Below are 132,390 nucleotides of genomic sequence, written 5' to 3'. Positions count from 1 at the left end.
TTTTTCTCTGTATAGCTTGTTTGCTTTTCTCTTTTCCAACGATCTCCTTTCATGTGACTAAACTTTTTACAATAATGACATTGAATTCCACTATTATAGTTTTTTTTATCATAATTTAATTGCTTTTGTTCATAATGTTCATCAAGGTGTCATTTTCCTCTTCCATTTTCTCTACTACGAAATCCTCCTCTAGCACATCATCTTCTTGTTAATATTTTTCTTCTTTTGAAGTAGAATACACTCTTTAAACATGAAATATTTTTTCTTCATTTTTTTCAAGTGTCATGTTCGACCTTTTTTCATGTGCTTGCAAGGAACTCATTAATTCATCAAATGAAAAGATAGATAAATCTTTTGACTCATCAATTACAGTAACAACATGATTAAATTTCAGAGTTAAACTTCTCAAAACTTTTGCAACAATTATAAGATTATGAAGATGTTCACCACAAGATTTTAAGATTTTATTTGATTAATAATTTTAGTCACTCGAAAAAGAAAATATTGCACCGATTCATTGCTTTTCATGAACAAAATTTTAAACTCACGACTAAAGATTTGAAGTATTACCATAATCATCTTTGATGAGTCTTAAAATTCATTTTGAAATATCAACCAAACTTGCCTTGAGGTTAAGGCTGGTACAATTCTTGAGAAAATTATCTCATATACATCTTGTTGAATGAAGAACAATGCTTTTGAGTCCTTGTTTCTAATTTCTCTCAACTTGATATCTTCATTTGGATCTATATATTCATTCTTTATTAAGTCCTAAAGATCCTAAGACTTGAATAAAGTCTTTATTTTGATACTCCAAAATTCATATCATTTGCCTGAAAAGATAAAAATAAGGTGTTGAGATATGGAATTACCATTGAAAGTCATAATGCCTAGTTCAAATTGAACTTGGCTCTGATACTACAAATGTTGGGGATGGAGGTGCAAGGAAATGATAAAAATAGAATATTATAATGCAATTAAAAGAGAATGCTTTTAATCAAGTAAACCAAAGTAGTATTAAACAAGAGGTAAGACTAAGAACACTTACAAAACATTCTCAAGTGCACACACCTTTGCTTCATGAACCATGGTCATATTTATAGGACATAATGGTAACTATCTCACCCTATCATGTCATCCATGATTAAGTTAGGTGTAATAACTACCCCTATGACAATAACTTCTTAGATCATAGGCCACTTAGGTGGAACTACCTAGAACATGGCTAGAACTACCTAAAACATGGTAACTATCCAATATAACTACCTATGAATCAATTCTCAACATATTCTTATTGCATGAATCTGATATGTCTTTGTTGAGTGAATTGACTCGTTTTTCTTCTTCCTATTGGGTTAATCTACAAATTTCTTGGCATGCTCATCTCCAACTTCGATTCTCTAGTCTCAGCTAAATTATGAATTTTCAGAGAGGAAGCTCAAGGACTGTTATTGTCGTGCAATTAAAGATGAAAATTTTTTTTGTTTGAGGATGAAAATGGAAATTTTTGGATCATTTGATGTCTGACAAATAGTGTCATGCTAGGTTCTATTACATTCTGATCGAATTATTGGGCAAGCCTAGTATTATGTTTCATTATGGTTATTGGGGTTAGTCTTGATAATTCAACACAAATCACAATTGGAGCTGTATTTACTGATTATATGTTGCTCACTAAGGGCCTTTGATGATTTTTTTCTGTTAATAGTTATTTTTATTTCTGCTATTGCTTTCTTGTTCTTGTGTTTCAAAACATTAGCATCAAGGAATGGGTGCTATATCATCTAATTTAAATTATAGATTGCCTTAATAATCTACATCTGCCAGTAATATTTCAAAATCTAGCTAAAAATTTCTTTAATGAATCTGGAGTGCTTAAGCTTGACAATTTTTCTGGCTGAATAATTTGATCATTTTAGTATTATTTGTTCTTTATATCAAACCACAGCAGTACATTCTTCAAATGATCAGATATTAGAATCTCTGTGTGAAAACAGAACTGTGACTAAAATATAATTGCCTTGCTAACTGCCTGTTACATCCACTGCATGATGCTTCTATTAATGCTCATATTTTTTGTTCATTTGCAGGTAGCACAAATTTTGTTATACTTGCAATACTAACTCTGGTAGTAAAAGGATCATGGCATTTTCGTCAGGTATTATTTTTCTCATCATATCAGTTTTTCCCATCACATAAAGTGTCAAATGAAGAGTATTTGTCAAGGCCAATTAGCTGTGCAGTTATAGTTCGATTTCATTTTACTTATCTTTTAACTCTGTATAAGAAATTTCATTTATTCTTAAAATACAAATTTGTCAAAGAATTATACTAGAAAAATAGAACCAAAACCTCCAAGAATCATTATTTCATTTTGGAGCATCTCTTTTATGATAGTTGGAACATAAAAGAGTTGCTAATAATGACTTTCAGGTTCTCTGAGTTTATTTTGATAGGTTGTGTAGTTTTACACATTCAATTCGATACAGAATATTTAAAGTTGCTTCTGATACAGGAGCTGAAACTTGCTTCCTTTTGCAGATTCAATCAGTCATACAAGATTTAGATATATAGGTGCAAGCATACAAATAAAAATTTTGTAAGCTTACTCATGTTTTGGGACAACAAATTGTGCCACAAATTAGCTTGCTAATTATGGTCAATTAAATTGCATATCTTGTTTCTGGAAGAATGTTACCCAACGAATTTAACACTATCTGAGTTTCATAGTGTGCAGTCTTTTTTTTTGTACACATAAGCAAACAACCTTTCAATTTTTTTGTTATGTGGCTGTGATTGTATTTTCTCTGATTTTGGCCCGTAGACCATTTTTCACAATTATTTAATCATCTGAACCTCTTCTTTGGAGACATAACATATTATAAGACTTTGTATATGATATTCTCTCTAGAATTTATTGTTTAAGATTTTCTTTACTTTGTCTGAATATGTAGTTCTATCTTTCAGATTGTGCTGACTATTCTTGTAGCACTTTGGGGTCTTCGCCTAGGAGTGTTCCTATTGATGAGGTATGCTTATCTAAACATGACAAAGTGTACTTCATCATTTTTCACAAGTTTTCATAAATTAAGCCTCATGAATTCTAGGGCCTGCTTCTAGTTGGCTATGATATTAATGTCAAGATTCTCAAACTGTAGTGTGATTATTTTGTTTAAAAACTTGATTTTGTAATCCATTCTCCTCATCTCCTTGGAAGGCATGTCACAATTATGATTTTTAACTCATTTCGTTTGTTAAAATTCAAACAATATCTTGAGGGTCTTAAATCTTGATGAAGTTTTTTCGTACTGGAATTAGTTTATGGTTGCATAGATCTCTTGAATATGTTCAGCATGAATCACTATCTGTGATTATATTGTTTATAAGTAAGCTCTATTTTGTAAAGCCATTTTCCTCATCTCCATGGAGAGCATGTGAGAGTCTTGATTTTATCACTTTTCATTTGCTAATATTGAAGCAATATTTTGAGGGTTCAAACCTCAGTCAAGTTTTCAAACCTCAGCGATAATCATGATTTTAACACTTCATCTTGAGTTACCATCTCAAACATCACTGTTTATTGTGAAATAGTTATTGCTGATTCTAAGTTGCTTTTAACATATCAAATTGAATAATTGGTAATATATTAGAAATATGCCAAAATTAATGCTTGTTTTCTGAAAGCATATGATTTCATCCTAAGAACAGTTGGTACTATCTCTTGTCTGGTCTTGATCAGGATCCTGCAGTGGGGAGAGGATCGGCGGTTTGATGAAATGCGTAATAACTTGGGGAAGTTGGCTGTTTTTTGGATATTCCAGGTTATACACTTGCAAGTCAAATCTTGTAACTTTTAGGAAGTTGTCACTAGAAATTTTGTTTACTGCAGGCTGTCTGGGTCTGGACCGTAAGCTTGCCACTCACAATCGTAAATGCTAGCGATAGAAACCCATCCATCAAACCTCAAGATATTATTGGATGGATAATGTGGTCCATAGGCATATCTATCGAAGCCACTGCCGATCAGCAGAAGTTGCTATTCAAGAACTCTCCTGCGAACAAGGGAAAGTGGTGTAATGCAGGACTCTGGAAATATTCGCGTCATCCAAATTACTTTGGTGAGGTCAGTCAAATTTTATCTTCTGGCTGCTTTTTTTTTCATCCAATTTTGTTTATGTGCTTTGGCAACTTGTGCTGCCCAAGGGAACCGAAGAAAATACATTCTTTTGGTACCTCGTTCAGTTGCAGTTCCCTTTAATCATCTTGCTTGTCTGTATTGGGCAAGAAGATCATTCTACAGAACTAATTTAGAGTTAATATGCAGTAAGAAGCATGGTAATAGGGTCCAAGATCGTTCAAAACTTTTAAGAAGTTAGATCTTGAGTTTGAATGTTGCTTCTTCGACAAGCATCCGATGTTGTCATACAATTTTGGTTTTACAAACGTCTCACTTTGGTTTTATTCCCAAATCTCACTTTTATTGATGAACAACATGTTGCATTTGTCGATTCAACTTATTGTATGTTTGCACAGATTTTCCTTTGGTGGGGAATATTTGTGGCCTCTACTTCAGTCTTGGAGGGTGCAGAATGGCTTGTGGTGTTTGGACCCATCTTCCTGACTCTCCTGCTTCTTTTTGTCAGCGGCATTCCACTTCTTGAGGTAGGCAGTTCTAGACATAAATCAAGATGTTAGTTCTCTTGACATTGGATTTCACTGTGCTAATGGTGATATTCTGATTCATCACATGTGGAATCAGGAATCGGCCGACAAACGATTTGGTAGCATGGCAGAATACCGAATCTACAAGAACATAACAAGGTCAGTTCTCTTTGCTGTAGATTCTGACCTTCTAGTGTGTCCCCCACTCACATCTACTCGATGATCGGCCTCGCAGCCCACTGGTGCCATTACCACCTGCCGTGTACGGAAGATTGCCTGCATGGTTCAAGGTAGCTTTCCTCTTCGAGTTCCCTCTCTACAGTCGAAGTTTTCCACACGAGGGGAGATTAAACTGATACAACTGAAGCTGTTCTCATTTCCTCTTTTTGGCATTACGTTCTTCCGAAATCGTGCTGATACGGCATGTGTGCAATTCATGTAAACTTCTTCAATTCTTGTATCGACATTCTAAACTAGGTCGTGTTGTCGATCGTTCATGTATAAATTCGACTTCTCCATACCTCCAACTAAAGCTTCCTGTCTGTATGTATAGCGTGTAATTAAGATGAACAGAGTCAAGGTTTATCTTGGATCATGCTGGAAGTTAGAGTACTGAATTAGTTGCATGACCTCGATTGCGAAACATGAAGGTTTCGGTTTTGGAATCGATGATTATGATTTCTCAAAATCAGGAATTAGAACCGGACCAAATTTGGTCGGTTCTTCTGGCTTGAACCATTGGTTTTTTAATTAAAAATAATTTAAATTAAAAATATATATAATTTAAAATTAAAATTTATATAAATATATATTTTTTAATAGTAAATCATCGGATCGAATGGAAATTAGAATTATCGATTTTAATTTTTTTTAAATTAGAAGTAGTAATTAAATCATTAAATTTGAAATTGATAAATCATTGGATCTATTTTGATTCTGATTCCATTTGAAATAGATGAATCGTTGAAACGAAACCGCTGTGTTTCACGTGCTGGTAGAAGATGAGATTTTGACCCACCGGCAGACTGGATTTGATGCATCAACAAATGCCGGTGCATCCACGTCTCCCCTATAGCAGACAAAACAAAAGGATAGGATAGGGTGGCAGTAGGTGAGCCACTAAATGAGGGAGAGTCACGAGACAAATCGGACAAAACTACAGCACACTGCCTTCGCATCTCTGCTTTCCCCCATATCAGAACCCATCTCCCAGCAAAATCCAAAGCCAGCACTCACTTCTGAGAGCGTCTCTGAGAGAGCCTCTTCCCTCTCCATCCCCTCCCTCCTGTTCATCTCGGAATGGCCGGAAGGAGAACGCACTCGCCACCGCAGCTGAATCTGGCAGTACCGTTCCTCGCACTGCTCCTCTCCGTCACCACGCCGGTCCACGGCCTTAACATCGGCGTCCGGTCCGTCGACCCCGGCATCGCCACGGTCTGAAATCTGAATCACTTCTTGTTCTCTCGTTTCTTTGGATTGCTTGGACTCCACTCGGTTCTTCTTCTTCTTGTCTCTGCAGAGCAAGCAGCAGTGCAGCAGAAAGTGCGAGTCCGATCATTGCACTGGTAAGAGCCAGAGACCCTGCGCTTTGCTTGACATCGAACTCGTGCTTCGCTTTCTCGTCGACTAACACATGTGTCCATCGAAGTGCCACCCTTCCTGAGGTACGGCAAATACTGCGGCATCTTATACAGCGGGTGCCCGGGGGAGAAGCCATGCGATGCTCTTGACGCCTGCTGCATGGTCCATGACGCCTGTGTGCAGGCCAAACGTACTCTATCTTCTCACCCCCCCCCCATGTCCTTATCTTGTACTCGTATCTAACTTCATTCCGACGATGCTAACCAGTGTCGGTTTCGATGGGATGCAGATGACTACCTGAGCCAGGAGTGCAACGAGAACTTCCTCAACTGCATCGAAGCGGTGAGGGCATCCGGGAAGGGGACCTTCAGGGGGAACAAATGCATGGTGGAGGAGGTGATGGATGTGATCACATTGGTGATAGAGGCTGCCTTGTTAGCTGGAAGGGTCCTTCACAAGCCATAGAAAGGGCGGGTCCAAATTATTATTTTAGGTCTCTTCTTTTGGGGATCACACGTGACCCTACAGAGTTGGAAATGTTTTGGCATCATAATTGTACTTCTACTCTTCAAGGCACGTGACCATAAGAAATTTTTTTTTTGGCTATCGTTTATAGTCTCAGAGCAGTTCCTATGATACATATTATTATCCTTTAATTTTTTTTAATATATTTTAATCTTTAGATTTAAAAAAATTATATTAAAATTTTTATAATTATAAAAAATATTTAATATTATTTTATCATAATGGTATGGACTTTAACGACGAGAGATATAGTCAAGAATAATATGATGGTTAGTCTTATTGATATCTCAAATGGTTCCATCTATATCTTGGTAAAATTGATAATGTTAAAATAAATAAAATTAAATAATTTATTTTTATAATTATAAAAATTTTAATATAATTTTTTAAAGTCGAGATCGAATTGAAAAAACTTATCATAATGATATGAATTTTAAGGACAAGAGATATAGTCAAAAATAATATGGTGGTTAATCTTATTGATGTATCAAATGACACAAAAATTTTGATTTCATCTATATATTGGTAAAATCGATAATGTTAAAATAAATAAAGTTAAATATTTTTATTTTTATAATTATAAAAAAATTAATATAATTTTTTTAAAAAATTAACTGTAAGGATAATATAATTAGCCTTCTTCCATTGTGTATGCATAAACGTGCATTATCAAAATTAGATAGAATTGAGTGAAAAAACTTTGAGAATCGAAATCAAAATTATTAGATTGGATGTATTAAAAAATTAAAATGAACCGATTGACCCAATTATATTTTAGATAATCCGCATGAACTGATCGAAGTACATAAAATTGATTAGGTTCTACAACACAACGAAAGATTAGTTAAACACTTTAAATTTTTTTTATTAGTTGTATAAGAGAGCATTTACATTAATCACGAAATTAAGGTTGATGTGAGAAAAAAAATTAAAATCGATCCGACTTTATATAATTATCACTAATGTTTAATGTTTATATTTTTAATATTCGTCATTTTTATTATTTCCTATATAACTTTTTTTTTAATTAGTTTTAATATTTCAAAATTTTACCATATATAATTTTAAATTATTTAATATATTTTTAATCAAACATGCAGTCTGACCAATTGACTACTGGTTCGATCGAGTCGCTTCCCATTATAGTAATATTGATCATAGCCTGTCGTCACGGCTCACTGGGCTGAGTCCAGTCGTTGGTTCAAACCTTTAATTTGGGCCGGGCTGGACTCACATTAAACCCAAACTAAATTAAACCTGTGATATATATATATATATATATATATATATATATATATATATATATCATAATGTTTGATTTGATATTGTAGCAATCATATCCAAATGAACTTTGGATGTGATTGATCGATCAGAAATGTACAAAGAAAAATAAATTATTATATCAGAGAATACCGTCCAATCAAAGGCAAATGGTCTCTGCCTGACATGGCAATCCTTTGCCACGTAAACGTTTGCCTAACGTAAGAAGACGACATGCGTTGGTATATGGGCCGTCATCTTTGCACAGAACAACTCCGGCTTTCATCCACAAGCCAACAGGATCACCGCTACCAGAAGATGTCGATCATTGAAGCCACGCATATCCAAGACCGTGAGTTTAGCATCACTGCGCAACCCCATCGTGAGGGGCATCGCTGTCTCCATTTAGACTGGTTTTCTGCAGCTGCTGCACCAACAAGAACACAGGCAATCAATCCTTCAGTGTTGATGACGAGATCAGACTCGATCCGGTGGCCGTTTAGGCTCACCTTGGGATGATGGCCTTGCGACCCAGTTGGGACGATGCACAACTGCAAGATCCTAAGTCATCACGCCACCCTTTTGGCACAAGCATACAAGAGAGCTAAAGTTGGGAGAGCCACAGAGAATGGATCAGATTCCCCTTGTCCAATGGCGCTGAGCTTTCCAAATGCGTGTCATGAAACATTCACCACTGGGGAAGAAGGAACAAAAGCATTACTCGCTCACCAGCAAGCTCCGTTAGTGGGTAGTGATTAGTCGTTGCAGAGTTTGGCTTTACAGAATGCATTTGGTTCTTCGCCTTTCTTCTCCTGTCAACATGCCTTTGCTCTGTTGATCATTGCACAGCGATGCATGTTATATCCATGCCACAATTTGCAGGTGATCGATCACCCTGCTGGCTATTACCGGTAGGCCAACCTCCAGTTTCCCTGTGGTTGCCAAGCAAAGCAATAGCTTCTGTGTCACGCAGCCTTCCTATTTGCTTGTCCCCCTCGTGTGCTCGCATGGGTGTGCAATACTGCATGGCTATGGCCATCGTGTAGCTTGTCTTCTCAAATCTTTGTTTCCTCAGGACATACGGATGAGTCGAATGGCACACGGACTGTTAATTGTCCAAGCACACACAGATGCTTCCGGACGAGCTACTGTCCCTTTTTTCCTCTTTTGATCATTAGACTAAGCAAAGGTATCATCCGGCAGCTGATATCGGTGTTCACAATGCAAGTGTGGGTAGTGGATTCCACCATGTCGTACCATGGAACCTCTGTTGTGTCATGATCTCCATTGTGACTCCAATGGCCAATTCTTTTTGCTGCCCATGCTGCCTACTTTTCTCTTCTTGGAGGTTCTTAGATGCTTCAGTACATTGTGTTCATATTCTCTTCGTGTAATTCGTTAAAATAATATACGTATACCTCTTCCAAAAACTCACATCATTCGAGGAGCCATTGTTCTCGTTGTGCAGCCCAAGTAGAAAAGGAATTTAGGCAGAAAACAATTTCCGGCCATGGGTGCATGCGGATAAGATCAAGTTGGCGATCGGTGGCATGGCATGACGAAGAATACTAGTTTCCTACTTGTGGCTGTCGATTGTTGCAGTAAGATGAAGAAGATGATGATGAAGAATGGAGTACTACAGGCTTCGACAGGTCATGTGTCGGAACCTCGGAATAGGAGTGGGCGAATGGAGACATTGAAGACGATGTAGCAGTTGACCTCGAAGAGGCGGGGATGAGACCAGGAGAGACGTTCGGGGTTGAGTCCTCTGGGCTGGGGATTAGATCGGATTAATCTACCTTAGATCTGTTCTCATGTCCAGCAAAACTGTGACGGAAGCTTACTGTCGATCATAATCACTTCAAATCACTCGGGAAAAAAGACATCAACAACATGAACAACAAATGAGTAATCACAATCATCATATCAAGTCGTCCATTAAATCATGGTGTCAACATATAACCACGGAGTGGAAAAACAAAGAGAGACTTCGGTAGTTAAAGAGTGGCAGCAGACTGTCTGAATGAAACCAAACAGTGAAATGCCCTCGACACACTCCAACTTATTAATCGGATGATCATTACTATGTCAATGGTAATCATATCAATTTCAATAAGTGGGTGGATGGATGGATAGATAGATAGATAGACGCATAGATCGGTAGATTAGTAGATAGATAGATAAGAGGGTAGAATGGATTCTGTGGCTCAGGAGGAAGTGGCAATGCAACAGGGCTCCCAGATGAACAATGGCTTGCGCAGCTGACTGCACCGCTTCATGCTGTGGAGCAGCTCCTCGCGGTTGCGCCGCTTGGAGGTGAAGAGCAGCTTGTTGTCGAGTGGCAGGTGGTGTTCGTCGTCGCCGAGCGAAGGCCGCGCTCCCATGTCGTTGTAAGCTTCAGTGGAGTCGCTGAGGGTAGAGGCTACCACTACTGCAGCTGCTGCGGTGGCGGGTGTCGGTGGTGGTCGTCGTGCCACTGTCGCTGGTGTGATAGCTTGCCACCGGCTGATGCTGTTGAGATTGCTCTGCTCGCACTTGGCGTTGCTGCTCCGCGGCGTGCCGCCGACGAACTTGTTGATGACGAGAGAAGACCGGAGGATCTTCATGGCGCTGCCGTTCTGTTGCTGGGGTTGTGTGCTCACTTTCACCTCGATGACGGTTCCCCTGTCGACTACTTCCACTTCCTCTTCTTCCTCCTCCTCGTCGTCGTCTGCCTCGTAGCAGTTCTTCAGTTTCACTTCCTCTGCTTTGTTCTCTTCGATTTCATCGATAACTTGGTGGTGCTCGTGTGGCTGTTCGATTTCGACGGTTTCGGAGGAGTCATCGTCGAAGGTGGCGTCGACGAAGGAGAGGAGGAGGCGACCGCCCTCGCGCTGAGCGTGGAGGTAGTTCCGGGAAGGTACGAGTACAGCCTGGACGACGAGGCGGCCATCGCGGCGATGGGGCCTCATGTGGAGGCAGGGCCCGTCGCGGCGGGAGAGAGATGGCAGCGGCGGAGGGAACGAACGCGACGGCGACCTCCTGCTGATGGAGCAATTGTAGTTCACCGATACGAGCTCATCCGCTTTGCGTTGCGGCACTTGGCGCTCCTCTGTTTCAGTTCTAGACCACAGTCCTCCTCGTTCTTCAACTACTGCCACTTTCTCATGCACGTCGTGGTCTTCTTCTTCCGTCTTTGTCTCGTTCTTGGGCGAGTAATCGAAGTCAAGGCCGTCGGGAACCGAGGAGAAGTCGTCGGAGCCACTCTCCGAGCCGAGGCTCTCCGTGCACATCTGGAGGCTCATCTGGCTCAGCGAGCTCGAGGACCGCCTCATCAGAGGATGAACATAAGGAGCCGGCGGATCGGCGGCCACCGGACTAGCGCCCTTCTGCGCTTGGATGGCACTCCAGATGTCGAATTGCACCGGCCGGTTGTGGTCGTCTTCCACGGCCATCACAGGGTCATCTTTCGTCTCTTCTGGCGCAGGCCAGCCGTACTTCTCCAGGTGGAAGGGTGATTGCAGCACAGCCACCGACATCTTCGGGCACAAAGTTTGGAACTCGATCGACAGGATATAGAATATGAATCACTGCAAGGAAAAGAAAGCATGGCAAAGCAATAAGAACTCGGAGGATGAGAGAGTGCAGCCCCACGGATCATATTATAGCAGCAGGAGAGGCGGAGAGCGGGAAGCAGCAAGTGAAGACAAGTCTGTAAAACTGTAGTTTACCTCTACCAAGGCTGTATAATACTGAGATGCAGTCGAGTTGCTGAAAGAGAGCAGGAAATGGAAGGTAGTGACAAAGAGAGAGGGAGAGAAAGAGAGAGAGAGAGGTCTGATGTGATCCCTCTCCTCCTCTTGTCCACCACCCTCCTCTCAGAGAGAGAGAGAGAGAGAGAGAGAGAGAGAGAGAGAGAGATCGGCTTGGCTTGAGATGTCTCAGAGGAGGCCAAGCTGATGAGAAACGAGGGAGGGGAGGGGAGGGGGTATTTGTAGGGGCGAAAGGTCAGGCCTTCTCCCTCCCTCTCTCTCTCTCTCTCTCTCTCTCTCTCTCTTTGGAACCTTTTGAGCCGTGCAGGGCCCCCCCCACCACCACCGCCACCACCACCACCACTCCCTCCTTTTCCAGCTCTTATATATTGTCGATTTTTCCACCTCCTCCTTTCTCGCTCACTCCGTCTGTCTGATCTATTTCTCACCCCCCATGAAACGAAAAGTAAAAGAAGAATTATGCTGCAATTCTGCTGCTGCATGAAAGGAGTGAGATATTTGAGAACATGTGGTATGTGTTGGAGTGCCAATCAACCATACCTCGCTCATCTTTTTCCTTACAGGTAATGCTTTTCCTGTTTAGAGAACACTGATTATAATATTTCTTAGCGGAATAATCCCACAGCAACATGCCTCACCATTTAGGATAGGATATATAGCATCAACAAACAATATTCCAGTGTACTGCCCGCAAGCATTTCAGGCTAGTGTTTTCCAACCCATTCATCTAGTTAGAACAAGGCTGGAAAGCCTATCTATCGATCTATCTATCTATCTATCTATCTATCTATCTATCTATCTATCTATTAGAATCATATGGTTGATTATAGGCATCTGGTTTGAGCACTTAGCAACAAATATACTGAGATCCATCCCTTCAATTTCTTCAGTTTGTGCCAATAAACGCATCCATTCAATGTTTCCGGTACAGCCATCAAGCTTAGCGTTCCACCCTATCTCACCTTAGCTTGCCCAGATGCATGTTCTCAAGAACATGTTGACCTTCTTCCTCTTCTCAGAAACAGGTTGTATTGGTGCTCTCTCATTTCATCTTTCCCTATTCCTTAGCTGCATCCAAATCCCAAGCAGATCATTCACACACGCACCAAATGGATGCCATTCTTTGCACCAAAAGCGACGCTTTTGGACACGAAGCGATGCGTGCATGGAGTTCGTTCCAGCAGAGGGGCGTAAAAGAGGCTCAACGAGCCACGTGGAGCTCAACGAGACGAACCCGTTGCGGTCGTACCTTTATTGGCCAGTCAGCGGAATCTCAGCCAGCGTGGACCAATGGCGACCCTCGGATCGGCGGTGGAGGCATCCCATCCTCCGGTGCTTCCTCGGCCTCCTTTCTCTTTTGGCGTGCCACTAACTCCGGCGGATTCGTGTGGAGTGGATAGGGAAGGATCATTCGGTGATGAGAAGCCACGAAGATGATTGAGCACGAGACATTCCATCGATGTGGCTAAGGCTTGTGGTCATGTGGCCAGAATGCAGTGAGCACCGCGTGTTCTGACGAAGAAAGATGAGGCTGAGGTCGATGCGGTCCGGCAGGAGCAGGACAAGCGGAAGATGAGACTGAGATCGATGCGGTCCGGCAGGAGCAGGGCAAGCGGGTCCGGATGCCCGGGCTCGGACCCAATAACATGCAAATGGTACGACCCGAATCCCTGCGGTCCGGGGACAATCTCCGTGAGATCTCATGGGTCACGTCGGCTCGCTCGCACTGCCACTGCTGGTAGAACCCAAGGAGAGGACTGCGTCAATCAATCGGGTACATCACAGAACAGGGGAAAGGGAAGAAGGCCACATACCAAACGTGGAGATGCTGCGAATGAAGGCCACTGGTCCAGAGGAGAGGTGGGAAAAGATGGTGATGATTCGGGTTGTGTACCTGCGGCACTTGTGGTGGTAGTGCAGCAGCAGTGTCCTGGGACTAATCGATGGCAACTGCAACATCTGATGCTGCCCCTTCCTCCTCCACCACCTCAATAATTCTCCCGTCTCCGTACGTGGACGGGAACGTAAGACCATACGGTCTGGCCGCAGCGTGACCCTCGCATCGACACGTCGTATACGGCAGAGACACGACGTGACGTGCAATTTTGGATAGGGCCGATTTGCCCAATCCAATCCCAGAACAGCTTCTTCTTCTTCTTCTTCTTCCTCCCCGTGGCTACAGTGTTAAGAGCTACAGCTACAGATTTCTGTGTGGGGGGTGTTTTCTGTGACTACCATTGACAGGACTAGCACACCCGGCTGTGGTTCGATCATCCATTTCTTTTTGCTCATGCGAAAGGCAAACTGTTTCTCTCTAGAAAAGAAGCGAGCATCAATTCCAGATCTACCGGAGAATTGCGAACATCAACCTTTTCCAGAGACAGTTCGAGTTCACACAGCTGAAGAACACAGCAAAGCTGGAAAGCTTTTCTTCTCGCTTTTATTCCCTATGTTTCTTGCCTCGTTACGTAGCCAGTTGTTATCCACAGGTTCATCGCCATTAGCTCCGGGGATTGGACAAGAAGAAGACGATGATACTGAAGATGCTACTAACGATGCTTAAGCCCAAAGCACGAATCTCAGAGTAGCAAAACAGTCACGTCCATATATGCAATCCCCGTACCGCTCAATGTTTGTACGAGAAGCTGGTGATATCATGCTACATTACTCGTTAATTGAACAGACCATCGATGGGATCCATGACGGCGTGCAAAGTTTTGCTCAAAGGCTTCGTCTCTGATCACTGAGATACTCGGCAGACAACATTATTGCGAATCTATGAGTTCAGCTTGGCCACACGGAAAAGCACCAACACAAGGCACTTTGCCTAAAGAAAGCCGCTTAAGACGCAATCATACATGCAATTATATTAGGTCCAGCCAGGAGGTGGTTGACCACTCCATTTCGGAGCTTCGATGAGGTCATCTCCACCGCCCAACCCACTCACTGGGAACACAAACCACCACACCGGTGTTTAGCTTCACGGGCACTGAAAACAAGCACTGCCACCTAAACCTTCATCACCAAGCCACCTTCCTGCGGCCCCTGCATTCTCTGAGCCGTCGCACCTTCATCTCCGGCATGAAATCCAGCAAAGTATCCACCTCAAAACACGGGCAAGGACTTGAGATCCGGGGAGAGATCTCCTGTCCTGCCTCCTTTTCCCCAGGGACCATCTCCACCCTGGTGTGAGTGAGGTCTTTTGAGCTCATGGGAGAAGAAGAAAGGCCAAAGAACACTAAAGCTGTTCTCGGGTGTCATAATGGCGGGAGTGCCCCACCACCTGGGACGAATGCTACTTTGGCTGACGTCGTCGAAGATGGCAGGGTTGGTTGGATCTTGTCGGGCACTTGGACTGGAGATGACGGTGGTGCGGTTCATGCATGAAGACAGGAGATCTTGACAGCAGCGTTCTCGAGAGCCTTTTACAAGCTCACCCCTTCTGCTGTGAATAACTCGTCGCAGTGTAAGAACTTCGATGGAGGGTCGGTCCAAAAGTTCTCTTTTCGCATCGCTTATTTAAATCCATTGGAGATCGTCTGTGAGGAAGTGGTCCGTCAATGATTTGAAGCTTGATAAGCCTGCATTATTATCATTTATTATTATTATTATTATTATTATTAACAGGAGCATCCATCCTTGAATACAATTTTGTCGGTTTATGTTCCTGAAATGGATCTCAGAAATTATCCATCACAATCAAAAAGTTAATAATCATTTAGTAAATTCGATCACAATTCCCCAAGTGAGTATACAACCTGCTCACGATACCATCGTGCCTATCGATGTCAGTCGTTCTCATTCATCCAGATAAATATCTGGTTGCATAAGATTTGCATGCCAAGCCAATCTCTAAAAGAGAATTAGAAAGCTGAATCTTTGTTTTACCGAACAAGTGTTACATTTTGATTCTACAATCTAGCTACCTTTTACCTTTCAAGAAACAAATCTATGACATACAAAGTCATGGCCGGATGTTCCAAGGCCATGGTGGAACAAAAAAGTGGCTTTACCCTGTGTCCCTCCCTTTTCCCTTGTGTATTCCATCGATAATAACAGTTTCTCACAAAAGCAGAAAGTTCAAATGCATCAAAAGCCTCATTCATATGTCCGCTTTCTCTTTAGAATTGTTGGAAATATGGAGATAAATCCGATAAGGAACAGCACGACCAGCGTCTTCATGTCATACAGATCCCTAACTGATTTCAAGTCCCCAAGAGCGAGCCCGGCCTGCAGGTATATAGCAGTCGAGTGAAGTTGGGTACACATTATCTTCTAAAGAAAATAAAGACTGCCAAGTACAGTTATAGATTGATTAGATTTCGGAAGGAAACCCAACCCAGAAAAATCAATAAAGTACAAAATGTATTCAATAGTTCACCAGAGATGGATCAACACAAATTGCCAATATGCAGGATTATCATATGCAAGAAGCTTATCTGGACGAATGTAAACTTGCAAGAATGTTGGTGAATACTGCAAATATTTCTCTTCTTCATTTTGTACATCATAGATGCAGCATTTTTATCATTGTAAATAGAGGTAAGAACCTCAACATTTTTTTAGGAGAAGATAAATATAATGGTAAATAAAAAGAAATCATAATCACTTTAAGCTTTCATGTTGCTATATCACAATGAGCAGACAAAGGCGCAATTATGAAAGCAAAGATAAGATGGCCCCAGTCTACACATCTTCCAAGTAGAATTACAACTCATCCCGGCAGCCGAAGGACAAGAGCCCAAGCTCAGCCTAAATCAACTCAGAACAGAGTCCAAATGACTGCCTTGGCAAAATTTTGTGTCAAAGCCGATCGAGTTGTGGAAAAGAGAAGAGGAAAAATTGTGATAACAATTATTTCACTGTTATGCTACCAAAATATTGAGGCAAAATTATGTTACATATGTCTCAGAAACAAGTCTGTGCACATATGTTTCATGGGTGCAAATATGGAGTTCAAATACTTGTGTGGACAAGACTGCTACAATAACTTGAGAAATAAGGACTTCTGATAATACCTTGTTCAACATTTTGTGGTAAAAGAGTTGGTGCAGGAGACATAAAGTGTTAATCCTAGAATAACATTATAAAATAACCATTTCTCTCCCACGTTGTACTTGTTTAGCATTCCTCGGGGGCACAGAGCATGGTGATTCATCTCTAACGTGCTTCTCCAAATTCCACTTACAATGGAAGGCTAAAATTCATCCGAATATAAATTATGCTAAAAGAGGTGAAGATGTTCAGAAAAAACTTCCAAGAACAAAATATAGGTACAATATTCAAAAAAAGAAAAAGAATTGTAATGATCAACAGGAGAAACTCAATATAGCAGCCCAAAGAATAAAAGAAATGGATTTTGCATCTGGCACCAGTGGATTCATGAGACATCACCAAGGATATGCATCCTATCTTATGTCAAGTAGTAGCAAGAAAGGATAAAAAAGGACGAAATACATAAAGAAATAACAACTGAAAATAGGCTAGATTCTAGTATATAAAAAGAAACTTACTCTAACGGTTATATAAGATGCTGGAACAAGACCAACCAAGGTTGCAAGAAAGAAAATGCGAAAAGGTATGTCAACAATTGGAGATGCCAGATTTATAAATGTGTTGGGCAAAGATGGGGTTATCCTCAAAAAGAGCATGTAATTTAGCAGCTTTTCTTTCCGCTTTCCTATCTGCATCCAGAGAAGAACAGATTCATCAAATAATTAATATATGTTATATTAAGATAAGTTGCCGATACCTCTGCTTGAAAAAACCTCAGCTTTTCAGGCCACATCCAGCTAACCAAAGGCCTGCCAATCAACTTCGAAAGAAAATAGCAGGATGAAGCACCGGAAGTTGCAGAGACAACAACCAGAATAACACCTTTCACAACCCCAAAAAGAGCTCCAGCCAGTAATGACAGGAATATGGTACCAGGTATCATGAATGTCTGCATAAAGATGTAGATCGAACAATATCCTAATATAAATTTGGCATGGTAATCTCTGGCATATACGGCCAGGTTATCTCTGCAAAACAGAATAACAGCGAGCACAAATGCAAAATTAATCAAGAACAAGATGTCAAGGACCTGAATTTTTTGTTTTTTTCAATAGATAATATCACAAGCATAACTTCTATATGACATTATAGATAGGTTATAATTGGATATCAACCAAACCCAAGTGCAAGGAGATTCTACAAATAAAAAGAAAAGAAAGAAACTTCAAACTGGAAAGCTCTTTGATATTTTTATCAGTAAGCCAAGGTTATGGCATAAGAAGATACTATAAAGACCAGAGAAGTTGCCCAGTAATAGTTTGTCATACATTAGGAGCCATAAATAGAATCTGATCATGCTAACACAAACATGCTTTGCTGACATATACCACCTCATATTTATCTCAGACTCTCAGAACGGATGATATTTCCCTTCCTAAATGTTTCATCTAAGCTTTGGTACTACATCTAATTCTTATGTGCATATGATAATATTTTGTGGCATTACCACGTTGTTTTATGGTCATGTTTTATTAGTGAATATAAAGAAACACATCCAAAGAAAATTATAAGTGAAATCGAAAGAGAAGCATTTCTTCATAACTCGAATAGAATGTTGGCACTAATAGATACCAACAAAGTAGTTCAGGAAGAGACGTGAAATGACAGGATCATTTGAAACAGATCGGCAGTTTTTTGTGCAATGCACCATAAGTTTACCAAACAGAATTAGTCATATAACAGAACTACCCTCGGAGAAAGAGGAAGTAAATTCAAGGACATAATGAGGTGCTTCCGAGAAGAAAAAACACCGGGCATAACAGAAGAAAACATCTAGTCCTTCCAGTATGTAAAAGATGAATGTGCAAACATAAATCGACCCAATAAAGCAAACCTATCATGATTCTTCATTTAACGAATATGTTTCTTAAAAAATTGAATGTTTTAAAATTTGATAACTAATTTTAAAATGGCTCCAGCAAACCAACAAAAGAGCTTTTTTATAATAAGATAAATGGCCCAACCATGTTACTGAACCAAACCTTTATGGTGCAAACTTTAGATCAACACAATTTAAATGCCCTTTCAGAAAAGAGAAGAGTTAAGTGTCATATCAAAACAAGCTCTATGCATTTGTTTGAAATAGAGAGAGTAATTACTTGCTAAATCTCTAATTTAAAAATCTGCCATAACACTTGCATAATGCGAAATACCTATATTAGGCTCAGGATTGATTTAGTTTCAGTTTAAAATCAAAGGTCATGGAAAGACATAGTCAGATATTTCATCCTCACATGCTTGTAAAGGGCCCACCATCACCCACATTAGAATATGCAAATTAGGAGCACTCTCCAATAAACATTTGTTAACATAATTTTGAACAAATGAATCGGATATAAATGCATACCTAAGACTTTGTAGTGGAAGGATAGGACGTCATCTAGATGAAAGTAATTATTCATAAATTATGAAGGACGCTCGTGTTACAAGCAGGTGGTTGTTGATAAGAAGCCAACATGAACCAAAAATTTCCACTTCTCAAGTCATCATCTCGTGCTAACAATTGCAATCTATATTTTAATAGTTTAACAATTGTCCAACCGGCAGATGTGCATCCAGCACTCTCGACTAGTGCGATATGATTCAACAGAGTGGATGATTGAGAAGGAATAAGGGAAAGGAAAAGGAGAAGAAAATAAGAGAAAGTAACTGCTTTGTCCTACGCTGTCAGCACATACAGTATTCTCCACTTGCAGCGCAAGTATTTCAAATATGAAGCACCAAGTACATATTATGGCGTTTACTATCTGCAAGGAAAAAAGCAGTATCCCAAACCAAGAATAACCAGATTGCAGTACAATTAACCATATTCTAAAATTCCCCAAAGTTGTAAACATTTGCAGCGGCCTATCAATCGGCATCACGTGGATCAAAAGCTTCACACTTGGAACAGATTGCTTCAAGTTTCATACTTATATCAATGAAATACCTTTCTGGATGCGTGCAATGAATCATGATATGCGTATATATAGAGAGAGAAATTTAGAATCTGCTGTATAAGGGAAAAACACAAGGAGAACAAGCATTCAACTTTTTCGGCAAGAGGAGCTCACTTGAGGATGCGAAGATCGGAGAGGTTCCGCGGGAGCCTGAGGATCTTATCATAGTCGGCCTCGGGCATGGTGAGGAAGATGCAAAACAGGCCGACGGAGAAGATCAAGAACACGGTGGCCGCCGCGGCCGCCTCCCACCTCGTCAGGGGAATCCTGGAGGAGTCAGCCCTAAGCGGCTTCTTGGCCGTGGGCGAGTCCTCCGGGGCGGAGATGCCGCACTCCTCGTCGCGCAGGTCGGTCGCGATCCTGAGCGGCGCCATGGAGACGGGAGAGGGGACCAGCAGAAGCAATGCTGCGAGGAGGAGGGACCGATCGAAGTAGCTGCCGCTGCTTCATGAAAGGAGGCGAGACCGCATCATAGGAGGAGGAAGGGGGGGAGATTCCACAAATCGATCTACGAAGAAGAATTAGGGTTCTCTCCCTATCTATCTATCTAACACTGTCGATGATGATGATGATTGGAACAGGTAAAAGGAAGATGGAAATAAGAAGAGCAGACGAAGAAACGAGGAAAAGGAGGGATGGACACAAGTTTCTTCTTCCATGTGTTGCTTTCATTTCGATATACGAATCCACGCCAGCCAGCAGGTGAGAAGGGAAGACGCCGTCCGCCGGTCTTTTTCTGTAGCCTTTCTTTTTTCCTTTTAATTCCTAATACGTATATAAATTTCGAGTCTGGTTATTTAAGGGTTGGCCTTATTTAATTGTAACTAAATCATAAATAAATGATCTCCAAATATTTTATGGTTACTAAAAAGAAAAGTCATATTAAAAAAAATTAACTCTATATTTCAACAGATATTTCAAAAAATATTTGATAAATAATATAAATTATAAATATATTTGATATTTCAAAGAATCGAACCTGACTTTATGATAATTTAGTTGATATCTCAAAGAATTTATAATATCATTCTATAATTTTTAAAAAATATATAAATTAATTTAACTTATAAAAACTTTTACTGTAATAATATTGATAATATGATCTTAGGATAAAATCTCAGCTTTATTGCTTATTCTTTGTCAAAAGTAATACAAAAGATTTTTATTTATGATTAAAAGTCTCAAAATCAAATATTATTTATACTTATTAATATTTTCTTAAAAATCTATTTATCACATATTTATTATTATTATTATTCAATTATAATTGACTAGTGATATATATTGGATTATAAGAATGATAGGAACAAAAATGTTTTCATTTATAAAAATTATATTTCATTTTGATAGAAGAATAATTAAATAAAGTATTTAAAATGTATATACATCTGCTAAGAATATGTATACTGTGAATTATAAATATAAATATAAATATTCTTAATTTAACCGTCAATAATATAAGTTTTTTATATGACTCAATGGCACCCAAAAAAAAATCCCAAATAATTAGACGATTATAATTTATTGTTCTTGCTGTTGTTTATACCTAATTTTCTATTTATCTTTTTGTTTAACCAAACAACAAAAAGAGCATGTAATTTATGTGTGTGTGTGTCTATATATATATATATATATATATATATATATATATATATATATATATATATATATATATATATATATATATATATAACAATAATAATAATAATAATAATAATAATAATTTAAAAATTATTTTTTCATTTTTTTTTATTAGGGAGGGGATGGGGTGATAATAAGTCAAATATTAACTTAAAATAATTTCATAAAACTAATTGAGAACAATAAATATTAGTGAATTCTATCGACAATCCCTTTTTATTATTTATCATCTTGTTTTAAAGAACTTTTAATATTTTGATAATATTCTCTATAAATAAATATAAATAAATTTTTTCTCGAAGGATATTAGATAGACAAACAATGTCGTCAGATAGATAGATGGATAAAAAAGAGGAGGAAGAGAGTAGGCATAATTGAAGATAAAAAATAAGAGAGAGAGAGAGTGTGTGAGCATGGGGGAGGTGGAGGTATAGGAGAGTGGAGAAACAACAAGTGGGGAAGGGGAGATAGAACAGGGAGAGGATGTAAATAATAAAATTATCTATTATTTATTTTAAGATATTATTAATAGTAAAATGGTTGATAATGATGAAAAAAATTATTATGCAAAAGGATCAAATATAGTTTTTCAGACATTTTATACAACCAAAATTTATTTATTTATTAATTGGTCTCATATTTAAATCGATAATAATTCATTTTTGTATCTTGATATGAAAATTATTCGTGATCAATTGAGATTTAACTCCAATCAATCGATCACAAGTGTTAGAAATATTCATATGTATAAGGTGAAGAAATATCTTAAAAATACAAGTCTTGTATGACTGATGATGGAAGGAGCTGAGTTACGTATATTAGGTTTAGCCTATAACTTAGAAACCTGACTAGTTTGAGGATAAAAAATAAATTAAATGAGTCAAAAATAAAAAAAATAACTAAGGTAAAAAGAAAAAAAAGATTAAGATGATCAAATAATAATTTGACTAAATGCATCGTGAGATATTTATGTGTCATATAACATTGAAAAAGATATATATCACAAAATGCCACATGAAGGACACTTTTAATATTACAAAATTTGTGTAGATTTTTTCTTCAATTTCAAACATAAAAGGATTTTTAAAATATAATAGGTGAAATCAATTTTTATCACATTGATACCAACATACATAATTTAATATAATACTCATAATAGAAAATTAGTGTTTAAGAGGAACAGTGCAAGTGAGCTGATGCTATTCATCAAGATTGAAAATATTCTACTTAATCGGGATTGAAATTTCATGAACGCCATCTGATGGGTTATGCTGCTCAACTCGTGTTCCATGAAAACAGGTGCAACTGCCGATTGTGGGCGTTGACATTAATGTCTCGTCAACTCAGCCGATATGCAAACTGAAGTCAACGGGTTATAAAATCCAGAATAGTTCTGACCCAATTGGATTTAGTTTGAATTCTGGAACCAATATCATCTCATCGAGTAACGAATTCCTTTTTATTCGTGTGTTTGGATGCAAATTCAGATGAAGCTCCGAAGCAAATCGTGTCATAAAATCCCTCACCTTTAGCCGATGCACGGGTGTCACCTTTTGGTAGTTGACTTTTTGGTAGTTGGTTTGTGGTCTCAAGTTAATGAACACAGTGGATTCCCCTCGTTGGTGGACCCCAGAGATCGGTCAACGCGAGAAAAATGCCACACTCCACATAAAAGAACTGCGAATGACTATGAACAAAATGAATCAGCAGAAAAAGGTTGGAGCTTAGAGAGCATATATTCTAGATCGGAAGCTTGGACTATGAACTTTGACCGGAATCACAGCTAATATCAGCATTTGCAAGGTTGACTTGGAATCTTATGATCAGTCCACAAACTCAGTAGATTCCTCTCATGGCTGCTGTGCCTTCTTCTTGTCGGAAAAAGAAGCACTCATGAAGAGAGGTCCATTAAGCGCAAGGAAAACTGCTCCTTTGTCTGAGTTCAGAATTAGAAGAGTTCAAAACTTGGACCTGCAGTCGAGGACAGTGTCATTTAGAGTCAACCAACTTCCTACAAGTCAGCCAAGAACAATGACATGGTGGCCCGAGAAATGCATCTCAAATACGAATGACCTGCAGCAGTTTCTGATGCATCTATCCTTCTGTGAGCATTAATGCACCGTGTACTGATATGAAAAGAGGAAGCTTGGTACGTAGTCGCTGAACTTTTGGTGAGTCTGGAGACGGCGATCGATGCCATAAGATGAGATGAATCGGGCTGCGAAAGAATGAGAAGACTGTCGGCGCCATGAGATGAGATGAATCGGTCTGTCTCTGTCCCCGAGTCACCTTCGCGTGCCTTAGTGGTAGTCAACCAACGGCACTGTTGAGACCGCGGGTTTCCAAAACCAAAACCCACACATCATCATCGATTCCAAGCTTTATAATCCGAAAGATGAAATCTTTGATCTTAATTCCATTCCTTTCCTCTCCTGTTTCGATCCTTTCACTCTTTTCTGCTCTTCCCCTGCTCCAAGTATTGTGTTCTTTTTCGACTCCATGAGCTTCAAGAACTTTAACGTATCCTTTTTCGTATTTCTTTTTGTGATGGATTTTGGTTCATCCTGCAACCATGTTGTTCCTCGGCCGTAAAGAAGGCGCCTTTCGATTGGGGCGCGGGGGGATGGACTCGAAGCAGCAGCAGCAGCGGCGGCAGAAGCAGGAGGAGGAGGGACGACAGCGACGGCTGGAGCGACGCAACGCCGCCAAGAACTTCGACTACGGGATGGCTGCCGGTGGCGTCTCATGGTCCTCCTCCTCCTCCTCTTCCTGTTCTTCTTGTCATGCCTTGTCGGACGAGTCGGCCGCTCTTCGGCCCACCCGTTCACTCGACCTTCCTTACTCCAACCAGACGAGCTTCCGGATTGCGGGTAGCATCGATGGCGAGGTGGACAGTCTCTGCCGCACCCTAGGCCTGTCCGGCCCTGAAGATTTCGCCATTCCTCTCCTCGCCTGGGAGGCTCGCAAGGTGCGATCATCCTCCGACCTCCTCCACAAGAGATCCCCGATTTTCCATACGGATAGCCCAACCCGTCAAAATCCCACCCTTGCATCTCAATCTCGCATCTTGGTGCCGGATTCATCTCCTACTGTTCGCTCTTCCCCGTCCATCGAAGAAGCCACAAGACGTCAGGATGTGGAGGAGGCCACACCTGTGAAAAATTCCTGTGATAGTTCCATGGATGAAATTGCAGTTGCGGATGATGAAGCTGTAAAGAATTCCTGTCCATCTCCTATATCTGGGGGAGGAGATGAAGGAATTCAAGTTGTTCGACCACCTGTTTTTACGCCAACAGCAATTCTTTTATCGTCGCAGATAAATTCGATGCTGCCCACTCCCCCACTGGCGCTGCCGCCGCCTCCATCCATGTCACTGCCAGCCATTGACAGGATGGGCTCAGCTTGGGATATAGTTAGGTCTTTCGCTCCGGATGAGGAGGCTGGCGAATTTGGTGCAAGTCCAAGGAAGTCCTCAAGCTTAACCGTCGATGTGGATGAAGAGGACGAAAGAGATCTGATAGGACAAGCAGTCGGAGAGGAAGAGTTTGAGGAGCTGAGGTTAGGGGAGACCTTGGATGGCTTCACTGGGATGTCATCGTACTCGCCGATGAATGATGATGATACACATAGTATGACTACAAAAACGATGTTCAAAATCTCACCAAATGGAAAATTCAAGAGAAAAATCAAGTCATGGATGCGAGGTGTTCTTCTAGGGAGTGGTTCCTATGGGAAGGTATATGAAGGAATCAGCGAGTAAGTAGTAACGGAAAATTGCAAACCTTAGAATTTACTGGACTTATGCTTTTACCTTAGATTCTTAATGCTGCATACTAACTGTGTTACCATTGCCTTTATTGGTCATCACTATGTTCTTTGATATTTCACATTATCCATTCTTTGGCACATTATGATTGTCATACTAATCATCCCTATGAAACCATGATTTAATCTCAAATTCAAACTAGTCTCAACTCAGACTTGGCTAGGACCTCACTTAAAATTACCATAAACTGTCTGACACTAACTTGCTCCCACTATATTTTGATTTCTTATTTGCAAATCTAGAATTAGCAATGACGGCGTCAAAAGTTAAAAATGAAGCCCAAAATTATCGACTTGAGCAATCTAAATGACCGTCAAATCTGCCTCCATGTGATGATAGTTACCACCCTATCACATTGACTTTCAACAAGATGGGATCCAAGAATTGGTAAAACAAATTTTTGATGATGGTCTGTACTGTCCTTATAATTCAGTCAACTGAACCTCTAAACCTTGGGTAGTGACATGCACAATTGTTGCTTGCTTTGAACTATGTTTTTTTTTCTTTTTGCTTGCAAATGATGAGAAATATCTAGTCAATTTTACTTCCCTTGATAAGTTCTTCCTGCTTAATTTGTTTTTGAGTTTGGTAGAATGTAATTCTTATAATGATTTTATGCCTTTCTCACTATCTGGTCTAATGAGATACATGATCCATTAACTTTGTTAAATCACTAATCCAAAATGTTTAAGCTTAAACTAATAGTAGTACAACCATTTTTATAAGTCAATTCAAATCTATGCCCACTTCTAATTTGAGATTTAATCGGGATGTTACAATCTTTCCAACTTTAAGGTCTTGAGGTCCTTGTGAAGGATCAGCATAAATCCACAAAATGAGACTCCACAAAATGAGACTCTACCATGGTGTATGTGAATGGTGGCTCCATGTCATGATGTGTCATTTAGTCCTATTGACAGATAATCCTTTATACTTAAGCCTCTCATGATGCATGGATCGACTATGATACCCAAGGTTTGCTATACCGAAGTGTACCGCCCGGGTCGACTATGATACCCAAGGTTTGCCATACCGAAGTGTACCGCCCGTACCGGGCGGTATGTACCGGTTCGACAGGTTACCGGTACGTGGACCGTCCGGTATCGCTATAGTGCTACAGTACTATACTGTAGCACTGCTACAATATGAAAAGTATAAAATTATTCGGTACACCAGGGTGTACCGTTCGGTATGCCCTGATATACCACCCGGTACACCGGTACCATACCGTACCGAGCCCGAGTCAAAACGTCGGTACGGTACGGTACGACAAACCTTGATGATACCAATTCTCCATATCTTTCATCTCCTTTTAGACTAAGTGGGGTTAAACTGTTATATTATTTGCTGATCATATATATGTTGCATCTCTACAGTGATGGTGTATTTTTTGCTATCAAAGAAGTTTCGTTGCTCGACCAAGGAATTAATGCACCACTTCAACTTGAACAGGTAGAATAATGTCAATATCTATGTGATTGTCTACCTATTATTGCCTTAGCTTTTGCTGTACTTGATACTATTTGCAACCTTTTTTATTTTTACTTCAGTTTTAGATGTTTGGTGGATCTCTTTTCACTTCCTAAAATGCTAATTGAATGTTCATCTAGTTTATCGATTATGTTGCTGAGGAACTTCTTCTACTTATTTCTTTCAGGAGGTTGCACTTTTAAGCCAATTTGAACATGAAAACATAGTCCAGTATTATGGAACGGACAAGGTAATTTGTTTTCTGATCTGATTATAGATTCAAGTGTTTTGACCTTGGATAAGAGTTGTGTAATGCAATCTGGAAATGGAACAGTTTACATGCAACACCTGTCAGTTTTTTTCCAAATTTTATATGGTTTTATTTTTTGATATAATATGTATGGCACACCTGGAAATTAATTCCTTTTGCAGCTCATACAAAGTGCAGTAATGAATACCAAGATAAATTACATTTTCTGAACCTTTTGTTTTCAATTCTTCTTCTGTTATTGGAATCATGATTTTGATTCTATTAGAAGATGAGTGAGCACCACTTTTTTTCCTTATTTCATTGAGAAATTCATGTGTCCCTACATCTGTAACTTAATTTATGGATTGTATTGCAGGAGGAGTCAAAACTGTTCATCTTCCTTGAACTTGTCACACAAGGTTCCCTTGCATCTCTATATCAGAAGTATCATCTACGAGATACCCAAGTTTCTGCATACACATGGCAGATTCTGCACGGTTTAAATTATCTTCATGAGCGAAATGTAGTGCACAGGTGATGCAATTGTTTTTACTTGTGGAATTCTCCTTGAAGCTTCTGTGTTCTACTGTTTGTCTTCATGCATACTTCCATTATTAGATTATATGTAAACATGATAATCGTTTTGGCTGTAGATCTGAAGGAATTTTTAATTATGAGAATCAGGTTGGTTAAGTGTAGTGGTTCAGTCAACAAAAAATAAAAGAGCCTGTGATTTTTGTTGCATTTTAATGTCATCATCTTCATAAGAGACAGAACATGATTTTGTTTCCAGAATCCTGAACCAGTACAAGCAGTGAAACACACATTTGCTAGCCCAATACTCTGCTCATAGTTATTTGACGTGGGTCATCAATTATTTCTTCATGCTTATGGATTGTTGCTTGGCTCTACTATGCTTAGCTTTGTAGCATGCACATCTTATGACTGACACGCCAATGAAAAAAGGAAAAAAATCAATTGATGTCATTTGGCACAACAATTCTAGACATCATAGCTGGTCTGGAAAAATATTTGAGATTGTTAACTTTTCATGTTACTCTGAGCCAAACTCTAGAAAGTGAAGAATAATATGAGTTGCACGATACAGCCACGTAGTGCAAGAACACCAGTTAAAAATTGAAATTAGACGATCTAAAACATCTGCAATTGAGAAATTGAGAGCCTAGTTAAAGCTGTAGCTACTTCTGTCATCAGCTAATTTGATATGACAAACTTAAGCCATATGCACTTCACAGTTCATATCGTAAAAAGTTAATATACTGACTTGGTGTTGTGTGTATATGTTTTTTTTTTTTAGTTTATCAGTGTTGCATATTTGGTGAACCATGAAGCTCTTGAGAATGGTTGTATGCCTTAAAAAGAAACTATATGCACTGGATGTACATACTGTTTGGATCTTGGTGCTCATTACATGTGTAAAAGGTCATTCTGTACTAGTTTCTTGCCAGAGTTCCTAACATAGATAAATATTGGAGGTGAAGACTAAATGGCATATTTTATCCTTAAAGAGTCTCAATCATGTGATAATATTAATTTTATAGAATGTCTTCATCAGTTTCATTCCTATTTTGTATAATGCAGTTCCTAAGATTATCCTTTCCTTTTGTCAGAGATATAAAATGTGCTAACATATTGGTTCATGCAAATGGTTCTGTAAAACTTGCTGATTTTGGATTGGCAAAGGAGGTTGGTTTTTTATGCTTTTTCTTTTACATGCGGCAGTTTGAAGGTCTGAAAGCTTTATGGTGAACACATATTCATTGCTGCTGTTTACAATTTCAGATAACTAAGTTCGACATGCTCAAATCGTGCAAAGGTAGTGTTTACTGGATGGCTCCTGAGGTAAAGCCCATCTTTTCTTTTATAATGCTGCAAATACTATACTGTAAGTGATTTGATGAAATTGGTCTATTTTCCAAATTGTAACAGTACATGGTCATAACCTTGTATCACATTTGTCATCCCACCCAATCTATATATCAAGTTAAATTAGTACAGAGAGTGCTGTTTATACGAAATTGGAGTTTGCAAGTAGGAATTTCCATATCACCTCATGGACATGCCAACCACCAACATACATGGACGGGTGTTGTTGCTGCATAAACTAGTCAACAGCAGAAACCAGAGATAAAAAGAAAAGTGAAATTGTGAGAAGATGAGGAATAGAAGAACAGGCACCACTTACCATACTAATTATGATATATGAGTTTGACAACCAGCCAGTGTCACCAGATAAAATAATAAGAAATTTAGTTACCAATGGGTACGACCTATATGATCTGGTAATGGTTTTTGGTCAGACCAGTCTATATTAAGTTAATTCCTTGCATATGATATTTTTGAGAATACAAACCTCCAACAGAAGGAAAGATGACACCTAATTTTGGTTTATTAGAAACTGTTTCTATGTTGATCAACACCTATAAGAATTAAGGGAAAGAAAATATACATGGTTTGGCATGGTGCATGTAAGCACAGAGCGGTACACCAAATACATGAAAAATAACAACAGACACATGTTGCAAAGTCATGAATGAGATCAAAACAACATCTATATTGACGACTATGGATTCATCTTCATTTAACATCTCTACTTACCTATGGCTGGTTCTTTGTGGTACACGATGTGATATTCTGGTGTGCTAGGTGGTAAATGACCTTAAGATCACCTGGTTGTAGTTGTCCTCTTAGGAAACCTTTTCTTTATTAGTATTCTAAAAATACAAAATCTGTTGCCATTCTTTTTCGTCTGTGCAGAGAATGCCATTTTGTTATGTTTTTTCAAGTTTTGTCTTCAAATGATGATGGATATGCACAAGCGTTCAACTTTTTTTTAATCTTAAATATTGTTGGATATTTATAAGAGTTTCAGCTCATTGAGATGCAATCATTTTCAGGTTGTTAACCCTAAAAAGACATACGGACCTGCTTGTGATATATGGAGCCTTGGGTGCACTGTTCTAGAGATGCTGACACGACAGATTCCTTATCCTAGTCTTGAGTGGGTGAGTGATTCATGGATCACAAGAAGTTGATTTTTGGTTTATGTTTCTCATATGATTCAGGTTGAATCTTTGTCTTGATTCCTTAACAGAACAACAGATGTGTTCAACACTTCAACTATCTGTAATTCTGAAGAAAATTAGATATAGCTTGAAGATTTTAAATAAATAATTAGTATTAGGTGCTAAGTTGAAGATAACTCAGAAACAACTTTAAGATCAACAGAGGTGGGAAGATGAAGTAAGAGAAGATTTACAAGATAAATATAGGTTGCATTTGTCTGAAGTTGAACTCCCCAAACACCTTATTGATGAGCGTCTTATGCGTGGGCTCACTCTTTGTTACAGTAATGCTTTGGGTCCCAGAAGTTTCCCAATGGAGAGAAGATAAAGCTTAATTTTCCCACCCTCATCTAACAGGTGTTTTTATGTGATTGCCTTGATCTCAGCAAGAGACTTTCTTGGGGACCCTTTGCGGCACTCCTTTTGTTAACACCGGAAGGAATTCCAATGAATATGCAGTGTAGCAAAGCCTTAAGTTTTAGTTGTAATTTGTATAAGAGTAGTTGTTCAAAAGCAATTTAGTCACATGATACAGGCAAATGCAAGGAAAATTATAGTGCAAGATGGACCCATTTGAAATGATTTGCTGATATGAAACTTTAGTTTAGAGATAAGAACATGCCAGATCAATTCCCTGATTTTTTTTTAAATTTAGTAATGGCTTTGTGATGCACATATGTTTGTTTCTGTATGTCCTCCTAGCTCCATGTATGGGGTGAAACTTCCTAAATCAGTTTAGCCTTATACTGTGTCATCAAGCTAGTCTTCTGAAATATAACAAAATTGAGATCATTTTCTGCATATTGAGCATATAAAAACTAGTCTATCTCATCCATCTGTACATACATCGGCCAGTGCAAACAGCAAACCGCCTCTTAGAGCAGTCAAGTCTGGTAGTAGTATTTTCAGATTAGTGATATGAGACGGAGAGAAATACCAAACAATGAGAAGGGATGTGATGGATCCTAGTTTGACTGATGATGTTGCACTTAGCCAGGTTTAATAATGTAAAAAGTTCCATGTAGTAGTATTTTCAGATAAACCTGTTTTCTCTAAAGATGTTAAATAACAAGATAAATTTCGTCCGAAAACTATTCCATGTTTGCGTGTTCATTATATACTTATCTGTCATGTATTATTAGAAAGCTTTCTTTATAGAGTTTTGCATGGTTAAGTGATAGAATATATAACAAAAAAAAATGCATAAATGTAGGCCTCCTTTTCCCCGCGAGCTGATTGTAGTGATAGCTTGCCTGCTTGATGATAACCGACTTTTAAATAGAGTGGTAATTCCATTTGTGGTTTTTGACTTCCAAAACTTGCTGGTTCCACTATATTCATGTCTTTAAAGATTAGCCCTACCGAAACGTTCTTTTCTCAACTCTCAGTGTACTTTTTAAAGTTAGTCTATTCCTGATTTGCAGACACAAGCTTTGTTTAAGATCGGCCACGGTGAACAGCCTCCTATACCAAACTACTTATCGAGAGATGCTCGCGATTTCATCAGCAAGTGTGTAAAAGTTAATCCAGATGATCGGCCATCTGCTTCACAATTACTAGAGCACCCATTTGTGAAGAGGTCACTGCCAATTTCTACCGATCCGAAGTCCTCTTCGCATCTTCACAAAGAAATTTAAGAAGAGTAAAGAATTTTAATCATGCACCCCCATTTTCAGGGTGCTTGTTGTATGTATATTGGTTCCTTTACCCTCATTTTGAGCATGATTCTGAGCTTCACATAGTAATGATGTAGTTCAAAAGTTTCTTCATTGCATTCTTGCAAAGCTACAGGTGTACATGTCATACAATTGCATACAATAACAAATAAATGAAGCTTGTCTATATCTCTGTTTCTTTGTGGATGATTCTTTGAATGATGATGGCACAAACACAAGTCTCTTCCCTGTTCTTTTACATACTCGTCTGTGTTCCTTGCTTCCTGAAGCACATTCTCCTGTGTTCTCGAATCAAAAGATCCTTTACTCATTTTCTTTATGATACCATATATTATATTGACGATGGAGAAGAAAAACATGCTCCATCTGACTCGTGCAATGTGGGAAACATTTGAATACAACAGTACCGTATGAAAACTAGAAAGAAAAGGAGACCTTCTTTGGGGGGAGAACAAAAAGAAAAAGTTCCTGCATCTCTTGAATCATGTGAAGTCATGAATACGCAGTCTCGCCATTTGACGGGGTCAAGTCGTCCCTGTATCCTCTTCACACGTTTTGACGAGTCTTCTTCCATGAGTCTTTTCATAGCTTTTACCTGCTGTGGTCTACAGTGGTGTTGATCATGAACAGACCAGTGTTGTAAGACTGGTAAAGCTCCATTAATGGTGTCACCTTTAACTGGAGAGTGTATTCTCCTTGGTGTTTGATTCCGAAGAGACGAGATCTATCTTCCTGGTGTGGTCAAGAACTCTATATGATGTATGATCTGAAGGATTTTAGACATGACTGAGTCTTCTTAAAACAAAAGATTCTCTCAAAGTAACATCGTTTTCCTGATTTCAAAGTGTAATACTTGTTGGCATCAACTAAAATGAAATACTGGGGGACGGTGAAGAAACAGAGGAATTGCAGGGTTGGAGCCAATGCCATGCTGAGGTATCAGAGCTGACTGTTTCGGTTCTACTAGCCAATGAAGCCAAGGTGAGCTTGGAAGTCAATGTGGGCAAATGGACGTAAGAAACACTGCAGTGCGCACCAATAGGCCGTCTCATGTCATCTCCGTGGATTGCCACATTGAATGGTTCTGCTTCGAAGTCTTGATCGGTGCATGAAAGGGAAATTTGCGGATCCAAAATTGACAACTTTGTTCTTGTCATCCTCATAGCAAAAGATTTTGTATATTAATATTGATTCTGAACGTTCAAGACAAGTTATTGTACTACTGAAGCCCACAAATTCCACACTTCCCATTGACCGAATGCAGACTTCCAATCTCCTATTTAGCACGCCGTCCACCGCCCCTTCTCCGCCCGATTGTGGCTCTTCCTCATGGGCAACCACCGCGGCACTCACCACCACCACATAAGCTCCTTCAACCCCTCATGCTGCTTCAGACCTTCCCCAACAGAAGACACCCCAAAGAGATCAGCTCCGACTGACAAAACCTCTTACTCCTCTTCTCACTCGAAGCAGAAGCGCCTGTTCCGCATCGGCTCCTTGTCCTTCACCCTGTCGTCGCCGCGAATCAGCTGGATGGGCCAGATAAAGAGATGCAGGCCATCTTCTCACGACTCCTCCTCCTCCACCTCCTCCTCCTCCTCAGCCACCACTTCCTCAACCAGGAGTGGTTCTTGGTCTTCCAGGGGGAGCAGCAAGTTAATAAGGATCACAAAGGTTCTCCTGGGGAGGAGTGCAAGCCCTCCGGTATCCCCGGGGGAAGGAGCTGACGACCACAGTGCGTCCGGAGTTAGCATCAGCGTTGTCGACATGGACCCGCCGCTCCCGGTGCTGAGGCGAGCTGCAAGGAGTGAGGAATCGAACAGTTTGTGGGAGAGGAGATGTGGTGGAGCTGCACTCAGGGGCCTCCAGACTCAGCTGCCGCAGCAGCAACTCTGTGCTGTGGTGTTCTAGCTTGATTTGTCGATGGAGTTTCCTTAGGAGATGTGATCATGTGAGCCACTGATGGCTATGCTATTCTTCATCTTCATCAGTGAAGACTAGTTTGTTCAGACGATGATGAACAGGAACAGCTTCCAAGTTGCTTAGGAAACTCTTCGATGGACGTAAATTGTTGATGATTCATGTATAAACTGCTTGAGAATTAGTGAGCCACCACTCTGGGTGTTGATGCTGCTATGATCAATCTAATCTTTCCTTCTTTGTTGTGCTTCACATTCCTCTCCCTTTCTCCACCTCGTAATTGGCGAAGGTATCTGTGTTGTAGTGTCATGCGTCTGATACCGCAAGGTATCAGAGGCAACCGACACGGGACAGGGGGCAAAGCGGGTCGGGTCGGGTAATGTTCGCTTCCGCCCGAATCCGTTTCCATGTCGGAGCAACAGTGTCCGTCTGGTTCATTCCATTTCGCAGTTACATAACGGCGATCTTTGGTTCCGAAACCCATCTGCGTCGCCGCCGAAGCGCCTCCCGGACGCAGACGCTGCCACCGCTGCGATCTCTGTGCCGCCGACGCACCGCACCGGTGCGCGGCCCGGCTTCTCCGCCGCTCCTACCTCAAGCCGCCGGCCGACGGGTGCGTCGTCGTCAACGTTGGTGGCGCCGCCGCCACGGTGACACCGTCCCACCGACCTCTTGGTCGCTGCCTCTGCCGCTGCCATCCATCTAAAAGAGTTCCCCATTAGCAATTCTTGAGAGGTATCGGGAAGCCAATAGTTTTTGATCGCCAGGTGCTTGTTAAATTGTCTTTGACATGGTATATAGTGTCACAAAGCGACGCTCTATTCTGCGTTGAATTCTCTCGCGTTCATAGGGAGTCCGAGGGGTCATTGGCCTTTTCGTCGTCAGGCGCAGCAAAGATTCCCTTCGCCGCCACTTGCAAATGAACGCCGCTTCTGCTCCTTCCAAGCTCTATTCTGGTAACTCCGTTTCCGTCATCTCTCTCTGTCTCTCTTTCTCTCTCGCGCGCTGTGCCTCTCTTTTTCTATCTCTAATGGGCTTCCTCCTACTCTTCCTCCTATCAAACCTTCAGATGACGTCAGTCTCATCGTCGTCCTCCTCGATGCTAACCCCTTCTTCTGGGCGTCCTCAGCTGCCGCCGCTGGCGACTCCGCCTCCTCGCACCACCCCACCACCACCCTCCCCTTCTCCAAGCTTCTTAATCATGTACGCCCTCCCAATCTCTGCCTGAATGGTGAGGAATCCCATCAAGACCTGAATTCTAACCACAAGATTCGGTCTTTACCAGGTCATCCCATTGCTCAATTCCCTTCTCCTCCTCAACCAGCTCAACCAGGTCGTCCTTGTTGCCACCGGCGTCAACTCCTGTGGCTACATCTACGACTCGGGAGACGGTGGAGGGGGATCAGCATGTGGGAGTGTGCCCGCCATCTGTTCGGAGATTCTTCGTAGGTTGGAGGAGTTTGTGGTCAAGGACCGGCTCCAGGGGAAGAGCCCCGACAAGGTGGTCGCCACTGGTGTATCTTCCTTGCTCTCTGGATCGCTCTCTCTTGCACTGTGCTGTATCCTTTGATGGTTTCTTTGCTTTTTGAAATGTTTTTTCTTTTTATTGTGGGTGTATGGTCCTTGATTGTGGAACAGATATACAGAGGGTTTTCAGATCCAGAGCTCGACATCCACAGCCTCGGGTAAGTTCAACATTCTGTTCTATTCTTCTTGTTTTCACAAGATTTGCTACTTCTTAAATATCTTTGTTATAATAGAAGCCAAAACATGTTTGGATAATGCGAAGAGAATTTTCTGTGCATATGTAATTTTATACATCTTTAAGGGACATGATGTCTTTATTCATATTCTGAAGTTAGCATAACTTCTTGATATTAAACTACAGGGATATTAAATAATTCATGGATATTCAATGCCTTTACTCATTTTTCTGAACTGTGAAGCTAAGATCTCATTAAACAGGGAGAAGTAATCAGATGAGACGAGCATATTATGCTAGTTGAAATATAGATCCACTTTATGGTTATAAAATACTATGCTAATCGAAGAACTGTTTTGAACATGTCACTTATTTCTTTTGACACAGTTGGACAATAGTGCCATCAACTCTTAAGAAATTTTGACATGCATGAAAGGACTTGGTGTTTACAAGAAAAACCTTGTAGTCCTCGGGGAGACATGGTTGGCATACTCATGACGTAGGATAGCTCAGGGAGCCATTTCACTCAAGTATGCCATTGAGTAGTTTGCCTAGGCATGCTCTTGGTTTCATCCATGCATGACAACAGTTTGCCAAAAGTTGGGACTAGTGAGAACAGTCTTCTTCTTGATGATGAAATTCAAAATATCTTTATTATAGTTCTCAATGTCATTTAAGAAGTTACTGACATGTCTTGGTGTAACTTTAGCCAGGTGATTGTAATAGAATTAGATAGTTGAAGTAGACAGTTGCTTTTAGCTGTTCAAAAGGATATGCTTGAGCTTAAGAATTCTGCTCTGTTTTCCCTAAAATTGGTAACATCTGATGTTGCAAAATTGTAGCTTTGTATGCTTTAATATGTTGTTTCCACCAACACAAGTTAAGTTTTCCGATTGTTGTAATTTGCTGGTTAATTCATTCAATGCTTAATAGCTGTAATTTATTTATTATGGTATAAATTGTTTCTAACGTCTTCAGACAGATTTTATGCCTGCAGGGATCTCCAGATGGACCCGAACAGTATGTTATCCATGAAACATAGTGATATTGTGCATTCCTTCTTATATATTTGTTTCATCTCTGAGGAGGAGTATTGGCAGATATGTTGCAGTAATGAATGCAATATTCTCAGCGCAGCGTTCCATGGTACGCTGTGCCAAAATTAATATTATAGAAATATTTCATCTGCACTATTTGTACTTATCATTTGATAATATTGAAATGTATATCATGGTGATTGTTGAAAACATGTCTATGTTACATATGGTTCATAGATCTAGTATTGCAAATTCATTATAGTTAGGTTTCTGAGACATTCTCTTTATTATTGCATTATTTTCATAATTACCAGTAGAAAGCTTCTGCATCTTATTTGTTGGATTGACTATTTTATATCTAGATTTTTCAAAACGTTTGTTGAACTGCCAACTTAGACAAGGATGGTACATCTAGTCTTCTAAGCTTCATTCAAATTAACTTCATTCTCCTTAGAAGTTCTGTAGGGTATTCTTTTGCAGGTTTACAATCTATTAAACGCATCTTCTGAATTATCTTTATATCTTCTCCTTCTTTTCTCTTTAAATTGACAAAACAAACCAGGATATATGACCGATTATCTAGGTGCTTCAGAATAAAATGTGGGATGAAACTTCAGGACTCTAGAAAACTGACTGGTGGTCAGATACGACTAATCCTCTGATCTAGATGAGGATTTATTTTGAGATAAAACAATGTAGGAATTCATGTTCAACATGAGGTTGCAAATTCTGATGCTCGGTTGATGAAACTTCAAAGCATGGAACCATTTTGAATCTGGTTTGGGTAAATAGCTTACCAAAATACAAGTCTCACTCAAGCTTATATTTCTGATTTTTAACAACCTTTGAAAAAGCTATGGACTTTATTATAAACTTTGTCACTTATGTTAGCTGAGCAACATCTGGTTGTACTAATTTTAAAATAAAGTTTTATAACTAACATTGCACACCTCCAAAAGAATCTCATTGGTAAGTTTCACTCTGCAGCAAAGTCAATTTAAAACAGGGGAGTGGCCTGCACTTCTCATCTTAGCAAATGGGGGGTTGCGTATAGTGTTGACGCCACTTTTTCTTGACTTTGTTTGAATTGATTTACATGTGCATCATGTACTTTGTTAAGCCTATCAATTTCAAGTTTACTTTATAAAATTATTTTTTAAAATGTTCAGAACTTCAATTATTTTGCATTCTTTGCTTTTGATAAGTGACTACTTCATTAAAGTAGTGAACAAATCATTGATCTCTCAGATACCCATTGATTCCTGTGTCATGGGGGTTCAACACTCTGCTTTTCTTCAACAGGTTAGTTTATACAGTCCTTTAAGCTCCAGTAGCAATCTCAGTTTTTTTATAATTTAATTCCAGCACTATCAACTGTAATGAGTTTATTGCAATAAATTAACTTACAGGCTTCTTATATCACTGGTGGAGTTTATCTGAAACCACAGCAGTTGGATGGGTTATTTCAATACCTTTCGGTAAGCTATTACTTCTATTTTTCTGTTTGGTTACTTCTAGAGGAGAGGAATATCCTTTTAAATGAGTTGGAAAAGTAACAAGTTGCACAAGTTAAGAAAATTTCTGTTTAGTTACTTCTACAGGAGAGGATATAAATGTTATAAACGCATACTCACCTGATATCAGACTATTTCTTGCATATGACTGTCGTTTGAACTTTAGTCGTGCTTGCTAGATAACTGCTACTTGTAGATATCATACCGTGACCATATTTGACTAGTGAACTGTTATGGATACTTTTGCCAACTTACATAACTTTATATCAAGATATCACAGATTCTACAATTGTATGAACTATGAAGGGTACCTTAGGAGATTTCATTCTAGTTGCTGCCAGTATTTTTTCTATCCATCATCTGGATACTTTTTTGAATATGGTGGTTTCAACGAACAATGGACTTAAATATTTTACTTTTTAACAGGCTTTTGTTTAATAGATTGTAATTAGCTATTTTCTGAATGTGATTATGTTGATATATATCCACCTTTACTTTGGAATATTGTTAAGAGAGTTGAGGGGAACACTTAGCAAATATGTTACTGCATTTGAAGGGATTAACTGGTGGCAGTATAATCAGTATTTTTTAGTTAATGGCATTTACAGTTTATGATCTGTAATTTTTAGTTATCTTATTGGCTGGGATAGCTATGAATTATTTATGTTTTCTACTCATCTCGTACCATGTTTATTTGACCTCTGGTGAAAAATATGCAGGCCGTTTTCGCAACTGATTTGCAGTCACGCAACTTTTTGCAACTTCCTAAACCTGCAGGAGTTGATTTTCGTGCTTCGTATGTGCTTGCAACTTTTCCATCTGAATGAATCCTATTTTTCTATATTGTTTCCTTGGGTCTTTGTTTATTATGCAACTTATTGTTTTATTTTCTCAGATGGTGCTTTGTAAAGAAGAAACTTATGGTTGAAAACTTGTTTGGATGCAAAGTATCTCTTTTCAGAAAGAGGAGAATAGATACAACTAGAAATACTTGGCCTATTCTGACTTTGTATTTTGTTGATATGCTTGACATAAAATAATCTGCTCTAGCTTCAAGGGCTTCCTATCATTTTTCATATCTGGACTACCATGACTGTTATTATCAATGTCACTTTTGGCAATAGCCTGCTACCTGCTATTATGGTTCATGAACTGGCTGATGCGTATCCAGACAATTAGTTGAGTCCTATCCCAAATCTTTGATCTTTCTGGGTTCGGTGAGATCGGTTGGATTTTGAGTGATCCTGAGCCAATCCTGTTTGGTCTCTATTCAATCATGGTGGTCCACCTTAAACCGACTGGTCAAGTTGATACCTGCAGTCCTGTCAGTCCCAGCCGATCTTGCCTATTCGTGGTTAATTTCCATCAGATTTCAGAAATCCTGACCAACATCCATAGAACACTGATCAATTTCTAGCTCATCGTGTTGGTTCTGGTTGATGTCTTGATCATCTTAAAAAATCTGTTCTATTATTTGATTTGGCCAATTATGACCAACCACTAGCCTTGCATCTGGCAATGCTTATGATCACTAATGCCATCAACGCAACCACCAATGCAACATAAAATTCTCTACTTCAATATTGGTTATCTGTGTTCATAATGTCTTGAGCACGAGGATAAAGGAATTTCTGTGATTTATGATGCCATTCTTATACCTTTTTGTATAAGGATAAGTGGATTCACTTGGTGATGGTAACTAACTATGGTGCAGACAAGATTGGACTGGTACCCATGTACACTCTTCTGTTTGGGTGGTTTATGGTTTGCTCAGAAAGTAATGCTATCCTATCATTCAAAATGGGGAAGAAACAATACACAGAAATGATCGGAATGCGTTGTCAACTATAGGGGTTTCGGTCTAACCAACAAATGAAGTTATATGAACAAGTATATAAATTTGAGGAGTTATCAGCTGAGAATCTCAAAAGACAGATTTAAGCTAGCTGTGATGTTTTAATGAATTGACTTATGATGTTGAAATCATTTACCTAGGGTAACATATAATCAGATGTGAAGAATCTCTACCATATTTTTATGTGATCGATATGCAAATGGTTTTATGGTATATGAACCTTTGCGCTTAAACAATCTAGCTTGGTCCTCCATGCTAGATTTTCCCTTTGAAGTGGCAGGCTGGCAGCCATATTCCCCTGCATTCTTGGTAAGTGTATCAGTAACCTGGCATTGACATAGAGATGTTTGTTACCATGGATCTTGCTGTTGCACATTTAATATTTACTACAATATCTTGTTGTCTTCACTCATCATCTAATATTTTACTGCAGTGATACTTCACCCCAACTTTGTCACAGATGATTTTTCAAATTGCACAAGGCACCTACTTTCTTAGTTATTTGTCTGTTAAATATCTCAAGCTTCACAATTACCATGTGATCAATTTTGGTTCAGCAATTATTGTTTCTTCTTGCCAATTTTCTAATGCATCAAGATGATTAATTTGAGGTGGTCCATATTTCTTTTCTGCAAGTGTCTTTTTCTTTAGTCTCTGCTAATTGATAAGCTGTATTGAGACAGATGATTGTGTCAACTTATGCGTTTATGGCTTCTATGCATTGTCTGCCTATTCAGGCTCACATATAGATTAGCACAAAGATACAAACATCAAATCAAGAGACTTTAGTTAACAATTCATTGCCCAAATAAAAAAATGAACCAAGGGACTTCTGCAGATGTTTTATTATTTTCTTTGGTAATCAATATGAAAATTTTACCAAAATTGAGAACTAGTACATGAATAACCAACCTAAATAAGTGTTATTATTGTTGGTTCACATGAATTAAAATAATCTTGAAATGCTTGGTTATACAAAGGACTTACCATTTCTTCAAGTTTGTGTAAATAGTGGATGGTGTGAAAATTCTGGAGAACGAATGTACTGCAATATTGGTATTTAGTGATCATCAGTTAAATTTGATGCTATATTGGTGTAATCCTGGGATGTTAGGAAGCTTGAAATTATTTTTCCATCATTTGGTATATTATTTACATAAACCATTTCCATTCAAATATATACTTCTACCTGAACATAAGTATTGTGCTCAATTACCAGTCCTGACATGTTTCATGTAATTGTACATATTAATTTCTGTCATTTGGCATGCTGTTTACATAAACCATTCTATTGCAATATGTATGCCCATCTGAATGTAATGTGCTCAATTACCATCCCCCATATGTATTATTATTATTATTACTTTTGTTTTGTTTTATGTAATTGTACATATTCTGATATATTTCAGTATTTTTCTGGTTCATGTAGATGTTTCTGCCACAAAAAGACAATTGACATGGGCTATGTATGTTCAGTTTGTTTATCAATATTTTGCAAGCATCACAAGAAGTGTTCCACCTGTGGGTTAGTATTAATTTACACAAATAAATTTCACTCTTATAGAAACTCAAAATGCAAACCGTTTACATATGATTTTTGTTTTTTTTATAAACCGCATTAGCAGTTGATCACATGAATATATTTGTTTTTCCCATTTTTCTTTCGTCATCATGATTTTCATGTCACATGCTGAGATTGCCACACTGCAATTAGGCATTCCCTTCTGTATGACTTATTTATTGCACAACATGCATATACAATCATGTGGCAATGACAAATCTTCTGATGAATTGTACTCTGATGCATGGACAAGCTCCCAGATTTTTGTAACTTTGTGATGATGAAAGGGCAGTGCTGATCATACATATATTATTACATACATATTTCCAGGTATCAGGTTTTTGCAAGATTAGTTGTATGATGGATCTTTGTTGTAATGGTCTATTTTAGCCAGTATTACGTGGTTACTGGTTATCCTTTCAGTCTGTTAGAAGGGACATGCAAATTATGGCTTGGGTATATGACCAGTTTTACATATTAATATGTTGGGTAGTTAAAAAAGGAGCATGTCTGAAATATAGTGTTGCTGAGATAAAGATATTAAGATGGATGGGCATTGTACCTTAAAAGATGGAACCAGAAACATCTGCAAGTATATAGATGAAGATTTTACCATATAAGGATAATATGAAGAAAAATAATCTTATCTGAATGATTGAATCACATGAATAAAATTTTCTTTTGTACGCAAATCCAACGTGACTTGATGTCCGAACAAGCCCTGGATAGTGTGAACTAGTCTTTGGTGCCGAGCTTACATCGAATCATTATCTCTATTTTTTCAGTAATGTTTGACAAATTTAGGAATTGCTGATATTGTTCATCAGTCTCATCGATATAATAAGTGTCATCTCAATTTAGCTCACCAGGTTGTGATCTAACTTTGCTGTATTTTGTTGGTACAACTCAGGTCTGATTTCAGTCAGGGGCCTACCGATGCTAATGCGGATAGAAAGAGAAAAACTTCAGAGGTGCAGCCATGAGCAGGAGGCAAAATGCACATGAATTCTCTGTATTATTGAAGTTCATTGTGACGTTCAATACATGAGAGTTCCTAGGGCTAATCTGCTGTTTCTGAACAATTCTTTTTGCTGGATTGATGAACAAGCTTTTCAAACAAAGATTTATTTTTATTGTGAACCTTGCAAGGTTTAGAAATTGATCACCGTTTGTGGTGGATTAAAGATAGGGAGATGAATCACCTTTTGCCATAGATTGTATGTATGTTCTGATGGTGAGTGCCAGTGCAATTGCTTCATCACGTCTTCGGTTCCGTTCAACCATACATCCCCTGCCTCTGCCTCCCATTTGAGCTGCATTTGCATCGGAAGTCACAAGCAGACGTCTAATATGATACTGGGAAGCTGTTCTTACCATGATTTCATGACCACCACCACGGTTCTTCGTTACACCCTTGGCAGGTCTGTAGGTGTGTCGCAGCTGACGAAGACCTGCACTCCCTCGTCGCTCAGGTCGATCGGGGGTTGCATCTTCCCCGTCCTGCAAGTGCCCACTCTTTGTGGATCGTCTTTCCAAGTTTGACTCTCGGTGGCAGGAACGAGCATGGAGTCGGTGACCATGGGAAGAGACACCACCACCATTTGACACCAGGTGGAAGAACAAGAATCGCTACTTGGCATCAGGTGGATCACCTGCGTGTGATGCAAGAAGTTGGCGGCGAACTTTACACTTGGCACGGTTGACTTGGTTGACCAGGCTCACAACAACGAGTCAATCCTCCGGAAGTCGTAGTCCACCTTGGTAAGCACCGGACTCGTTCCCTCTGCCACGACGGATTCTAAATCCCAGTATATGAACATGTCCATCCATAGCCATATTATTTCCGCACTGCACTATTGCTTTTCTTTGGCAGTCAAATATAGTTTGGCAGACTCTATGTAGATCGAAAGGGAACACCTATTCTTGCTGCCATCAACTGTGCTATCTGCCATAGAGTTATGAGTTTTAGCAGTCTCATCTTTTGGCTGACTAAGCATATCGATCTGCCTTTTTTAGGGACACAAAACCATGGAACAAAAAGATTTGGTCGTAACGACGTGCTATATCTAAAATTCCTTTTCATTAAACAGTTATATTTTAAGAACCACAAAGGTGGATTATTATTATTATTATTATTAATAAGGGTTTCACGTTATCTTTCTTGTGCATTTAATGCTTACTCCCACTTGGAACGTTCATTAATCACGGCATTGATACGAGCTAGAAATTAATGGAAAGAGAATAGAGAAATATTCATTACATAACCTTGGAATGTTGGGATCACTCGAGTGAGCCCCTCTCCTGTGGCCATGGAAAAAGCAAACCGGGTGGGATTGGTTACACATACAGTATGTCAAGTTGGTCGGCCTGACAAAATTGACTCTATCAAAGGGGTCAAATTGAAGCTTACCAAATCGGATTCAATCGACTCGAAGCTGCTTCGAATGGTAACCACCACATGCGAAATATAATAAGTGCAGCGTCAAGCTTTTATCGAACGCAATCGAATTCATTGGCCCAATCCCAAAACCGCTGCCGATTACCACCACGAGAGTTACATGCATCAGCGAAGCGTCGCTATGACCGAGTAATCAACGCCTCTCGATGCATGCGTGTGAATCGTGCGTTGGCGTCTCACCTAATCTCAACCCCCAATTCCATTTGCTCCGAGTAATATATATGATATGTGGTCGTTTCCCACATTCCCCTCCCCCCCCCCCCCTTCTCTCTTTCTGTTGTTCTTCTTGGTTTGAGCCGATCTCGCGCTCCCGAGAGAAATAGGAGGCAGGAGAGAAGGAGAAGCGGGCGAGGAGGAGAAGGGGATCGAAGTCGATCGGGAGAGAGAAGGAAGCGGGGAGGGCGATCTCGATGGGGGACGCGTACTGCCCGGACTGCAAGCGGGGGACGGAGGTGGTGCTCGACCACTCGGCGGGGGACACGGTGTGCTCCGAGTGCGGGCTGGTGCTGGAGTCGCACTCCGTCGACGAGACCTCCGAGTGGCGGACCTTCGCTAACGAGTCCGGCGACAATGACCCTGTCCGAGTCGGCGGGCCCACCAACCCCCTCCTTGCCGACGGCGGCCTCTCCACCGTCATCTCCAAGCCCAACGGCGCCCAGGGCGATTTCCTATCCTCCTCCCTCGGCCGATGGCAGAACCGTGGATCCAACCCCGACCGATCCCTCATCCTCGCCTTCAAGACCATCGCCACCATGGCCGACAGGTTCGCCTTCTTCCGTTCTCGCTTTTCGCTACCGACTACTATGCCGATCTTTTTAGCTAAAGGTCACCGTTTCCGTATGAATCTGGCGTGAAGAGACGCCTTTAAGGATGGACTCTGACCCTTGAACGAGTATGAATTTTGGGATTTCCTTCGATGGCAAACCTAGCGTGTTATTGGATGACGAAAGATCTTTGACTTGTAGAATCATTAGACGTGGCTCTTGTCTAAATAGAAAATCTGGTTGCAGATTCATGGATTAGGAAGGATCTTCCATATCCCGAATTGTTAAAGAGTCCGTTGTTGCCTGTATTAGAAGGTCTCCTGCAAATTTTTTAATAAGGAAATTTCTTCTTTTTCTAGAGTCATTAGATTTGGTTGGCACCATTAGATTTGGTCTGTTACAGAAAGATAAAATTGGATCTCTAGATACGTTTCAATCTCTGTATGCTATGAATTTAATGGAAGAGAGGACAAATTGGGACAACTTTATAGTGACATTTGATTCTTCCATCTTGGTTCTTCTTTGATCGTTATATCTGTACCGCCATTGTGCTAATCTAGAAAATAACATTTTGTATGTGAAGGAATTAAGAGGAAGGAAGACCAAGGGAAAATTGTGGTTGGGTTAACTCTCCATGCCATCTCTGACAAATAACTGATTTAACTAAAGAGTGAAATCGTAATATAGTAACAACTCTTGTTAAGTAGACTGGAGAGTTAATAGTGTAGGATATAGGGAGTTCTCCATTGCTTTAACAACCACAATGTTTCTATTGTCAGATCTGATCTTTTGATGTACATTTTTAATTTGAATATATTTATGTAACTTTGGGAACCATTTCTTTTTTTCTCTCATGTGTCTACCTTAGCATAATGAAATGGCTTCTTGATGTAATATCTATGTGGTTGGAAACATTTTTAAGAACATAAATGACATTTATGGACATTCCTTTTTTTAGTTAAAATTTTAAGAGATTTGGGTCAGGTTAGAAAGTTCAGTGTTTAGAATAACATTGACACTTCTTTCGATTTACTATATATTCAGATATTACACAAGTTCTGATCTGGTGGTTTTTGTTTTCCAGGTTGGGTCTTGTTGCGACTATCAAGGTACAAGGTCTCCCTTGACATTGTTCCAAACCTGTTTTACCTCTAATTCTTTTCATAGAGGTAGACCATGAAATCATGCATCTTACTGGATAAGCTTATGGCTCATGATAAACTAGCAGTATGCTTGAAGTTTTCTGTATACTAACTTTCCATGAGTTTGGTAAGGAATGAGGATGAGATGGGTCAAAGTTTCTCTGTGTCTGAATCCTTTTTCATTGATTGTTTCTTTAAGTTCTATCTGCACCATGTTATCTCTTTGTCTATCATTTATTTGTTTGGTTGGAAAGGCACAATAATGCAGATCTTCATGACAATAGATAAATTAGATTGAATGAAACATAAAGCTTCGTTGGCTTTTAGACTCATTTACGAGGAATGCAAGTCAAGATGCTTTATGCAGATGATGGTTTTGTCATTCTTCAGTCCAAAGAGTTTTAGTCTCAAGTAACTATTTTATTCTACTTTTCATGAAAATGTTTTTTCTATATTTTCTTTGTTTCTATTAACATAAAATATTTTTATAATTTACAACAATATTCAATCATTGTGCGCTTAGATGCTAGATGACTACATTGGTTCCATTCAACACCTTAGTAATATTGATATGGTCAAGATGTTCATAGCTTTTCATCATTGGGCCACTTTGAAAGTGATACTGCATAATTATTTTGGTGTTATATTTTTGCTTCCTCTGTCAACACCTTGCTTGGGAGCTGGGACTGCTAGGCTTCAAAAATTGACGAGGCGCAGCTGTTTTTCTTGAAGACTTAAGTATTCAAAGTCCTTTTACTGATTTTTATGATTTCACAAATCACAATAGTTGCAATTTATCTACTTATGAGTTGAATGGCATTGCAAAGGTGCTGTAGGGGATTGAAGATTGTAAACTCAAACATTCAGTTATTTGATCTTAGATGTACGTACATGGTGGTAATTAATATGGTACTTGTGTAGATGAAGACTTCTATATGGCAGGTCAGCATGCATAAGAGTCTGATATGGAAATAAGTATCACTTTATGGGAACCACAGAATTTTAGAAAGGAAACAATCTTGTTCAAATGAGGAATATGACTTGGACAACGTTATGATGATCTTTTTTGTATGTCTATTCTCTTTGCTACTAGCTCGAAATATCTACTCAAGAAATGAAATATCAGTTGGACTGGTATGTATTGAACAATATTTATCAGTCTAACCAAGGGGTAGTAGTAGACCATATAGGTTGCTCCTGATCAATATTTAATATCTTTTTTTGGGTAATATTGGCTATACAGGTTAGTGTAACTTGCAATATACTGATACCATGCCTTTTCAATCAATTATAGAAACCTGCATACCGGAATTTAAACCCTTGATAATTCCGATTGGTCTTTTGATGATGTAATTTCTTCAGGACATGCCAGAGTTGTCTTGTGATCCTAGAACAAAATTCTTCTCAAGTTCTCTATCTGCTAACTTTCAAGAAGATATCACACACACACTCTCTCTATCTCTCTCATCACTTTCTCTAAGTTCTTTCTTTCATTGTCTCTATTACATTGGCCACCCACCCAACCAGAAATTCATGCTGCTGACAATAGCAACATATGAAAATCATAACAAAAAAGTCATATTTCAGGACATTTATGTAATTCTGTCATAATTTATGATTCTGAAGCAACAGATTTTGCTTTTCAGTCTAAACATGTTCTTGTATGTCAAAACCCTGACTCTAAGCTGACCTCTTATTGTCTCCTAACATGGGAATCAGTGCTGTTGTAGTACCAACATCAGCCATTTTTTAGCAGTATCCGAGAGCCAAAAACCATGATCTTTTTTCCTTAGTTATGTGCACTGACATCGTGATTCAACTCGTAGATCTTTGGTTACATCATACATCATTTGTTTGCTCGTTTGGATCCTGTTTGTCATAATATCACCCTGCACCAGGAAATCCAACTCTATTTCTGTGAATTTATTAAGTCTATTCTTCATCATATGGATAACTTATTAGAACTTATATGCCACCTGTTTTATCGTTGACAATTTAGTGGAAATCAATTTTATCTGAGTACCATCTGTTAATATTCTAATGACCTCTTTAATTCTGAATAGTTGCTGACAATAATATCTGAGTAAGCTAAACATGTAGAATCAAGAATATTTAGAAAAATTCTTATTCCTATGTAATAGTCTTCTATCTCCTTGCTTAGGATCGAGCCAATGAGATATATAAGAAAGTTGAAGATCTGAAGTCTGTTAGAGGACGAAATCAAGATGCAATTTTGGCTGCTTGTCTATACATTGCTTGTCGGCAGGAGGACAAGCCTCGTACTGTAAAAGGTTACTTATTTCTAATTCTCTGTGTATTCTGGTTTTCTTCTCTAGTGGGTATCACTAACATGTATTTTCCATTTAATTAGAGATTTGTTCTGTTGCCAATGGTGCTACAAAGAAGGAAATAGGTCGGGCCAAAGAATTCATTGTCAAACAGCTTGAAGTTGAGATGGGGCAATCTATGGAGATGGGTACAATTCATGCAGGAGATTTCTTGGTTAGTTTGAGCAAATTCTGCCAAGTACTTTCTTTTGCCATGTAAAATTGAATAATCTTGTTTTTTTATTCTTGATTCCTAATTTTTTTTTCCTTTCCTTTTTCGCTTGTGTGTTTTTAGATGTTTAATATTTATACTTATCATTTATCATAACTTTCTGCTGTGGTCCTTGCAGAGGCGGTTCTGTTCACATCTTGGCATGACTAACCAAGCAGTTAAAGCGGCTCAAGAAGCAGTTCAAAAATCAGAGGAACTTGATATTCGGTATTACACTTGAAATAGCTTGTTAAAGCTGATAGGCAACTGCATTTTAGAATTTTGCTTTCTCAGACAGAAGAACCTGACATAAGACGTTTCATTTTTAGAATATTTTGACATAAATAGGATACTGCCTTTTAGTCTTATAGACTTTTCATTTAAGGTTGTGGTTTTAGCCTTGAGTTCAAACTGGTACCAAATCAAGCAATCCTATGTTTTTCAAAGATTGTGCATGGCCAACTGATTGTGCTCGAAGAGTTTGAGATTTAGTATGACCGATGATGCCAGTCCCAACAGAGGCCTCATTGTCGGTGCTACCACAGCTTGCTAACTTGCTGATTTCACACCTAATACAGAGACTATATTGTCTTGAAAGCTTTTAATCCTCAGGGAACAGTACTTAAATTTTATAAAGCAGTTTACAGTTCTCAGTACATGTTGCTAGGAGAAAACAGTCAGGTCATAAGCTTATTCCATATTCATGCAACTTTTGTTTCATTTTGTGATAAATCAATCAGCCATCGGAACATATCAACATTGTTCATATGATTCTTCTCTTTGAAAGCTTGATGACCTTGTTCAATTGCAGGAGGAGTCCCATCTCAATTGCAGCAGCTGTTATTTACATGATAACCCAGTTGTCTGATGACAAGAAGCCCCTCAAAGGTTCTTCAGTCTCATTATCAATTCTGTCACCATTATTATTCTTTAACATTAATGTATTTATTCTTTAACATCAACATTTTTCTGCAGATATATCCCTTGCAACTGGTGTGGCAGAAGGCACCATAAAGAACTCCTATAAAGATCTTTATCCTTATGCTTCGAGGATCATTCCTACCTTTTTCGCCAAGGAGGAGGATCTAAAGAACCTTTGCAGTCCGTAACTTGTTCTGTGATCGATGCTATCATCTTTATCGCAGAAGACCTAAAGAATCTTTGCAACTGCAAATTATTCAGACGCAAGGAATTTGAAATTTTTAGATTTTCTGCCGAGAGGAATGCTGCATTAAGCATAATATTTTGCTAATAGGTGTATAAGAATTTAATTCTTGCCTGCCAAATTGACTTTCACAGGTGCATTTTTCTCTTTTAAGATGAACTTGTGGGTCAAATTAAATGGAAAAGCATTAGATGTTTAGTGAATCATTTAGAGAGGCAGTAAGCAAAGGCTTTCGGTTCTTAAATGAAGAAAATTGGCCTGTCTTAATTTTCACTTGCAATCTCTCTCAGATGCTTATATCTTTTCCCAAAAAGGAAACAACTGTGTGTTATCTTATCATAGATTGAATAAGAACACAATTTAAGTTGTTTTGCAAGCACAATTTAAGATGACCAAATGTTGATCATGTTTTCTTCCCAATTAGAACAAGCAATCTCTAAACTTCAGTTTGGAGCCTTTTTTTGAACTGATAAACTTCAGTTTACTCTCTTAAATTCTTATATTATTAAGATCCTGACTATGACTTTCCAAACATCATATAAGCTGGATTGATCTGCTATGATATGTTGATTCTTGAATAAGATATCTTATCCAAAGGCTTATTGCTGTCCAACAACAAATTTAGCCTAATATTTCACATACCACATCATGATCTAATATTTCTGATCTCATCTCAGTAACTTGAAAGAGTTCCTCAGCTTTCTTTCACTGGAGAGCCTCCGGGCGAAACGAGAGAAGGCTTCTTCGTTCGTTTCCTCTGCTTCACATGGCTCGAACGTTCCATTCTCTAAGTTCGCCCTCGACGCTGGCTTCTTAAGCAGCTCGTTGCCCATCTCCACCAGCTTCTCCAAGTTCTCCCTCGTCGAGATGTCCACCGACGCGGCGTCGCCGACCAGAGTATCATCCTGCTCGAACTGACCACCGATTCACTACTACGGAAACGAGGGGTAGAAGCTATCGACCTTTCTTCTGCAAGCAAGAACCCGTTACCTGTATGCGTAGGTAATGCTCCTCGGAGTGGAGTGCTCGAAAGAGAACAGGTACGTGGATGTCCACCATGTCTGCACTCGCCTGAAAGAAGATGTCGATGATAGGAGTGCTTCCCTTGTTGTACAGCCACTCGAGCAAGCCCCACTTGGCGCTCTCTTGCGCGCTAAATTTCCCCTCTTGCTTGTTAGAACCAGTCCCCAGAGAGATGACGAGGAACTTGCCGGAGTCCGCCGGCTTGATCGGAAAGAAGTCCGCATTCTCCATCAAGATCTCCTTCGTTACTTGGCTCATCGCAGTTAAAGTCTGTCCATCGTTCTGCATTAGCTCCATCCACCCTAGAATCATGTCATGGAGATTCTTAAGTCTTACCGGGTTGTTTGCAGCCACACCACCGTCGACGAGGTTGAACTCCCGAGTGCCCCCTTGATGGTCTTCCGTCTGGAAGTAATGACCAGGAAGATAAGTTGGTGCTGCAGACGTACCGATGCAAATGTCCGACAGGAGAGCGTCCTTCAACGGTGTGTACTTCGTCTGCAGTCACCATTCGTTCATGAATCGGGAGAACGTACAAGAAACGATCCATTCGACCGGTGAGAGAAGAAGGATGCGTACCTCAAAGGTCGAGAAGACGATGGGCTGCAGAAGCTTGATGTCGAAAGTGGGAATGACTATGTTGGTTAGGGTTTGGCTAAGCTTCGTGTCACCGAGCAGTTCTTGAATCTTGGAGTGCAGATACTTGCCGTCGTACTTGGGTCCAGTGGCTGCGTCAAACAAGTTCCACACGATACCAGCTCTGCATGAGGTGAATCATGGACGACTGCTTAGTTTGAAGGATCACCATATCCGATCTGTGTCTTTGGAACTTCCAACGATGATTTGAGTCCATCATAAATCTATCTACGTATATAACTACACGAAGCTCACTTCTTTTGCGGGAAAAACTTGGGGCTATTATCCAGAAAAAACTGAATGATATCCTTTGCAGCAAAGAGCGGCCGGCCGTCGTTATTGGGTGCTGTAAGCATCGTAGTAACGAGGCCTCCGGTGCTCGTTCCAGCAATCACATCAAAATAGTCTGCGATTCTTACGTCCGGTCCGTCGAGTTCCTGAGATAAATCACACCCGCCACCAAGTCAACCAAGACGTACGAGCATCGCAAGGAAGCATTACCACGTTGGAGGAGTGTGGATGAAGACCCAGAGAACGGTACTTGGAGCTTGGATTCGAGGAAGGCGAGGATGGTTGCGGGGATAAGCCCGCGCACACCTCCTCCATCTATGCTTAGAACTGTGACCAGCTTCCCCGGAGCAGGTGCAGGGTTCGAATCGATGCCATCAGTGGTGTCTGCAGTTGGATCTTCGGCCATCGTCCGGGAGGGGGTTTGAGAGTCTTGTGACATCCTTCTACAGAAGAGATCTATATACGAAAAGAAGGAAAGATCAAAGAAAGCCTTCCTGGATCTTGTTCAGCCATACCAGTTCTTGTGCTTTGTTATGGCATATATAGCCAACCCTAAATAGAAAATAAGCGAGGACAACTTGTGCCCCGGAGGTCACCATACAAAAAAAAGGATGAAGAGCAGCACGTCATGCCTGCCTCCGGACAACATTTGACGTAGTTGCATTCCACACTATCATTTTGACGTTAAAAGGAGAGCTAAGAATATTAGCTTATCGATTTACTCAACGAATGCTCAAGCAAGATTGCTTTACTCTCGACATATAATACTTTCATAAGCTCCAATGCGGTGCTGATGCCCCAAAAGATATCTACGATTCCCCGAGTCTGGGCAATCTTTCATGATTGGTGGATCGACAGATGCATCTGTTGGCATTCTTCCAACTTGCACTTATCCGACATAACACACCTACGGAAATGTGTAACTTGTTGCATTAGTTTCCTGACTGTAAGCTACCACTTTGTTGCATATAGCCAACTCCACTCTGATGCATATATCAGAAACATGAGATTACAAGCTTAAGCTTATAAATACATGTAATCCACAGAAAGAATTATGATAGACTGTTGGGTATTTTTTGATGATTTGCAATTGTAGAAGTGATGGCACGCTACACCTTCTAAAACTAGAACATGAATGAGTAAGAATATACTTTGCTGTGGGGAGTTGACTATCTTATAAACGGTTGATACAAATGGGGGGGAGCTATCAATGTTTTGCTTCCATGATTGCTAATCAAACGACCAATGTTTGATGAGTATAACAAATTGAAGTAGGAAACTGAAGAATCGTCGTTGGGAAAGATGGTAGTGATCGGTACTCTTATTGAGACAAAGATGGGGTGATTAGCTAGCTCATGATCGTTAGATCAGATAAAAGAATACAATGAAGTAGTCACGTAAGAAAGCATAATGAACAAAGAACTAAAACCCTCACCAGTCTATTAGGGACTGATTTGGTCAATTTTGATTGTCATGACATTAGGAAATTGATTCTGACTTGGTTTCTTTTATGAGTATTGTCATGTCTGGAAGAAAGAAAAAGAAAAATGAAAGAAGAATTTTACTTACGGATAAAAATATCTATATCTCATATCTTATATCCTGTATTTTGCTTTGATCGAAGGGTAAACAATATTGATATCTTATACCTTGAATTTGAGAATGTCTTTAATTCATATCTCATATTATCTCACTTGGATCTACTCCTACAAAAGATTGTGTTGAGGGTGCCTTTGGCAAAGTCCCTTTGACTAGTTAAGTTAATTCAATTTGTTATAACCTAAAAAGATCCAATAAGAAGTCGAGTATTATAAATTTGTTAGTTTAAAATGAAAATACACCTAAAATGATTTGCTTTATCTAGTGTTGGTTTTGTGATTGTGATTGTGATTGTGATTGTTACTTAATATTAAGCAATTTAATAAGAAAATATTCTTTTTTATACCATGCTGATGTAACATATCCGATTATTACTTCATCATCTTGGGGATGTAAATTGATACACAAATACTATATCTCAAATTCTAATTAATTAAAAATAACACGTATATTATCTATACTCTCATTCTTCTTCGGAGGTAAGAGATTCTCTATCTTATAGCATAACATTGATTTTGGAATATCAACACTTATTGTTTGTACAAAAATAAATTAAATAATATATCATATATCTTTTTGGGTTTGAGTGGAGGCATGAGAAAATGGGGGATGCTTTGGCCACGACGACCACCTTAGATGCTTTGATTTTTTTTTTTTTCCTAGGGTGGATGTATCATGTACCAAAGGGATGATTTACGTGTATCATATATTTTAAATAATTTTTTCTTTTTGTGAATAAATCACTTACAAGAGAGACACTAAGACATGTAAGAATACTTCATATGTTTTTTCTTTAACTAAAATGAAAGTATCATGTTTGGATATATTAAATATATTAAATATTCTTTTCTTATCATGTATCACACGTAAAAGACAGGTTTTATGCATGTGAAATATGTTTATACATATCTCATAAGAAGATGTATCACATATAAAAAAGATATTTTAGCCATAATGGGCATGATTGATACATCTTTTATAAGAGGGATGATATGGTTATATTGAACAATTTGGTTGCATTGCATCAAATTACACGTAAAAGAAATGTTTTAAGTATGTGAGGTGTAGTGATGCTTATGTCTAGATGAATACATTGCGAATAAACAAAATTTTGGATGGATGTATCACATATAAGAGGGATGCTGGGTGGATTGAGTTCTTCAATTTTTTTTTTTTGTCTTAAGAAAATACAATATACACAAAAAGGATCTTTTAAGAGGGCAGGTTCTTAATAGGGTTTTTAGGTTCGATTTTTGTATGACATTTTCTTGAGATGCACTCATTTTAGTGCTAATTTGATGTGATCAATTTTGATAATCAATTTGACGTGATAAAATTGATTCGACATGGGTTATTTTTTTGAGTGTTCTTACTTTATGAGAGGAAAATAAATTTGACTAATTAGGAGAGAAAATATGCATATGTTATTTCAGTTAGAAAACATTTGTAGCTCATATTTTACTTTAGTTAGAAGATAGAAAAAATTAATATTTTGTATCTTTGCTCTTACAAAAAAAGTATATTTGAAGGTGCATCTTGTAAGATATTTTTGATGGTTAAGTCAATTTCGAATTATTGCAACGGAAAAAGACTTGTAAAGTTTGAGTTTTCAAATAATTTTAGCATATTCAAAATAAAAATATGTAAAAAAAACTTATTTTACAAAGTGTTGATTTTGTAATTATTAAATTAGTTTTGATAATCCAAGATGAATTCTAATTCGGAGCGAAAGGAGACCTTCATTGGCATGTGTCTTAGTTCAATATCGGACTATGACTTATTTGCCTAACTTTGAGGGTGTTGAATCATACAAAATTATATTGGTGGCATTATTAACAAATGCCCCTTTGACACTTAAGCTAATTTAGAGTTTAGAGGATTTATATGTAGGTTGAGAGCAATATTTAAATGTGTTTGGGAAACACACTTAAGGAGCCTTTTTATAGAAGGTTCTCATGACTATTACTCCCATGATCAATGTCGATTATGGAAAGTAATTATGTGTTTCTCTCGGGCCTAATCGACTTGGCCATATAGCATCGAGATGTTGTCCATGTGATATTATGGTATTGATCACGTAGTGTTGGAATGTTAATTGCATATTATTAATGTGTCAAGTATATTTTTATCCGGATAAGTGTCTGGAAAGGTTGTCATCTTTGTCAATATTTTCGAGCCAACATCAAAGGGTTGATGATATGCCCTCCTCCTCCAGACATGCTAAGTCCTCCCAAACTCAACTTATAGCCACGACAACACAATCTAGGCCAAAGAACCCCTCTCCTGCCTTTGACTAAGAAGCCTCCATCTCATAGTGGAAAGTCAATCGCTCGATGGAATAGATAGAGTAGGTCCCCTAGTCCGGGAGGACTTGACATGATTGACAAGGAGAGTATGTCATCGGCCTTTCATTATTGGCGACGGAGGCGATGGCCCTATCGAATGCTTGTGCAAGTGAGACTTAGTGGATGGTGCCAATTGTTGAATGGTGATGTAGAAGAAGCCTCTAGACTCTCTATCGAGGGTTGATCGTGCCTTTTCTCCTACATCAGAGCTTCTTCTTTCTTGATGAGTTAAGGTAGTTAGGCGATAGGTATTTTGCTTCCTTCCCCCTCATCATGACATGTCAATAACTCAAAAAACATTAACATGGAGATCCATGTTTATGAAAAAGGTTAAGTTAGAGTCTGAGTCTTGGGTATCGACCTTGAGGCATATAACCTTAGGGTGATATTTTGAAAATCTCCATGATCTTTTGAATCCCCACTGGTTCAGCAAATCTGCACGTGAGTGCTTAGGAAGAAGCCACGTGGGCTCAATGTTAGGTTATTATTGTGAGATCGTATAAATTAAATCTGACTAGATTTGATGAACCACGAAAATAATGTGCCCCTTAGAGTTTATGGCAAAAATGACTCACACGTGCAAATGAGGAAGCGATGCGTTTGCACGAGGGCATCGGGTTGAACCACTCGTCGAACCAATTGATAGAACAACTCTAAGCTGGCCAACAACCCGACTTCGATGGCACGTAGCTCAATCAATCGAAAGAGCACTTCGATGATACATAATTGAATTGGCTTAAAGTGCATTTCGATAATGCATCGACCTAAAGCACAATTCAATGACATGAAGTCGAATAAGCCTAAAGCACATTTCGATGACACACAACTGAGTCGACCTAAAGCATATTATAAAAAGGCTTTCCATATACATTTTTCAAACACTTGAATATTTCTCTAATCTATGTTCGAATCTTTGGAACATTTATCGAGAATACCTCTAGTTTTGTATGATTTGACACCCTTAGAGTTAGACAATGAATTCATATATCAAGATTAAATTGAGATAGATGCAAAACAAATCCTCGATTATTGCTAATAATCTTAGATCGAATAGCTAATATAATTAAGTGTATAGGTTGTCTCAATTCAGATTGAGCTCAGAAAACTTTAATCCACAATTCCAGATGTTTATGAATGCAATCTTAGCTGTGTTCCATATGTCAACTCGAGGCATGGATCCGTTGAGAACATTTTAGAAGCTCATTTCAAAAGAAATCTACCAGTCAGAAAGATTATCCATACAAATAATTTGGATAAGTTGGTCATGATATAATACTTTATATATGAACTCATGGTATTTGGGAGGCCAACTGGCATACCTAAGACTGAAACCAGCTTGATTCTTGGTAGTGTTTTTTCGATTTGGAAGTGATGAGATTAAATTAAGTTAAATCACATTTGCTTATAAACTGTATTAGATGTGCCTACTAACATGATTAATTAATCATCCAAGCCAATTGCCTCTGCTAAACCCTAACTTTTGCAACAACAGCAGCACTAAAGCAACCTTCTGCACATGACTCCTGTCACACAATATGATCTTTATTTGAGTTAAAAAGGCACAAAGAACCAGCAGCCTCAAACAACCATTGATCAATAATGCTCTCTAACACCCACAGGAAAAGAAACCATATATCCACTATAAATAAATGCCCCCTCGATCATGTATATATATGAGATCCATTGTATTTTTCCAGTCATCAGTTTCAGTTTCCTAGTCCATGCAAGTAATCAGGGTGTGGAGGCTTTCAGCCAACATGTTGATCTCTGAGCTTGAGAGCACAACCACATAGGCACTAACTCAGGATATGCCCACGGATTGTTGGGAGTTACCAAAAATGTTGACATAAGAAAAAGAGAAGGGCACCTCGGAAGAAAGGGCATCCCTATCAGCTGTTGTGTTAGCTTTGCCCTTATAGCCAGAAGCTTCACAGGCTTCACGTCTTCAGTCAGCCTTGTGTAGGTTCTTGCAGCATCAAACTGCCTCCAGAGATGGCTTAGAATGAACAGCAACTTAGGAACTGTAAATTAGTACTGTCCCTGCTGCTGGAAACAAACACAAAAGAGATGGAAGAAAATTCAAGTTCACCAAGTGAAGGAAAGGAGAATGATGAGTTGGGAAAAGGTATAAATTTGGTGCACTAGAATTAGGCTCCAAACCTCAGATATGTTAGCAGACAAAGAAGCCTCCATCTTATCCAGATTCTTGTATAGTCTCTCTGCCTTTGTTTTGAATGTAACTAGAGCCATGGAAGAACGCAGCTTGATGAGCCTGATACATCAAACTTGTCAAAGGTCAGTGACAAGGGAAGAAATTGGTAACTGGCAGACACAAGCAGCAGATACACAATGTTGAAAAACTCACCAATTTGGATTGCACTCTCCTTTCTGGTATGGTTGTTGATGACTAGACAACACGTAAGAACAAAAAAGTTGTAATTCCTACAAGATGACATAGTTCCCAAAGGAGGGGTTATAATGCACCAGCCAATATATTCCCATAGTTCCCAAAAAGGGAATTTACGGTGATTACGTAACTCCAGATTTAACAGTACATTAAAATAAGAAAGCATAAGAGGCAAAAAAGTCCAAAGCCGATAAACAATCATTTATATTTGTGTCAATTATGGCGTAAGTGGCCCAAGTTGGTGCGTGGTTCACCGGATTTGGCTGGAACTCGGAAACTGACTTTTGGAAAGCTTTAAATTTGAAAAAGATGAACTTATATGGAGAGAGTTCTCAAGTAATTTGTAGGATAGTGAAAACTGACCGTCGCTTATTTGATTTGATTTCTGGTAATGTCACGTCCATGACTTTCAGATAACCAAAACACATGCTGAAGTCAAGATCCATGGATCCTACCGAAAGCTTTCACCTTGTGTTTCCACCTTTGTGAAAAAAATGGGCACTTAATATTCATGAAGACATGTTTATGTACATTATTTCTATTTCTTTACCCAAATATAAGATACAACTTCTCTACACATCTTTACTACTATAAGTTTATCGTCCTTGAAGTGGTTGCAGCAATCACTGGATAAGACTTTCAAAACCATAAAAAGACTACTAGAATTCCTAAAGACGTAATGCATTTCTGAATTATAAACTATTAACAAACAAATCATAAGGATACACAAAAAGACATTCAAGTCGGACAGACTTAATGGGGCATGGTCCACTTCATGGACTAATCTCCAATGAATAATGTGACATTTCTCATAGCTGCAATATTCAAGAAATCATTACACTATGCTTCATAGCAGACATGAGTATTGTTTCGTGTAAATGAAGATGATGGAAAACCTGTTAAATCAACTTGTGACAATGTTTGGGATATCCAAGACTGTAAATAAAAAGGAAATACTCAGTTAATGTTATAAATAGACTTATGAGCACTCAGGAAGGACCTACACATATCAATTTAGCATAGAAGCTTTTTGAAAAATGTAACAAACAAAGCTGCGGCTCCTGTATCTCAATCAAATGACTAAGTACATGATGATTGCCTCGGCGACAAGTCCCACAGGTGACATCAACCCCCAGTGTACCAAATTGTAGGTGCTTCCATCGAACTGGTCTTGATGGTGTTTATACTTTTCACAAGAACATTTTAAAGTCTCATTCCAATAAATGCTGCCAATGAATCTTTATATAATTCATCTCTGTTAGAAATTATGTAATCTTATCTTGAAAAAGGAAGAGAACTTGCGCATTCAGCCCTTCTTCATAAATCCTTTTAAACCCTTTTCAGGATCTCACCTACTTGAATACAAAGAGATATACATGCCGCGAGCACACAGTTTCTCCTAGAAATTATCTACAGTGACTACAGTGCCTAATTAGATTTCAGTAAGCATCAGTTTCAAACAGTAAACTAGCATAAGCAACAACTTTTACCAAATTAGAATGATAAAGATTTGATTTAGGTAACCACAAAAAAGCTTAAGCTGATGGAAAAATACTCGATATATTTATAAGCTTGAACATTCCCTCTCAATGCCCAAACCGGTTTAGGCTAAGGAGAAGCAATTATATATGCATTGGTTAAACATCAAGAATCAAAAGCTACCAAAAAGAGAAAACAAAAATCGAGATGAGGTCAGTGAAACCAAAGAAGAAGAAGTTGCGATGGAAGTGAATCCCCGATTTCTTACAGATAGCGTACGGCCTTGCAGCGGCCGCACCTCAAGAAGGCGGCAACCTCGCAAACGGCCTACAGCCTCGCCGACGTATCGCGCGGATGCGTGTGCCCAAAGAGCGGTCGGGCGCTTGGTCTCCGGCTTCGCCACACGTACGTTTGTTCTGCGAGCAGACGCGGAAGCCGCGGTCTCCAGCCGGGTAGCGCCGCCAGGGCGAGGAGGAGCGAGCCAAGAAGGAGTTTCGCTGCTGGAAAAGTGAGCAGGAGCATTTGTCTGCCGTTACATGGCCGTCGGAGGAGGCTCGAGTACATCGCCTTTCCCGTTCTGTAGCCAAAGGCAAGCATCGATGACGATGATGCAACATGGTCAGCGGTGCGACGCAGTCATTGCCTTTATGACATTTGATCCCGTACCGATCATATACAGAAAAGGAAACAATTTGATCTAATTGGGTGCATAAGGGTGTTTCGGTCATTTCACGAATCAGATACAGGTTTTTACTTTTTTTCCGTGTATTGTATTAAATTGCAGCGATATATATCAGCCGATACCAAAAACGCTTCGAGGAATAAACCTCCTGTTATAGTTTCCCCTAAAGGCGATAGCAAGGAGTCTCTCTTCGCCATTGCCACCGGCACCCACCTCCACCCACGGCGACGGAGACGAAGTAGATCCCTTGTCCGTCGATGTTCAAGCTAGGGAGGGGTGCCGGAGCGGGGCGGGGGAACGGAAAGCGCCCCTTGCCTGCTCCGCCCCCGACAACCCTCCACCGCCCCGGCGCCGCCCCGGGCGGGCGCCTGCCGATCGGGGCCTCGGCCGCCGCGTCGCGGAGCCGCCCTGGCGGTACGTCGGTTGCCCCCTCCGCGCCCGCGCGCGAGGAGACCTTCAGCCTCGAATCCGGAGGCGGCCCGCCCGACTTCGCGGCGATTATTCGGCTCACGCCTGACCTGGTTGATGAAATCAGGCGCGTGGAGGCGCAGGGAGGGATCGCCAGGATCAAGTTTGACTCGAACTTTAACACCTCGGGAAACGTAAGCCCTATTTAATCTCCTCCAGTATTGTATTTGGTTCTCTGCGAATGAGTGCCTCGATTGTCTTGGTTTCTTGTTCTTTGATGTTAGTTTGAATGGCATATTTTTGCTTGTATGCCTGAGATGATTTTATTTATATTAATGTATGCGTTAAATGCTCTTTATGTGATTTTCTATCCTTGTTCTTTGCATTGTTTGAACCGTGAAGGATTTTGATTGATGTGTAATAAGTTCAGCGACTCAATGGAATTCACGTGGTATGGATGTTGATAATACATATGATCTGAGAATTTTGTTGCTTTATTCTGGTCTTATTTCAATTAAGATTCAACAGAGTAATTTTGATGACACCTTCACAAGAATGAGTCAAAGGCAAAGGTGCTGTAGTTTTGGTTAAGTGTCCTGGATACAGCTTGGTCTTCCTATCACTCTCTGTTCCCCTCTATTTTAGCATTTCAAGCCCTCTCTAAAAATCTGTAGGTTCTTGAATTTAAGATCTTTGTGTTTGGTAAGCCTTTTAAAATGTAGAATGTCACTCATGACCCATGTGATGAATAAAAAGGGAAATATCTAATTGATACATTCAACTTATTTCCTAGAAGTAAAGGAAAGAAGTATAAAGTTCATGTTCGACGAATCAATATTTCAATCACTACGTCCATCATATCACTATGATTTGATAGGGTCATCATTCATCCCTTGCCTATTAGGATAGGGCATGGACTGAATTTATGTCCTGCTCAGCTCAACTGGGTCAAATCAGTATTTTCTATTGATTTGTTTCATGTTGGCATGCCTATTCTTTTCTTTGTCAAAAGTCAAGTGTTTCTTTTCTCAGTGGACTATTTCCATTTGCATGAGTAGAACACCTGCTCTGTATTGTTGTGAAATCCATGTTTATTGTCTAAGCTATTCCAATAGCATGTTGTCATGCTTATCCTTTGCACATTGCTACAACTGGATGAATTCTAGCTGTTCCATCTATTGATGACTCAAGAGTATAATCAATTACGAGTGACAAAAATCTCAAATTTTCCAGCATGGAACCATGTAACCTTGAATTATGACCAACTTAATAATTGAGAATTCTTTTTCTTCACTTGCATATGCATGAAGGCTTTACTGGATTGCCCTTTCTTTACCACTGTTTTGAAGATGGTGGTCCATAAGTGAGGCACCAAAACTTAGTTGTATATTTTAATATGTCTGCAATGTGTCATTCTTATTCCTAGTTTGTCTCAAAAACCTTGTTGCATGAGCTAAAGTTCAAAATTAGGCAAGTTCCAGCAATAGTTAATTTTTTGACTATTGGTATGAGTCAATAAGGTTTTAAGGAAACAAATTGTAAAACAACCAATGCATTGATGCTTCCAAAAGGAACTAAACAATGGGTGAAATGACATCTGCTGGACTTGATGCTCTGTGCTCCTTCAATATTTTTTTTCCATTGCATATTAGGCAAATGGCCATTATTAAAAATGTGTTTCTTTGCATCAGGTCATAGATGTTGGAGGTAAAGAATTCAGTTTTACATGGTCAAGGGAACTTGGAGATCTTTGTGATATTTACGAGGAACACCGAAGTGGAGAGGGTGGACATGGATTGCTTGTTGAAAGTGGCTCTGCATGGCGCAAGTTGACTGTTCAAAGAATCCTAGATGAGTCCACAAAGAACCATGTAAAAATGCGGTCGGAGGAGGCTGAACGCTTATCTAAATCTCGGAAGTATGTTTCAGAGCTCCTTAATCAGCATTAAATAAGATTTCTGTTGCTATGCACTTTTCCTTAACAGGATATCGTATGTCTGTTATGCATACTTTAAAAGAAATATCTTCCCAAAAAAACGTTTTCTGCTGCTATTCACTTTCAATGAACTGCCACTTGGCAGCGATAAGCTATAGAAGCTGTCTTGATTTATGTCTAACACTTTTAAACCAATATGAACTTTGTTTTTGCCAAATTGGTGAATGACCTCTGTTTGGCCCTTCAATTTCTCTGCATTAAGCCATTTGATTATGTTACCGACCAAGGTTTTAACTTTTAAGTACCAATCTGATATGTGTCCTGACAACAGATCAGACCGGTACAATACCACTATACTGGGTGGTATACTGATCTGCACTGTTTCCTACCAGCAGAAAAAAAAGAAAAAAGAATTTCGATCACTATGGACTGATATGGTCCGAAATTGGTACTTCATGTGACCAGTAAATATTGGTTAGTACGTATCAGTTTGACCAGTATTTGAAACTTTGCTGCACCATTTTATTTATGAATATCATTGTCCTAACTTCCAATTTATATGGACGTAATCCATGTTTGATCATTCCAGTTTTTAGTAAGTTGATTGAGGACTCTTCTATTGAGCTCAATCTCCAAAAATATTATCTTGATTCAGACTGTGTGCTTCCAACTGTCAATATTCACTTCAAGAAGGTACCTGTTTTCATCAATCTATACTCTAATTTTACTTGTGTATGGACTAGATCTCCAACATCTAAGAGTTTTTCATCATGCCCATGCCACTGGATTTTAATTCATCATTGGCTTCTTCTTGATTTCTGGTCCTTTGTTAAGTTCTTTCTAACAAGCAAACTCACTCCTTAAAGTTGAAGGATTTTAGTGACCTTAGTGCTTATAATACAAGATGTGACATATGGGGACCTGTTTATGTCCTGTGATACTGCAATTGCTTGTATTAAATATCAAATAATATGAAAAGAAGCTTTTAGTGATTTCAGTGCTTATAATATGGGATGTGACACTAGGAGGTGTGTTTATTCTACAATTGCATGTATTGAATATCAAATAATATGATAAGAAGGTTTTAGTGATCTTAGTTCTTGTAACACAAAATGTGACATCAGGGGGAGTGTTTATGTCCTGTGATACTACAATTGCCTGTATGAGATATTAAATAATTTGACAAGAAACTAGTTCCCTAGGGTAGTTATGTTGATAGATTATTACAAGTAGATTTTTATAGTTCACCTAGCTAAAGATGCTCCTGCTGAACTTTCTTACTGCAATTGCTAGGAATTGACTTTATGGAAAATCACACTTATTGAATGTTGGCTAAATTTCTATTAATTTGTGGCTTTATTGTTTAAACAAGCACTTTTCTTTTTGTCCTATGCTATTGTCTATGTGAAGAAGAACAAACATTTTGATTTTATTGTATTTCCTTCTGTATGTTGTATATGCTTGTATGTATTTAGCTGTCCATTCTATTTAATGGAATGACTTGTTCTCATTTTGGTTGACTGTTCTGTTTACAGGGCCATAGTATTAGACCCTGCAAATCCATCTGTGAAAAATCAGGCCAAAACATTTGCTGCTGCTGCTGTTGAGGGTCAGCACTTACTCTTCTGATGTTGGCATTAGTTGCTCTTTATCTTTTGAATTTCTGTAATTTGTGATATGCTTTTGTGTTATTTTCCTGCTTTCTGTTCCATTTTTGTTGTAAGTAATTCTTCAAGCAAAGTTGACTGAATTAAATAATTGGATAACAGCTGGAAATCTCCTTTCTTTTTCTTGATTTTTGTTTGAGTTGAGTTTCCAATCTGCATTTGGACAGAAATGGACATGAATTTCGACATTCTTTTAGAGGTCGAAGTGAACATGTTGTAACTTGTAGATGGGTTCCTAAACAGATTTAAATAGAAATTGCCAACCAAGGGTTTAAATAGTCGCCTGAGTGCCTCAAGCATTGATCAGGTGACGTGCTTCAGTGATGTGCCGCCAGGTTGCTTGCCCGAACCCAGGCGTTGGGCGCCTCGAGCGAGCGCCGCATTGAAAAAGAAAGCAACCGAACCAGACTATTAAGTTTGGTTCGGTTGAACAGTTGCTTAGGTGGTTCGATTAAACCAACTAAGCTATATGATGTTACTAAATCTACGCATATAAACCCCGCCCCCTCGCACGACCCCAAGCCATAAACTCTACTTCGTGCGAAGCCATTGCCTTTGCCGTCGTTGCTTCCTTTGTTGCTGCCTCTGCCGTTGACACACAAGATTGACGCTTCCTCTGCCATCGACAAACGGGTCCGAAGGTCTAGCTTTTGTGTGCAATTCCCTCCGTCGTCATTGCTTCCATGTGCATCTCCTTCCATCGTCGAGGGAGAGGACTACAACTTCCTTTGCTACCTACGGATACATCTGAAGCTTCCTCCACCCACAATGTCACCGTCCACAACTTCTGTCGTTGTCGCTGTCATCGTTCGAAGCTTTCTTCGTCCATGCTGCTGTCATTCGTAGCTTCCTCTATCGTTATCCGAAACTTCCTCTCTCGCTATTGTTGTCGTCTGCAACTTCCTCTGTCGCTGCCGTCGTCGTCCGTCATCGGCGCCCTCTCCTTCTCTACTTTCCACTATCAGTGACTTTTTTCTCCTCTCTAACTACTTTAACAGTAGATTAAAATGCTATTAACAGTAGACTACTGTTATCATATAATAGTCCCTATTTAGATTTTAACACTGTTAATCTCTATTTATTAATTATAATTTTATATTTTTATGTTTTAATATTTTAAAGTACCTCGCTTCGCTTGGGCGGCGCCTAGGCGAGCACCTAGCGCCTCGGGCATTTTCGAACCTTGGCGCCTTTTGGTGTCTAGCACCTTTTATATCACTGTTATGAACTTTAAGTTCATCATGATCATGAAAAATTTGGAGTTCCTTTATATTGGGCTAGAAATTCAATTAGTTGGATGAATCTGAATTTATTTGAAATCAATTACTGATCCTTAGTCTGAATATTTTATGGATCACATCACTGCTGTAAGTGCATATGATTTGACTTCTCTTTCATTGTTTGTGTGTGCCTTTTTTATGTTGTTTTTTTTTCATTATGACCACTTGCATATATTTTTAGCTAAAGCTCTCTTTGATTTAGTGCTTTCGACAGTCAATTGTTGTTAAATTTTATCAAGAATGATACACTTCTTCAAGGATTTAAATCATGGTTCAGTACTGCTTTTGGGTTTTTATTAAACTAGTACGATGCCAGTATACCAGATGGTATACTGACCTGTACCAGCCGGTCACTCTTTATACTAAAAAGATGACACCAACCAGTAACAACCATATGGTAAACTTTGGTGTCCAACAAAGTATGAATTTGACAATAGTGATTATAAGAATAATGTCTTAGAGAAAGTGCTTGTGGCTCAATATCAATGCTTAATTTAAAAACCTCTTTGTCAGCCATTTCATAAATTGTGTTTAGAGCTTTGTATATATTCTGGAATTGCATCGAGCATCATTTTCTAAAAACGTGTGTACTTTCTAGCCAATTTATAGTTTAATTAACAATCTAAATCTGCACAAAGACATTTTTTACTTCGTACTAGACCATTCTCACCAAATGTGCTCATTGCTTTCTTGTAGTTATTTGTCCCTAGAAAAGAAAATTTTCTTATTTATTTACTCATAAAATTATTTTTTGGTAGTTATTTGTAATTTGTACATAGCTAGAAAATTATGTGTAAGTTACAATTTGTAATATATTTTTTCCTTCCATATATGTGTGTGTGTGTATTGGATACCAACAACATAGCTAGTTGGATGTTGGTTACAATTTATAGTTGATGTCGTTTATTTTTTAGCTTAAGTTTCTTTTCTTAATTTATTGAATATAACTTGTTGTTAATGGAAAAGAAAAACTTATTAGGGAGAAGAACAAATTTCACTTGTGTACTTGATTAATTTATTTATTCAGTCAAAGCATTTCTGGTGTTATATATATGTGTGTGTATGGGATACCAACAATATAGCTAGTTGGATGTCAGCTACAATTTCTAGTTGATGTCGCTTATTTTTTAGCTTAATTTTCCTTTCTTAATTGATTTAATATAACTTGTTGTCAATGAAAAAAAAAAGAAATTATTAGGGAGAAGAACAAATATTCACTAGTCTACTTGATTAATTTATTCATTCAGTTAAAGCATTTCTGGTGTTTAATGTATATTGACTTGTGTCCAAGAGTAATGTACAATGTTCCAACGATGTGATGGCCTGTGGCCAGCACTGTCTGACATGTTTTCGTTTCAACTATATGGTAGGCACATTAGTGACCCTGTCTGGTATTCTGTAGTATTACAAGCTGAAGTTAGGATGCAGTGACTCAGAAACTTGATCTTATTTGGAACAGTTGTCTCACACATCAGGTTGATTTCCACAGGGTAAAAATTTCTACTTCAATAATCAGAACAATTAATCCTCTAGTTAACTTCTAAGATTTCCTGAGCGGTCAATAGTTCTGTACCCAGGAAGCAAGCTCTACAGCCTGATTGCAATATTCTACTACAAAATATTTATTTATTATTATTTATTGGATATCAGTATTCTTGGAGTTCAGATATGCATTTAAATTCTATATTGCCTCAAGTCTTCTTGATGCATCATATGTGGCTTCTTTTCCACTAGGTAGTATGCGAAGAATGAATTGGAAACAGAAGAAGGAGTTTTTTAAAAAGCGGAAGACCGACTCAAATCAAGGTGGACTTTGTCACTTGCTCATAAAATTTCACATTTTTGTACTCATATTGTCATTGTACCTTGGTTATGATGTGTTGTCTTTTCTAGTTATTTCTTGTTGAGAGATGGGATTGCTGAATCATCTATTCCTTTTGTCTTTGCTTGTTTCAGTTTCCAATATTGGTCCTTCCAGATCTGTTGTGAAGTCTGTAACAGCATCAAACAACAATAAAGGCAGACTTTCAGTGTCACCACTTCCTTCACCTCCTGAGCAACATGTACCTGGGACTTCTGGTTCAACTTTTGGAATTAGCACTTCATTGAAAGGCCAGAAACAACATGATGACAATATTCCCTCCTCAAATATAAACAAAGAGGAATCTGGGAACTTTAAGGAAGTCCCTAGCAGGGTTTCAAGTGGTGTTAAGCATGATGCAAGTGGGCATGCAGTTCAAGTTGGTGATCAATTACATGATTTGCGTCACCTTCTGATCACTGTACTGTCCGAAAATCCCAAAGGAATGAGCTTGAAGGTAAATGTCTTTTCTGAATAATGTGATATAATCACCTTTGAATTCACAAGCACCAAAAAAATATTGACAAGCACTTTCTTGGTAAGGTAATAATGTAGGATTGCTGATTTATTTTGAAGGCAAATGAACGTGGGATTTTTTTTATTTAGTTTTAGACTTGTAATTTAGTGCTCATTTTCACAATGGGCAAAACTAATTACAAAAAGCTAACTATGGTATTAGTCGCACCGTTTCCTGACTTCTGAGAACTCTCCTTTCTCCTCCATTAGTGAATTGTTCCTTCTTTTATCATTTTTTGATGTGAAATTACGGAAAATAGTTTAGCTGACCTGGTTTTTATGTATTTATGATTTGGTGGAATACAAATCTTACTTCTCACCATTACCACCAACAACAAGCTATGAGGTCCTAACTATTTGTCTTCTGTTGCATTGACTTTGTCATGCAATTCAGCTCTGTAAAGGGCAACATCACTAGTAAAACAAAGAGCTTTTAGATATCTTGTTATTTTTTCTAATGAACCATATGATGATTCAATTCTAGTGATGGATTGGGATGAAATCTTGGAGCATTAGTTTTCAAGCATAGATTGTGGAATTTATCTCTGCTGAGACCATCTGATTGCTTTCATTGGCTATCATACTCACTAGAAGCAAGTAGACAGTATCCATCTCTTTTTTTGTCTTCATGAACTCACTGATATTTATCTATTTACATTTCTTCAACCATTCCCATGTTTATGAGGAGTCGTATGTGCTGTTACACCAAGATGAGCATGGAGCATAAATCTCTGTCAAGAAGCTCCGTGGAAAGACCCAGTAGGATATTATGCTCACCTTGTACAATACTCTATGTTCATGAACTGTACATGTAATGAAAATTACTAACGTTGCAAAGGGTATTATATTTTTTTTATTTCATATTTAGATAAGTTGTGAATCTTCCTCTTGGTTTTATTTCTAAATTGTAATGAAATATTTAATTTATTCTAGGCTTTGGAGAAAGCAGTGGGAGAGAGAGTTCCAAACTCTGTTAAGAAGATCGAGAGTGTCATAAAACATGTAAGTTAAGATAAACTATCTTTTAGCAATTTGGGAAATTTACACTAGAGAACTAGGATAGAGTTCAGCATGTGATAGAGGTTGACATGTTTCCACATTATCTGGTTAACAGATTGCCATTTGCCAAGCCCCAGGCAGGTACTTCTTGAAACCTGGAGTGGAGTTGGAAAGCTCCATTGCACGAGCACCTGAAAGCGGGAGGTATATCTCACCACATGTTTCTAATTATTCCATTTTGTATTTCTCTAATTTCTTTGTAACCAGCAAAGTTAGATCTAGGAAGCAAATAGAAGGGAAACTTTGATTTTACTTGGTTTTGGTTAGAAATAGAGAAAAGAAAAATTATATGACGTATAGAAGCATCAGTATCTTATAGCTTGTTCAGCAGCCTCCTGCTGTCTCCCCTGAAAACACAAGTCAGAGAAAAAAGAACAAAATTAAGGAAAATCCCATGTGACACCTCAGAATTCCCTTCTTATTTGCCTTTTTTTTTCTTTGGATGCAGTACACAAGCTTTTGGCTGAAGTTGGACAAGATTTCCATTGTAATATTGCCAAGCCATAGTGAAATGATGTGAATAGCTTAAGATATAGTTCTGTCATGCTTTTTCTTCTTCATTTCTAAATTATTTACTTCTTAAAACTAACTTGTGAACTACATACAATAAAAAGAAAAGTGCTAATTTAAATGTCATAGGTTTGTCCTCCTTCTCATGAATGACTATGTATAACAAAAATGATTTTTTTTGTAAAGTTGTCTATGCATTTTAAGTTGTATGTAGTTCTCTCTGTGATTTTCTTCACGTAGATGCTCTTCTTTGCAATATCTATGATCCAATGTAGAAATTCTTCAAATGGACAATCGTTAGTTAACTGGTGGTTATTTCAGGTGTAATTTTTATGCAAGCATCTAACTTTAGCCATCCATATTTAAATCTCGTGCTAATATCTACTTGTGCCACCATCATGTGTTATACCCATCAAGCGGCACCTACCTATGCAAGGTGCTAGGACAGTAGATTGGAGCATGCCATGCACATAGGACATTATACAAGATCCAGAATGTAAACGTATGCAGTACTTTGTGTTTCTTGCTTTATTTATTTATTTATTTATTGTTAGTCACTAATATCAGATTGCTATATCACGAGGCATTATGCTCTTATTTGTCTTTGTTTGGATGGATCTCTGCATTTTGTGTTGAAATTCTTATATTGATTGTTTTCGCCCAAAGAATGTGTTGTACTGGGGAAACAGTGTTGTACATATGATGTACATGATAAACAATGATAAAGTACTTGTTTTCACAAATGCTCAAAATAAAATTGTCTTTAATTTGCAGCTCTCCCGAGAGCTCACATGACCATACTGAAGCAGTGGTAGCCGATGTGGAGAAAGCCTTGGAAGAGAAAATTGAGCACGAAACTAATTCAAACTTAAATCCAGAAGAAGAACTAGATATTACTGGAAATATTGACACGGTAGGAAGTTCTCAAGATCCTTTTTCTAGTGATATGAAGGCCAATAACGATAGTCAAGTCCAAGCTTGCAGCTCTAGTGAAAGTGGAAGTGATTCTGAAAGTGATAGCGAAAGCAGTGGCAGTGGAAGTGACAGTGGTAGTCAAAGTAGGGCAAGCAGCAGCGACAGCGAGAGTGATGGTTCCTCTAGCAGCAAAGAGGGATCTGATGTTGATGTGGATATAATGACTAGCGACAATGAAAAAGAGGTGGTTGTTCACAAAGCTATGACAACTGAAACTCTATTATCTTCCTCACCCAAAGCGTGGACCATATTTGGTGATGAACATGTAAAAAATGATGTTAGGATGGATCAAGAAGCTCAAGTTCCATCACCACCTATTGATTTGAATGATTCTGATAAGATTGACCAGATGACCGAAGTGGTAGAACCTAGCAAATGCTTTCCGCCTAATGGAAGTAATGAAGCGTTTGAAAATCTTGAAGCAAATGCAAATTTCCTTTTTTCTGAGAAGGGAGCATCTACTTCACCTTATCGAGGTAAGCAACTGGAGAGGCAGCAGATGCCGTTGGGTAATTATTCTTTCAATGATGTCAATGAGCAAGTCCTAAAGTCAAGTAACAATGAGAGACAAACTACTCCAAAAGATGGGTCTAATCATGAACCATCAGATAGTAGTAAAAAAGTTACCAAACAGAAGCCTAAAAGGGCTTTCACTTCAGAATACTCTGAAGGGAGACTAGAAGGTGCTAAGAGAGCAAAGGTTGCAAGCTCTGCCCAATTTATGTCTTCGAGAAAGAGTGAAGATGCTACCTTTTCAGGTGGTATGCCGCATGTCTCTCCTGAACGGCCCAGGCATGATGGGTACAAAGACCGTACAATTGAGACACAGAATTTTTTGCTCGGTGGTAAGAGTACAGATAGTGACTCACAGGAATGCAGCCCAGCCATGTACGGAAGAACTTTGGCACAAGGAAATTCAAGCAGAATGCCTCCAAGCCCTGATTTTGCATCAGGTTTAGATAATAGGAATAAAGGTTCAGATTCAATGGAGAAACCCAGCAGATACATTGAAAAAACTGGAAAAAAGTATGCAGAAATTACTCGTGATAATTTGGATAGAGACTTGCATTTACGTGACAACTTTAATTTAAAGGAGAAGATGCAGAAGGATATCAGAAATAATAACAGTGATGTGAAGGAGAGATACTTTGCGAAAAATGTTGGGGAAATTAGTGGAGCTAAAGTTTCAGCCTTACGTGATTCTTGTCAGACAAAATCTAGTGAGCACTTTGGCACGTCGAAGATTAATGGACAGCAAACTGGCAAGGAGAAATCTGATGGTGAAAGGTCTCAAATTGTTGGTGGTAAGGGAAGTATGCTCAGAAGAGAGCTTTCAGATCTGGAATTGGGCGAGTTTCGTGAAACTCCAAAAGGTGGAGAGGAATCTGCGGTAGTTAAGATACAACTGGACAGAAAAGGATCTTTCAAGACATTGGAGAATAAGGTTCCTGCTAATGATGGCTCAGATTTTGAAAAAAGCAAGGGAAGAGCTTCTGTTAATTCAGATCTAGAAATAAGCAAGGGAAGAACTTGCATTAGTGCTTCTCGTAATCTGAAGAAGCAATCACCAACAGGTTCTAGGGTTGCAGGGCAGGGGAACCATGGACTTCAGAGGAGAGACCCAGCAGAAAGCTTTTCAGATTCAGCACAGCCTGTACAGCCTCAGCTAAGAACAATGGTTTGCCAGAATGAGCAGTTGCCAGCAGTGGATCATGCCGATTCTGAAACTGCTTGTTGGGACAAATCTGCAGAAACAGCTAGTAGAAATGAGAAGCGGTCAGGCCAGAAAATGGGTCTGGAAAACCAATCAGGTGCTTACAAGAAAATCCATGCTAACATGCTACAGCATGATAACAAGAATAGTGGTCAAACTGGTCAGAACAATGGAGAGTTAGCTCAGAAGTCAAATGCATCAGACCAAAGTAAGAATAATGTTTTGATGGCGAATGATGGTAATGACAGGAGTAGGAGGGACTCTTCTTCTGACGAGGATAATTTCTTTTATTTAAAATATGACAAAGATGAACCAGAACTTAGGGGTCCAATCAAGGACCTCTCAGAGTAAGTTCTTGCTCTAGTAGCTTGCATTTAGGCTTAAGTTATGGCATCAGCAGTTATACATATAATGACTATCACAATCATGTCGGCATTAGCATCTTGGTCTCTGTATCACATGAATAACCATTATTTATGTTCATTTTGTGGCATCTCTTTTGATCTTGTTGCACATGACTTCCTATTTGTGGCCTGGCAGTTTGATATTTAAATTTTGAGCTGACTTGACATGCCATCTTGGTTTTATCATCTTGGTCAGCTTGGTCTTGTTGACTTCATGAGGATTATGTTAATTTCAGATATGGTTATTTCATTCTTTGTAGACTCGAACAGAGAAGAGGCGACATACTATATAACTGATGAATGGATGCAGTGATACTTGTCCTTTGAAAATGTCCAAGTTATGTTTGATCAGTGTCCATGCATCGGATTCATAACGAGGTCTTATGTTATGATTTGATGCATTTTGCTTATCAGAATTTTGCAAATATGAGGTAAATAGGGTAGTCCATTTTTAGTATTAGCACCTTGTTCTGGTCAAAGAGAGAATATTGGCATTCTAACCTTCTCCACAGTCCACAATCTTCCTTATAACATTAAGTCAAATTGAAAAGTAAATTAGTATTAAGGTTTGTTTAAAGAACAAGATTTGCACATATCTTGAATCATATTTGAACTGTGATTCTTTACATTTTATTTAAGCTTATTTTGCTTTGACTCTATAAAATTGATTGTAACAGGTATAAGCAATATGTCCAGGAGTACCGTGAGAAGTATGAAGTATACTGCTACCTGAATAAAAACTTGGAGAAAATTAGGTACTTAAGTTTATTTTATTACTCTTTAATAAAATTTTCTTTTAGTAACTTAGTACAAAAAGCTGCTTCAATGACCCCGAAATTGTTCAATTGTTGAGTCTGTGCAAATAATATATATGGATTTTTGCATGTTAAATCTTTTGAATACAGGAATGTTTTCCTTCAACTGGGTGATGATCTTGAAATTGCCAAAGGGCGAGACGTGAAGGAATACTATAATGTTGTGGAGAAGTTGAGAGAAATGTATCACCATTATCAAGAGGTAGATTTGTTATAATTAAATTGACAAATATTTGGTTGATCAAATAATTTAGAATAACTTTACAAGCTCCTGTTAGAAAGGAAATTATGCTTACCGATAAAAAGTTGCACAGAAGTGTGCTTATTCAGTTTGGTATGCTGATATAAGCTGCAGTAAACGTTTAATCTTTCTGAGTATAATATTTCTATGTTTGTTTGCATGTGATGTTGTTCTTAAATATTTACATATTATACTTCATGGAGACTTTACCGTGTTTGTGATACTGTCCCAAAAATCGTATTAAATTATTTGCTCTAAGTTGCATGATAGACCCCACTTTCTGTTGGGCAATCCGATACCCTTTTAATGTCTTTCTTATTGATTTATATGTATTACAGCTGCCTGAAGTGACTTCATGAATTCAGAAAATGCATATTAACGTTGATCACATTAATGTTTATCATGTTTAAGGCCTTTCTTTCAGACAAAACTGAACTTCACAATCTCCAGCTTGTTATCCAGTATTCTATGCCAACATAGAAGGATTCAATTAATTTTGTTGAGGTGGTGAGGGTAGGGATGCATATACGCTGGCCCATATGCTTTTTCCGCTGTTTGAGTTTTTTTGCTAATAATGTGGAAAATTCTTTAAATCTTTCATTGAGAGTGGGAATGTAATTGATGGCCTTGTAGTGTGTGATCTACCATATAATGAGTTTCTTTAATAAAAAAAATCATTGTGTAAGTCCTATCAAATTAACCTTAGCTTCAAGAAAAGAAATGTTGTTCTTTTGATGATGTCATTTATCTCTCTCTGAGATGGTATCAGAACTAAATGAGTACTGGCCTTGATGTTTCAGAGGAATAGGCAGATGAAGAAGGTCTTCATATTGCTGCATGAAGAACTGAAGGTACAATTTCACCTTTAACTGAATCATGCCTTCATCTGAATCTTTTTGCTTTCTTGTTGTTGCTACTTACCTTAATAAAAACAAAGCAATTATCTGCAAGTGATTCCTTGAATTTTGGGAAGCATGCTAAAGCAATTCATCTTTTTGCAGACTCTCAAGCAAAGAATAAAGACCTTTGCTGATGGCTGCACAAATGAGTAGATTTCAGGTGGTGTATCTCTGCAATCTAATGAGCTATTGGATATTAGCGGTTTCTCATGGAACTGTAAATTGGCTGGTGATATTTTATCAATATAAAGGTGAAGTTTGTGGCCGAACTGTTCAGTCGTTCAAGAGATTTGATCAGAATTCGGAAACATATAAAGTAGAGACATGATCAGAAGTCGGATGCTTATAAAAGTTAATAGTAAATCCTCCATGGACCCTCCACCTCTCTGCTACAATCACCATCTCCTCAAAGTGAGTAGCTTCCAAGTGATGAAAGCTACAGAAAATTTGGTCAGTGAATTCAACTCAAACCACCACTCGTGCTGTTTTCTCAAGGTTGACACCGGATAGCGATTTTGAGATCTATATTTTTACTTGAATGAGTCCATTTGATGAATGCAATCTGTGGAGGACTAATCTGTAGATGTCCCGAAAGTAGTAGCCCCCAAGGCTGTGATTGGATAGATAGGTCTTTACAAACCCTTTGTATATATACTATCAAGAAAATTGCCTGGTGTCAGCTGGGGTTTTGCAGATGTGCTTTGTTCTTTTTTTGTAACTTGACAGTATCATCACTTTTTTGCCCTCCATAGTAAAGTTAGTTTTGGTTTCTAAAGTCTGTAAATTATATTAATGTTCTCTATTATTAAAAAGAACTTTGGTGCTCAGTATCATCTATGGGGTCGCCCGAGATGTTCAATGTTTTGTCGAGTTGGGAAACTTTCCTCAATTTATTAGGAATTAAAACATCTGCCTGGCTGTTTATGCATGCATGCATGTATGTATGTACAGCGGTCCTATGAAGGATCTTATTGTGTTTTACATGAGTTGGAAACAGCGAAAACAACCAATACAATTCTACCATGTTGATTGTGTTCCGGTTGAGCCCGTTCCGGCCAATGTCCTAGTCCTGTAGCACAGGGTTCGGCGAGTTAAATGGATTATTAGGGATCTAAATCTGTCAAATGTCGTCTAACGCGGATGTCTCCATGTTGAATTATATCAGATGGTTCACAAATAGATGAGTAATTATTCCAAGGAAAACCACCTGCAAAGTAATTACTGTTGGCAAAAAGGGACAACCAAACAATAATTAGATTGAGGTATATTGGAGAAGTTGCGAGGTGGAATAATCCCTTTTAGAATAAATATAAATTGGTTATTTATGTTATTTCATGAACCCAATGTGACTATGTGTTAGACCGAGTCGTTTTAGAGTCCCGCGACCAGACTCGAGTTCGATCGACGGGGGAGTTGTAGTCGGCGCGATAAATAAGATGATGGTGAGAGGCTGATGAAAGCAAAGCAGGAAACGCCAAGGTGGGCGTGGGACGGAGAGAGAGAGAGAGAGAGAGAGAGGCCCCAAGAAACGAAGGAAAGCTCCGGAAGCCCCTCTTCCTCGGTGCTTCCGATACCGACCTAGAGATTATTGCATAACCGAGCCTCTCGAAGATCGAGAAGAGGCGAGATTGGACGGGGTTGGTGGTTTACGAAATCCTCCCTTCGCTTTCCGCCTGAGATGGAGACGTGGAGTTTCCCCGACGGCAACATCGCCAATCTTGTTGAGCGCAGGCAAATCTTTGACTCGCACCAGGTACTCTCATCTCTCCTTCCCCCGGACTGTGCTTTACGCCTGTATTAAAACTCGATCGTCGATGGTTCTTGATGATTTTTGGCTGAGAGATTCTGTTTGAACCCCAGATTCTGATATATGGATGGCGAGTTCGGTTCTTGGTGTTAAGGTTTTTTAATTGTTCCATACGCCCGTATTTAAACTCGATGTCGAATGGTTCGTCGCCCTCTTTTTTCCAATACATTAAGATGGTTCTTTTCGCTGTCGGCTTCGTGTTTTTGGCCGAGGAATGGTGTTCGCCTTCCAGTTTTGTGATTCCTCGATGACAAGTTCGGTTGATGAAGTTGCGTATGAATTGTGCACTACGACTGTGTTTAAACTCGATCTTGAATGGAACATCGCCCTCCTCCTGGTCTTTTTTCAATGGGAGTGGTGGTTCTTTTAGCCGATGGCTTTGTTATTATGGCCAGTTTTGTGATTCCTCGATGGCAAGATTGGTTCTCGGAGTCGAGGTCTGAATCGTGCTTTACGGCCGTACATAATAAACTAAATCTTGAATGGTTGTTTGTCCTCCTTTTGGTCTCTTTTCAATACTACAGATGGTTATGTAGCTCGTGGCTTCTTGATTTTCTGTCAATGATTTTGTTTCCATCCCAGTTTTGCGATTCTTAGGGTTGGCTCTTGAAGTCGGGTTTTAAATCATACTTCACTCCCGTATTTCAACTTGAAATCATTTTGGTCACCTTTTGATGTTCCTAGCGTCCTTGTGTTGTGCGTGTGTCTTTAAACTCGATCTTGAATGGTTCGTCTCCCTACTTTTGGTCTCTTTTTAATGTGCGAGGTGGTTCTTTTGGCTGGCAGCTTCATGATTTTGGCTAATGATTGTTTTTTAAACTCCACTTTTGTGATTCTTCGATGGCAAGTGCAGCTTAAAAGCCGGGGTTTCAACAAGTAGCCTATTCTTGGATTGTCATCATTAATTCTATAGTTAGACAATTAGATTTGTGAAGTAGATAGGTGTTATAAGATTTGGTATTTCAAACATTTTTAGCAATTCTTGAAGAACTTTGTCCAAGAAGTTGTGCTACTTTGGGGTACTGGTGGTGTTCAACATGGAAAAATTTTTTATCACGAAGGCTGATTGGTATTTCCAGATGTTGATATCAACCTGTACAATTAAATTGGTGTTAACCTATAGGGGATGTAAACCTTCTGCAACTTTATGGTCAAATCATATCCTGGATCAGCTTTATATTTAGTTGTGCAGTTAGCCTTTGAGGCAACTACCCTCTCAAGTTACTCAGACATAAGCACATTTTCTTGTCATGCAGGTGTGGACTCTGTTATGTTGATTAGATATGGGGCTTCTTTAGCATATCATTACAGTTGAAACAGATCTTGGCCGTGTATCTTTTAGTTAGCTAGACGTTTTCTTTCTAGACATTTCATAGGAGAATGGACAAAGTTATACCATAGTAGTTTTGTATCCTTCGAGATGCTGGTCATGTTCCGAGATTTTAATGGAGTAGTTGACTACCAGTCATAACAAGAAAAGCAAATTTCATCTTTAGGAGAAGAAAACTCTGGCAGTACAACTTCTCATGTTAAAGATTTTAATATAACCTTTGCCCATAATGCGGAACCTTGTGGAAATTATTAATATCTTTTTCAGTACTTTACTTTAAATTCATCATTATTATTTTTTACTCTTTTGCCACTGTTTGATTCAAGCATCTTGCATTGTTGCTAAATATCATCAAAAAAATTTTGTTCTTGGTAGGATGTGAACCAGAGGCTGCAAGCACATTCTTCTTTAATGCAGAGGCTTGCTTTGGACAAAGAAATGGAGGTCTGTTTCATTACATAATTCTAGCATCTTTCTGGTGGTACTTTAACAAGCATGGTCCTGTATTTTATGAAGAGAAAACTGATGTGCTGGAAGAAGTAGACAGTTTGTATGATCAGTAATGTCTACCTTGTGCGGCTTTCATAAGTTTACCTCATTTATTCAAGTCTGTTATCTTTTATTGGCAGCACTTGTAAGGCTACTGGCTTAAGGCATTATTTCTTTGTCTTGTTTTTGATCTAAGACTATATGCTTTTTTTCCTCTCTTGTTTCTCCTCTCTTTAACTTCACCCTCTTTAACCATGGGGGAAAAACAGATACCTTACTTGAGGTAGACTAAATATCTATTCAAAAAATTTGGGCCAAGGTTTTGAGGGCTCATGACTCTTATTGTCTTGAGATCTGTTTGGTTTTTTATATTGATTGTGTGTCAGTAGACTCAATGCACTAAATTTGGGTGCTTGGTTGTAGTTTTTATTATACAGATTCATGCAAAACCTACACAAGTAAGCTTCTGGATCATGATACATCTCTTCCCAAGCCATTAAAGCAGCTGTAATGACCATATGGTCAGACATTAGTAGCTTTAATCTTTGGTTCAAGCTGTAATTTCCTCTTTAACCCTGATGTACCATATGGTCCTTGAGAAAAATTCTGGTGCTGATTTAGGTACTTTTTTCCAATGCATAATCTCAGGATCCTCAATAATACTGTGCCATGCTTTGCAGACAAAGAAAAACCAAGGAAAAGGAAGACAGAAGAAATGTAGCAGACTATGTCCTTCTTTGGTACCTTTATGTTAAAGATAATAGTAAAAAAAAAAAGACCTTTTTACGGATAAAAGAAGTTGCTTTTGTGCATATGAATCTTAGTATGTCTCGAGTTGTGATTCCTGTATCTTCTCAGCCTTTTGGGTTTCTAAGATATTTGATGCATACAATTGAAGTTTAAGAGATAAATTTAATCTTTGGTTGTCCATATGGTTGGACATGTTTTAATGATCATTCATTCGTCTTTTGTCATCTTTGAGCAAGCTTCGTGCTTGTCTATATGAAGCTTCATGTTTGTCTAATATCTCAGTCATGGTTTTTTCAACAGGGCCATCAGGGTTGTGTTAATGCCATTGCATGGAACTCAAAGGGCTCACTTTTAATATCTGGATCTGATGATACTAGAGTATGGTTATCTAAACTTACTGTCACTTGGATGTTTATCTTGAACCATCATATCCATATGAAGTTGCACATACTTACTCATTTATGCAAATAGCGATCAACTTACATGGACTACATATATAACATTTTTGTTAATAATTTGGCAGTTGTCATATTAAAATAGTTAAATCAGATTTTGGACAATTTGCTCTTCATTGCAATTCTAGTTTATCTAACTTAGAAAACCTTGAACTTGTTGATAATTATGTTAATTATTCCATTAAAAAATGGTTACTAATAGTGTTCAGACATGATGCTTTTTTTCTTTTTTTCTTTAAATTTTAGGACTCCATTATTTACTTTGCATTTTATTACTCCGAACCAGGGCCACTGAGTTTAATCCTGTTGGGCTGGTGTGCAAGTGGGCCACAAGTGTTTGAAGGAATGATTCTTGTGCTGTATCAAATCAGATAAAGGGTCAGTTGGTACATGGATTAAATCGCACATGTTGCGTCTTGCATGGGGTTTAGAATCAAACCAACTTTAGATAATATTTTTCTTAAATTTAAATGACACCAAACTATCAATATGAGCATTTACCATTTCTGAAGTTTGTTGCTACCTTGGTAGGAGGTTTTATTAGTGACAGTATTTGATATGTGAAATTTATATATGTCTATATGGCACTCAACTAAGTATTACTATCCAAATTAGAAATCTTGTATTTGTTCCTGAGGTCAGTCAATTTCAGTTGGTAGTTGCTTAGATGCTTCAGTTTGGATTATTATCTGTAGCAGAAGGCTATTAATTTTGTCTCTGTTGAAACCCTAATACTATATGTAGCACCTATACATTTTTTGGTAGTTCTTTCTTTTTGAGTGATTCTTTACATACTTCATGGTATTTCTCCCTTTTGATGCCTTAATAAACCAGACTGTGCAGTAAATATTACAAGTTCATAAATCATGGAGGTGGCGGTATGCTAGCCCGTTGAGGACTAATATTTAGTTTGATGGTGATTTTTTTAACTATCTTGGAGTTGGAGTAAACCTACTTACTGCAAATTTTTCTTGATGCCAGGTTTTATTTTAATTAGCTTACTCCCAGGAATTTGTGAACCTGCAGAGTTAGCCATGTGACAGATTCACAAGAACCAACTAGTGTTTGTTTTATGAGGATTAAGATTTCATTCGTGTAGGTTGCTCAAAGTACAAGGTAACCTTGTATAGGAAAGTGAAAGTACGTAACGTATTGGTGCATATCATGCATGCCGCACTTTTTCATATTATGACATGTTTTGACATGTCTTATCAAGGTTTTAAATTTCGAATTGTATCGCCCATACTGGGCGGTACGCATCGATCCGTCAGTTGATTGGTACGTGAACTGCCCGCTACTGAGCGATCAGTTGGCGGACAGAACGAGGAGCATGACAATGAAGAAGACGAGACTGCGGCGCTCGTTGGATGGAGAAGGCATGACGGAGAAGAGAGTTGGACATGGCGGGACATGAAGAAGCGCTCCGTGGGGAGGAACGCTGTAGGGGGCGGGTCCTCACTTCGTCGAGCGAAACGCGGTAGGGGGCGGAGGGATCGTGGTCGTTGTGGTCGGGGAGGTCGCGGTCTACGACGAAGGAAGGGATCCTGGCCCAGGTAGGACTGTTGCTTCCTCTTATCGCTCTCGTCGTCATCTTGGTCTTCTTCCTCACAGTCGCTGAGAGCAGCAGCGGCGGGGGAGCTGGGGATGAGCTTGCCCCAGGTTGGATCCCCGCTGGATCTAATTGTCGCGGGAGCATTAGTTCGAGTTGGGGATAGAGGCAACGAGTCACATCCTTGCCCGCTTCGCCATCACCCCCTTTTCGTTTCTCGAGATGGAAAGAGGATATTTTTATAAACAAATTTTATAGTAATTATTACTCAAAAACATATGTATATAAAAATACATATGTTTATGAGTAAACATACGTATATATATATATATATATATATATATATATATATATATATATATATATATATATATATATATATAAATACATATACTGAGCGGTATGCCAAGGCGTACTGCTCGGTACGCCATACCGTACCATACCGAGCAAAGCTCGGTATGCCGGTATGGTACGAAATTAAAAGCTGTCTTATATGGGAAGTAGAAGACCGTTCTGCATTATGTCATTACTTGTTTTGGCAGCACCATACATGACATTTTAATCCATATCCAGCATAATTGATATAGCTTCATACAGTGAATCTAGAATGGTTTTGACAATACATAAATATTTGATTTGCATTACGAGTAGGCTACTAGTAAATGGAAGTGAATGAACACTATTTCTTGGTCCCTTAGACTACTTTCATGATTTATCTAGATAGGAAAAAGTCCATCTGATTTTATAATTATCACTTTGCATTCATTGCTGCAGATTAATATATGGAGTTACAGTGACAGGGGGCTCTTGAATAGTATTGAAACTGGTCACTCTGCAAACATATTTTGCACAAAGTTTGTTCCGGAAACATCCGATGAACTAATTGTATCAGGAGCAGGAGACGCAGAGGTACTACTTGGATTAGAATTTGTTTTTAATATCGTTTTTGTTTTAATGACGATGCATGTTATTTTAGGCTGATATCAAAGACCAATACTAATTATCTTCTTCCAGGTTCGACTTTTTAGTTTGTCTCATTTAAGCAGGAAAAGATCTGAAGAAGTTGCTATAGAACCAGTAGCAACTTACAAGTGCCACTCCAGGAGGGTGAAGAAGCTAGCTGTAAGATTTGATCTCAAAAAACTATAGAATTTCTATAAAAATATTCATAAATTAGTAGTCTGGATTTCAAATTAATAATTAGTTCTGTGTACGGTAGTGTTCATGAACACACGTTTTAGGACAGATTCTTGAAGAGATTAAGTATGATTTCTTATCATCTTTTTCCTTCCTTTTACAATTTATAACAATATTTTTAGGACGTCATGAGTTGAGTTATCATGATGGTTCACTTTTTTTTTTTTTTTCACATTTGTTCTTTTTCTCTGAATTTTTGGGAGAGTTTTTGTCATCACAGTAATCTGGATTTATGATAATGGGAGTTATGTTGTATTCTTACCTTACAATATTTAGGTTGAAGCTGGAAATCCTAATGTCATATGGAGTGCTAGTGAGGATGGAACCTTGAGACAACATGACTTACGTGAAGTTTCTTCTTGCCCTTCTGCTGAATCGTCAAATCAGGAATGCCGTAGTGTTCTGGTAAGTAGTTAATTAAGTATATTATTGCTTGTGGTTATTGTTTATTTAAGTTAGTCTATTTTGTCATGGAAAATCTATGATCACTCATTTTAGCTCCTCCCCCCTGCTCTCAAGCAAAATAAACAAAGGATATGAGAAATATCATGTATGATAGTTTGGTACATGCATGGTTCGGGAATCAAGGTGTTACTGTGTTGTGGATTAAATTATTGGTACATATTGTGTCAGTGATAGATAGTTCAGTTGGTATCTCCCAAGCATGCCAAAAGTATTTTATATCTGTAGGTGAAGGTCTTCTTATGAGACAACCGATAGAACTTATTGGAAATCATGGCTGAAAGATATTCTCAGTTTTGGTCTCTTAGAGATTAATGAATGAATTGTAGACACTAGATTTCTTTATACGTATATATGCATGAACAGACACACGTATGTATGCGTTGTTTCTATAAATATTGCAATCATCACTTGTATCTTTAATCAGACACAAAGCACTTGTATTTCAAGAGAGAGAATTCAGTAGTAAGTATAAATAACATTTCCTGATTTTATTTGCAATTATCAAAATATAAGGAAAGCAAAATAGTTCTAAACCTGTCTTTGAAGATTCATTAATGGAGCGGTGTCATATTCCTTCACTTATGGGATGCACTATGCAGTTCGTCATAGATGAGATCGTTATTCCAAACATCAGTGTTCTTAAATTTTTACATATTTAGGCTTCCACGATATGGAAGTGCATGGCTTTGAAGGAGAATCTGATTTGTGTGGATCTGCCACTATTTAAGACAACTGTAGTTCTATTTTTTTGGCATAAATGTGAGTGTGCATGATCTGATCAAAATCATATACATAAGTTTTTCCTTCTTCCATGTTGTGACAGCTTGATCTGCGCCGTGGAGCAAAAAAATCATTAGCTGATCCACCTAAATATTGTTTGGTATTGAAGTCCTGTGACATTAGTCCCACCCGTCCTCATCAGCTCCTTGTGGGTGGCAGGTAGTCTTTGCTGAAATTTTACATGCCCTTTTGAGTTTTGTCCTTTAATGTTATTTTCTAACATATCTTTCTTTGAATGCTCATATAGTGACGCATTTGCTCGGTTGTACGATCGAAGGATGCTTCCGCCGCTGAGCTCTGCTCAAATGAGAATGAAGTCACCTCCTTGTGTTAATTATTTCTGCCCTGTACACCTCTCTGAGCATGTACGTTCAGAACTTTGCTAGACACTTTTATTTGAGACATGTTTGCTTGCTAGAATTTGAACTTGGTTTGTCCAGGAACTTTTGGTCTATTAGATTATTTTATTTGCACCTCAGAGATTGCAATCCACATTTAATAATCACTTATCCTCATACTGATCAATATTATTCCCGCAATTGCATTTAAAATAAAGATTTACATAATAAGCAGAATTTAGTATAATCATTTGCCATTGTTCTATAGGAAGTCTCCAAATTGTCAACCTTTTGAGTCCTTCCATCATCATGAAGCTTCACGACTTGTCTAAATAGTCTTCTGATTTTCAACCATTCATGTCACACCACATGATGAAGCTGCGATAGTAAAATAACCAGGTTAAAGCCCACATGAATATCTTGTCATGGTCATAAACCTGATTACTGATTTCTAGGGCATAAAACTGGAGCTTAGGTGAATGGGATGAACTTAGACATGACATTTATTGATTTGGATGAAGCAATTGGCAAAGCAACGTTGTGGTTTTTTGATGCTGTCTGATTCAATTTGTCTAGTGTCTAGTTAATCAATTCAGGATTGAGAACAGTTAGTGTTGCATCAAGTTAATCTTCTAGTTTCTTGTATTTATAGAGTCCTAACATAGTATAGTATGGTTTAGGATACTTGTTTAGCTATTGGGGATTTGTGCTTATAGAATTCTAGTCTTTTTAGGTAGGATTATGTAGAATAATGAATTTCAAAAGGAAAAGGGAAGAAAATATGATTTTTGAAGATTTTTTTCTCTACTTAGGTGGTATATATTGTAACGCTAGCTGGTGTTTGCGCTTCTACATCCTCGCTAAGGGTAGTTCTGCAAGGATATGCAAAAACTTAAAAATGAAAAATTCACTTTAGATTTTATATTGGATATGCTCCTAAACAGAACTTCTCAAGAAATACCTTCAATATTGCAACTAGAGAGAGAGCTAAACTAATGACTTCATAAAAGCAATAAAGAGAGTAATGGCTCAACTCATATCCCTTAATGGCGACATTCCATAATATATATCCCATGGTTCGTTTTATCGGTCCATACCGGTGTACCGACCAGCTATCGGTATGGTACGTACTGATGTAGCAACACATGGTATTGTGGAGCATACTGACAAGTCGATATGTGCCACCCATATTGATCCCCTATTTGACCGATATGTACTTCCCATACCGAACGGTATGTTATGGTACGACATACCTTGATATTTCCTAATAGCAAAATAAGTTCATGACTTAACAATTGAACTTAGAAAAGTATCTAGAGATTGAAGCATCAACTTGTAAGTGATGAAAAACATTAGAAAAACAAAAACTGCTCCCACAAAAAGTTGGTGAGAAGGCTTGGTTGGCCTTCTCCTTTTGTAATTCGACTAGGAGAGCTTTTGGAAAGAGTTCCTCCACTATTCCAATTGGGAAAGCTATTGTGCACTGAAATTTGATCATTCCTAATGGTCTAGGCTGGTATCCCCTCTCTAGTCCATGTGGGAGTGAAATTCCCATGCAAGTGCCCACATTTGTCAGCTCTCGAGGAGTATTGACATGGACTGAGGCTTCTCACATGGGAGGCTCAGCCTTGGACATGACTGGCCATGTGTCACAAACATGATTGTGGTTATTCCCCATTTTCTTGGCTAGCCAATGAGGGAAAGATAATCATCCAAACTTTGGGCATGTCAGGTCGGACCATATTGTGGTCATTCCTAATGTGGAGGTGAGCAAGGCTGATAAAGTTATTGTTTCGCCTTTGCTTTTGCTTTGACCTCCTCATGTATAGCTAGAGTTTATTATGTGTTCCATTGCAGTAATGGAATCTGCAATATATCTATAGCATGTTCCTTAAGAAGGATAGCTGCATAAAGTGATTGACTGAGATGCGAAAATATTGTGTGGGATTTTGTTGTAACTGGTTGTTTTAGAGTCTGTTAAATAAGATATCCCTCTCACATAAAGGAACCTGGCATTAAAGGGTTGAGGAGTAAATGTACTGTCAGAGTTCCTTGTCAAGGAACCATCTATTTCACAGTCACCGTGCAGATACCTTCAACTGTTGGGTCTGTTACATGGATCATGTAATGTTCCTTCACAATATGGAAATCAAATAATGTTTTTGCAGGATATTCTAACAGGTTAGATGACCAGAAGTTGCATTATGAGGATGAAGTTTCATTTCTCATTTTTTCCTTAGTTGGCTATAATTTCGGGTCACATCTATCATGTTCTTGTGATCCTTGGTCAGTTTCTTACGACCCCCGTAAACATAGAGTATACTTTTTTTTACATAATGGACTGAATAGCATAGAATGTATTTACTACATCATGTTTTTTTTTTGCTAATAAATAAAGACACTTCATATTCTCTTATGAGCATGTTCTATTATTTCTTCCATTTTTGATGCTCTGGAAAATGATCCCATCCAGAGAAAAAGTGATGCTTAAAAGACTTACTCTTTTAATTCTTTTAGACCCACATTAAAATTGTGTATTATTTCGGTGCAGAGAAGGTCAAGCTTGCATCTAACACATGTAACATTTAGTCCAAATGGAGAGGAGGTGCTCCTGAGTTACAGCGGGGAGCATGTTTATCTAATGGATGTTAATTGTGGTACGCTTCCTTTCATATATGAATCTGAATGTGTATATTCAAGTATGTATAAATATGCATACATATTATGTATTATTAGGTATTATGCAATTATATTATGTTGATTGATCTTTTACTATTTACACTTCCTGCTGTGACTGTATTGCTTAATCTAAATTTATTATGCTGTGAATTTCCATGATGTTTTAAGTTTTGTGTTGGATTGAACTCAGGTAATTGGGATCATGCTCAGTGAATGATATACTAGATATATACATTTTATTCCATCATTTTCATTACTAAACTACATGTTGTGCCTGAAATTGGTTGTTATGACATTTGAAGTTTGGATGATGTTGAGCACCATCCATGGCAGGAATCATCCAGATGTTTCAATCCGTTCTCACACCATTGTTGTGGTGGTGAACTAAGTAGAGTGTTCTTTTCTTTGCATGCCTTGTGCTTTCGATGCATTCTTAAGTTCATATGATATGTTACAAACGTGGATAACACATTTGCATCCCATATTTCTTATCAGTATTTTTTTCTTTCTTTTTATGGATTGCTTGATGCATGCTTAGAATAATTGAGAGAGCTACTCTTCTTTTTATTTGAAGCATTTTATAGGTTGTATTAATATATGGTTAAATAAAAAAAAAATCTATCATACTAGCCTTGCAAATCATTTTCTGTTACTACGGAAATTTGTGAGGGAATTTGTGAAATTTTTGTGAGGTCAAGGATTCAATCAAGATGTAACGGCTAAATCTTTGCAATAGAAATGAACAAATGAGATGATTCTGATCCAAAAATGTAGTTTGAGTTAGATATGCCAAAGAAAATAATGGTGTTTATAAGTAAGAAGAGTAACACCAGAGTGGAATTTGTTAATGTAGTAAAGATGAGAACTAATGTAGTAAAGATGAATGCGTTGTCTGACTTGTTTACAAAATTTCCAGATGAATGCCTTGTCTTACCCTTTTACAAAATTTCAAAGATGAGGGAAGATTTGATTTCCAGCAACACATGTAGTGTTTGGTGGCCAAAATGCTACTTGTCAGTGCATCAAGTTGCACACCATTTACAATTGTGCTTTGATGTGCCAAAGGGACGAAAATGTAACTGCATTCTAACTCGATATAAGCCAGGCAGAAGAAAGTTGTCGACTTGACAACAGCAAGTGGTAACACAGAAGATGCTTATTACTCATATTGCATGAACTTTTCGAGCTCGTGTTTAGTTGTGTGCTGTTTTCGGTCATAGAACTACTTAATCGCATTCTGTGATGATTAGGATATGTGAAATAATATGATCAAGCTAGGTACCTCTAAACCTTCGGCTAGCTTTTTTTCAAGATATGACACTATTACTCTCCCATTAAGGCTGTGTGCAAGCAAGATTTGGCTAGAGAGAATTCAGCAGTTAGTTGACAGTTCAGGCACCAATCTGCTATTGGGCTTGTCCACCAATCTTGCACGTGCATACAGTGTGAATTAGCACATACTACCTATTGTTGGTTGGTTATGAGCTAATGAAGGATGCTCAAGTAGTGTTTTTCATTTAAATCAATTATGTGGGACTTCTTAATTAAGTGAAAACTATTCCGTATAACGAAACCGTGTATCTCAATGTGAAGGTGGACATCTTGAAGTATTGATTCAGACATCTTTGGATATGCTGGGATTGAATCTGTGAAGATTTGAATAGCTTTATAAAGAACGTTAAATATTTTCTCTTAGCTTGATAATTGACTTTTATTCTTTCGTATTATTTTATTGTTGTAAACAAGAATTTCTTGTTCTGACTTATAATAATCCATTTGATTGTCCATGTATTGACTATAATTTTCGTGTAGTCCACAACATTTGCAAGGGTTAATTGTATAGTTTGGTTTATTGTTGTTGTCGATGATCTTATCAAGGTTCTAAATTTCGAATGGTTTGAGGGGTACGTATCGGTCCGCCGGCAGAATGGTACGCGTATCGCCCACTATCCGGTGGAACGCTTGATATAGCCCCGTATCGGACGATATAAAGCTATATCGAGCAGTAATTGTCGAAATTTTGACCGTTACCATCGGAAATAGGTCAGTAACAATCGATTTCAATCGTGACCACCCACTACCGGGCGATATCAACCTGGCTGCGACGAGGAAAGAAGAAGAGTCGAGGGAGAAGGAAGAAAAAAGAGAGAGTGTTCGAAGAAGAGGGAGAATTAGGAGAACTTCGACGCGTCCCGATTCGACGCTGCCCTCCCTCGATGATCCCAATCCAGGAGGTAATGGCCAGCACGACGGTTAGAGTAGCGGAAGAGGCGGTCTCCTTCGTCGCCTTGCTTGCAATTCTACGACTTCTTCGATGCGTTCTTCGTCGAAGGCCTTCAATGTCTTTGTCGCCTTCTTCGCCAAATGCCGCAAATGAGGAGATGAAGGAGACCGCATTCTTCTCCTCGTCTAAGGCGACGAGGAGAAGAGGAGGCGGCGGCGTCGTCGAGGCAGCGAACGCTTCGTTTTTAGATTTGTTTTATATTTATATATAAAAATATATTTTATATATTTTTTATATTATATATTTTTATTTATATTTAGATGTACCATTCAATACGTCCTTGTGTATCGCTTGGTACTCCCATACCGTATCGTACTGGGCAAAGCTCGATACACCGGTACAGTACGAAATTTCAATCCTTTGATCTTATTAAGAAAATAAATATTGAATCAATGAGAAAAATAATTTTGTTAAAAAATGGCATTTTTTTCAATAATTAACTTTCATAAATAGGTGATGTCAGTATTAAAATTTACTTGTTTAGAGCAAGGACCTACAAAACAATTTGAATTAGAGAGAGGCCTTTTTTGTTTTCACCATCATTACAGTGAAACAAGTTTTGCTCATCTCATGTATCTGCCCATGATTCATGATAAAGGTGGAGCTCCTGTGGACCTGACTTCTGGGGCAGTTGCTGTCTCCAGTCACAGCATGGTTGGTAGAGGCACAAAGTCACAAATTTTGCTCTTGCAAAAGAAGTAAAGAACATACGCTTAAACCAGAAGAATGATGTAGGCCTGTGGTGTGGCTACTAGAAGCAGCCAAATATAAGAAATATTTGATAATATGATAAGAGAGCAATCAAGCCTACTATCATTTACTTCAAGGTGCTCTCTCATGCTTCAGAATACGAAGTAGTGTAGAAAGTCCTCACCTAGTTGGAAGGAGAATAGGAAGGGAATATTCCCTAGGCCCTCGCCACTTCTTTCACATATTTTCATAAAAAAATGAACTAAGGTCACACTTGTTCACCCAGTAAGATAAATTTGAAATTAACATCTAAAAAACAGTATTAACCTGGTGAAAAACTGTGATTTTGTGTACCACTTCTAAAGGAAGTTGTCTATTAGAATGATTTACCTTTCCAAATACAAATTTTCTTTTCTTTCTTTACTGCAGCTGTGCATAATATACATTTTGTTTTTAAATTTCAGATGACAAGAGCATCATGAGATATACTGCTGCTGATGTTCCAAAACATTTTTGTTTAGCTCGTATATCTGGAGAATCAAAGCTGCCATTACCACCAGCAGTGCCCTCTTCCTACCAATTGATGCACCGAGTAAGGAATGTGCATTTAGTATTACATGAAAACAGGGTGAAAAATACCAGTTAGATTGGTATGTACAAACAGCCACTTACCGATCCGACCAAGCACTGGTAAATGGGCCATACAGTTTGGTATTGCTCGGTGTCTTGGTAACAAACCCAGTCGGATTCTGGTCATATAGGTTCTTGAAACCAATATCAGATTGGTATTTAAAACCCTGATTATAATAATCTATTAATTATTGAAACTATGTGTGAACTGTACAAAGTCTGACTACAGCCGATTGCAGCTTGACGTATACAGGAATTTGGTTCAAGCCGCTGCTAGAATTCTGGAGGAGGGCTCAAATATTTATTATGGTATTGAGGCATGTAATGAAGTGATAGATGGAAAAGGTCCTGAGGTTGGTCACTCAGTAAGGCATGAGTGCTTGTGTATTCGGGCAGCATTGCTTCTGAAGGTTCACCTGAAACTCACTATTGTTTACAGAACACCCAATTTCATCAAATCTGTACCAAACTTGCAACATTGTTTTCAGAGGAAGTGGAAAAATGACGTTTACATGGCAATGAGGGACTGCAACAGTGCTCGGAAAATAAATGCTTCATCCTTTAAGGCACACTATTACATGTCAGAAGCACTTCTTCAGGTTTTCTGCCAAATCATGTTTTGAGTCTTTTTAGGAAGGATTATTTATAAATACAACTCTTATATGTCATGCACAAATTGGTTGCAGTTAGGAAAGCTAAATGAAGCTTTAGAGTTTGCAGAGGTGGCAGGTAATCTTGCTTCATCAACCTGTGAAGAAGAGATGGTGGCAACCATAAAAGGTCATCTTGTGGCAGGTTAGTTACCGAGGAACTTGTAGATTTAATCTTGATGACTTCCATAATTTGGTAGTGAGCATAAAAGTGATGCTTGCAATGGGCTACTTTCTGTGGAACTTGCTCCTGTATTAAATTTTGTCTTGTAGACTTTCATGGTTTAACAACAATATTTGCAAAGTCCTAATGAGAGGTATATTTCTGCCCTTTGCCACTAGATAAATATGATAGCGAACTGTATGTGCTTGCATTTGGGAATGTGTTGAGTTCATGCTAGTTATTCTGTTTAAAAACTATTTCTATTGATCATTCAGAAAAAAAGATTTAAAATTGTGTCCTTGAGTTATAATTCTTTATGCTAGACTGCTATGTATGTTATTTTTCTTGCTTCTTCCCTAAGATTACAAAATTGGTGTACAACTGGAGCTGGATTTGTGGATATCAGCACATGCAGCTCATAAAATTGCGCTAATTGTGATTTGACAAAGTACATGTAAATGATTGTGATACATGATCAAATTGGTTCAGACTAATTTGACAAAGTACATGTAAATGATTGTGATGTATGATCAAATTGGTTGGGACTGATTTGACAAAGTATATGTAAATAGTGATACATGATCAAATTGGTTCATACTACCTAGTTGGATTTATGATGTGTGACTAGATTGTTTATGAACCATTATTTGACCAATGCTTCAGTTTGACACAGCTGTTCAAATCATATATGGATTTAGATCTGGATTAACTTGATCAACTTATATTATGAACTATACAACTATAGTTACTATGAGTCTCATCCATTATTTAAATACGTTTTCTGTCACAAAATAAGTTTCTGATTGTTACAGCCAATCCTGCATGTAGCTTTACCATTTCTATTTTCTTAAGATGTTATTGGTGCTTTATTTTATATAGTCCATTCTATTATTGTGTCTATCCATGAGGGAACATTTTTTATTAATATTAATTATTGTGTTCAACAGATGATTTATTTTTTATGGTTGTTTCTGTGCAGAAGTAGGTGTTACGTTTGGTCTACTACATTTTTCCATTGCAACTATAAGTTTTTCTTATTTAACATCAGATTGCATTCTCTTTTCTGCCTGTTAAATTATATGCACTCAAGTGCTAGTATTCATGCACAGTCTGTTGCTAATTGCTTTAGCTTCTTCCGAGGGCTTTATGAATGACTCTAATTTGTATGTGGTACAGATGCAGTAACTCTTATGAAACCTTATTTTTATATTACCTTTTGCATTTTGTTGATGCAGCTGAAGCAGAGAGAGTAAAAAAAGATAATGAGGACACTGTTCGAAGTGAAACACGTCATGGAAAGTTAAGATCTTTAAGTGACGTGCTCTTTCGAGCAGAGCTGAATAGCCCATATTCAGAATCTCGTTATGAAAGAGAAGACTCTGATTATGAGGAAGAGATGGAGCTGGACTTTGAGACATCAATATCAGGTGATGAGGGCCGTGATACTGAATCAAGCATCCTTCGAGGCAGTTTGAACTTGAGATTTCATCGAAGAGATGACTCAGCAAGAGAAAGTAGCAGTATTGATGGTGCAGAAGGATCACCTTCATCATCCTCTCAAAATTACTACCATACTCTTCAGGTTTTTCTTTTAGAAATTTGAAATGCCAGCTATTTTCTGGTAACCAGTAGTCTTTGTTGCTATAATGATTTGATATTTTGGATTGTCTTTCATTACGAGGTCTGAACTTTTTTACTTCTATTCCCACTAGCCTAACACACATAATAAATGTAACAAGGAAAAATCTATTCAATTCAAAAATACTTTTCATTTGTAGTCCCTATGGAAGTTTTACTTTAATTGATGGTATCTATCAGCAGTACTCTGTTCCTTTTAAATATTGCTTTTGGTATTTGACTGTATGTCACTTATGAACGGTTTTTATATTGGCATCTCACTGATTGCAATCACAGTGGTCTAATATAACTTGTATCAGTGGAGACTTGTGATTTTTGTATATTGCTGCTAATTTTCTTTTGAAAGTTATCCCTGTTATGATTACAATTACTATCTGGTTGTTCCATATTTTGCAGCCTGAAGTTGCAATTGATATGAAAAGAAGATATATTGGTCACTGCAATGTGGGGACAGATATAAAGCAAGCTAGCTTTCTTGGCCAACAAGGTGCACTTAGCAAGACACTTAAATTTTTTAACAATTGTGAATATATGTCAAGTGAATTACTATAATGGTAAAATAATTTATAAAAAAAGTTATAATATCTTCGTATCTATTAGGTGTGGCCTTGCCAGTTGGCACTTCAGCAATTTAGTAAATAGTTCTGATGATGCAGTAAGAATGCCAGTCCTCAGAGGTCACTGCAAGGAAGTAACCCTCGTTGCTTAATTGTGGTGTACTCAAGAATCAATATATCTATCATGTGTATATGCCAGTGGGATTAGGTCACTGATAACTGGCATAAAAGTTTGTTGGGTATCATTAGCATAAATCTATCATGTCTGGTGAAAAATTCTATTGCTAATTTTAAGCAACGTTTTCATTTGTCATGGCATATTCTCAGCATGAGATTGTTCCGTAGTCATGTGCATTGTGCCAGCCCAGTGTTGTTTTGGCATGCTGTTGGGTCGCATACTTCTCTAATCATATGCCAGCATGGCTGGTATCTGAAATCTTTGATTTACACTATAAATGACTATAGTATATCAGAGTTAATAAGCAATTTTGTTGATTGTGTATCTTTGGCCTCTCAGTAAAGTGTCATTTTATAGATACAACTCATAAACCGCTAGCAGCATGTGATTGCTTATGACGATGCAACCTTGTTCTGGCTAGTGGCTGCCATGGCATACCACCATGTGATATAGGTAGCTGGAAAGAAAAAAAAGGGAAAATGAGTCTGATAGAGTGACAGAGTGGAAACGGGGAACATCGTAGTATCAATGTTCCCTTGGTGGTATGGGAGGAGTCTAGTTGCCTTTTGAGTGCACAGCTATGGTCTGTGTTAATTATGTTATTTTGAAAGTTAGCACCGATTTATCTTAACTTAGTGGAACGTTTTTGCAACATAAATGCATTTCATTTTTGCAGGAGCTTTTGTTGCTAGTGGAAGTGATGATGGAAGGTGGTTTATTTGGGAAAAAAGATCAGGAAGACTGGTTAAAATGCTTGCTGGAGATGAGTCTGGTAAAAGTTTCAACCCTTTTTATTCTCTGGGTGTATTTTGTGTTGTGTGTTCTGTTTCATCTTTTTTGAACTTTATCTAGTTTTTGTGGTTAACATCTTTTAACTTTCTGTTTATGTACGTTTTCTAGTTGTTAACTGCATACAGTGCCATCCATTTGATTGTGCTGTTGCGACAAGTGGTATTGATAACACAATCAAAGTAAGATTAATGGATTCTGCAGTTCACAATGGATACTTTTGGGTTTATAACTGGCTGCTAACAGCAGTTGTTCACAGATGTGGACACCACATGCGCAAGTTCCTTCAATGGTTGCAGGAGGAATAGCAGGACCAGAGACTGCAGATGTCTGGGGTGCTATAGAAATCAATCAACGAAAATTATGCCGTAATCGTGAACTTGTCCTGTAAGATCCTTGTTGTGTCAATTATTAACATAATGCTTTTGATTTTTTTTTCTTTATCTTTTGATGTAAGATATATATGCTATAAATCTTTTGACTTTTTTGTTTAGGATGTGATTTTCTAGGTGGCTATAATGAATACTGAGATCTATAGAGTTCCCAATTCATGATTGAGAGATGACTTGTTATTTATAATTGATATCATTATCATCTTGTGTTACCCAGCCTAAGAAAGCCAATTTTAGATGTCACCAGAAACAGAGTACGTTATTTTATTATTTTGTTTTGGTTTGAAAGTGATATGTGAAAGTGTCAGGCATTTTTATTGCTTCTCTTCTGCATTAAAAATTACCATTTTGTTTTCATGTTCAAGGCTCCTAGTTGAGTATTTTCTCAGTCCAGCAACTTTCACAATTATTTATCATAGATATGGTAACATATTTGATGTAGGGTAATGAATCTACAAAGTGATCCAAATTGTTCCATGTCTTAAGATACAAGCTAACATAGTGGTTGGCATGATCTGGGTTGCATATTTCCATCCACGAATTAGGCATAATTCTTAGGTCTTTACGTGTTTGTATTCTCAATGTCCTATTGTGCAAGCTAATAGAGGCTGGTGTATTCTGATTCTTAACAGAATAGATATTTTTTTCTTATAATTTGTCAATCTGGTTTGCTGGGTTTTTTTTTTCCTATTGAAGATTGTGTCTCTTTTAATTCTTATCTTTATTTTAGTTTGTAGATATTGACACATTCAGTGCACTTGGGACATTATGTTACCTATGTCTGTTAGCTGATGTCCTCCATAAATTTGCACCCATTGTAGGCCTTGATTCTGGGTATTTGTAGATAAGAAGGTCCAAGTTGTGTTGAGCATGTCTGTGTATTATGACTAGAAACATGTCTTGGCATTTCTCTGGTGGATCTTTTCTTTGACATGCATGATGCAGTAGTCTGACACATGAACAAATAGTCTACATTGTTGAGCATGGGGAAGTTAAATTATTGAAGTCTTTACTAGTGGCTTAAGATTTCAGCAGTTGTTTTGGATTTTTCTAATTTATTGATTATATAAAGGTGATACTGAAACGCATGGATAGATATGCTGCTCGGGAACTGGTATGATTGATTATCATAACTGATATGATCGAGATTCAAGTCCTTGTATTAAGCATCAATGAGTAATGGCAACAAGGGTTTGGATCTCTGTTCAGTGCCGGTTCACTAACTCATCTAATTGGTATGATGCCATTATACTGGATAATACATCTGTAATATAAGCTATATGTTTTGATTTTTGTACTTGGTTAATATTGGTTTATTTTTTATCTTCTTTTTTTTATAATTTTTTTGCTATTTTTGATTTCCGATTTAATGTCAATTCAGTTGCTTTTGAACTTGGCAAATTGGCTAATCAAACATGTCAAGTAACAAGCTAATCAGATGGAAAAATAAATTCATTTTTTGCCAAGAACATTTTTTGCCAATTTGTGTATCTCCTTTTTTACTTCACAAGATACATTCATTTTATTAGTTGCACATTGTGATCTGTGACTAAACTGAGCTTATGTGTTGCCTGTATCATGTCTTGTTTCTTTTACAGGCCTTACGAATTTTTGGAGCGCATTAGGATGCATGAATTTGCTGAAGGAACCTTGCATCCTTTTGAGTGTGCGCAGAGCTAACTCGTTTGATCTGATATTCTCTCAGGTACATGCCTGGCATTCACATTGTGGTGCTTGTTTGAATAAGAGAATGAAAGTGATATGTGCATAAGACGCTCTCTTACGTACTTATATAATGCAGTTGGATCATTGCAAAATGTTCTTGAGAAATTCTGACTCTCAAGTGTGTGGTTCTTTTGTTTTAGTGTAAATATAGGTTTCTTTTGTTTAAAAAGGTAATCCTTCTGTGCAAGTCAGATCATGAACTACAAAACTCCTGATCTTCTAATTTGCAACTGGGGTCATTGATGGCCCAGCAACGAGGTTTTCTGGTTTCGAATCGTGGGCTGTATATACATATGTATATGTATATACATAAACATATACATATATATATATATATATATATATATATATATATATATATATATATATATAAAAGCTTGGATATGTCTTGATAGATGTGTGTGGAATATTGTGAAATAAATAATGTGTTTATTGGTTCGCTGTTGTGTGTGTGGTCTTGTATCAAATCATCAGGTTCGTGTGGATCAATCCTGGATGAGGCCCACCTGAAAGTTTGTCATGTTTTTGCAATGTTCCGTGATGTAATGATAGCAGCAGTTATTGGGTTTTGTCGAGTTCATATGCTTTTTGCAGCGTCTTTATTGAGGGATAGATGGGCGTGGACGGCCACAAGTGTTGGGTGGGAGTTACTCGTTACCATCAGCAGATTCGGAAGAAGAAACTGATGGCAAATAATGCTCGTAAGTACTTTGAAGAATCCAATGTTGTTGGAATGTTGTTAAGAGAAAAAAAATACCTATGAAATTTCTGTGTTGAAATATAAACAGGTCACATTCCTATGGTCGACCCTTAAACTACATTAGCAGGTCATTATCATACGGTGTGACTCTCACTTATTCGAGTCAAGATGGTCTGTGACTCACCAAGTGGGTGGAACCCACCTGAGTCATGTGCCCTACTAATGAAGTGCTTCATGACATTAGGTCAAACACGTCGGACCTGTGAGCGGGGGATAACTCTGCATGCACTCAAACACAAATCCCCATCAATTTAGTTCCCAATAAAAAAATGCTTAATTACACGACAAATATGCAGCTCCTTTTGAAACTACCATGTCAGTTCTCCTTGTTATTATTATTTACTCGGTTGTGCCACAGAAACAAGATCGTGAGACATAATGCGATACATTTCTCATTGGTGTGAGAAAGAGATCTGTATTATCAACAATTAATAAGTATACATATATGATTTGTGTATAGTTAGAAATCATAATGTACGACAATTCAACTACATGCATCAAATTGACAAGGGAAGCTCTCACAACAACAGAAAAAGAACAGGGCATGAAATCCAACTACATGAACCAGATCTTAAAATTGTTAATTTCCAGTAGATGATCCTCTAGGAATGCACATGTCATTCAAAGATGTCCAGGATTGCTACAGCCAATGTCTTAATTAAACATACATCGGAAGGAACATGAATATTTTTTTCTTTCTTTTTTCCTTTTTTACAGACCTGCTACTAATCCCATGTCTCCTCCAAGTGTCAGGAAGAAGAACGTGACTGAAAATATTCACATTCAAAAAAGTATTATGCGGCAACCGTATACATCAGTATGATATGTTTAACTATCACTTCGAGAAAGGAAATTCCCCAAAGAATTGATCTTTCAGTTACTTGTTGAATTTTTCTGTTTGCAACTGTCACTACAATTCTAACCGAGAACAAAAAGCCCAAAACCAAAAACTTTTTATATTAGATTTTTTATCTATCGTTTCTAGCAGAATAATAGCTCATGCAATGTAAATGAGTCTCGTTCTTTTTCATCAAAAACTGCAACATTAACTGTCACTTCTTGAATTACTTCATCTAGGCTGCAAGTGTAAACTCCTCGGTCTCATGTAGTTAGAGATACTTTGGAGGATCATGACAGCGAACATGATGAGCGAAAAATTGACTATTCTCCACGAGCGGAAGAGGTGCAATCTGGAGCGCCAACTGGGAAAAAGAGTCGTAAGAAGAGACTCACAACGACGAAAACCCGCTTGGATATTCTTGAAGCGAGTTTGGAAGAACTCTGCCAAGGCCAGCGAAGGTTTTTTTGGGTAGAGAGCTCGCAAGAAGAAGCTGAATCCCGAATCGACAAGGTCGAGGCCCTAGTCGATTAACTGTCGGACGACACCAAAGACTCCGTGTAACATCTACAGGAAGTCATGGCAGAACTCACTTCCAGGACGACCATACTCACAAGAGCAGTGAATGCAGGAGGAAGTAATACCCGCGTTGCGCCGCCATAAAACTTGAGGGCACCCGAACCACATTGTTATAGAGGTGCCCGAGATGCTAAAGAGCTCGAGAATTTTCTTTTCGACATGGAACAATACTTTCGAGCAACGAGGCCTGATTCTGAAGAAACCAAAGTTTTAATAGCAACCATGTATTTGAATGGTGATGCAAAACTTTGGTGGCGAACCCATTGGTAAGAGATCCAATAAGGTCAGTGTCGGATGGACACATGGAAGGACTTAAAACGAGAGTTGAGAACTCAGTTTCTACCCGAGAATACAGAGTTCGTCGCAAGGAGGAAACTAAGATAACTCCGTCAAAATACTTTCATTCGAGACTACATAAAGCAATTTTCTGCACTGATGCTGGACATTCAGGACATGTCCGAGAAGGATATGCTGTTTAGCTTCCTCGATGGTTTGAAGCCATGGGTGCAACAAGAACTACATCGAAGGAATATCACCGATATGATTGGGGTAATTGTTGCTGCAGAAAGACTCACCGACTTTGTTTCCTCTGAGGACCCGGGAAAAAGGAAACAATCTTCAGGAAATCACCCCCTAAAATATTCTCGAGGGAAGGAGCCCGGGGGTGAACAAAAGAAGAGAAGTTCCCACAAAGGGCCAAGCTCAAAAGGTAGCGCCCGTGTCCACCATTGCACGGGTGGACACGGGCGCTACCCATAACTTTATTGTCGATCGAGAAGCAAAGCGACTTAAGCTGATCTTGGAGAAGAACCCAAGTCGAATGAAGGCGATGAACTCGGAGGCCGAGCAAATCTCCGAGTTGGCAAAGGGAGTTCCCATCAAGATCGGAACATGAAGCGGAAACACAAACATGATGGCGGTGCCACTGGACGACTTCCAAGTGATTCTTGGAATGGAATTCATGCACGCGATAAAGTTAGTGCCAATGTCATTCCTAAACTCCCTATGTATGATGGGAGGTGATAGCCCCTATGTGGTTCCCGTCTCTCAGAGAAGAACCAGGGAACCCTAACAGATATCAACATTACAACTGAAGAATGGGATACGAAAAGACAAATTAACATTCGTGGCTGCTATGAAGGTAGAGCCACTCGACGAGAATGTCATTCATGAACCTGCTATGGTGGTGAACGTCCTGAAAGAGTTCACAGATGTTATGCCACCCGAGTTGCCGAAGACTCTGCCACCACGTAGAAGCATGGATCATCACATCGAGCTGGAGCCAGGAGTGAAGCCTCCAGCGAGACCACCCTATCGCATGCCCCCTCCAGAGTTGGTAGAGCTTAGAAAGCAGTTAGGTGAACTACTAAGCGATAGTCTCATCCGCAGTTCTAAAGCACCATTCGGAACTCCAGTTCTCTTTTAAAAGAAACAAGATGGGAGCCTCCGACTATGCGTCGATTATCGAGCCCTCAATAAAGTGATGGTGAAGAACAAGTATCTCATCCCATTCATCGCGAACTTGTTCGATCAATTGGGAAAATCCAAGTATTTCTCTAAACTCGAACTCCGGTCAAGGTACTGGCAGGTGCGCATTGCGAAAGGCAACGAAGCGAAGACTACCTACATGACCAGGTATGGAGCGTTTGAGTTCTTGGTGATGCCTTTCAACTTAACCAACACTCCGACCATATTCTGCACTCTTATGAACCAACTATTCAAAGAGTATTTGGATAAGTTCGTGGTCGTCTACTTAGATGATATCGCCATCTATAGTCAAATGCTCGAGAAGCATGTCGAACACCTTTGAACAATTTTTAAAGTTCTTAGGGAGAATACTTTATTCGTGAAAAGGGAGAAGTGCTACTTTGCTCAAACGGAGATCTTATTCTTGGGGCATCGAATCGGTGATAGCTCCATTCGGATGAACAAATCGAAGGTGCAAGCTATTGCGAAATGACGAACTCCAAAGGTGCTAAAGTTGAGATCCTTCCTTGGTTTCGTCAACTACTATCGACGCTTCATAGCGGGGTATTCGAAGCGTGCAACTTCATTAACGAAGTTACTGAAGAAGGAGCAGCCTTGGAGGTGGTCTAACAAATATGAAGTTGTATTCCTAGATCTAAAGACTGCTGTGTTGGAAGAACCGATGCTCAAATTGCCGAACTATGGGGAGCCCTTCGAAGTCCATACAGATACTTCAGACTTCGCTATTGGGAGAGTACTCATGCAGAAGGGTCATCCGATGGCTTATGAGAGCTGTAAGCTCAACGAGACCGAGCGACGGTATCTGATGCACGAGAAAGAGATGACAACGGTGGTCCACTGTCTACGAGTTTGGCGGCACTACCTTCTTGGATCGTGATTTGTGCTGAGGACAGACAACATCACTTTGAGCTATTTCCAAACTCAGAAAAAACTCTCCCCAAAGCAAGCATGATAGCAAGACTTCCTGGCTGAGTTTGATATGGCAATGGAGTGGTCGATGCATTGAGCTGAAAAGTGGAATGAGTGAATGTCGTACAGTTGGAGGGCAAAAGCCAAGCAAGTCAGTTACACTCCAACTTCCTTTCTAGGATCAGGGATGGACTGTATAGTGATCCCCAAGCAGTAACCCTGATGCAGCTCATCAAAGAAAGCAAAGCACGTCGATTTTGGGTCCAGGAGGGACTTGTTTACACAAAAGGGAATCGAGTTGATGTTCCTCAAGTGGACAATTTGAGGTGTGAACTCTTGAGAGAGTGTCACGATTCCCTTTGGGCTGGACACCCGGGCATTCATAAAACCTTGGCTCTCGTGGAGAAGGCCTTTTACTAGCCGAAGATGAGGACTGATGTGGAGGAATATGTTCGAACGTGCCTCACTTGCTAACAAGACAAGGTGGAGCAACGGAAGTCGATAGGGCTTTTGGAGTCGTTGCCCATACCAGAAAGGTCATGGGAAAGCATTTCCTTGGACTTCATATCAAGCTTACCGACAGTAGGGGGACTGAGATCGATACTCGTAGTGGTCGATCGATTTTCAAAGTTTGCAACTTTCATTGTTATGCCCCTACACTGTGCGGCAGAGAAGGCAACCAAGCTGATGATAAAGAATATGGTGAAGTATTAGGGAGTCCCGCACAATATCATCAGTAATTGAGACGCTCGGTTCCTGGGATGATTCTGGATCAAGTTATTCAAATTGTTAGGGTCCAAGCAATACTTCTTCACAAGCCTCCACCTCTAGACGGATGGCCAAACCGAAAGGATAAACTCGCTCCTGGAGAAATATCTTCAGCACTACATGAGTGCCAACCAACAAAATTGGGTGAAGCTATTGAACATAGCCTAATTCTCCTACAACTTGCAACGGAGCTCTGCGTCTAACAAGAGCCCCTTCGAGATTATTATAGGACAACAACCGTCAACTCCTCACACCTTGGCTATTGGATATGCTAAGAATAGTCCGTCAGCATATCACTTTGCAAAAGAATGGCACCGAAATGCAAATATTACACGGACTTACTTGGAGAAGGCAACAAAAAAGATGAAGAAGTGGGCAGACTTGGGAAGGCAACCGCAGGAGTTCAAAGTCGGCGATTTAGTGTTGGTGAAGCTCCAACCAACATCACTCCAATTCTTTAGGAACAAAGTACACAAAGGATTGATGCACAAGTATGAAGGGCCCTTCCCAATTATCAGTATGGTGGGAAACGTCTCCTACAGGTTGCAGCTGTCGTCGTGGCTCAAAATTCATAATGTTTTTCATGTCAGCAACTTGAAAGCCTACCACTCAGATCCACAAGATGCTTCCCGAAGTGTTCCAACTTGGCTATCCCCTACCAGAGCCTCCTACGAGAAGCGAGTTGAAACCATTCTGGCGGATCGCAAGATAAAGTTACCCAATGGAGCTGAGCAAACTGAGTACTTGGTGAAGTGCCGAAAGCTTTCACGAACTGAAACCAGTTGGGAGCCCGAAGATGCCCTACGACATGAAGAAGTAATCATCAACAACTACCAATAAGCATCGACGAGAGTGTCGACGGTTTAAGTGGGGGAGAATGTCACGAACGGTCATCGCGTACTCGCAATAACTTCATTCAACGAACTGTTTGTCGCTTTTGGATGCCTGAACAGAGACATGGCAGCCTATTTTGCTTTGGTTTTGTGTGTTTTTGCTTGTAAAAATACATGTTTGAACAAATTACAACGCACAGTGCGATCGCTCACCGCGTTGAGTTAAAATACCCCAAAATAGCTTCATTTTCGCATGCCACGGACTGTTTTCTGTAGCCCACTACAACGCACGAAATGTCAGCCATCTCAGCACCGTGGAACCCCCCGGGTGGCACAGGACTGGATGAGGCTTCAGTATATTGTCGGGCGTTGAACAATCTTCACAAGTTTGCACGTTTTCTTGACGGGAACTTGCCTTCGCACCCAGCACCCAATTAGCAATTGTTTGTGGACTTACAGCTGTTTGTTTAACCCTCTAAAGTCCTTGTTTTCCTCCTTTCTATTCTTTCTCTCATGCATGCAAGGTGTTCGCTGAATTACTTATAAAGCTTCCCCCTTCACGAGACATCGAGACTTGTTCGTCACTTGTTCTTCGAACTAATCAATTTTCTCTTTTACAGGTCCTTCAGGACCTGAGTGAGATTGCAAATTGGCTAACCTTTGCGGACGCATATCGCAAGGGCGCGTCAAGACTTAGGCAATCCCAGCTAAGTCCGAGAAGTTGACGCAAGGGTGCATCATAAGTTAAGCAACTTAAGCTAAGTTCACGTCTTGGCCGTAATAGTACCTCACGACTTAGATAATTCCAGCTAAATATGTGACAATATAGATAACCATAAAAGACAATAGGAGTGATCTGCTTTCCACTTTTCAGTTTAATCGTGACAAACATAAACACACCAAGCTAAAAAGATACATGACGATACATGACACCACTTATAACTGAGATTCTATACTTGAAGCACCGATACAGTATAAAATTCACAGGAGAAAGCTAAATAATTTTCGTAAAGTAAAGGCATTGCTCTGCGTAGCCGTGCAACAAATTGCAATATTCAGAAGCCTTTGTTCCCAACTATTGGTCGTGAGAAAAATTATGCATTAAGTTTAGAAACATGCACATGTTCAATTGATGCTTAAAGGAACATTTTCCTATCTATCATAGCTAGCAGCAAGTGCAACTGATCACTATATTACCTCATATCATGTCTCAATAATAAGCAACTACTTGAAATCAGGATCATTGATCTTCGGATAGGATCCTCACATTGACTTGTTTCAAGTCACATCAAAAGGATGAACTTCGCTCGAATATTTCTCAGTTTAACATCCATATGTGATATTGCGGGAAGATAAATGCATGCAACTTCAAAGAGATTACCATTTCTGGATAACCTTAAAATAATTTATCATTTTATTGGCTGTTATTCCCTCATCAAACCAACTCAGTCACCAAATCACCAATGACTGGACATGGAAAAACAATTACTTTAAGTAGGCAATCTAAATATGAAGCTGAGAGTGAACATCCCATTCCCAGGTGCTAAAATAAGTGCAGACATGCATCCCATGCATGTTAGCCAAGGTCGAACAGCGAGAGCAAATATTACCACCCCATGTCAATTCATAATCTACATGGATTATGGACAAACACAGAGTAGCCAAACCAAAAATTTCTCTTCGTATTTATTTAGACCATCACAAGCTATCCTAATTCTTAAACGCTAAAAAACTTATCCTTAAGGTCGATCAACCTGATCAAGATAAAGACATCTTGATTAAGGGCATTGACATTTTTTTGAACTGGAAACACTCGACAGAATCCATGATCACGTTTGCATACACATCAAGATGAACACATCTTGATCAAGAAAATTGACATTTTGATCAAGATAAGCTTCGGACTGCACAAGACACTCTATAAACAATGTAGTGTGCACATACGTGTTGCATACACATGATCAAGAAGCTTGACATTTTCCCTTGGCGAAAAGATGTACAGTCCATCTTCCCTGAATTAAAAGCCTTTTAAGTAAAAGTACAAGAATCAAAGGAAAGACCCATGAAAGAGGTTTTAGATAGGTGGAAACATGGTTCAGAAATAGTAACTAGCAAAGACAGAGGTATAATACCTTCTCTTTCCCTGCCGAATCCCGCCCACATTGTTCCGACAAGCTCGGCGTAGCAACTCCAGCAACCACAGACGCCTCCCCTCTCACCAAGCCTGCTTTCTTGGTCGCGGATTCTGACAGATTGCCAGAGATCAAAAATCAAGAACCGTCGAGACAGTCAAGATTAGGGTTCTTCCAAAAGAACCAAAGAAGAATGTGAACCCATCCGAAAGAATCATACAAGAACGGCCAAGAAATCGAATTCCGAGGAGGAAAGGGGGACGGGGCGAAGGATTAGGATCCGGGGGAAATCACCAGGAGCGGAGATCCCGCACTTGAAGCCGGCGAAGATCCGATCGACGCCATCCTTCGGATCGGAAACCATCTGGTGTACCATCGATCCCTCCACCTCCTCCCCACTCTCCCCGCGAGACGCGACCAAACAAACGACGGCTCTTCCGCTTCTTTAACCCTGACGAGCGAGCGCGGGAAAGTATCTCGACTTGGGATCCGCTGAAACCGAGTCGGATCAATAAGCCAATGGGCCGGCCATTATGCATCACGTGTGGGCCATGGTCCGTCGATCAAGTTCAGGATCTCCGTCCATCAAGATCAGCAATGGTGAAAGTACGAACCACGTAGTAAAAGCAGTGTTACCGCTGCCGATCTGTCTCATGGTGAGATCCAACTCGGTGGATTTCCTTCTTGTCCAGACCTGCATATGGTGGATGCATGTGTGCTGTACCTCCACAAAGATAATTGAGTACATACCAGCATGACGAGGACCGTATTCTATTCCGATCCCCTTCACGACGCAGATTAGAATATGTGCTTGTCCTCTTTTATCTTTCTTTTATCGAGATCATGCAATCCCAAACTTGGCATTAGTACAAACCACACATGTTAGAGATGATAAATCAACTCTTGTCGTACCGCATCTGAGAAGAAATGATCAAGCATCGGATGCAGGGGTGGTGGTGTTTCGTTTCATTTTACCTGACAGGGAGAGCTTCTCAGCAGTGTGTGGTTGCAGAGATTAATGGTGTTCGACATGGGGTGAGGGTGCGTGCATCTCTCTACAGTGTGGAGATAAGATGGAGCTCCCAAATGGAGGAAAAAGAAGCATGCAGTTGGTCAACTCCTGCACTGAGTTTGACAGCTACCCAGATTCAAAGAGTATCGAACGATCTGTGCCATTTTTGGCCTCAGGTAGAATCGTTGTTGGCTGGCTAGAAGCTTTCGGAAGTCTGCTGCAAGCACGCATTTCAGATTGGCTAATGGCTTTGCATGCTTTCCTACTTTCTTCCGTCCACGGATTGGCTGTGCAATTCTAGTCCACGAGAATCAGCTTGGTGCAGGGCTTTTAATTCCCAGTGAACCCATGAGAGAGGAAGGGGATGATGGAGTCCCCTAATTTTATCTCATATCAACAACGAGTTGAGACTCGAATGGACTTCCAGAGACCAGATGTATGTGTTATCCCATCGATAGGGACTCGAAACACTCACAAGAATCGGTACAGGGGATTGCAATTTCCATGAAATGGCACTTGCTGTCAGAAGTCAAACCATCCACCGGACTGTATTCCATGTAAAAGGAGCACACGTTTTTCTTGGGTGCTCATGTCTTCATCAGAGCTACATGAATGCCTGCGCCACCGTCAGCCGATGCTGCCCCATCAATCATAGGAGGCATGCTCAACCTGCTGCGAGAAGCGGAGTTGCACAGCAAACGTAAAGAAATCACTGTTGGTCAGCTGGGTTTTGGTTGTAATCTGCAGACTCAGGACAGAGTGGATGGAGGCTGTCACTTCCAAAGCCCCGAGCGACGTCGGTGCGAGCTCACTGTGGCCAGCAGCAGCACCGGAAGGAAAAAATCTAAAGCGCTTTTATCTTTTGACATTAGAAGATGGGCAAGAATTATCCTGTGAAAAGTTCATGTTGATTTCCCTCGGAAAAGAAGTGAAATCATGGAGAAAACGCTGCAGAGCTTGCAATAATAGATGCAGACTCGAAGGCCTTCGGCTGTTGAAGTCATAAAGGAAATAGACAAGTTGTAGGGGATGGAACTAATGCTTAGATATTGTGCACGAACAGTCGCCTACTGGACACACAGTACAGACTGGTTTCTTAGTCGAGCTTTGGTCAGTACAGAGTGAAAGGTGAATCCACCCTGCACCAACAGTCTAATGAACAGGGCATGCAGATGCAGGCGGCATATGGTTTGGCTGCTTTCTGTGGAAGTAATAACACCCACTTTGGTATGATCAGATCAGTGCTGGTGAACGATCTCCGGCGAGATTATCTCGTCGAAGAGATGCCTGTTTTTGCATCACAACAAATCATATCATGGTTCCTAAAGTTACAGACAGGGATGAGGTTGCCGTCCCAAAGGTCTTAAAGACGATAATTAAAATCACATCTGCCGAGCTACACAAAAGCAATCTACCTTTAATCAATCTCGACACACTTGGAACACAATTCTTCTGCAAAATGACACACGGAGAGAGTACCCTCCGGAACAGAAAGCATAGCCAAAAATTGCCTCACAGAAAGAGACAACAGCCGCGTGCCCTTGTCTTGTTCTTTTCACCTCGGAGAACAACCAGCAGTAAAAAGTGGACGGGCCCGCCTAACCGGGATGCTTGATTGATTCCAGCCAGCGGCGGAGAAGATTGGAAGACGGAGAAAGCAAAGCTTTTGAAGACATTCTCCCAACCCTTTCTTCTTTTGTTCTCCTCCTGGACTTGCTCCATCAGCCAGTTCAACAGCTTGAGCTTCATGCACAGAAAAGAATCACTCATGTTGGGTGGTGGGTTGCTGGGTCCATATCAACTGACTGCTTTAATCTTGACCCCTCTGACCCGGATGCATTCGCCTTGTATGATTGGTTGTGATTGAGCGGTCGTTTTCCCTTCTTTTGGAAGAACACTTGATGCTCGGCTCTGGAGAGGACCATCAGGAGAAAAAGCTGTGGTGGCTGATCTTCCCACAGTCATCCAAGGAACTGTTTCAGAGTAAGCAGTGAAGAGGCTGGCGACAGCTTCAATCTCAACTTGTCAAGGATGAGCCCGATGTGAAGAAGTTCCATGTTTAGCTTCAGGAACTCGGCTTACGTGCCGTGCCGGCATGGCACGATGGAAGGATCAAGGGAAGGAGTTGAATCTTTTATACACAGGTCTGGTCCTCAGTGACCAAGGAAATTAAACTGGAAACCAATGAGGTAATGTTCAGAGAGCTCAGTCAGAGAATAGACTGCAGAAATACAAGAAAAGAATAGAAGCCAAGCCAACCTAATGCTGTAACTCACACAAGATAAACAGTGATTAGTGTCGATTAGTAAGCCTAGGTCAGGAAAGTTAGGTCTAATAAAGTACCATACCATGAGCCACTAGACAACAGATGCAGGCAGATTGGTTGCCCACCATCTGAGTTCTAAAAGAAATGCATAAAAGAACTAAGCCCTCATCCTCCCAAAAAGCTGCAACCATGTAGATGAAAGAAAAAAAAGTATAATTTTTTAAACTAAGAATTATTGGCCAAACCAAAGCCTAACTTGTGCTGATGAAAGGAACGTGTTGTCACTAACTTTCATGCGATATTGTCATGGCACACCAATAGCTCGATGATGAAATCATTAGTAGATTAAGACACATCCATCACCAAACCAGAAGAATCCAACTACTCAAAAAAGTCAGTGCCATTATTGAAGATCTCACACTACTAACCATAGAACAGTCGAAACAAATAGAAAAAAGGAACAGTGTCCTCTTCAGTTCAAGCAAGAGGTTCTTGGAGTGTTTATTACCAATCAAATAACCTGAACACCGAAAACTTCAACAAAAAAACCTTCTTAAGAAACAATAAACCTTCCATTAGTGACTTGGAAATCCTGAAAAATGAGAAGAAATGTTCAAGGTTTCACATTTTACCTCAATTCTCTGATAGCACAAGGGAATGAAACCCAAAGATGACAGTATCGTTTCGTTTTCAAGAATAGAGAGAATATGAACAACCTGGAGGGTACATTTTGCATCTGCCGTCAATCTGAAACCCCGCGAAGCAGCCTGTCATCTTTCTCTTGTGATCATCACATAATTGCAGGAATAATTGTGTTCACATGATTTCCTGGTGAAACAAAACTAGCAGTGCTTTTCTCCACCATTAGATATATTCTTCTGCTTCTATCTCATTGCATTGGTAGAGCATGCGATTGTAAAGAATCCTCGATCGCAAAGGTAACCCAGAAGCCCAGACATAAGGAAGGGAAAAAAGGCGATTAAAAAATGGAACTATCTCCTCTTTGTGTATGTTGCATGAGTACCATCCGGTGAGTTACGAAAACTACCCACCAAATTCACACTCTGCTTGATTACATCCAAGGCTCCTCCGATTGGAAATAAGCTCCCCATCCAAACCTACAAATAGAAATAACTACTTCATCTCCCGAGTATCTCCACCAACAGCGAAAAATCACAAGATCTTAACGAATGACGGCACATCATCCCTCGGCCCTACGAGAGACCGGTACAAGTATAACTTCTCCACTGCATCACCATCAAGCTCCTTATTTTGGTCCCCAAACACTTCCACCACTAAGCGAGGTAGCCTCTGAGCCACTTCCTTGCAACCCCTCAGGGACAACTTGCATGAGTTCATCCACAAGAACCTCATGTTGTAGTAATGGTGGATCCCAGAGAGCAGGCCTGCATCCCCGAAAGGGCTATCCCTGATCTCGAGCTTCTGCAGTTTGTGGCACCCTTCGAGAACATACCTCAAACTCAAGTCACTATTCCCAGCAAATGCCACAGAGAGAGTCCGAACCAACTTCCCATACTTTGCAATGTACTCGAAAACCTTGTCCGTTAGAAGGCCAGACACAGCAAGCCTAGTGAGCTTCTTGCAGTTCATGACAATAGCTCCAAAACCCTCATCCATAGGCTCCCCGGTGATGTGATCCGGACGGTGGCGGCCCATGATGCAAAGACGGAACACCACAAGGTCCTGGCAATTCTTGGACATGGTCACAACGGCAGCATTTGTCATTCGTTGGCAGAAGTACAGGATCGAACGAAGCTTCTGACAGCCCTCTGAAATCGCCACAAGGCCAGCATCAGACACAGCACTCTCGGAATCCTCGGTGGCTTCAAAAGGGAACACTCTCAACTCACGGAGATGCTTGCACGTCTTGGCTGCGGCTCGTAGACCCTCATCGCCTACCGTGTCAAGAACCTGAGCAGATTTCAAAACAAATAAACAAACAGAACACAGTTGAATTGAGCTACATGGCATCTCAAAGGAAGGTATGGATACCCAGAAGGTCTGGAGGTTGTGGCATCGGAGGATGACAGGCTTGAGCTGCTCGGCTGTGGTCATGGCATAGCTTAGGTTGAGGGAGACGAGGCCGGCGCAGACCGGGTAGATGGCCGGGAGGTACTCGGGCGCCACCATTCGGAATCCCGAGAGGCAAACAAGCGACTTGGAAGCGACGAAGGATGACTCCAGCTCGGCCACGTCTAGCTCTGCCGCACCATCGGCGACAGGCACCGTCTCGAAGGAGCCACTGCCCAGGTGGGTGAGCTGCGGCGCTCGCACCATGAGGCAGCGCAGCTGGCCAACCGAGACATGCTGGTTCACCCGCAGCCTCCGGAGGGAGGGCGAGCGAGCAACCAGCGCCTCCAAGGCTGCAAAGTTGACCGGGCAATTAACGCATTCGAAGGAGAGCGACTCCAAACGCGTGTCCGTCTCCGGGAACCTCGAAATCCAATCCACCACCTCCTCGTCCTCGTCCTCCACATCGTTCTCTATCAGATCCAACACTCTCAGGTTCCTACAGACAACTCACGACCATCAATCTCCCATCGGCAAACAAGAAGAATTCCACACCTCCAATCTTCGTAATTGGAGGTCTGATTACAGTCAAGTAAGACAATCTATTAGGGGGTATGGTGTTTCCGATTAAGGCAATATATGTAATGTCTGGAGAGGGGGGAGAAAGCAAACCTGCAGAGCTCAGCGACGGCGGCGAGGCCGGGGGTGCCGAAGCCGTCACAGCATATGAGAGTGAGGTCGCGGAAGGAGGAGAAGGAGCGGGCAAGGAGGGCGAGGTCGGCGTCGGAGACGGTCATGCGCTTGAGGCAGACGCGCTCGAGCCAGGGGTAGGCGGCGGCCATGGCGGCCACCCAGGGGGAGAAGCGGGCGCCCCAGCCGACGGGGACGAGATTGAAGTCCGCGAAGCGGGGGCGGCCCTTGAGGACCAGCGCCCGGGCGCAGCGGAACCGGCCGAGGGCGCGGGCCGGGGACACCGCGTAGCAGTTGCCGATGAAAAGCTCAAGCCGGGTCCGCGCCTCGGCGCGGTACCAGGACCGGCACACCAGCGACGACGCGTTCCGGTCCCGGCGGCACGGCAGGAACTGCAGCACGTTCTCCAGGACGTTCTCAAGCACCTGGCCGGAGAAGGGAGGCGGCTGATCGACCCGCCCTCTGACGCACCGGTTCTTGAAGGGGGACGAGGCAGACGTCCCGCTCCCTCCTCCGCGGCTGCTGCTGCTGCTGCTGCCCCCCTGACCGGGAGACCACCTCCTCGTCTCTTCGTCCTTCTCCTCTCCATCACAGTCCTCCGTCATCCCCGCAGAAGAAGAAAGACAAAAGTCTTGTAGGATTCGGACGGTGGGAAGACAAACAATGAATGATGAGGATGAAATCTGAGGAGAATAGAAGCACAGAAGGAACAGAAAACAAAAGAAGAAAAGGTCTGAAGAGGAGGAGAAAAGAAAGAAAAAGGAAGGAGATAGGGAAGATGGAAGGGGGTAGGGGGAGGGGATGTGTGATTGGTGTGGGTTGGTCTATTTATTTTGTCTTGCTCACATCTCATGCTAAGGGATGATGAGTCTCAAGCTCAGACTCAGACTCAAGACTCCACACTACTGTCTGTGCCTGCAAGCGTTGGGATTCTCCATGCTCCTCTCACACAGTGCCATACCCCAAACAAACAAACAAAGGCAAGGAAAAATACTCTGAGTCACACAGTGACACTTTTCCTGCATGTGAGGTGCGTGTTATTTTACTGAGCAATGGCTTCTGCTTAGATTCATAAGCGATGGGGAGGGCGTCTGTCTTAACAGTGATCCACTTTGGATTTGTTTATCTGCAGACTGCCCAAAGCAGGAACCACTTGTTGTTTGGCTGCTTCTTGGATTTGCTGAGGGTTAAGCCTCCTGTCGAGGCATCGACTTCCTCTTGTTTAGTCTGAATCCAGGTCTGATTGGAATAACAAGCAAGAGTGGGTGGAGTATGGAGGAATAAATCTCAAGTCTGACTCACTTCTCTCTCTCTCTCTCTCTCTTTCTAGTCCTGCCGACCATTTTCTTTTTATCATCAGAAGCATTAATTGGGTAGACCTCTCTCTCTCTCTCTATTTTCTCTCTTGAATCTTCTTCTAATCTAAACCCATCTCCTTGTCTTCAATCTGTCATTTACAAGTAATAGGCACCATGAAGAGGACAAATCTTCTTATTATTGGTTTTTGGAAGAATATATCTTCCCCACACCAGCTTTATTGTCATTTTCAATGATCTTGAGTTGTCCTATGTATGACTTATTCCAATATGAAACCTTTTCCTCTGTTTTCTTTTGATTGGGGAATGGTGAATATAAAAATAGATCATGGAATTGAAGACTGCATTCTCGAGCTTCCTTTTTTTTCCTATGTTACACTGTGATAGTCTTCTCGACTTTTCTTATCAGAAATTGATGGAGCAAATCTTTTGCTAATGGATGCAGTTTCCACTGGTAGCATTGTCAAAAGAATACATCTCATTTGTCCTCCATTTTTGCTATCATTTCTCCTCCACTTGGGTGTGTGTGTGTGTGTGAAGAGAGTTCCCAACAGTGATCAGCTGGCAAGAAGTAGAAGTGAGGCCTGTCTTCTCCCACCTCACTGTCATCTGAGGTTGAACAGTGTTGGTGGCTTTAGGATGGTTGTTGAGCTCATGAATGTTTTAACATGGGCATCCTTGAGCTAAGGAGCATGTTGGCAGTGGCAAATCATGGTTCTCTCATACTTGCTGTGGATTTAGGTGGCAAGGGAAGACATGATGGATGACAGTGCTTGGTGAGGAGATCATTTGAGTTACAGTTGACATCATAGCTTAAATACAGGAAATCCTTTCTCCTCCGGAATGTAATGTGGCCCCTAATGATTAGAGAAGCCTCAACACAAAGCAATGTAGATCAGGAAGATCTCACCCACAGTCTAACATCATGCAACTTGCCCAGCACTGAGGTCTGCTTCCAGCCAAAACCTGACCAGAGTACTATGCCAAACCCAGGGTGACCATGTTATCCTTTTCCCCAGTACAAAGATCTCAGCTTCTGATTGAAGAAACATGACCCATGTCTATTACCCAACCTTCAGTGTCCTAAGGTTCTGGGGTTGGCCCTCTTCTCATGAGTAGGAAAAGTTGGAAGATCAGCTCTTTTCCTTGATCCTCTCCACAAACATAGAATCTCATGTGGTGATGTCAAAAAATTAAGCTCAAAATTTTTTTTTTGTTTATCTGTAGAGAACATCGAAAATCGGTTCGATTGACTCGAGTCAAGTTACATGATGAGATTAGGTCTAGAATGCATGAGAAGAGTGTTTTTTTTTTTTTTTTAATTTATTCTTAAAAATTTCTTCATAGAAAGTGAAAACATTTGAAGTTGTTTTCCCTTCTCCCTCTCCTGAGTTATGTTTGATTTCTTTCTTTCACAATCCAGCTTTGCAGTTGCCCACTCTAAGCAGAAGCTGCTTGACCATTCCTGAAACATATTTGTCAACAACTACTGTTCCCTCAAAGGAAAAGAAAATTACAAGTAGTTTTGACACATGAAAAGGAATTCCAAGGCATCAGGTCTCCGGAGTCCTAAGAAAGGATTTCCTTGAGCAACTTCTGATGGTTATGTCCACCATTGTTTTGTTTCTCCATGTCAAAAGACCAGTTGGTGGTGTGCTAGTGGTTCTCTTCTTTCTTTCTTTCTTGTCAACTTTGTCTAGTCTGAGGCCTTCCACACCTACAAATTTGAGTGAGATATTTCCATCGCTGAGTCCAACAGATGATATCAGAGCTGGGATGTGATGAAGACCTAACCAGGTGTTACAAAGAGGCCTCACAGCTCACAGATCTGAATGCCCTCAAACATCAATTTACAAGGCCCACAAGATGAATGATTGAGAGTGGAACCATCACCAATAAAAGTCAGCAACTTTTGCTTGTGGTATATTCAAACGCCATGGATGGAGGTGAGTGTTGCAAAGGACAAGAAAAAAGCAAGGTCCAAGTTAGCAATGGCTAACACCTGTGACATGATCTATGACATATACACAAGGATCCATCCAAGCTTTAAGATGTCAAAGGCAAATTGTGATGGACTTTGATTGGATGGCCTCCCTCTCGGACAACCTAGCCATGCCTCAAACAACAATTTAATAGGGTTGTGTTTGTTTAAATGCTAGCTTTTCTGGTACCTTTGCCACATCACATTGCACACCTATTAGATTTGATGCTCCTTGATTGATTACCTGTGCAGTAGGAGATGTCTCTTTTGGTCTTTGCAGTCTATGCAAATGCTCCCATGGCAGGAAGTGGGAGTCGAAAGGTATGTTCTTTAGCTATTAGGGATTTTAAGAGCTAATCCTTTTTCCTGTGAGGTGAAGTACTTGTATGATTAAAAGGGTTTGCCACTGGACCCTACTTGTGTGGTGAATGGGATCAACTGGTTTAGGGTGTAGGATATATATAGATGGGTCTCAATCAATCGAATACATCTGGCTCCATTGTGACAATAGAATGAGACTTAGGCCAACCTTTTCTTGACTAATCTGGGTTGGAACAAATTGGGTCAGTGCTAATTATAGAGGATCTAACACATTAGGCAAATTGAGAAGATATTTAAAGAGTTAGATTGACCATAGATCTGGGTATGATTGCTACAATTGCCCTTGAAATCATGATCCTCCCTCACCTTTGCATCCCACAGCAGTGATCAGGTGAACCATCAGTAGTCCATGGTGGAGCCACTCATAATAATGCCTACCCAAACCATAAGCTCCCTATGCTGAATCCAAAAAGTTAGCCAAACCATAAGCTCCCTATGCCTAGCCAAACCAAGATTTCTCATAATGCCTATGATGAACAGTACCCCTTGATAGAAAGGTAAACAATTAATCTTGCTAAATCTTTTTTTTTAACATATGTACCATGAAAAGTTGCATTGTAGTGTTAATGCCTAAGCAGAGTAGCCATTTACTTGTGCCCTTTTTGAGCCACTTTTTCTGTTGCCATTACACTTTGTTCTACATCCACGGAATTAAGTTTGTGAGCGAGAACATAGGTTAGGACTACCAAAATGCCCTTTAGTTTGATAATAGGAACTAAATGAATACATTGTAGGGGTAGTAGGGGTATACATTCTTAAGAGAAATCTTACAAGGATAAGACATGCTTAAGAGAGATTTTCATTAAATTGTTATGATTATCCAGCTTTTCTATTGTAAGGGTATATAATTATTCCGTTAGCTATTTTTATTATTTTGATCTTTACACTTTAAAATATAATATTAACATCCCTATAATTAGAAAAAAGTGAAATATACAAGCTCATTTACTCTGATGCTATCAATTTTACTAACAAAAATATGAAAATAAATAATCAAAATATAATTTTAATATTCTAGTTGGTGGTGGCGAACGGTAACACCGCTGAAGAGGTGAGGATAATTCTATATTTACATCGACATCGATGTAGTTGTCGAGTGACGAAAGAGTTATTGATATAGGTGCCAAGCAATATCGCTCAACAATTGTGTCGATGTCGATATCAATGTCAATGTAGAAGCATAGCAACGTCATTTTGTATTCATATCGATAGCTATTTCGTCATTGAACAACTATGTTAATGTCGATGTAGATACAAAGCAACATCACTCAGCAACTGCATCGATACCGACGTAGATGCTAAGTGACGAAAGGACTGCTGATGTAGATACCGAGCAACTCTTTTATCGCTCGACTACTATATCGATGCCGATGTAAATACAGAATGACCTTCACCTTTCGCTACCACTCTCCTCATCCACAACAGTTACCCACGACCTCCAACGGTATCATCGTCCTTCACCACCAATTGAAATATTAAAATTATCTTTTTTATCCTTTGTTTTTATATCTTTATTAGTAAAATTAATTGTATTAAGATAAATGATTCTACGTATTTTACTTTCGTAATCATAAAAATATCGATATAATTTTTTAAAGTATATGAACTAGAATTCTAAAGGTAGTCAACTATGCAGCCTTATCTAATCTATAATTAGCCTTGATAAATATGATAAAAATTTCCTTTTAAACTGTTGTGATGCTCTGTTTTTTTTAAGACACAGAAACGAATAAGGAATATGTAGGTAGATTCTATTAAATAAAAATGGCAATCACATTTGTCCTTAGCAATAACAAGATGAAATGAAATGTATAATTGAGACAAAAATGAGTATTGATGGACTTGACTTATTTGTAATTAGCCTTATAAAGTTCGATAAAAATTTCCTTATAACTGTTGTGATGCTCCTGTCATTTTATTTTTCTAAGACACTGAAAAGAATAAGAAATATATAGGTGGATTCTATAGGATAAAAATGGCAATTACATTGTCCTTAGCATACATGAGACAAAAAATGAGCATTGTAGGTAGATTCTATTAAACAACAAGATGAAATGAAATGTATACATGAGACAAAAAATGAGCATTGATGGACTTGACTTATTTTGTTGATTTTGTCACAAGACTCTGCGTTTCTCTACAATTCGACATCCTTCATCACCTATCTTGGGAAAAAATCCAACTGGTGCTGGCAATTCTTGGCTAACACATTCAGTATGAGAATTAGTACATTCAGCTTGAACAAGATGGGCTTTGTTGCTATAAATAAAATAAGTTTAGCAATTTGTTCTAAGGTCATCTTAAAGCAAACCAAATAATAACCTAGTTTAATGTATTTGTATTATGTTTTGGTGGTAAATATGGAATTAAATATGGGTTAATTCGTTTACGACTATATTTAAGTAGTTTAAATTATTGAGAATTCATTTATAGTGGTTATTTAGATAGTTGGTATGTTGTAGGTAGTTATAGACATATTCTAAAATAATGGTCCATGATCTAAAAGTTATAGGGTAGTTCCTACACGTAACTTGATCATGGGTGATATGATGGAGTGAGATAGTTACCACTAGATTCTATAATTAGGATAATAGTTCATAAAGTAAGATGATATATGTGTACTTGAGAATATCTTGTAAGTGTTCTATGTCTTACCTCTTGTTTAAATACTACATCGATTTTCTTGATTAAAAGTATTCTTTTTAATTACATTATAGTATTTTATTTTTATCATTTCCTTGCTCATTCATCCTCAATATTTGTGGTAATAGAACTAAGTTTTAATCTGAATTGGGCATTATGACTTTTAATGGTAATTTCATGTCTCAATCTCTTATTCTCATCTTCTCGAGCAAATGTTATGAATTTTGGATTATCCAGATGAAGATTATATTTAAGTCTCAAGATCTTTGGGACTTAATAAAGAATGAAAATGTATATCCAAATGAAGAAACGAGGGAGAATAGAAAGAATGACTCAAAGACATTGTTCTTTATTCAACAAGTTATACATGAGATAATCTTCTCAAGAATTGCAACAGTGACAACCTCAAAGCAAGCTTGATATACTTCAAAATAGATTTCAATGCTCATCAAGGATGATTATAATAAAACTTCAAACCCTTCATCGTGAGTTCGAAATTTTGTTCATGAAAAGCAATGAATCGGTGTAAGATTTTCTTTCTCTAAGTGATTGAAATTGTTAGTCAAATAAAATCTTATGATGAACATCCTCATGATCATATAATTATTGTAAAAGTTTTGAAAAGTTTAACTCTAAAATTTGATCATATTACCACAATTGATGAGTTAAAAGATTTATCTATATTTTCATTTGATGAACTAATGGATTCCTTACAAGCACATGAAGCAAGGTTAAATATGTCACTTAAAAAAAATAAAAAAAAATATTTTAAATTAAGAGAAAGTCTTCTACTTCAAAAGAAGATAAAAAATCAATATGAAGAGGATATGACATAGGAGGATTTGGTAGTAGAGGAAATGGAAGAGGAAAAAGACACTTTAATGAGCATGATGAACAGAAGCAATCAAATTATGATAAAAAAAACTACAAGAGTGGAATCCAATGTCACTATTCTAAAAAGTTTAGTCATAAATTGTTGGAAAAGAGAAACACAAGCAAGTTATGTGGAGGAAAATAAAGAAAATAGTAACTTGTTTATGACTTATTCATTAAGTTTCATTAGTATATATTAGTTTTGGATAGTAGATATTTTATTCATACGTCAAGCATAAGATCAATGTTCAGAGATATTAAGCAAATCTAAATGGAAAAAAAAAGGAACAATTGAAGTGAATACAAGCCAAGGGAAAGTAAAATATCTTGATAATATTTTTTTTATCCCTAGTTTATCATATAACTTATTGAGTGTTGGATAATTGATAGATGATAAATATTCAGTTATATTTAATGATGGTTTATATACTATTAAAGATAAAAAAATCTGGTTTAATTATGGTAAATGTTTGCATGACATAAAACAAGATGTTTCCACTTGATATTTCAAATATTAAAAAGCATGCACTTGTTGCATGAGTCTAATTTATAGCATTTAAGATATGAATACCTTAACATTAAAGGTTTAAGGTTATTAAATTAAAAATAATAATTTTTGAATTATCTAAAATTAATACACTAGATGTATTTGAAGGATGCAATTATGACAAATAAAGTAAAAAATTATTTCCTATTGGAAAAGTATAGAGAGCATCTAATTATCTAGAATTAATTCATGCTAATTTATATGGACCTATGAATATAAAATTATTTAGTGGAAGTCAATATTTTTTATTGTTTAATAATGATTATAATTGCATGAGTTGAGTATATTTTTTAAAACTGAAATCTAAAATATTTGATAATTTTTAAAAATTCAAGACACTTGTAAAAAGACAAAGTGGTAGATGTATAAAAATACTTCGAATAGATAGAGGTAGTGAAATTTTATCTAATGAGTTTAATTTTTTTTGTAAAAAAAATGGTATTAATATAGAATTGACAGCACCATATATACCGAAGCAAAATGGTGTAGCTAAACGTAAGAATCGAATTGTCATTGAAATGACAAGAAGTTTGCTTAAAGGAAAATACCTTCCAAATCAATTTTGGGCAGAAGTAGTTGCAACAGTAGTTTATTATGAATCAAAACTCCTTTTGAGGCTTGGAATGGTATAGAACCAAGTGTAAGCCATCTAAGAAATTTTTTGTTATATTGCTTATGCTTTAGTAAATTCATAAAACCATCATAAGCTTGATAAAAAATCTGAAAAATATATCTTACTTAGTTATTCTTTACAATCCAAAGCATATCAATTATATAATCATGTTAGTGACAAAGTTATTATTAACAGAAATATTATGTTTAATGAAAGGGCAAGTTGGAATTGGGAGACTAATGAAAGTGGAACACAAATTCAGATTCCAATAGAACTAGACACTCCATAGAATTTAGTGATAGATCTAGCTCCAACGAGTTCATCGTCAACCTCACCTAGTAGTAGTTCAAATTCTGATTCCTCGTATGAAACCCCTCCAGAAAAATTCAAATCACTAACAGAAATTTATGACTCAACATTTGCTTTGTTTATTTCAAATCCTATGAGGAAGCAATTGAAAAAGAAAAATGACAAAAAGCAATGAAGGAGGAAATCAAGTCAATTGAGAAGTATGAAACTTGGGAGCTAATGGATCTACCGAAAGAAAAGAAAGCTATTCGATTAAAATTGATGTTCAAAACAAAGTATAATGCAGATAAAAGTATCCAAAAGCATAAGGCTCGGCTTGTAGCAAAAGGATATTCGTAGCAATAAGGTATTAATTTTAATAATATTTTTTCTCCAATTGTTAGATTTGAAACCATGATAACTTTCTTAATTATAACTGCTTACTTAAGTTGGCTTATTTATCAATTTAATATAAAATCTATATTTTTAAATGGAGATTTACACGAAGAGATTTTTGTTACTCCTGAATGTTTTTTGGTTAAAGGACATGAATAAAAGGTATATAAGCTAAAGAAAGTTCTTTATGAGCTTAAACAAGCTACAAAAACATGATATAGTAAAATTGATTATTATTTTCATCAAAATAGATTTAAGAGGAGTAATAATAAACATACTCTTTATCTAAAGAATGAAAGTAAACATAATATTCTAATAGTTTGCCTTTATGTTGATAATATTATATATATAGGTTCATCTAACTCTTTTGTGGTAGAATTTAAAAAATGCATAATGAATAAGTTTGAAATGTGAGATCTAGGTCTACTGTACTATTTTCTTGGGTTAGAAGTAAAGCAAAGATTAGATGAAATTTTTATTTCATAAAGAAAGTTTGCAATGAATCTACTCAAAAAATTAATATAATTAATTACAAAGTTGCAGCAACACCCATAAATATAAATAAGAAATTAAAATTTGAAGATGGTATATGTTTGACAAATGTAAGTTACTACAGACGTTTGGATGGAGGTTTGATTTATTTAACTCATACTCGACCAGATATTACCTTTTCTATTGGTATAGTATCTAGGTTTATGCATAGCCCAATCAAACATCATCTAGAAGTTGTTAAAAGAATTATGTGTTATATTGTTGGAACTTCATTTGGTATTCTCATAATTTTAAATATAAATTATTTGGTTTCATTGATGGTGATTGGGTAGGAGCTTTGGATAATAGAAAAAGTACTTTGGATAATATTTTTAGCCTTGAATCAGGAACTATACCATAGAGTTAAAAAAAGTAAGTAACAATAGCTTGTCAAGCAATAGAGCTTAGAAGACTTCTTGAAGATCTTTATTAAGAACTAAAAGAAGCAATAAAAATATTTTATGACAACAAAACAACAATTATAATGATGAAAAATCTAATATTTCATAGAAGAATGAAGATATAGAGATACGCTATCATTTTATCCAGGATCTTATAGCAAGTGGAGCCATAGCAATGAAGTATTGTGGAATAGATGAATAAGTTACGGATATTCTCACCAAGTCGTTTCCAATTCAGAAGTATGTTTATTTTATGTCTCAAATCGGTGTATGTAACTATGAATCAACGGGAAGTATTGAGAATTGATTCATAGTGGTTATCTAGATAGTTGTCATGTTCAAGGTAGTTATAAGTATGTTCTAAGTAGTGACCTATGATCTAGAAGTTATAGGGTAGTTCCTATACCTAACTCAATCATGAGTGACATGATGGAGTGACGTAGTTACCACTAGATCCTATAAATATGACTATAGTTCATGAAGCAAGATGGTATGTGTGCACTTGGGAATCTTTTGTTTAAATACTACATCAATTTTCTTGATTGAAAGCATTTTTTATAACAGTATCATAGTATTCTGATTTTATTATTTTCTTGGTCCTTCATCCATAATACAAATCATGTTGAGAATAGGTTAATTATATATATCAACTTTGAACAATCCAAAGGCAATTATCAGAAGCTAAGAAGAATTGGCATCTCATCTTCTAGATCTAGATTGATATCAACCTTCTTAGATAGTGACTGAATTGCTTTGCCAACTAGAGGATAGAATCTGAAGAAAAAAACAGCCACCATATATCCATTTCCACAGTAATTGAGTCTCATAATGATTAGTTAATCATTGTTTGACCTTTCTGATCTTGTCCGAGATTCATGCTTGTGAGGTTTTGTTTGTTCAAATGTCTACCTATGGAGGCTTTTCTAAGATGATTCCAGTATATATACTGATGAGAAACAGTGAAGAAAATTGATTGTTGAGCTGGTCTGCCTTTTTCACTCACAAAATCACCATAAAATGAACAGTTCTTATCAACAGGAGATATATATACTTGTAGGTTGGACTGATATAAGCTCAATTTCCATCAATCACATCTATTACCTGATAATGCCTCATTCATTTGTATGTTTAGAGTTTTCTCTATGGTTTTCAGCATTATGACAAGAGCCAGAAGAAGTTCTGCAAGACAGATTATGAAGTATACATTTGCAAAGGGGTCTGAAGAACAATTCCTTTTAAGTCCGAAGTATACATTTTCACTGAACAACATCTTATTTTGGTAGAATGCTCCAACCATTCCTTAGTATTTCCAGCCCAATTCAAGTAGCTTCTTTTTGTTCCTCTCATTTGGTTTGCTTGTTTGACTCGATGCACCACACGAACTCCTTCCTTCCTTTTTAAGAGGCTTGACATTTGGAGACTTACCATATCGATCAAAGCTTCCATGCTTCTTGCCGGCGGCGACAGTAGAGCCGCTTGTGGAGAGAAGAGTCTTCGCCCATTCCGTCTGCTTGTTGCCGCCATACACCTTTCCTTGCGTGGCTTTAGATCGAGAACTGCAGTGTCTAACCACGTCGAGAGCAGTTGTTTTGCTTTCATATATCTGCATCATGTACTCTCCCACTGTCTTCGTCGTTATCTTCACCACAGTGGTCGCTTCAGTACTGTTGTCGTTCGATGAGGTAAGCTTGTCGTTCATGTCCTTCTTGTGCAGGTACAGTCTGTGGAGGCTGACCGTGAGACGGCATATATCATCTTTGAGCTCTTCTTCTAAATTCGTTTCTATGTCAGTCTCGAGTTCAGCTCGAATCGTTTGCTCCTCCGCAGACATCACGGTGTCGTCAAATTTACCCTACAGCTCATGAAAGATTGATGTGTTGAAGTTAAAGCTGTAGCTGATGTCCAGAAACCTGTGGGACTTCAAGCATCATCATATTTTCGTACACAACAGGTGCCATGCCACTTACATAACCATTTCCTTGTTGCGAAAGTTATTCTCGAAGATTGAACTGCTAGAACTACTCTATAGTTAGGTGACATCTACCTTTCATGCATACACGATCAACCGATGTATGCTTACGTGCAAATGACATAAAACATTCTTGCGGGCACTTCTTATGTAGTTTATGGACAGATATTATAAACAGCATGCAAATGTGTGTGTATGCGAGAGAGAGGCGAGAGAGAGGCGAGAGAGAGAGAGAGAGAGAGAGAGAGACCAAATGAGTGCGCCACATGGTGTTGCTGAAGAGCTTGGTCGTCCCTTGCACCAGGTAGCCAAATCGAGGTGTTCTCAGCTCCTTACAGGGAATGGGGGAAAGTAGAAAGGAAATGGAAGAGATCCTGCGGAGTGCTGCTCCATGCACAGCAGTCGGCACCATGAAACCTCGCAATTTAAGTTAGTCGTGCAATGGTGTTGGAAAAGCAAAGACAGTCAGAGCCGGGCCCTTCGGTGGAGTAGCAGACGAGCAACGAAAGAGAGAGAATAATGGCAGTAGAAACTGTGGCTTAAGAGGTTGTCGTCATTCATGCTTCGGAGGCTATGCTCTGGTTTTGTTCAGACTAAGCACGTATCCGATGAAGGAGATGAAGCAGAAGCAGTGCTTTACGTGAAAGGCAAAAAGAAAGAGGGCTGGGTTGGTGTCGAAGCCCATTCGGATGGAGATGTTTCACATCACCCCGATGTTTGTCTTCACCTACCTCTCTTACTTGGTTTGTATGCCCGATGCTACACTAGCGAGTACTATGCAAAAGTTCCCCGCTTGAACCGGACCGGGCTCGTTCTCTGGGTCTCACAGCGAATCTGCTCTATGGCTCCAGGCCTCTTCGCATAGTACTCGCTAGTATAGATCAGTCCTCATCTCCCTTCTTTCCTGGGATGTCGTTTGCATCCAGCGCTGTCTTCTAGTGCAGCCACCACAGTAGACTAAGTCAGATGGATGCAAGCACCAGTAATGATGTGCAGCGTTTACAGGTGAAGACAGTGCGTGGTTCGGACATAATACAAGAGAGAGAGAGAGAGAGAGGAAGAAGACAGCCGACGCTGAGGAGGATCAGTCGTGCGTGTGTAAAGATCCTTTTTGGATATTCGTGCGACCATTTGGAGCCTGCACGGACGGAGCCATCATCCCGTTTCAGGCTGAGGTTGTAGTATCCTCTGTCGCCCTCTTCTCACAACAGGGGAGATTTGAATCCAAGCCATCTGAGGAGACTCGAAACGATCGCTGCCTGAATCTTTTTCACACAATGATGTCATTGAGATGAGCACGAAGAGTAAGGTTGATGCCATCAAAGGATATGGTGGCAGACCATGCATTTGTTAGGTTCTACGCAAACTGTGGCCGCTAAGATCGAAAACGACATGTTACCCTGTCGTATCGAGCACCTTCACGATAACCAAAGGAAAAGAATTCCCGGATGGTGGCAACTGTCTTATTCTAAGACAGGTCAGTGGTGGGTTCTCTGATGTCTTTGGTTTGTGATCAGCTCCGTCTTCATCTCCATCATCCAATCAGCCATTCTCACCTTCTAACCTTTTGTTTTCTCATGTAAAACACTAATCGTTACTTACATCAAAAACTTGATGAAGTTGGAGACAAGTAGTATCTAATGAACACAGGCGAATAGGGAAACCATCGCCATCGCCATCACATCTCCATCGGTGGAGACTTCTTTGATGCCATGCCGGCAAATGCCACACATAATTCCGATACGTGACAAAAGTAACAACAATTCCTCGTGCTGTGCGGTCCATAGAGTTACAAGGCATTGGCTCAACCTCAATTATGAGCGGAACATATTCCTGAAGACCGCAGAACGGATGCCGGTTGCTGGGACCTGTCCCTGTGGATCGACTACTACAACAGGTGTGTGGATGGTTAACGGAGAAGACGAGCAAATTACAAGAGAAGCAGTGACGTGGCCGCATGCAGTTCACACAGGCTCAAAGCCTCCGTGTATTCACATCAACACTTCGTTCGTCAGCGCTCACCTCACCACGACGCAACCTCTCGTCGCTCCATCGCCGTCTGTATTCCCAACTACGGACGGCTGCAGAGGAAGCCACAAGACATCAGATTGGCCTTACACTTGATCACGAACAAAGCTCAATTACATGGCACTATATTTGTTGGTTTCTGATAGTACGGCTGCAAGTTTTGACTAGTATACATCATGCATGCATGCGAATTTCGAGTAGCTATTTATTTAGTATCACAGACAGGCATTGAGTTAATTTTTTTTTCCTGAAATATCTGAAAGAAAACATTTCGGTGAATCCCATCTGTTCTATATGACTCCGGTCAAAGGAAAAGACCAAAGCACACACGGAAGTCCAACAAATTGCAGCCTTCGGAGTACAGCTAGAGAGTCAGACATGCGCCTTCCTCCTATAATAATTAAAACAGAGGAGAAGAGAAAGAGGAGGAGGAGGAGGAGGAGGAGAAGAGATGGGGAGCGGAGAAGAGAGGGTTGCGCTTCTGGACGGAAGCAGAGGAGAGGAGGAGGAGTTGGAATCGGGATTGGGATTGGGATTGGTACAGAGGAGTTGGATAGAGTCGAAGAAGCTATGGAGGATCGTAGCCCCTGCCATATTCAGCAGAGTGGTGAGCTACAGCATGAACGTCATCACACAGGCCTTCGCTGGCCACCTCGGCAATCTCGAGCTTGCGTCCATCACCATTGCAAACACCGTCGTCGTCGGCTTCAACTTCGGATTGATGGTATGATTCTTGTCTCTGTTTTGTGTATCTTTGACTGATCTTGATTCATCGATTCAACCAGTGTCAGCAACTTTGTTCCTGTTAAGATTATCTTAACAGCATTATTTAGAAGATTTTAAGAATTTTTTGATTTAAATTATTATTTTACACCTATAAATAGATGAAATCTATAAATATAGATCCATCTAAGTCTAAAGTTTTCTGCTAAAATCTTGTGAATGTTTTTTATTTTTAACAAATTTAACATAACTTTGATTTCTTCTTTTGTTTAGATTGATCTTGAGGTAATAGTACTTTGTTACAACTATTTAAGAAATGATTATATTTATATATGATTTTTTTTTTCTTCGCATGATATCAAAGCCACAAGAATGATAATCTATATTTCAAGATCTTCCTGATAAGAAATATAATATTTTTTAATTATTATAATAATTGAGTTGATGGATTTGGTATTGAGCTTCTCTTAGAAACATCATAAAGAGATGATAACATTAAATGCTGAATTTATGTTAAAGAGATATTTTTTATTATCTCTTTAATATAGCATTAAATCAACTTCACGGAAATGATTTGGTAAATACTATTCTTAATTTCTTAATTTTTTTAAAGATTTAAAGTTGATGTTCAGAGATATATCTTGACATTATATTATTTATTGTCTTCGAAAAAAAATATATTCCTTAGAAGTTTAATATATTTTTTTAAAAAAATTAATATATATACATATATATTCCATCTTAAATTTTTTTTTATTTAATTTGATCTTAATCTCTCTCGTTTCTATGTTAGCATAGCTGTGATTAGGATGGAAGTCATAGTACGAGACAATCATGCGTTGCAGCAATAAATGCCTGCTTTGCATGGCTTTACACTCCCTTGGGTTCGATTTGATCTTCCAATAGGCAGCTTGCAAAGTACTCTTCCATGTTTCTCTTCGTCTGTTGGTACCAGCGAGAACTCACTTCCCTTGACACGCAGTTAGGCATGGCGAGTGCCCTCGAGACATTGTGCGGACAAGCCTTCGGGGCGAAGAAGTACCACATGCTGGGCGTGTACATGCAGCGATCATGGATCGTGCTCTTCCTGTGTGCTGTCCTCCTCCTCCCGCTCTACTTCTTCGCGACCCCGATCCTGATCCTAACAGGCCAGCCGCCGGAGTTGGCGGAGCAAGCCGGGACGGTGTCCATGTGGTTCATCCCGCTGCACTTCTCCTTCGTCTTCATCTTCCCACTGCAGAGGTTCTTGCAATGCCAGCTCAAGAACTCGGTCAACGCCATCATCGCCGCCATCTCCCTGGTGGTCCACCTCTTCGTTACGTGGCTCTTCGTGTCCAAGCTTCAGTTCGGCTTGATTGGCACCACCGTCACCCTCAACTTTTCTTGGTGGGTTGGTGCTTTCTGTCAATTTGGCTACGTCGCATGTGGAGGCTGCCCCGAAACCTGGAAGGGCTTCTCCATGGAAGCATTTACTGGTCTCTGGGAGTTCTTGAAGCTCTCAGCTGCTTCCGGTGTCATGTTGTGGTGAGTCACTTCTCTCTCGCCTCTCTGTTTCCATAAAATTCAGAGTAATTTAATTGCTAATAACATTTACAAACAATAAACACATCGGAAAATATGTGACAGAAATTGTGGATATAGATAGAGTGAAGCTTTCTTTTATCAGCAAATTTACGTTAACACTTGCCATGAAGTCAGAAAAGAAGCTTTCTGCCATGGCTTAAATCCTTCATCCATAGCATAAGGGTTTCTTCTATACAGAATTTTGACCTAAATAATAAGCATCTGAAGTCACTGTAGAATCTCATTTGTTCCTGATGCTGGCACCTCACTAGCGCTGTATATATTCTTCTTCCCCAACAGCTTGGAGAATTGGTACTACAGAATACTGATCTTACTGACTGGGAATCTTAAGAATGCTGAGATCGCAGTGGATGCCATCTCCATCTGGTAAGCAGCTGACGGTCTTTCAATCGCTTGACTCAATTGTTTTCTGGAACAGCAACATTAATCCTATGTTTCTTGTCGAACAGCATGAATATAAATGGATGGGAGTTGATGATTCCCTTAGCATTTTTCGCTGGCACTGGGTATGTGAATGACATCTCTCTTCTCCAATCATCTACTTTGAACAGTAATGTTTTGCTTGTACAACTTGTGATCTACTACACATTATTCCCTAAAACCTGGACTAGCCTTTCCTTCCCTATTCTTGCTACTGCCTTGTGATAGCTGTCTATATGAGCAAACTGGGGCAGCTGCACCAACCTTGTTCACAGGTGATCAGTCTGCCGTGCAAGAAGACAGCACCAAATACATGATGTAGACACAGGCCAAGCAAGATAAGTTTTGGAAGGAGTCTTTTAGGTAGCTGCTTGTCTCTCACCAAAAGTATCTCCAAGATCAATCGACAAAATGCACCAAACTTCTCGGATCATGAAAGAGAAATCATTTCCGTATGTGTGGTGTGCCTCTCTTCATTAGTCTAATAATCGATTAATGTTTGATGTCGATCTTTCGTCATCCAATTTGCCTGTCGCATCAATATGGAAATGTTCTCGAGACAGATGCATGAACCATCTTGTTTCTATTCCTAAAAACACACACATCACATCTATGTTTTGACAAACTAGACTTTCGATTTCCAAGAAATGGCTCGTTACAGCTAAAATTTAGTGTGCAATTGATGTGATCACATATTGCTAGCCAGGAGGAGCAAAATTTTAATTCCTTGCTGATGAACATAAAAGTAGTCAAACAAGCAGAAGTGGTGTTGTAGTTTACTCCCTGTTTCTTCCGTTGTGACTTCAATCTTTTGTCCTGTTGACTAATCTCTTCTCTGTTTGCCAATGTAAGAGTGCGTGTGGCGAATGAGCTCGGCGCTGGCAATGGCAAAGGTGCGAGATTTGCGACCATTGTATCGGTGGTGACATCTTCCGTGATAGGCCTTTTCTTCTGCCTCCTCATAATGGCCCTCCATGACAAGTTTGCTTTCATCTTCACCTCAAGCTCGGTCGTGATCGAAGCAGTCGACAAGCTGTCCCTTCTTCTGGCATTCACCATTCTGCTCAACAGCATCCAACCTATCCTGTCCGGTGATGATCTCTGCTCCTGTTCGCCACTCCATGCATCCTTCACGAGCTACATGTCTGGTCTGTGCTTTCTCTGAATGAAATGGAAACCCTGCAGGTGTTGCGGTTGGTTCAGGTTGGCAAGCTATGGTGGCGTACGTCAACATTGGAACCTACTACTTAATTGGAATACCTCTTGGCATTCTCCTGGGATGGATCTTCAACCTGGGAGTTATGGTACAGTAATTCCACTCACTTCCTTGCATGAGAGGTTATTTAGCTATAGATAATGCTTAATCAACCGGAAGCCATCTATTTGGTAGGGCATTTGGGCTGGAATGATCACTGGAACAGCAGTTCAGACACTGATCTTGGCCTTCATTACAATCAAATGTGACTGGGAGAAGGAGGTGAGATGAGGCACTCAGTCCCTGCCATCCTCTATCTTCGACTTCCTTCTTCAAGGCGATCTCACATCTGCTTGGATTCTATGCTATGCAGGCATTGATAGCAAGTGCACGCATGGAGATATATGGTAGCTCCGATAAGCCATAGACGATCCATCTCATTTAGAAGTGGCAGACGCCGGGAAATGTGGCAGCCACAGATCCATCGTGATGATCGTTGCTCTGCATGCGACATGCCAAGTTCTGCGTTGCTGGCTTGGCATTCAAATCACTCAGAACCGAGATCCAATCTGTCTAAACAATGATCGATGTACCCTCTTCCATGAAGCAAGTTCGATGGCGTTTCGCCTTCTCTTAGATTAGGTTACTTGTAGTCTGCGTCATTCAAGGTTGAATCCTCCAATAAAAGAGGCAATTCTTTAGTTTCTGATTCTTAAGTTAGGACATCCTTAAATCCGATCTCAATGTGCAGCTAAGCCAGAGATCTCTCTTCTAATTAGCAGCATCCAGTTCTTCGTTTGTATCAATGGCAGAAAGCTTCTTCCTTTCTAAGAGAAGGAAAGATTCCAATGTCTGAGCTGAGCTTAGGAGACTATGGATGTGGGTTTCCATAGTAACCACCATCACCTTGATATCATATCAAACAACAACAGTGGAGTTGGTCTTGATAAAGTCATTTAGTCCCACATTGATTGAAGAGTAGAGGATCAAAGGGCTCACAAGTCTGTCAGATCTCTTTTACCCTTTAAAAGTATTTTTTTAAAGCTCACATACTCCGAAAAGGATAAAATCGTAAGCAAATAATTTCTCACGAGCCTACACTGGATTAATTTTTTATTTTTAATTAAAATAATTTAAAATGTAAAAATCAGAATGTCGAGATTTTATTATGGTTCAATTTCAAAAGCGGTAGATCGATTCGATTTTGGTTCTAAACCGATTTAATTTTGTTTTGAGTTTGAATCAACTCATGATAAGATTTATTATGATATATATATATATATATATATATATATATATATATATATATATATATATTCAGGAAGGAATTTTTCCCGGAGGAATCACAGGCTTCAAGAGAGGACAGCATCGAGCTGTGTGAATCAGAGCTTCAAGTGAAAGCAAAGAAGGTAGAGACAGAAGTGTTGGCCTCATCTGCCATGTCAGTTCCCACTACGTGATGTCGGAGGGGTCAGCTTGTCCAGACAAAATCCAACCCAATCTTGTCTTCAGCTCGCGCACACAACAACATCCAGGACTCCACCGAAGCGATTCAGAGGTGGCTGCAGGAGTTGGCCGCGCCGAACTGCAGCTTCACTCGCATTCACAGCGATGATCTAAGGTGACAACAGGGAAGGAGAGAGATGTTTTCCTTGGGTGTTCCACTCGCGGAAATCCATGGCTGTGCTGATTCGTTGGAGAAACAAGATACAAATCTGCTTTGGAGAAGAAGGAAACAGAAAGGAAGGGAGAATATAAATGAAAAGGCACCTCAGCGATCAAGCTATATCTCCTGCTGGTACTTAGAAGAGAGGCTTTTCCGATCCTTAATTCACTGATAGCATCTCCTGAAGGCCATTATAGATATTAGCTCAGGAAAGTGCTTCACAGACACGAGCCAAAATCTATAGTAGTATTCATGTAGATAAACCCCCTTCTCCCAATCCCACCACCATATATCATGACATGAAAGTAAGAGGATGATGTCAATACTCCAATAAAAGAATTCTCGATATGCATCACGTAGAACATAGTTCTCATGTTGCTGTTGCCAAATTCGATATCATAATGAGCATATTGCAGCTAAACCAAACAACAGCTCTACTGTCGAAGGCAGTCCATGAAAGCAGGCAGGTGCGAATGGTGCATAAGCCTTGAGCTTTAGCGTAAACCTTTGGCAACTCTCCTGTTATCCTACATGTATAACTTGGTTCGATCAGCTTGTCACAGACACTGTGAAAGAAAGCTGAGGTTGTGTCAAGATTCAATGAAGACACAGAAGGGGATATATATAAATTTCCATTTAGTTTATAGTATTAGGTGATAACTATTGAATAGACTTGTTGAAATAATGCCCCCATGGTTTTGGTTGTCTGTCAGACACCAACTACTCAAAAGAGGGTGTGGCTCAGCTGGATTTGCAAGTGGTGCTTAGATAAGAAAATGATAGGTTTAGCTATAATACAGAGGCCTATTGTAGACCCTATCAGCACAAACATTATTTAGTATCTCTTCCTCCACTCAACAACCATCATCCCTTAAAAAAACAACTTAAAATATTCCTTATAATTAATTGGAAAAGTCTGCAATTTGGATGTGCATTGCATCAGTATCATTTCATTTCTGTCCTCAAAGCAACCAATGACACCCCCTCAACCCTACTGTCTTTTATATATAGACTCCATATACTACTGAGTCACACAGCTCTCTCTCTCTCTCTTTCTCTCTCTCTGAGTCTTTAGATTTTATTGGGTTGAGAGCAAGATTGCAGATCCATAGGGTGCAGAAGATTCAGAGGAAAAAGCTTTGGACCTGATGATGGACACACAAGGAGAAGAGAAGATGGGCAAGAACAAGGACAGGGAAGAGCTACGTTGGCACTCAACTAGCTTGCTTTCAGCCAAGCCTTCTCCCTCCTACCACCCTGTTCTCTCTTTCCTACCGCTTCCAAACCCTCCCACATCTTAAGGTCATCCCTTATCCCATCAGCTTCATTTCTGCTGCTCCGTTCTTTCATCCTCCTTGCTATAGCCCATTAATCCGAACAAGGACAAGAGAGAAAACCAAAACAGTATGAAGAGGCTCAGCAGCGCACACTCTTTTAAGGGTCCTCAAGGAAAAGATGTCGGTCTTATCTCCATCCCCCCTTCAGGTTACTACTGCTCATCTCCTCTCGCTTTTCTCTTTTTCTTAGTTACTGGAAGGGGTTTCTTTATGTTTGCGATCAGTGGAAGAAAAGGGTAAGAACGAGGCCGTCCTTCTCGATGGAATTGAGGAGGTGGAGTGCGAGGAGGAAGAGGAGCTCTGCAGCAATGGCCCGTCGGGGCTGGGGGAGAAGAAGCGCCGGCTCAGCGTGGACCAAGTCAAGGCTCTGGAGAAGAACTTCGAAGTGGAGAATAAGCTAGATCCGGAGAGGAAGGTGAGGCTGGCACGAGATCTGGGCCTGCAGCCGCGGCAGGTCGCCGTCTGGTTCCAGAACCGCCGCGCCCGGTGGAAGACGAAGCAGCTCGAGCGCGACTACGGCGCGCTCAAGTCCCTGCACGACGACCTTAAGCTCGACTGCGATGCTCTCCGCCGCGACAAGGAGCTGCTCCTAGCCGAGGTGAGATCTCGTCTCAGAGCAGCACTCCCAGTACTTATCACACGCTTGTGCTTCCATAACCATGTTGCTTAATTCAGATAAGGGAGCTCAAAGCCAAGCTCGCAGACACGGGGATGGACGCAACGCAGTCTGAGATCATCAAAGCAGTAGAGGAGGCGAGAGCTCCATTGATCTACAAGGACGGCGCCTCAGACAGTGACTCGAGTGTGGTGTTCAATGATGAAACAAGCCCTTATGGCGGTCTGGTGTTGCACCAAAACTGTCTCATGGAATTCAAGCCTCGTTCTTCTTCCTTGTCCTTCGAGAACAAAGCCATGGATGAGGGGTTTCTAGGTGGAGACGAGCTTTGCAGCAGCTTGTTCTCGGAGCAACCGGCACCAAGCCTCTCCTGGTACTGCTCGGATCCATGCGAGTACAAAGGGGATTAGCTTTCCTAGCTGGAGGGATAGGAAGAACGAGAGAGAGACAGAGAGAGAGATAAGAAGAAAGAGAAACCAAGACTAGGGTGGAAAGAGACTTGTCACTTTTTTTTCATGTGGAATTCTATTGGAAGCAGCACTTCGATGAGAGGAGGATACAGTAAAATAAAAGGTCAAAGTAGTGATCCGAGAAGACCAGAATTGATGAGAGGGAGGGGGGGAGGATTTATTTGTCGGCAGTGGCAAGGGGAATGTTCTTCACCAGCTTAGGAAATAGTAATTGAACTGTCCCTTTTCTTATGTTGTTACTACTACTTTGATGCTCATTTGCTGCTATCATGATTACTGCCATGCTCATCCAAAGTTAACCTAGGAATGGGGGTTCACATCATATAAAATATTAGCCTTGTATAGCATATAAACATGTGATTGACATGGACCCTATGGTGTCTTTGTTTCCTTCCACATTCCAATGACTGGCTACATGAGTCACAGTAGCAGAAACTTGTGGATC

At 39.2% G+C, this 132,390-nt stretch overlaps 13 protein-coding genes and 2 long non-coding RNA genes across 22 annotated transcripts in view; 9 read left to right on the top strand and 6 right to left on the bottom strand.

Annotated features, from left to right (window-relative positions):
- Positions 1-5,257, top strand: part of LOC135643103 (uncharacterized) — a 9,155-nt gene extending 3,898 nt beyond the window's left edge. The window contains exons 3-9 of the mRNA XM_065159696.1: positions 2,091-2,158; positions 2,968-3,029; positions 3,740-3,821; positions 3,890-4,123; positions 4,534-4,662; positions 4,760-4,821; positions 4,898-5,257. Coding sequence (XP_065015768.1) covers positions 2,091-2,158; positions 2,968-3,029; positions 3,740-3,821; positions 3,890-4,123; positions 4,534-4,662; positions 4,760-4,821; positions 4,898-5,018 — 758 coding nt within the window. The 3' untranslated portion in view covers positions 5,019-5,257. The remainder of the gene's footprint in view (positions 1-2,090; positions 2,159-2,967; positions 3,030-3,739; positions 3,822-3,889; positions 4,124-4,533; positions 4,663-4,759; positions 4,822-4,897) is intronic.
- A 556-nt stretch (positions 5,258-5,813) lies between these two features.
- Positions 5,814-6,849, top strand: LOC135643642 (phospholipase A2-alpha-like). The gene is made up of 4 exons (XM_065160859.1): positions 5,814-6,096; positions 6,182-6,227; positions 6,311-6,433; positions 6,533-6,849. Exons 1-4 carry the CDS (start codon positions 5,962-5,964, stop codon positions 6,706-6,708), a joined length of 480 nt encoding a protein of 159 aa, XP_065016931.1. The 5' UTR covers positions 5,814-5,961; the 3' UTR covers positions 6,709-6,849.
- Positions 6,850-9,937: 3,088 nt separating this feature from the next.
- On the bottom strand, positions 9,938-11,983 carry LOC135642043 (protein FAF-like, chloroplastic). Its single transcript, XM_065157821.1, has 2 exons — positions 11,739-11,983; positions 9,938-11,597 (listed from the first exon to the last, which is right to left on the bottom strand). The coding sequence occupies exon 2, from the start codon at positions 11,544-11,546 to the stop codon at positions 10,236-10,238; it is 1,311 nt and encodes a 436-aa protein (XP_065013893.1). The 5' UTR covers positions 11,547-11,597; positions 11,739-11,983; the 3' UTR covers positions 9,938-10,235.
- A 3,650-nt stretch (positions 11,984-15,633) lies between these two features.
- LOC135643659 (uncharacterized membrane protein At4g09580-like) lies at positions 15,634-20,463 on the bottom strand. The gene is made up of 4 exons (XM_065160913.1): positions 19,889-20,463; positions 17,533-17,803; positions 17,294-17,464; positions 15,634-16,010 (listed from the first exon to the last, which is right to left on the bottom strand). The coding sequence occupies exons 1-4, from the start codon at positions 20,146-20,148 to the stop codon at positions 15,879-15,881; spliced, it is 834 nt and encodes a 277-aa protein (XP_065016985.1). The 5' UTR covers positions 20,149-20,463; the 3' UTR covers positions 15,634-15,878.
- Positions 20,464-23,818: 3,355 nt separating this feature from the next.
- On the top strand, positions 23,819-31,889 carry LOC135643658 (mitogen-activated protein kinase kinase kinase 1-like). The gene is made up of 8 exons (XM_065160912.1): positions 23,819-25,171; positions 26,618-26,693; positions 26,899-26,961; positions 27,338-27,495; positions 28,593-28,668; positions 28,765-28,824; positions 29,880-29,987; positions 31,472-31,889. Exons 1-8 carry the CDS (start codon positions 23,988-23,990, stop codon positions 31,682-31,684), a joined length of 1,938 nt encoding a protein of 645 aa, XP_065016984.1. The 5' UTR covers positions 23,819-23,987; the 3' UTR covers positions 31,685-31,889.
- A 1,163-nt stretch (positions 31,890-33,052) lies between these two features.
- LOC135643774 (uncharacterized) lies at positions 33,053-33,634 on the top strand. The gene has a single exon (XM_065161123.1). It carries the CDS (start codon positions 33,053-33,055, stop codon positions 33,632-33,634), a length of 582 nt encoding a protein of 193 aa, XP_065017195.1.
- Positions 33,635-34,107: 473 nt separating this feature from the next.
- Positions 34,108-42,500, top strand: LOC103991438 (general transcription and DNA repair factor IIH subunit TFB4). 4 transcript variants are annotated; one of them, XM_009410902.3, is made up of 12 exons: positions 34,108-34,378; positions 34,494-34,599; positions 34,713-34,846; positions 34,929-35,202; positions 35,282-35,328; positions 36,328-36,365; positions 36,446-36,491; positions 37,631-37,684; positions 37,792-37,860; positions 38,616-38,692; positions 41,181-41,276; positions 42,223-42,500. In XM_009410902.3, the coding sequence occupies exons 2-12, from the start codon at positions 34,563-34,565 to the stop codon at positions 42,293-42,295; spliced, it is 945 nt and encodes a 314-aa protein (XP_009409177.1). In that variant the 5' UTR covers positions 34,108-34,378; positions 34,494-34,562; the 3' UTR covers positions 42,296-42,500. The 4 variants fall into 4 exon arrangements, with proteins under 4 accessions (XP_009409177.1, XP_009409178.1, XP_065016541.1 ...); XM_009410903.3 differs by having other exon boundaries at positions 34,108-34,410; XM_018828439.2 differs by having other exon boundaries at positions 34,243-34,378; positions 34,445-34,599.
- Positions 42,501-43,829: 1,329 nt separating this feature from the next.
- Positions 43,830-49,652, top strand: LOC103991437 (transcription initiation factor IIB). Its single transcript, XM_009410899.3, has 7 exons — positions 43,830-44,533; positions 45,619-45,643; positions 47,838-47,967; positions 48,048-48,178; positions 48,354-48,442; positions 49,026-49,102; positions 49,190-49,652. Exons 1-7 carry the CDS (start codon positions 44,181-44,183, stop codon positions 49,321-49,323), a joined length of 939 nt encoding a protein of 312 aa, XP_009409174.1. The 5' UTR covers positions 43,830-44,180; the 3' UTR covers positions 49,324-49,652.
- Positions 49,653-49,981: 329 nt separating this feature from the next.
- LOC135642549 (patatin-like protein 2) lies at positions 49,982-51,681 on the bottom strand. The gene is made up of 6 exons (XM_065158790.1): positions 51,580-51,681; positions 51,294-51,475; positions 50,982-51,162; positions 50,739-50,900; positions 50,370-50,672; positions 49,982-50,284 (listed from the first exon to the last, which is right to left on the bottom strand). Exons 2-6 carry the CDS (start codon positions 51,392-51,394, stop codon positions 50,048-50,050), a joined length of 984 nt encoding a protein of 327 aa, XP_065014862.1. The 5' UTR covers positions 51,395-51,475; positions 51,580-51,681; the 3' UTR covers positions 49,982-50,047.
- A 5,175-nt stretch (positions 51,682-56,856) lies between these two features.
- LOC108953375 (uncharacterized) lies at positions 56,857-59,805 on the bottom strand. Of its 2 annotated transcripts, none has more exons than XR_001979040.2 (4): positions 59,428-59,805; positions 57,639-58,161; positions 57,434-57,545; positions 56,857-57,319 (listed from the first exon to the last, which is right to left on the bottom strand). It is a non-coding gene; the product is annotated as an uncharacterized LOC108953375 (long non-coding RNA). The 2 variants fall into 2 exon arrangements; XR_001979039.2 differs by having other exon boundaries at positions 56,857-57,316.
- A 180-nt stretch (positions 59,806-59,985) lies between these two features.
- Positions 59,986-96,105, top strand: LOC135643772 (uncharacterized). The gene is given in 31 exon segments (XM_065161112.1): positions 59,986-60,443; positions 61,941-62,167; positions 63,721-63,794; positions 66,867-66,938; positions 67,089-67,450; positions 68,443-68,511; positions 68,624-68,712; positions 69,853-72,114; positions 72,849-72,926; positions 73,077-73,188; positions 74,028-74,078; positions 74,229-74,275; positions 75,487-75,568; positions 75,709-75,879; positions 77,639-77,707; positions 78,803-78,880; positions 81,281-81,415; positions 81,521-81,628; positions 81,980-82,108; positions 82,992-83,107; positions 83,196-83,313; positions 85,838-85,943; positions 89,404-89,531; positions 89,809-89,979; positions 90,058-90,364; positions 91,618-91,964; positions 92,417-92,507; positions 93,432-93,527; positions 93,656-93,726; positions 93,804-93,931; positions 95,535-96,105. Coding segments are annotated over 31 exon segments (6,321 nt in total). The 5' UTR covers positions 59,986-60,098; the 3' UTR covers positions 95,617-96,105.
- Positions 96,106-103,339: 7,234 nt separating this feature from the next.
- On the bottom strand, positions 103,340-104,552 carry LOC135642735 (uncharacterized). 3 transcript variants are annotated; one of them, XR_010498051.1, is made up of 3 exons: positions 104,189-104,552; positions 103,969-104,081; positions 103,340-103,848 (listed from the first exon to the last, which is right to left on the bottom strand). It is a non-coding gene; the product is annotated as an uncharacterized LOC135642735 (long non-coding RNA). The 3 variants fall into 3 exon arrangements; XR_010498052.1 differs by having other exon boundaries at positions 104,263-104,552; XR_010498050.1 differs by lacking the exon at positions 103,340-103,848 and having other exon boundaries at positions 103,873-104,081.
- Positions 104,553-106,326: 1,774 nt separating this feature from the next.
- LOC135642221 (F-box protein FBX14-like) lies at positions 106,327-110,890 on the bottom strand. Of its 2 annotated transcripts, XR_010497903.1 has the most exons (4): positions 109,950-110,815; positions 109,260-109,776; positions 107,879-109,178; positions 106,327-107,154 (listed from the first exon to the last, which is right to left on the bottom strand). XR_010497903.1 is itself a non-coding variant. In XM_065158189.1 (3 exons), exons 1-3 carry the CDS (start codon positions 110,570-110,572, stop codon positions 108,420-108,422), a joined length of 1,899 nt encoding a protein of 632 aa, XP_065014261.1. In that variant the 5' UTR covers positions 110,573-110,890; the 3' UTR covers positions 106,327-108,419. The 2 variants fall into 2 exon arrangements, 1 of the variants encoding a protein (XP_065014261.1); XM_065158189.1 differs by having other exon boundaries at positions 106,327-109,178; positions 109,950-110,890.
- Positions 110,891-124,327: 13,437 nt separating this feature from the next.
- LOC135643433 (protein DETOXIFICATION 27-like) lies at positions 124,328-128,557 on the top strand. The gene is made up of 8 exons (XM_065160369.1): positions 124,328-124,658; positions 125,640-126,181; positions 126,521-126,607; positions 126,691-126,747; positions 127,514-127,752; positions 127,847-127,965; positions 128,052-128,138; positions 128,230-128,557. Exons 1-8 carry the CDS (start codon positions 124,386-124,388, stop codon positions 128,281-128,283), a joined length of 1,458 nt encoding a protein of 485 aa, XP_065016441.1. The 5' UTR covers positions 124,328-124,385; the 3' UTR covers positions 128,284-128,557.
- Positions 128,558-130,541: 1,984 nt separating this feature from the next.
- LOC103991431 (homeobox-leucine zipper protein HOX13) lies at positions 130,542-132,176 on the top strand. The gene is made up of 3 exons (XM_009410894.3): positions 130,542-131,007; positions 131,084-131,457; positions 131,535-132,176. Exons 1-3 carry the CDS (start codon positions 130,929-130,931, stop codon positions 131,883-131,885), a joined length of 804 nt encoding a protein of 267 aa, XP_009409169.2. The 5' UTR covers positions 130,542-130,928; the 3' UTR covers positions 131,886-132,176.
- Positions 132,177-132,390: the final 214 nt, after the last annotated feature.

This window comes from Musa acuminata, chromosome BXJ3-7 (assembly GCF_036884655.1).
Source record: "Musa acuminata AAA Group cultivar baxijiao chromosome BXJ3-7, Cavendish_Baxijiao_AAA, whole genome shotgun sequence".
In the NCBI taxonomy this organism is placed as follows: domain Eukaryota; kingdom Viridiplantae; phylum Streptophyta; class Magnoliopsida; order Zingiberales; family Musaceae; genus Musa; species Musa acuminata.
The sequence above is the reverse complement of the archived record's forward strand: the minus strand, read 5'-3'. Positions and strand labels throughout refer to the sequence as shown.

Bases quoted from the DNA above. Each gene is read 5' to 3' on its own strand.
- LOC135643642 (XM_065160859.1), top strand. From the start codon at position 5,962: ATGGCCGGAAGGAGAACGCACTCGCCACCGCAGCTGAATCTGGCAGTA. The intron at 6,097-6,181 runs GTCTGAAATCTG...TTGTCTCTGCAG, and splicing joins TCGACCCCGGCATCGCCACG to AGCAAGCAGCAGTGCAGCAG. The intron at 6,434-6,532 runs GTACTCTATCTT...GATGGGATGCAG, and splicing joins CGCCTGTGTGCAGGCCAAAC to ATGACTACCTGAGCCAGGAG.
- LOC135642043 (XM_065157821.1), bottom strand. From the start codon at position 11,546: ATGTCGGTGGCTGTGCTGCAATCACCCTTCCACCTGGAGAAGTACGGC.
- LOC135643659 (XM_065160913.1), bottom strand. From the start codon at position 20,148: ATGGCGCCGCTCAGGATCGCGACCGACCTGCGCGACGAGGAGTGCGGC. The intron at 17,804-19,888 runs GTGAGCTCCTCT...TCTGTTTTGCAG, and splicing joins TCCGATCTTCGCATCCTCAA to AGATAACCTGGCCGTATATG. The intron at 16,011-17,293 runs GTAAGTTTCTTT...ATATACCTGCAG, and splicing joins CATCTTATATAACCGTTAGA to GCCGGGCTCGCTCTTGGGGA.
- LOC135643658 (XM_065160912.1), top strand. From the start codon at position 23,988: ATGTTGTTCCTCGGCCGTAAAGAAGGCGCCTTTCGATTGGGGCGCGGG. The intron at 26,962-27,337 runs GTAATTTGTTTT...ATTGTATTGCAG, and splicing joins AGTATTATGGAACGGACAAG to GAGGAGTCAAAACTGTTCAT. The intron at 27,496-28,592 runs GTGATGCAATTG...TCCTTTTGTCAG, and splicing joins GAGCGAAATGTAGTGCACAG to AGATATAAAATGTGCTAACA.
- LOC135643774 (XM_065161123.1), top strand. From the start codon at position 33,053: ATGGGCAACCACCGCGGCACTCACCACCACCACATAAGCTCCTTCAAC.
- LOC103991438 (XM_009410902.3), top strand. From the start codon at position 34,563: ATGAACGCCGCTTCTGCTCCTTCCAAGCTCTATTCTG. The intron at 34,600-34,712 runs GTAACTCCGTTT...TCAAACCTTCAG, and splicing joins TCCTTCCAAGCTCTATTCTG to ATGACGTCAGTCTCATCGTC. The intron at 35,203-35,281 runs GTATCCTTTGAT...ATTGTGGAACAG, and splicing joins GCTCTCTCTTGCACTGTGCT to ATATACAGAGGGTTTTCAGA.
- LOC103991437 (XM_009410899.3), top strand. From the start codon at position 44,181: ATGGGGGACGCGTACTGCCCGGACTGCAAGCGGGGGACGGAGGTGGTG. The intron at 45,644-47,837 runs GTACAAGGTCTC...CTCCTTGCTTAG, and splicing joins GTCTTGTTGCGACTATCAAG to GATCGAGCCAATGAGATATA. The intron at 47,968-48,047 runs GTTACTTATTTC...CCATTTAATTAG, and splicing joins CAAGCCTCGTACTGTAAAAG to AGATTTGTTCTGTTGCCAAT.
- LOC135642549 (XM_065158790.1), bottom strand. From the start codon at position 51,394: ATGCTTACAGCACCCAATAACGACGGCCGGCCGCTCTTTGCTGCAAAG. The intron at 51,163-51,293 runs GTGAGCTTCGTG...CACCTCATGCAG, and splicing joins AAGTTTTTCCCGCAAAAGAA to AGCTGGTATCGTGTGGAACT. The intron at 50,673-50,738 runs GTAAGACTTAAG...AACGATGGACAG, and splicing joins GTGTGGCTGCAAACAACCCG to ACTTTAACTGCGATGAGCCA.
- LOC135642221 (XM_065158189.1), bottom strand. From the start codon at position 110,572: ATGACGGAGGACTGTGATGGAGAGGAGAAGGACGAAGAGACGAGGAGG. The intron at 109,777-109,949 runs GTTTGCTTTCTC...AGTTGTCTGTAG, and splicing joins GCCGTCGCTGAGCTCTGCAG to GAACCTGAGAGTGTTGGATC. The intron at 109,179-109,259 runs GTATCCATACCT...AAATCTGCTCAG, and splicing joins ACAACCTCCAGACCTTCTGG to GTTCTTGACACGGTAGGCGA.
- LOC135643433 (XM_065160369.1), top strand. From the start codon at position 124,386: ATGGGGAGCGGAGAAGAGAGGGTTGCGCTTCTGGACGGAAGCAGAGGA. The intron at 126,182-126,520 runs GTGAGTCACTTC...CTTCCCCAACAG, and splicing joins GCTTCCGGTGTCATGTTGTG to CTTGGAGAATTGGTACTACA. The intron at 126,608-126,690 runs GTAAGCAGCTGA...CTTGTCGAACAG, and splicing joins GTGGATGCCATCTCCATCTG to CATGAATATAAATGGATGGG.
- LOC103991431 (XM_009410894.3), top strand. From the start codon at position 130,929: ATGAAGAGGCTCAGCAGCGCACACTCTTTTAAGGGTCCTCAAGGAAAA. The intron at 131,008-131,083 runs GTTACTACTGCT...GTTTGCGATCAG, and splicing joins TATCTCCATCCCCCCTTCAG to TGGAAGAAAAGGGTAAGAAC. The intron at 131,458-131,534 runs GTGAGATCTCGT...TGCTTAATTCAG, and splicing joins AGGAGCTGCTCCTAGCCGAG to ATAAGGGAGCTCAAAGCCAA.